At 41.7% G+C, this 144,179-nt stretch overlaps 5 protein-coding genes across 5 annotated transcripts; 3 read left to right on the top strand and 2 right to left on the bottom strand.

The window, feature by feature from the left end:
• Window positions 1-42,621: 42,621 nt before the first annotated feature.
• atp11b (ATPase phospholipid transporting 11B) lies at window positions 42,622-86,790 on the top strand. The gene is made up of 30 exons (XM_079267163.1): window positions 42,622-42,822; window positions 48,910-49,026; window positions 49,947-50,036; window positions 52,120-52,200; window positions 52,581-52,688; window positions 53,608-53,736; window positions 55,015-55,118; window positions 56,267-56,314; window positions 56,727-56,791; window positions 57,255-57,336; window positions 57,435-57,585; window positions 59,464-59,661; window positions 59,929-60,087; window positions 60,407-60,594; window positions 62,293-62,361; window positions 62,506-62,579; window positions 62,761-62,864; window positions 63,738-63,919; window positions 65,118-65,321; window positions 65,710-65,863; window positions 65,963-66,065; window positions 66,190-66,335; window positions 66,508-66,567; window positions 66,962-67,089; window positions 67,462-67,600; window positions 69,200-69,265; window positions 69,943-70,046; window positions 70,684-70,849; window positions 77,811-77,974; window positions 82,504-86,790. The coding sequence occupies exons 1-30, from the start codon at window positions 42,796-42,798 to the stop codon at window positions 82,583-82,585; spliced, it is 3,492 nt and encodes a 1,163-aa protein (XP_079123289.1). The 5' UTR covers window positions 42,622-42,795; the 3' UTR covers window positions 82,586-86,790.
• Window positions 86,791-86,890: 100 nt separating this feature from the next.
• On the bottom strand, window positions 86,891-94,559 carry mccc1 (methylcrotonyl-CoA carboxylase subunit). The gene is made up of 19 exons (XM_079267164.1): window positions 94,311-94,559; window positions 93,758-93,801; window positions 93,381-93,520; window positions 93,137-93,232; window positions 92,872-92,993; window positions 92,504-92,651; window positions 92,184-92,305; window positions 91,966-92,077; window positions 91,139-91,220; window positions 90,924-91,051; window positions 90,650-90,833; window positions 90,318-90,427; window positions 89,960-90,176; window positions 89,791-89,877; window positions 89,532-89,581; window positions 89,163-89,300; window positions 88,444-88,551; window positions 88,062-88,133; window positions 86,891-87,932 (listed from the first exon to the last, which is right to left on the bottom strand). Exons 1-19 carry the CDS (start codon window positions 94,364-94,366, stop codon window positions 87,801-87,803), a joined length of 2,148 nt encoding a protein of 715 aa, XP_079123290.1. The 5' UTR covers window positions 94,367-94,559; the 3' UTR covers window positions 86,891-87,800.
• Window positions 94,560-101,137: 6,578 nt separating this feature from the next.
• Window positions 101,138-106,799, top strand: kng1 (kininogen 1). Its single transcript, XM_079266979.1, has 9 exons — window positions 101,138-101,201; window positions 101,281-101,380; window positions 102,030-102,173; window positions 102,597-102,713; window positions 102,968-103,043; window positions 105,062-105,231; window positions 105,319-105,429; window positions 105,522-105,620; window positions 106,223-106,799. The coding sequence occupies exons 2-9, from the start codon at window positions 101,315-101,317 to the stop codon at window positions 106,556-106,558; spliced, it is 1,119 nt and encodes a 372-aa protein (XP_079123105.1). The 5' UTR covers window positions 101,138-101,201; window positions 101,281-101,314; the 3' UTR covers window positions 106,559-106,799.
• Window positions 106,800-107,503: 704 nt separating this feature from the next.
• Window positions 107,504-125,598, bottom strand: pik3ca (phosphatidylinositol-4,5-bisphosphate 3-kinase, catalytic subunit alpha; the record flags this gene model as incomplete). Its single annotated transcript, XM_079267821.1, has 24 exons — window positions 107,504-111,715; window positions 111,870-112,032; window positions 112,156-112,307; window positions 112,628-112,745; window positions 112,883-113,053; window positions 113,159-113,237; window positions 113,903-114,024; window positions 114,167-114,273; window positions 114,655-114,826; window positions 114,932-115,035; window positions 115,352-115,516; window positions 115,794-115,875; window positions 116,092-116,216; window positions 118,143-118,277; window positions 118,544-118,696; window positions 120,580-120,685; window positions 121,347-121,432; window positions 121,898-122,143; window positions 122,626-122,781; window positions 122,911-123,005; window positions 123,373-123,582; window positions 124,856-124,982; window positions 125,145-125,313; window positions 125,543-125,598. The coding sequence occupies 24 exons, from the start codon at window positions 125,596-125,598 to the stop codon at window positions 111,608-111,610; spliced, it is 3,207 nt and encodes a 1,068-aa protein (XP_079123947.1). The 3' UTR covers window positions 107,504-111,607.
• Window positions 125,599-131,480: 5,882 nt separating this feature from the next.
• zmat3 (zinc finger, matrin-type 3) lies at window positions 131,481-140,555 on the top strand (the record flags this gene model as incomplete). The annotated part of the gene is made up of 6 exons (XM_079266673.1): window positions 131,481-131,604; window positions 135,796-136,526; window positions 136,611-136,751; window positions 137,943-138,109; window positions 138,485-138,588; window positions 140,347-140,555. The coding sequence occupies 6 exons, from the start codon at window positions 131,481-131,483 to the stop codon at window positions 140,553-140,555; spliced, it is 1,476 nt and encodes a 491-aa protein (XP_079122799.1).
• Between the last annotated feature and the right edge of the window lie 3,624 nt (window positions 140,556-144,179).

The raw sequence follows: 144,179 nt of genomic DNA, 5'->3' as shown, positions 1-144,179 counted from the left end.
TCCATCAGCCAATATTCCAGCTTCACCAAGCTTCACAGAACAGAGGCTGTGATGGAGGATGCTTAGTCATGTGACGGGGCTCATGAAAACCTTTGACCTTTTAGAACCGGGCTGTCACGAACTTTCCAGTGCAGCCAGTTTGACATTTGCCAAAAGACAGTTACAAGTAGATCCATGTGTGGCTGAGGCGAGTGTCAATACCGTCAATTTCTATGTTGGTCTATTCTGTACACTCATCTGTTCATCCTGGGAGACGGATCCCTCCTCAGTTGCTCTTCTCGAGGTTTCCAGAGATTTTAAAGCCCTGTGAGGCAAATTATTGTTTCGGGATATAAAGCTTGTTTATGTAGCTTTTCTGTGTGAAAATAAATTATTACCGTATTCATTTTGTGATATGACATCATTGGAATTCTTCACAGAAAAGTCCAACAAAATTACTTGAACAGAAACAAAACTTGGTTGTAGGAGACTCAATAGCACCAACATCATCAATGCAATACAATTGCCATCTTTCCTGTGATCACATTTGTTTACCATATAGTCACACACGGGCTGCTATATTAATTTGACGTGTGCATTTTTCCAGTAAATAACATTTCAACTTCATCTTTAACTTTAGTATTCCCGAAGGTGAGATTTGTCATGCAGCTATGGTGAAACACACACTGACTTGAACGTACTTGGAAACATACAAATATGTCACGGTATGTTTAAAATCAATGACCAAATAGCGGCAAAACTAATACAAAACCTGGAGTACATTTAGCCAGGTTAAAACATTATCATCATAATCTCCCACCAATTGTTGTATTGATGATCCATCAGCTGACTCTTTTAACAGTTTGAACTCCAGAGTCATACAGAAGATGGAGCAGATACTCTTAGGGCTTGGAAATCCCTCTCTTGTGAAAATGACGTGTTGAAAAGGAAACCTACTGGAGGAGACAACATTATTTTGATTGTGATCATTCTAAATTCTTCATAAGACAGTAAAAGGTGACGGAAGAGTGAAAAAATTCAGTACAAAGTGTTCAGAGTCTTATTGAAACCTCTCATGTTGAATGAGGAAAAGAGGAAAAACAAGATTATGAACTGAAGAGAAACCAAATGACTCTGTCGCGCTCTCGGCTTCTCTAATCCGCTCTGAGTGCAGGCTGCTTGGCTGGGATGAATTAAAGATGAGGGTTAAAACAACACAGCTTCCAGGGTTAAGAGGAGAGGAGAGGGGGAAGAAAGTTTATACTCATTGTTTGTCACTTTTAAAAAAAAGTTTTTGTCAGAGAAGACCTATCATAAATTAGTCTCTGGACTGTCATGAATCAGTGTGTTTGCCAGCTCAGGATATTCATCTTAACTCACTGAAATACAGTATGTCTCTTTGCTTTCCTCTGACAGAGAGTGTGTTTACCTCTGTCAGAACTGCCAGTGTGCCTGGGTATGGGCCGCACTCTGCCAATTCCATCCCAACACGCCCGCCTGTCAAAACAACAACTCTCCCTCTTTTTTCTCTTTTTTAAAAAAAAGAAGAGAAAAAAGGGTAATTCCATGAATTAAAATGCTTAAATGACAGTCAATCAGGCTTGTAATTCCGCCTGGTATAATTAGAGGCTGGGAAAACTAATTACAGCGAGGAACCTAACTCTCCTCTCGCTCCCGCTCCTCTCGCTACTACAGCAACCCTCATCACCGAGATCAGGTGACAGCTATCAAACTCGTTAGGCCGCCACGCACCGCCGAACACACACACACACACACACACACACACACACACACACACACACACACACACACACACACACACACACTGTGTGGTTGAGCGAGCAGTTAGGCCAAAAAGAGATGGCAATGAGGAGGAGGAAGATGAAAAAAAATAGCAGTGAGTAATCAAGAAAGAGTGGCGACAACAACAGGTTGTGTTCTTAATCAGCAGCACAGAGAGGGAAGGGTGTACAGGGAAGAGGTAAAACAGATAAAAAAAGAGAGGAAGAGAGCAGGAGCGATAAAGAGCGGTGCATGGAGAGGGAGGGAGACAGTGAGAGCATATAGACTGAAATGTCAACTACTTTGCATCAGGTTGCTCTCTACTTGATTACTGCTGGGAAAAGCTGCTTGCAGTAAAAAAAAATAAGAAAAAAGAAAAGTTTCTGATTAAGCCCACGACCTCCTTACAATTTTACCCATCTGAATGACACAGCCATCTGATAATTCGTATGGCTATAATTAACTGCTTAAACTGCAGAAGAACTTCATTTTACCTAAGGTCCTGGAGCACCAAACAGTTGCTGCTGTAGGCTGACAAATGTATCAAAACGGTAGTACTTACTGTAATAATGTAGTGCCAAATGAGTAATAGGTATTGAAATACCAAATAAAGTAAAACTATTGTGTGAAGTATCGCAGAGCATAAATGGAGGTTTTCGTAATGGCTATTTCAGAGGGTGATTAACAATCTTTCAAATAAGTAGGAATCATCATTTTCACTTTTCAGGAGCACTATCAATTGATTTTTTTCCAGAATTATTTCCCCTTTGCACCCACAGCTTGTGCAACATGGTGCTCCTTGTAAATGTCATTTTAAAGCAATCGTAAAGAAAACAATATTTGTATTATTTTCTGTTTTTGATTTTCACCCACGTTTTTATATTATTTTGAATCTGCTTTCCACCCGTCAAAGCAGATACACTTGTTGTAAAACTTAAAATAAAGAGCCCTTGCAATGTTAATGACGACAACTAGTAGTCAAATTAGGTTGACCATGTTGCTCTTCCACAGTTTCTGTTCATGAATTAGGCAGATTTGAACTGCCTTTTGTGTAGTTTACAGATATTATGTTTACTACACTTCCCAGGATGCCTTTGTGCCTTTTGGCTCAGAGCTGCAGTAAACTGACTCCTGCTGCTGGCTGGTCAGTTAGCACAAGCCTGTTGCGTTAAGCGCTCTGTAACATTTAGCCCCTTTTACTTCCCCACCATGACACAGTAATGACCGGGTATCACCGTGAAGACAAACTCATTACACCGAAACCAATTGTCCAAAACCAGGTTTCCTAAACTACAGGTCGATCCCAAAACAGGCCCCGGGGCCTGATTCCGGGTTGGTTTCCTCGTGAGGAGAGTAACAGAACACCTTGACGACTTCCCATGCCAGAAGCTGTTTTCCCACATTGCTATGTGTGGTAAAATCGTCAATTATACTTCAGATTAATTAAATGCATCAATTTGCCGGTGTTTAAGTTTAAACCTGGAGAATAAAACATTATTTGTTGTGGCATTTACAGCCAAATGCTCACACAAACACAAAAGAGCACCGATGCACCATGTGGGCTGACATCATTAGAGCTCTGACACATCCTCAGAGAGTTGTTTAATCCTGTTTATTCACCTGGTAACCCTCCATGTGACGTTGGCTCTCCGGTGAGAAACTGGCTAAATGTCACTGCACGTCTCCTCCAAACCATGTTGTGAAGGTGGGTGGGGGACCTGTTTCCAAGGCGACCGGGGTCTCATTTTTCGCCGGCGGCCCATTCCCAACCTGTTACCAAATGAGCCGGAGCAGCACCACCGAAGCTTCAAAGAGCAGCCGCCTCGAAGCCGCCACGGGGGCCGCTAATGTCAGGGAACCCAATACTGCAGCGAGAGCTGGAAGATTTCAGCTAAAGCTACACACACAGATGGAAACACAGACAAGTTGTTTCGTGCTTGATTTAGTCAAATACAGACGTAAATTCTGTCCTCTTCAGATCGGTTTCTCTCTTTTTCTACTTTCTATCTTCTATCTGACCGGTTTATTCTCGTGAACTTCAACTTCAGCTGATGGAAGCGCGCATAATTCCCATTTGACTTTCTGGGACTTTTCAAAAGTTTGCGTAAAATTCACTTGATGGTTGCAGAGAAACATTCCAGTAACAAGTCTCCTCCTCACTCCTTCTCCGGCCGTCTGCATTTCTTGCCTTCTTACCCCCTCGCTCTCATTTTCCTTCGTGCCTGGAGGTCGCAGAGCTTCAAAGTTTATTTCCCTCCATGGTAACTTCTGGATGGATGCTTGAAATGGAGAGAGGAAAGGAGTGAGAAGAGAAGAAGAGAGAAAAATATAGTAGCAAAGAGCACCCTAAAAAAAAGTCAGGTGTTGACAATCATTTTCATTTGGTTCCAACTAAAACTTTGTAACTAAAATAAACTGTTCTACTTTTTGATGCTGTACATTGAATAAACATACATATTATTGTGTGTAATTGTGACAGGATATCTTTTTGTGTATTGTAGTTAAAGAGAGCTTTTCGCATTGTATTTTAATGGCATTTATTGACGGCCGGCATAAGATTGTGTGTGTGTAATATGTATTAAAAATATTAGCTCATTACATGAACATCATTCATAAACATGTCACTGCTTTTTTAACAGTGTGAGCCCACATTGTTGTTGTGTGTGTGTTTGATCGCCCCTTCCCTATCTCCCATATGTGCTGTTCTGGAGAAATTTACAGTCGGCTTGGCTTTTCTAGGGAGTGTTGTGCGTGTGTGTGTGTGTGTGTGTAGGTGTGTGTGTGTGTGTGTTCAGTTAAACAGCAGCTGGTAAATAGAGGAGTCTCCTGTTCCCCTCTCTCCCCTTCCCACAGCTCTGTTTCATAACAGATTTCAGGGGTTTTGGTTAAGCGCTATGCAGGAGCATCAGGCTTGATCAAATTTGGGAGGGCTGCAAAATTGCTTTCCCCACCTCCCGCAGGAAAAAGACACACTTCCAGCCTCCATTCATCCCCGCGTGTCCCTGTGGACGTCTTCTCATTCCCTCAACCTGGCCTGGATGAGTCTGTTCATCTGCTGCCCACGTATCCACCTCGCTGTCTGTCGATCCATCTCTCTGTCTGTCCGTCCGGGCCTGTGTTCTCTCACCAGGGTTTGATTTCAGCCTGAATCGACGCCCTGTAAGACGAGTCGAAGCCAGCGGCTCCACGGAGGCTCCAGGGAGGGTAGAGGGGGAGCGCGGCCAGGTTTCATCCCGGGGAGGGTGCAGTGTTTTGGGGTTAGGAGTGGCCCGGGGGGCCCCTGGGTGCGATGGAGGGACGGATGGGTGGATCCACTGACTGATGACTGTGTTTCCCCTGAGGCAGAAAGACATAGATCACAGCAGGTAGAGCGAGTGAGAGCGAGATCCCGGTGTAGAGTTAACTAGTTCATGCTTAACACACTTTTCTAGAGAGACTTTGACCCAGAACTTATTGTCCTACACTATTTTTGTATTTTCTGTTTGGGGCTGTTTGTCAAGGTTTGAATCTTAATGCAACAGCATACAATAGTAGGCTTCCAACTTAATGGCAAAAGTTTGAGGAATGCTGTTTTTAATGTCCCAGCTGTTTAAGCAAATGCCCCAAAACAACATTAGTTTACATTCAAGTGACAAAGCCCTCAGTTATGCAGTTATACGAAGCAGGATTCCTGTCCAACGACGAATAGTGTAACCGTACTATAGAGCCACAGAGTCTGCAGAGGGGGGCTGGGGGGCAACAAAACATCAGACTTTGACGTAGGAGATGGTTGCTTTCAAATCGTTTAGTACAGACAGTCAGCGTTGGTTCCTTTTCACGATTGTTCCCGAACATTAAGCAGCTATTTTTTAACCAAATCATGATCGTTGAATGAACAAATAAATAATAAACTGTGTCAGTTTCATTTTTGCAACAGGTGTTTGTGGCGTCTTTGGAAGGCACTGACAAACGATGGTGTTCTCCATATTGGAGCGTCAGATTACAGAAGAGACCAATTGTTTTTCACAATGTATTTCCTCAGTTGTGTTTTGGAGTTTTTACAAACGTAATAAACATGCAGGTGCATATATGAAACTTGACCTCTGCAGTGAACACATCTTAAGCAAGAGGAGCAGCCCGGGGGGGAGAGGGGGGGGGGGATCATGGACTTCAGCATCTTGCTCAAGGACACGTCGACATGCAGACAGTAGGAGCCGGGGATCGAACTGCCAACCATGTGGTTAAAGGACGGCCCGCTCTTTTCACTGAGCCATCCCATCGTTGTGATTTTTTTTAAATTTGATGCTGAAGACCATGGCGGGTCTAATATACCGGAGCCCTCCTGTCGTCAACCCCGTCCGACACCTTTGGGACGAACTGGAAGGCCTTATTATCGACCTCACCGATGCTGAGGTGGCTGAATGAGAGCAGGCCTCTGTAGCCAGGTTCCAAAAATGTTGTGTACACTTTCCCAGAAGAGTCGAGGCCGCGGTGTTGGAATGAGATGTCCAACAAACACATTCTTCTGAGTATCCACATACTTTCGGCCTCATAATGCATGTGTTGGCTGCCGCGTTCCCTCTTAGGTCCCTATAGGACTATGCTGCTATGGATACCAGAGATGAATTAGCCCTCGCATGTCTTTTAATCCGGGCTACATCATAATAGCCGCTATAGGTCTGGTTGGATTAACTCAATTACAACTAACTATTATTACAGGACACTGTTACCACTCATCATCTCTCTCATTCTCTCTGCCTTCCTGACAGTTTATTGTCCTGTATAATAAGTGGCACTAACATACCACGCTCCAAATATAGATTCCGTTTCCGCCTTGAGAGGGCTGTTTCATTAAGATGAGCGGTGGGAAGTGCATTTGGGTGTAATCCTACTTGTCAAATTAACATCAAAGAATTGGCATGAAGAGACGGAGAGGAAGAACAACTCAGAGGGAGAGAACTATTTCCTGTAATTGACAGCTCATCGAACAAAGAAGTAGAGTCGTAAATTAAAACGTAAATCTGTGACTTCCTTGGTCTTTATGATGTTGCCGTTGGCACAAATTTGATTTGGATGCATTTTTGCGCTACTGCACTTCCGGATGTTGCCTTTTATCTTGGATGTTTTTTTTAGTCGGCTTACCTGAGTTGCTATCGCTACTCATCAACACAGTTCCAAGCCAAGTGTGGGTGCAACTCTTCTGGCTCAATATGACTCTTGTGATTGTTTTGTTTTATTAGTTCTATTCCGTTGCTCCATTGTTGGCTGTCTGGCTTAAGACCTGTTGTTCCTGTACGCTGATTATGGGGTTGTCTGACTATGAATGTGTCATGAGCGCCGATCTCTTTGATGAATATCTGAGGGCTGAAAACACTTTAAAAAAGGTGCAAATGAATCCGGCCATAATGCTTCCAAATATGACTTTGTCAGTAAAATCTGGCAAATTCAGATGGAATATACTGCAGCTAAGTGGACATGACAAGTGTGAACGGAGCCTTGATGATCAGGATCAGTCAAGATTTATGATCAAATCAGTGTAAGACAAATTGTAAGTGATTTATGTTAACTCATATCTAATAAGAGAATGTAGTGTGAAAGCTTTTACCCAGCTCTCTGATGTGATCCAACCTCATTTTTCAATTATACTGACACTGAGTGACAGCCTCACTTTGTCACAGAGGGAACAGCATTAGCCTAAGGCCTGTGTGTGTGTGTGTGTGTGTGTGTGTGTGTGTGTGTGTGTGTGTGTGTGTGTGTGCGCGCGCGCGCGTGCGTGCGTGCGCGTGTGTGGGGAGGGGGGGGGGTGGCTTCAGCTTTGAAGCAGTTTCAGGTGCCAGGTAGGTAGACAGGCAGCCCTCAGCCTATAGCTTGTGGTACTCTCCCTGTGTGTGTGTGTGTGTGTGTGTGTGTGTGTGTGTGTGTGTGTGTGTGTGTGTGTGTGTGTGTGTGTGTGTGTGTGTGTGTGTGTGTGTGTGTGTGTGTGTGTGTGTGTGTGTGTGTGTGTGTGTGTGTGTGTGTGTGTTCGGTCTCCGGTCTCCGGGGAGGTCTCTGGTGGTCACACAGCTCTGTCTAATACATGAAGGATGGTTTCCCGCTACACTTTCTTTACCTTTCTCTTCTCCCTGGTGCCCTATTTTTCTCTCTTTCTATCTGTTTCTTCTCCTTTCTTAACTCTCCCTTCACCCCTCCCTTCCCCTCCTTCTCTTGTTCTCTCCTCCCATTTCCTCCTTTCTGGCCTTTAGTTCTCGCTACTTTCACATACAGCATCCTATAATCAAGACACTTGTGTATGATGCAGTTTTTGCATACTTGTTCCCATGGCATTGCCTTCAGATTGCAAAAACATTATTCTGAAATGTTTTAGTTGTGTTTTTAAAGGGTTCCCACACTCAATGTTTGTTGGAAAAGTCAGTGCATCAGCATGCACCAATTCGTAATTGGAAAGCCTGCCAGCTTGAAAAGTTGTTCACTTTTTGGCATTTCAAACAAACACAACCTCTTCTGTACACAACTAAGAAATACTATCACGCCCTGGTTGGGACTAGCTGAATTTAAACATTAAAAAAAGAACAGTGTATACTATTAAGACACATTGGTGCTAAACATGCTTTGCCTTGCAAATAAAACATTATTTAAATTAGAGCCTTACTGGAGTCTTCACATGTGTTTCTGTTAAGTAAATCAGTGAAGTCACTTTGTTTTTCTCACACAGTTGACTAACCCCCGTTGCATTCCTTCAGAATCAAATAAAATGCCCAAAAGCATCAGAAACTTTGCACAGCTTATTTCATGAACAGATCATTTCAACATGTGTGTGTTCACAACAGATGGCTGGATCAAACACTGACCTATAATATTACAAACAGTTATAAGCCAACTAATGAGGGGATACCTGGATGTTGATGTTCCTGGTGACAGGGAAAACCGTTACAGCTGAATAATGCAAAAGGGAGTTTTTCTGGTACTGGCCTGACAACTGTCACCTCTCACAGCTGTCTGCCTGGCTCCCTCTGATCATATAGATGGATGAAGACAGTCATGCATAACACTGAACACGTATTACTTGCATAAACTATGAGAGGACACAGAGTTACAGTTTGGCAACGACATAGTAATATCATTGCTTTCTACAAAAAAAAGGATCTTTATTTCCCTTCTGCCAGCTGTGGGTTCAGATTTTACTCTAAAATAGCGTTTCACTAAAATTAATTTTACAGTGACCAACACTGGGAAAAGTCTGAATTTACTTAATAGAAAAATACTTTATTTTACTGCAGTCAGAAATATATTTTTATTTCAAATAATCCCTCTATTTTTATATAGGGTTCTGGCTTTGGCTGTCAAAAACTGCCCATATGTGTAAATGGATTTTACATTAAAGACCAGTGTTTAGGATTTAGTGGCATCTAGCGGTGAGGTGCAACCAACTGAATACCTCTCTGCTCACCCGTTCCTTTCCAAGCGCGTCGGAGAACTACGGTGGCCTGCAGGTAGCGTGAAAACGGAACGAAGCGAGCCAATGTTTAGTTTTCGTTTGTTTCGAGCTACTGTAGAAACATGACGCTCCCTATGTAGATATGAAGGGTTCATGCCAAGTGAATTATGATTCTTAGTTTCGAGTGATTATACACTGATGAAAACGTAGTTATGAATATTATATTCCATTTAAATGTTCCCTAAATACTACACACTTAAAGTATGTTAAAAAAGTTAAAAGCCTTGGATAATTGTAATGATGATAATAATTACTTTCAGAAATAGGTTTCACTTCTTGGGGGTCTTGTCTCAGTTGCTTATATGTTATTATCATTGCTTATAAAATATGCATATCGGTCTGTAAATGAAAATTAGGGAGAGTTTTATTTACAACTTCTCTGTAATTTCTTGTAAAATAAGAAAGATAATTGAGAAAGAAAATATGCTTCAATTGGTTTAGGCCTTGAGCTATATGTCACACTTGCAAGCTGTGAGGAGGTTAATGAGACAGGTAGCAGGTTGTCGACACATAGACACACACAGGGGCAGACACCCTGAGGCATGTTGGCGAGTGGATGGAAGGTATAGTCATTACTGCACCATATGGAGAATGATAGTTAAAGTTAGAATCAGACGTATCTCCTGATCTTTTTTTACTCCTCCCGTCTGCCTCTTTTTATCGCTTGTTTCAGTCTCCCCCTCAGTCATGTCTCTTGTTCATCCTGACAGCCTTAAAACGGTATCTCTGTCATAGTTTTGTGGCTTTTGATAATACAATGACTTCTTAATGTCACGGTTGTGGATCACATTTTACCATTGACAGTTGTTTGAAAGATGTGTTAGCTATGTCATACATAAGGTGTGTAATGTTTAATATCAATCCCATCCTCCGTCATCCGGTAAAGGAATATACCATAAGTTTTCAACTTCTCTATTACGACGCACTGCTGATTATTTGCTTTAATACAGATAAAGAATGTTGGAAAAGTTCATATTGTCCATCTCTGAATTCCCACATTTATGTAACTCTTCTCTCAGGAACATAATGTATTCAAGCCACAGCAGTCAGGATTTAGACCTGACCATAGTGCAACAACTACTGCAATTGCTATTGTGGATGACGTTATTAAATCGCTTGATAAAAAGCAACGCTGTGCTGCACATTTTGTGGATGCATCCAAGGCTTTTGGTGGTGATGATCACAACATAAGCTGCTTTCTGTGTTTGTTCTTAGAGCTGGTTCAAATCAAGTCCCCACATGGTTGATGAAGGTGTCCCTCAAGGATCAATATTGGGCCCCCTGCTATTTACTCTGTACTCTCTCTTTATTTTCCAACTTGTCCAACAAGGGCCTTGTCTGATTGTGTGATGTCTCTTTGGCCATGCAGACACTTGCGTCCCTCGCGGATGTGGTAAGCATAAATCACACTTTACTTCTGGAATGAACTGTAAAACAGCTTGAAGTTAGAAACATTCATTTCTTTGACGGACTTTCAAGTTGCTGTCTTGTAGGATTATGTGCTGCTCTTCATTTCGTGCGCAACGGCTCTAACATAGAAGGTTCATAATTTGTCTAGATAGTAAATCCAACTTCCTGTGATAATTTGATATTTCTTTCTTCAATATAGTCTTAGATGACCCATTTGGAGGGCTATTCAGATTACAGCATCATCTGCTTCAAGCTTTTTCCCCTCATCTCTTCCTCTTCGTGGTACAAAGATGACAGCCAAGTGTGTCGTGGTAGATTCACAGTCTCCTCTTTCCTCCTCCTCCTCCTCCTCCTCCTGTATGTCATGTTGGTGTGTAATAAACCTCCTCTCGGCGCCTCCATCTCACTCCTGCGGCTCTGTCAGTGTTTGTTGCTATGAATGGGATTTAGTGTCACACACAGAGACCCAAGGCTTCTTAAAGCATGTTCTCACACACCCCTGTCCCTCCCTAACCACTCTGCATGCATGTGTTTGTGTGTGTGTGTCAGGTAGGTTAATGCAGCCCTGTCATCAAAAGCCTTATCACTGTTTGACAGGATCCAGTGCTCCACCTCAGTGTCAACTGAACACACAGGCATGCACACATACACTTAAAACACCATGACTTATTTCTTGGCACCTTGTTAACATTTCCCTGTAAGTTAAAGTCATGACAAACACAAACTTTATTTGGTTACTTGTCAGACATGTCTGTGTGTGTGTGTCAGTGCGAGGAAAATGAATACCCAAAATCTTTCCATGACTGAGTTGTCATCCTTCTACCTCAAAAGCAGGGTTGACTTTCAACACAGCCTTGAGTGCAGTTTTGGATCTTATGGAGCTTTTATGTACTTAACTTCCCTGAAAATGTGCACACAACTGATTTTACAGTGTGGACTGGACTGTAATTATTGATATTTATATATATATATATATTAGGGGTGTAACGGTTCACAAAATTCACGGTTGGGTTCGGTACGATACAGTGGAGCCACGGTTCGGTACGTTCCGGTACAGTAGAAAACTATAAATGCCAGAGAAATGTACTTTATTTTAAAATATATTTATTCATTACAACTAACATCATGAAGTTATTCTTTGACTTTGAACAATGATGGAACTATACCTGAGTGACCCATCTTCTGGGGTGTCTTCTTAGCAACACATAAGCATAAAAAACAAAAACTGCTCCTTAATGTTATGTAGTATTGTTACTTACATCTTGCTTACATCTTGTATTGTTACTTACATCTTGCAAAAGAGATTTTTAATCTCAATGGGACTACCTGGTTCAATAAATAATTTTTAATTTTTATTTTTTTATTTTTTTTATTCAAACGTATTCGGTTCGTCATGCGTACCGAACCGTGAGCCTCGTACCGAACGGTTCAATACGAATACGTGTATCGTTGCATACGCGTATCGTTGCACCCCTAGTATTCATAAAAATGTGTCTTGCTTAATCTGCTGTGTAATAAGGAACTCTTTGGTCCGTCTTCTGTTCCACGCTCACTGCCAGAGGACCCTGTTTTCTTTCTACTGTTCTCTTGTCACAGTAAATCACAATAACTTTATGCGTCAACACTTTAGATTACCGATACATACATGTCGGAACAACATGGGAAGTTTGAGAATAAGGGGGTAACAATCTGGGAATGTGGTTAATTTATAGTGCAGGGATTTATTTTGAACTGCTGAGTATCTACAGTATGCTCATTACTGAGCAACAAAACTAGAAATTTAGCTTTATTTTGGAACTTTAAAACAATGAGCTCAAATAACATTCAGATATTAGCAAACTAATGCTTATTTATGTATCCAGCAGACACCTAACAAAAAAAAAACATTTCATTGGATTTGTTGTTTCCACCCATCCTACAAATGTACATCCAATTTTCCAGCCTTATTTTATTTCTTTTTTTGGTCTCCACCAACTCTTGGGAAAGATATGTAGGTCACTGGTATCGCTCCACCAACCATTTGTTTACTTTGGTTGTAAGCCATTTCCTGCTGGGCTTATGGGTAGTGTAATCAGCTTACCTGAAGTGATTGAAAACTCTGTACACCTGCAGGTTTAGATGTTGATTATCAGTGGGTTTGGCACTGACTTCCTATATTACAGCAAGTCACCTGATTCAGTGTTAATATCAAAATGATTGCCTATTGGACATAATTTTGATAGGACATGGGAATTTTGCCAGGTCGTATTTTGAATAACTCGGGAGGCAATAATATAATGTATTTTTTAAATATATATCTAAAAAAGATATATATTGTTTTGTACATTTGTTGGGGACTGTTTTCAGCTGTAGATTAGCTAGTAGTGCTCGTAGTAATAGTAGATTAGCACCACATGTTTTTACTTAGAAATGTGTACCACCTTCCAATCTCTCCGGGTAATGAGCATCACTATTACAACATTTAACCATAACTATTTCAAAACCCACAAAGCCAGTCTGAAAATAAAGGAAATATGAAACGAGACTCTATTGAGATGCGATTTTTCTGAAAACGTTTACCCTTTCCTCGGTCACAACAAAGTAAACTATTTTCTTTCAAGACTGCACGTCTCCTTGTGATTCCCTCACTTCCACCTTTGATACGACAGGGCCAGTGTTTTCAGCATGTCTTCAACACATCACCTATCTGTTAACCGTTATCTGGAACATGAGGATTATTGTAGACACTCATTTGACGAGCAGGGTAATCTGTTTTACCCTGCGCCTACAGGGGTTCCCACTTAACAATATCCAACCTTAATGATAACATTAATGTATAAAAAGACGAGTCAAGCAGAACAATTAGAGTCAAGCAGACGCCGAGTGTTTGGCAGCTTATCGCAGTGCTGCTACAGTCAAAGACAATTGGTATTATCTATAAAACAACTTATCACACAGACTATCAACTTATAGAGGAGACGAGGCTGCACACACAGACATGCACAAACACTTTTATACACACACAGTTTTATCTGGGAGGTCAAACCTATTATTAACCCCAGCGGTCCGAGTGTTAAACTCTTCCTTCTGAGGCACAAAAGATCCTCCTGAAGAGAATAACAATCACACAACGACTGAAGAGGGAGCCTGATGGCTTCTTAAAAAGACAGAAAGCCACATGAAAAAGATAAATAAGCTGTGGTTGCCTCCTTCCTTCCTCCCTCCTACTCCCTGTGTGCACGCCCTGAGGCTCATGGGTAAAGCCTCGGTATCAGGTGAAGCCTGATTCGGAGTTAGCACCATTCCTATTGTTAAAGGCCTTTTATGTGTCATATTAGTTACAGAGAGACAAAGGTAGGATCGAACCAGCGGAAACCAGGTACAGCTAGAGAGAGGGAAGGAAGGAAAGACTCAGAGAAGGAGAGCGAGAGAGAGAGAGAGAGAGAGCAGAAGCAGTCATGTTAATATCAAGTTATTTTTCCATTGAGGTCAGTGAGACAGGAACCCCTTGTGGCACACACACAATGACAAAAGACATCGCCCAAAGGAAAGGTTTTGTGACAGCTAAATCTGCTGTAACATCCCCTCACCACTTAAAAGGTGACTTACTTTTTTTATACTCTTAGCCATTGTTATCAGCAGTCATAATAACATTGTAATTACCAAGTTAATTGCTGAGATCAGGGAACCCTACAGTTGCGGCCTGGTCTCCTTTAAAATTGTGTTCCCGTACAATGACACTGCATCGTCACAGATCTCGTTGTACAAAATACATTTTGGATCAATGTCTGCGGATGTTGGCATATAGAGAGAGCTTAGCAAGGAGGACTTGGTGTCATATAATGTCATATAATGTCATAGTGTCAACGTTGGCTTATGTTAATTCATGTCTTAACCTAAATAACGTTACAAACATTCTTATTTTAAGCCAAATCACAATGTTGTACTAAACCGAATCGAGTAGTTTTGTTGCATTTTTGTTTTGTTTAAATGTACAAAGTTAACCGTGTGTTTTAAAATGCAACCATGATCTGGGAAAACATAAGTTTCCCTTGAAACGTAATTGAGAATGCAGTTTAGTCGTAAGGGAACATCATTTAGTTGGAAACAGGCTTGACAGCTGCTAGTCCAATGGTGCAAGAAACACAAACAGCCATAGATGACACCTTTTTTGGAGGAATAAACAAAAGTTCATTGTAAAATGTTACCCCGACTGATCATTGTAAACATCCATCATAGTTTACAGACCGACTTCCTTTGACAAATTGTACTCATAGTTGTACACGCACAGTTTTTCTGAGACCACCAATCACCAACTTTTCAGGTGTGCTCACTTTGAGTTTCTTTTTAGTTTTAACACTAAATAGAGTTTAGATCAGTGGTTCTCAACCTTTTTTCAGTGATGTAACCCCTGTGAAATATTTTTTCAGCCAAGTACCCCCTAGCCAGCACAAAGCATTTTTGGTTGAAAAAAAGATCACCAGTGTCTGATTTATTAAAACTAGGATAATGAAAGCCTACTGAATGTAAAATTCAGTTTATGAACTTACCCTTATATTTTATTGAATATTTATAAAATAACATTTTTTCAAGGATTTTTGAATGGATGCTAATTTTAAATATATATTTTAAAAAATCTCACGTACCCCCTGGAGTGCCTTCACGTACCCCCATTTGAGAACCACTGCTTTAGATCATTTGGCTTGTTGAAGAACTACCCGATCGGCTGACAGCTGGCGTTTCTTTCCCACTTTGACTTTGTCGTAGCAATGGCGTGTTCCCAGAACTTAGTATTTACTTTGGTGAACACAATGTTGTTATAAATGTGATGTAAATGTAAGTTCATTTGTATTGTCACACATGCACACAGTGATATTTAGCCTCTGCATTTAACCTCTCAGTATTGGGAGCAGCTACTATACAGCGCCCAGGGAGCTGGTTGTGCATCTGGTGCCTTGCTCAAGGGCAGCTCAGCAGTACCCAGGAAGGTCACATAATTACAACTGTTGTATTCTTTAATCCAAGTTACCATATATTGCATCACACAGAATATGTAATGCCCAAGTTTAGTGATTCTCTAAAAATACAATTTACGATATGTTTCTCGCACACAAACCTCAGATGGAAGTTGAAAGGAATGGAGGTCTTGTCATTCTTCTTAGTTTACTGTAGATGCAGTGAAAAATTATCTTAATATTCGTAATTATTTCAAGAATCCACCCAACCCCAGGGGAGTGAAATGGGATCAGGGCTGACCAGTGGAAGGACAGAAGAAAATACACAATAACAGATCATTCTCCTCCTGCTCTTCCTCTCTGCCAGAAGGTAGCGGTAAAAGAAAAACATGTTTTGATACAAGTGATAGTCTAGTCTTGTTCCTGTCCCACATAGAACCCTGATGGGACCATATCCCAAGACAAACAACCTGCTTATAGCCACATTGTTAGATTTATCTCCAATGTGAGCACAGAAATCTGGTTCCTAGATTAACCACTTAGTTTCAGTAAAGAGATTTAGCATTACGGTTTGGGTTTAGGCATGTAGTGATAAGGATGAGGATTGAAAAAATTATGGAATAAATATACAAAGCAAACAAATATAACCTTCCTATGCAGGTATCCCAGCTTTAATTAAGCTTCAGGAACCCTTTCCAACAAGAATCTGAATGGCAGACAGAAACCTTGATCGACTCCGTCTCTCTCTCGCACAAACAAGGACCGACTCGACAGCCCTAACAGTGAACCTTGGGCCGCCGGTGATTCCAAGATGCAAACCTTGCTCTGCAGTTTCAGTCGGCGTCAAGGTGACAGATACATTCAGCGCCATCCAGCTGCTTTGACAAACACCGGGGGTGGGTGACCTCGATCGCCTGACGCGTTTGTCAATCGAGGACTGAGGCTAACATGGAGGTCGCCAATTTAGTGTCAATTGTTGTCTTTAAGAGCAAAAAAGGATTTCCTTTGGGCATCAGTTTGTCCTCAACTTGTTGTGGATCAGCACCAAGCTGCATAATGATCCGCATGAGGCTGGCAGGAGTTGGAGTGTTCCTCTGGTTAAACCTGGCCTCTTTCCTTGATTTGCACATTTTGAGAAATGCTATGTTGTGGTTGTTGAGTGTGCTGGGGGTCAATGCACTGTTGCCTCCCAACAGGAAGGTTCTCAGTGTGAACCTCTCTTGAGTGTGTTTTTTTCTTTTCTGCAGGTGTGCTAGCTTTCTCCGTCAGTGCAATCGCCACGAGTCTGAATGTGGTTCGCTATCTATGCATGTTTTCCCAGTTTGAGACAGGTGGCCTGTCCCTGTCTATCACCCGCTGCATGATGGGACAGGATGATCTCCAGTGGAAATAGAGTGGAAAATGTCCGAATGGCAAATATTTTCCCGCCATTTGCTGCTTTTCAGTCAGCTCTGTCATGTACAAAACGCACACAAAGCGTTAGAGTACATTTCTCTTGAATTACACGTTCACATAATGAAAACATCTTTTATTTACTTTGAAGGCAGGTGTTGCATCACATCTCACGTCTTTCTTCTGGAAGACATGAGCATTCAACACATATTCTATCATTTTTATTATCTTTGAAATTTCTTACTGCAGTAAAAGAATTATAGGAAAATATGTACAGATTTATAAACTTTGACCTTTTTTCTTTTTTTTTTAATAATACATGGCTATTAACTGTTTGATGCTGGCGTGCTTCCTCTCTCCCTTGGTGCTCTCTGGTTTCATGGCAGGTCAGGGTGGCATGAGAATGACCTGGCAGGGAGGGTCAGAGGTCACAGGGTCAGAGCTCGGCTCAGGTACGGGGATCCTGTTCCACATCAGGAGACAGGAGAAGGGTCTTGTCACTCTCTGTCAACAGATCACAGCACTGAACCATAACCTTCAGCTCTCTGGCAAATCTCTCAGCGGCGCAGCCTGCTCCTCCAAGGACCACAGTCAGACCAGGAAACACCATCATGGATCAATATTAGGTTACTGGCCTTGAGATGATGACAAGAACTTTATATCAAACATAAGCTTTGTCCACATTTCTGGAGTTGATTTTTTGCAACAAAGTTTTGCAATTAATCGCTAAAGTTCGCGTTAAGGTTTAAGACTTTTTTAAACAAGCGTTGCAACATTAGCAGTGGTGTCGCTCTGCTCATGTGACACTATACCGTGTTGTATGTGATGTCACATGGTTAATGTCAGGCTTTTCTTGGTTTAAAGGCTGCTTTAACGGGATGTCATTTTCTGAACGTACCACACTGTTCTATTCTTAGTCATGATATCCACATTACCGGCGACCTCATTGTGTAAATATTTTTGTAAAAGCACCAATGGTTGACCCCACACTGCCAGTAATGTGTTCAGGGTTTTTGTTAAATGTTTATTAAATTATATGTTATAGCATTAAGGACAGTTAGTGCTGTTTTGCACTGGACTACATTCTAGTATATTCAGTTTCTAATATTCTGTCCACCTTTTAAATATGGAAGACAAAAAGAGAAACACTTAGTACAACACCACATTCAACAAATAAACATATCATTTAAGTTATAAATGTCGGACTGTGTCAACACAAATGGAACATTATGCATTATGAACTTTATAAAGGTAGAATTTATTGCAGAGCTGCTGTATTGAATTACAAAAGATTGTACGGCCGTAACTATTTAAGTGGCCGCTGTAAATAAACAAACAAATAAACACCATAATGTCATTTCTTGCCAATTTTTTTGCAACACCATGTTATGTCATGTCATGTGATGTCTGTGGTTCAAAACGTCTTGTCATATTTCTCCATATCATTTTTATGGGTGAACCCTGTCATGACGTGTCATGTTTTAGGTTATTGATCTCTATGTCATGTCTGTCACACCTCATGTTAACTTATCTTATCCGTGGTCTGATTGTAAAGCTGATTCTCATTCTGTCATGTTGACATGTTCTATTCCTACCTAAATCTCAATATGATACCACGAATATAATATCACAACAATCTCCACATGTGAATACAGTTAACAAGGTTTAAAGCCCGTCTGCTCTTAATCTCATTCTCTGTCTCCCTCTAGTGATAACTGGCCCCTGAATTAAACATTCTCACATCAATTTGAAATATACAGTATTTTTCTTTAATCCCCACTTACATTTTAGATCCTGTCAACACGTTTCTTTTTCAATAGTTGAGCTACCCAAAGTCATTTATAACCAGAAAATAGATTTATCAAATGGCCGCAGTGTCTTGAAAAAGGACCATTGTTGTTTTCGACAAAATCATGAAGCAGATGTTCAGAGAGGACGGTATGGACGAGTAAGTGAAAAGATGAAAATAAGGATACATTTTCACTGTGAGCAGCTTTGGTTTTATGCTGCACTTTTGGGCAAACACATCTTAACCTTTGACTTCTTTCACAATTGTTAACATCTTCTCATTCTTTAAAGGTTTGAGTAAATCTTTATTCATCTGGTTAATCTGCTATTGTCCCACGAGGCATGCTGCATTTTGCTGTTTAGTGTATTCTCAAAAAGCTTTGGCACCTCTGCTGACCTGCAGGAGATAAATGATCCGATGCAAAGACACAAACCGTACCGTAACAGTTAGACTTGTCAGGTAATTTAGTTTGGGATATTCAGGAAGACAAGGGTCAAACTTCTGTTCTTGGTTGTTCTAACATGCCAAAGTGTTTAGCCTGAGAAAAGCAAGTAAACACACACACACACACACACACAACTTCAACGGGCTTTGGGATCCAACAGCTTAGCATGAAAGCAAAGGTGAAACTGAATCTGTAAATTGCAGAGCAGGAAAAAGGGGAGCGAGAGAGAGGCGGGGGGTGGGCATGAGGGGTAGACACAGAGCTGTTATCAGAGCAGGGGTGTGTGTAACCCCATCCCTCTGCTAAAGTTTCCTGATCGGGTCACCTGACTGCAACCTCAAGTTGTGATTGGCTGATTGACTCCTGCAGCCAGGTAATGATGTAAGGTGAGTGTGTGGGAACGGTAGAGGGTGATAAACCTGTGTGTGTGTTTGTGTCAGAGAGAGAGAGAGAGAGAGAGAGAGAGAGACTGTGTGTATACATGTGTGTGTGTGTGTGTGGGAACAGGGTAGGTTGATAACAGCTTTTCCCATTGCTGCCATATGACCCTCACCTGCCTACTAACACTGGTTATCACCAAATCCTACACAGCAGGAGGTCTCTGTGTGGAGATGTGTGTCTGCACATGTGTGTGTGCTGATGGAGGGTTTTTGTATCTCTGTTTGTGTGTATGTGTGTGTGTGTGTGTGTTCATTGGTACATGTGAGTGTTTGATCAACCTGAATGAACAGAAAGTGCAAGATCTTGGCCACCAAGAATTTCTCACATTTAAGTGTGTTTTTTTTTTGACAGAATAAAACCAGATCTATTCGACGAAGGCCCCATAAAAGCTTCAGCTAAGCTAGCATGCCATTATCAGCATGGAGAGGAGGAATGTTGTCCAGTATTTTGGTTTACGACCAAATACCTGCTTGTCATTGAGAGAATGTTAGCATCCTTACATTGAGCTCAAAGCTAACCCCGGTTTTGGTGAAGTGACGTTGTTACCAGGAACGTACATTACTTCAACAACACCAACAATTTAACATGATACAACGGACTCGCCGAAAAGACTTATCAGGGATACATTTAAAAAACATGGAAGACATCGTGGTTTTGGATCTGCTTCGGTTGGTTCCAACTTTACTTTTTTTGGACTTGGAATTTATATAATCATTTATATGTGTTGAAATACTCAATGGTTTTCGTCCCCATCATAATTTCCTTCCATGATTATGCTTCTGCTTTGCTCCACACACACACACACGGACACACATTCACTACACAAACATATACCAACAACAGCTTCCAGTCACCCCCCACCATCAGCTCCATCCAACATAGTTCCCATCCTAGTTGCCCAAAACCTTCATTGATCTTGGCCTTTGGTTTTGTGTGTGTGTGTGTGTTTTCTGGACAGAGTGAGACAGGGAGAGAGGGAATGACAGTTAGTGGGAATAGATTTTCTGGGAACTAGGAGCCCCCATGAACACCACACTACATTTAACGCACCCACACACACACACACCCACACACACTCCTTCCCCCCTCGGCCCCTTGTGCTGGAAGAAGCTGGCTGGTTTTCAGACACCTGGTCATTACCATTGCTAATTAGGTACCGTTAATCAGGTCTGTGTGTGTGTGTGTGTGTGTGTGTGTGTGTGTGTGTGTGTGTGTGTGTGTGTGTGTGTGTGTGTGTGTGTGCGTGTGTGTGTGTTTTGCATGTGGGCATGTGTGAGAACCAGACAGAACAGAAAAAATAGGCAGTTTTTTAAAGATGGAAAGTGAGTCCTTTAACAATGACAGTTACAAATCTTTATCACCACAAAGGAAATACTGTCTCAGTGCAGATTATTTACTCTCTTTAACATAATGTTCTCCAAATGAAATGACAATAGGTTCTAATAATTACATTTTTTTTATATTGTGACAACTCTATGGTTAAGGTTTGTTTAGGGTGAGGCAAACAATTACTTCGGTTTATGGAGTCGTCATGCCTTGGGTTGAAATGATTACTTTGTTAAGTGTGGCTCAACATTCAGAGCATTAATAAAGCAGCAGACAACTATTGCTATGTAAGTTGAGTTCTGTATACCTGAGCAGAGAATGAAGTCACTCTCACTCTGTGTGTGTGTGTGTGTTGTTATCCAAGTTTAACTGTGCTTTGTTTACATAGCCGGGCCCGCAGTTCGGGCCTTTTAGTGCATGTTAGTGCATGTGAGGGTCTCACGGACGCAGCTCTCACTGTCAGGGAAGCGTACCACCCACCCTCCGGTTCCCCCCTCAGGTAAACACTGTCAGCACTGTTGTCGTTAGCGCTTTTAGCACCGTTAGCTGCGAGCCGCCGGCTCAGCTGTGGCCATGTTGAGATTTGTGTGGAGGCGATAGATATGCTCTGAAATCCATATTGAGAACCTTTAAGGTAAGGAGGTCTTTGTTGTCATGCATGGTTACAATAATAAACACACAGTTCGGGTTCGGGGTTGATAGTGGTGATGCTTTTGAAACAAATAATGTTTAATTTTGTTCACCCATCCATTCAACCAAGCCTCCTCCAAACATGGTCACATGACTTCCTCAGTTTGCTCCCATTATAATTGCTATGGACACAAGATGGCTTTGTCACTTGAAAGAAAGCAAATGTTTTGGGGCACCTGCTGCTGTTATCCTGTTGTTCTTGGGACGACAAGAGTCTTATGTTTTGAATGACGAAATTAATAAGTTTAGCAGAGTCTAAAATATAATAAAGATACCATCAGAAACTCCTTTATTTACTATATATGTAAATATAAACAAGCACACAGTGTTGTACTTTATAGCATGGTGACTGACATCTCTTGATTATGATTGTCTGGAAGTTTCCATTCTTTTTTATCTTGTAACAAACAGTGTAACTGTTATGTGGTAGTGTAGTTAGTGGACCCAAACGCACGCACACAGCAGGTTTACTCCAGCCAAGACTTTATTTAACGGTGCAGGAGGAGTCACAGAATGAACCAACAAAAAACAAAGACTAACTGTCCAGCAAACTAAAGTCACTCCTATAATCTCCACCGGAGTCGGGAGGGAAGCTCAAGCGAGGCCGGGACAGGTAGCCTCCGGAGTCGGGAGGGAAACTCGACCGCACTCAAAACTGAAGACACAGAAAACAAACAGGTAACGATCTTCACTGAATCGGTGTTCAGACTTACGTGACCAGACTGGTAACCGGACGGACTGACAACGCGCCGGAGGACAGCTGGGGGTATTTAAGTCCGTCGGGCTGAGCCTGGGGAGAGGGGCGTGGTTGGAGATGGAACTCGGGGGTGGAAACTATAGGCTGACACAAAAACAAAACATAAGCACTTGGCCTTCAAACAACACTGACAGGGGGAAAAACAGAGGAGCACACACTAGGTCAGACCGAGATCCGAACAGTAACCGCCCAGTTTTTACACATGTTTTGAGCAACTAACTGACTTAAGAGCTACAACAAATAACAGAAGGTATGATGATTAAAATGGCATTTTGGCCATCAGATAAAGAACGTAGGCTATATTTTCCCACTTACAATGACCTTTAAAAGTGGTATGTGGACATTTTTTCCAATAATTTAATGATTATATACATATTTTGTGCCTCATTTGAACACATTTGTCTGTAATTTAACTTAACATATTTGGTAACTTTTAGAAAATATAGAATCTATTTAACATTGATATAAAGTTTTCTTGCACGTGAACTTAAGCATGAACTAAAGTTCACACAACACAAGTTTGTCATGACTGACCCACCAGCTGATCCGTAACACATTGCTGCACACACAGCCTGTTTCCTGAGCATTTCTCATGACAGACAGCGTAACACACAGTAGCCGTTAGTCTGTGTGCCTGTGTGTGTGTGTGTGTGTGTGTGTGTGTGTGTGTGTGTGTGTGTGTGTGTGTGTGTGTGTGATGATAATGAGCGAGATGCATCAGTGAGCTGTGTCATCCAAGGGCTCTAAGGAGGGGGATGGTTTAAAATCAGCACACACATCTCCCAGAACATTCCTCCAGTGTTCGCAGAGGCAGCGCTCCCTTGCCCAGCTCACTCAGCCCAAAACAATAATACATTTGAAAACCAAAAAAAAAAAGTGGGGAAAACAACTAAAAGCTGCCATATTCTGTATCATCTAATTGTAATTTTTTTGAAGCAGCCAATGACATGAGAACCAGCTCAGAAACGACGCTTCTATAAACGGCTTTGGCTGCATATTTAACACACACTTGATGATGATGATGATTATTGAACTTATTTGCTGAGTGTATTCCTTCCATTGCACATCCAGGACTCAGGATAGCATCCTTACAAATAAGGATGAATCCTATGAGAAAAACTAAAACCAACAGACTGTCTGACTTCTTCACCTGTTCTGTGGCTCTCAGCCCCAAACCCATTGTTTCTTACCACATAAAAATGGGTTACAATACAGCTGCGTATTAATACATATATGACAGCATTTACAGCAGCAGGACGGCGTATGTGAGATTGCGTCAAATTTAACTTTACTCGTGTTCATCGTGATGAAGGAACATTTCGACCGGTGCATCATGTGTGGCTCATGTCTGTGGTTTTATTGGTTTTTGGACAACAGTGGAGTTGTGTAGCACAGATGAATGAAGAAAAATCCATCTTTGGCTACACAGATATGATTGTTGGTTTTGTCTTGTGGCAAAATGTGAAAAACTTAGAATATAATCAGCCTTAAACCCTTCAGTGATTTGTACATTAGTTGCTATTCTCATTCAAGGCCATTTGAACCGACAAATGGCCTTGAATGAGAATGTGCTTTATTCTTCTCTTTCTTTGCATTTATTTGACCTTACTTCTCTCTCAAACACACGCAGTTTCCCAATTCCCATATGCAATCATGTCCACATAAATATGTGAGAAAAATATTTTAGTACACACACAATGACACACACAAACTACCACGTAACAAAGGGCCTGCTGGTCCTGTTCATCTATGAGCTGCTATTAATTCAAAGGTTGCTGTTTACAGAGCATATAGCCGCTAGACTGGAACCCCCCACCATCACCTCTCACACTAAACACACTCACACACACACACACACACACACAGCTGCACACACTGTGTTTGATGACCCCTGACCAACCCTCTCTTGTTAAACACAGGAAATTCCTGATGGGTGTCAACAGTTGTTTATTAGACTCACCGCTAATTCACACACACAGGCATGCACATGCACGCATACAATGCACACATAAAGCCTCACATGCATTGACTCTGAGCGTGTGTGCACTCACATAAACAATACTCAAACACACGCACACAAACACATACTCTATAAAGGATGCTTCACAGACAACTACTGCTGCTACTCCAACAACTCCGTGCGTGTTGTCACCTTGTTAACGGCCTCAGTTATGACTTCACACCTCTGCTGGATGGGACTAATGTGACCACACACAGCGTTTCACTGCGTGTTTTAACCGGATTCCTCGATTGTTTAGGTAAATCTGTTAAACTATGTCTAAGTCCTCATTTCCTCTGCGTGGTTTGGTTCAGTCTTGACTCTGCTCACTTAAATCACCTTTGGGATCAGATACAGTTCTCAATTTTGTTTTCCACTGCTGATAGCACCCCATCTATGTAGGTGGGACTCTTGGCTCAGCGTCACAGCGACACCACATGAAAACACGTTCAACGTGACACAGCGCACATTGCTCCACCCAGCCCTCGCTGGGTCCTTTCATCAGCAACCAAACAGAGACGTTGCAGGCTGCCATTGTTTTAAAATCTGGGTCAAGTGAATAAATATTGTGATTACTATAATAACTTGTGGTTGTTATTAATGGCAGCGTGGCTATTTAAATATGGCGGGTTTGTCCTGTGTCACACTCACAACGATTTTCTCAGGTCTGCAGTGTTTTAACTCCACCTTCCAGTATCGGCTCAGGTTGCTTGGAACCTTGATGAAGTGGTACCAGTACAAAAAAGTACCAGGTACAAGGAACTGTCCACAACTTTTGGAAATGGGAAACCAAAAAAGAGCGGTTCCTAGCGAGTTGAGTCGAGCCGTGCTGCGACGGTACCAGGCTGTGGAAATAATGTATAAGAGGTCCACAAGCTTGCATGCATTAGTTGGTTCAACAAACATCTGTTGAGTTACTACATATGATACATACACTTATTAATTACATGTAAAAAATTCTAATTTAAAAAAGCATAATTACTCACAATTGGTGCATTTCAAATCTTTTGTTTTTGTTGGGGTTTTTCTGGATCAAAATCAACTCAATATTCTTGCTTTCATACCTCACTGGGCAAATATGTAGTCAACGTAAAGGCTAAGCCATGTTTTCTCTGCTCAAAACAGACCTCAACAGCAGCCTTCATTTACTTTTTTCCTGATTCTTTAATCTAATTTAATGAGTTCTTGAGTTGCTGTTCCATGCTCATGTGGACATACTGTATTTCACAATGCATTCAAAAATATAATTCAGTCAAAGTAAAGTAATCAGTGATCGATCCCAGGCTCCCAAAGATGATCTGAGCTGACCTGAGATGATCTTGTCCATCCTGTGTTGACAAGAGGAGGGTGACCCTGCTCCTCTCAGGCATAAATTCGGCCTTTCACATCCAAAGTGTCTAATCAGGTCTGAGATGCGGATGTCATAAAAAAATCAGGGGAGAATTAAGACAGATGTGGAGCCAATGGGATGCGTGGTTAATGTACGCAACAACAGGCAAAGGAAGGATCAGAGCCACACAAAGCCTCACAAAAATATACAAACCACCTCAGACAAAAGAAAGCATTTACACCAGGGAATGAGACCCAGAGTTATTCATCTCTCCAGGATTATTAATAGGATATTTCAAAAGTAGCCTCACGACTGCCGGCAATATTCATTATGACTAAAAGTTTTTGAATGAACTGGATATATTAGACACTCTGTGTGAGGCAAAAGAAAGGCCAGGTGGAGCTCACACAACGTGCAGCCCATTAAGTCATTTAAGTGAAACTGTAACCTAGTTAGCGATTCGTCTGTCGGTAACAAGAAAAAAGCGTATTCATTTCATCCACTTCTTTCAAAAGAGAAATCACAGGTTATGACATCTGCATAGGCTACTCTTTTATTCCATTATTTCTCTTTGTGGTGTTAAATTAATCACAACCATACAGACTGGCACAATAGAAGCCAGTTGAAGCACTGAAATAAAACTCCAAATTAGTTACTTTCCATCTGTTGTAAAAACTTTACAGAATTATCATGTTAGTGTCATGCAATCTTCCCTACTTTCCTCTCGCTCCCCACTGTACACTTGAAGAAAAACAGAACTGCTGAAAAAATATTCGGTTCCAATACTTGTACACAAAGCCTATTTCTACAGCCTATTTTCCTCCCAACTGGCTGTAGCTCAGTGTTTGAACCGTATTAGAGCAGATAAAACCCATTCGGCAGATCCAAGACATGTGGGAGACAGATTACCAAATGTTCCACACCACATTAGTCCCATATTACATTAAAATCACAGGCACTTTGGGTTTCATTTCAAAACATACCCAGAAATTAAAGCATTAATTACTGTAATGATGGTAATCTGAGGGAATGTGACACCACGTTAGAGCATGACAGATTTAGAGTATTTCTGAACGGGGCTAATTTAAAAAATGGTTTAATTCTTGCAGAGGTTTGAAGCTGGTCTGGGCACCCTGGGGGATTGTTTGACATGCTGCCATGTTGACTTAATGACACCAAGAAGTTCTCCAAACTTCCTTCAGGTCTGGTTCAGTCCCATAGGGGGCATGGCAGGACGGCCAGGTTGTTCTCGACAAGGCTCTACACTTAAAAGGTTTGTTCACTGAATGAACATCGTGCTGTATTGAAGAAGACTTGAAATTGGTGATTGAGACCATAAACTCACTTACAATGTTGACTGAGGTAATAAATCAAGTGACAAATGGTCTGATTTTCTCGTCGATTTCGATACAATCAGACTTCTTTTTTGGGAGTCGCCCCGTGATGGTCAGTAGTAAGAATGCAAGTTTAAGACACTTACGCATTGGCTTCACTTTACAGAACAGGATGTTGCCGCCTGGTTTAACCAGACTGAAAGGAGTTTGAGCGGAATCGTGTCGTCAAGTCTACCATTTAGAAGGATTAAGACCAGGGTTTGCTTCTAACAATCTAGTTTGTATGAAGTGTCATCCGAATCGGTCTGAAAGCAAAAGTGTTTCACGCTATTCCAAATGTCGGGGTGAAAAGCCTGCCATCACAGAGAGAGCAAAACACGATAATCATTCACATACGTATATAGGCATAACAGCGTACACTTTGTGCCCGTCCCTCCTTATCAGCATCTGACTCGCAAACAAGGTGAGAAGTGTAATGACACTGGAGACAGAGGAAACATTTTAATCAACCCTGTATGTATTATACTGGACTCAAAAGTGATTGAAATCAGTGCTGGAGCTGCCTACCGTCATAGCTGATTCAGTGTTGATGGTCAGGAAAAGCCCCAGAGGCTGTAAACTGACTCGACTTGGCGTGAACCCGGTTAGCTTGAAGGCCACATCAGCGTGAGCCAGGCATCACACATGTTGCTTAAAAGGATTAATTGGAAAAGGTTCTTCATTTCATTCAGGCCATGTGAACAGTAGCAGACTGTAAAGCAGCAGAGTCAAGTCTTGGCTCACTCGTGTGTGTGTGTGTGTGTGTGTGTGTGTGTGTGTGTGTGTGTGTGTGTGTGTGTGTGTGTGTGTGTGTGTGTGTGTGTGTGTGTGTGTGTGTGTGTGTGTGTGTGTGTGTGTGTGTGTAATTCAGATCCAGTAGTAGCACCAATTCGCTAAGTAGTCCAGTTGGAGTGACAGAATGACTAAATGGTCCAAAACGAACAAACAAAGATCCATATGCCCATGCTGTGCATATGCCAGCTCTCTCTCTCTCTCTCTCTCTCTCTCTCTCTCTCTCTCTCTCTCTCTCTCTCTCTCTCTCTCTCTCTCTCTCTCTCTCTCTCTCTCTCTCTCTCTCTTTCAGTGGGCCAAGTCAAATCTTGTTGCTAGGTTTTACATGCTGGCAACGCTCCAAGCCACTCATGCATTGGAGTGGACTGTTGGACTCTGTCGGACACACACAAACACACGCACACACACACAAACACACACACACACACACAACCATCATATTTATCATGCAAAGCAAAGTGAAAGCTCCCATTGATAGTAGAGCCAGAGTGAGACGGAGGCAAGACAGGCAAAGAGAAAGAGAGACAGGCAGTGTGAGAGGGAGGGGAACATTTCTCTCTCCTGAACAACCATCATCTTTAATCACCGCTTCTAATTTCCCCGACTGTTGGCTGTCACAGGCTCCAGATACAACTCCCCGTCCATGCTGTTGTACTTTTGGAAAGTGAAATAAAGTTTTGAAGTACAGCACTTTAAAGGAAATAGTCGAGTTTATGCGCGTGTGTCATGCACTTGCTGCAGAAAATATTTGAATGACTGTGAGATGTTTAAGCTGGTATAATCAATATTTACTATGGATCAAATGACTGTATGAAATGTGGGCGATGGATCATCTCCCATATTACATATAGTCATCTCCCAATTCTGCAGTTTGCGTCCACTCGGAGCATGTTCGCCTCTTACAGCTTATTGTTCTGGTTTTACAACCCTGTCATCAACCTCCTTTCCAGCCTCAGGAAGAAAGCTGTGATAAAGCCACTGTATACTACCTGCTCTGCACAAAATAGGAGACAAAGTTAGAGATAGCTGGTGGACATAGTGGAGCATTCATCATCCAAAGAGTCATATATATATATATGTCCTCTAGGAGGTGGTGACCAAAACAGAGCTAAAAGGAGAGTGAATATTGGACTCACGTTTGTTTCTGCTGTCCCCAAGTGGACACAAAACAGTGCAGGTTTAATATACTTCATATACTTGACAATCAGTAAGCACACATACCATATTCAAGCTGACTTCTATATTGTATTTAACATAAGCAGGAAATTGTTAGATTCCCTTGTGTTCTTTTGCAACACAATGCAGGAACCTTTGACTTTAATTATGTTTAAACAATCAACAACTTACACCCACCTGTATTCTACTTGCATGACTGTATTTCTGACTTTAAGCCTCAGGTTGCCTGGTCTGAATGCTGACAGATATGAAGGGGTTTAATAGATCCTTCTTGTGTCTTTTTTTTGTCTTCTTGTGTCTTTTTATACAAGAGACATGGAGAAGGGGCACATAAGTAACAATATCTGCTTTTATGCAAGGACGTTTATGGGTACAGAGGACTGTTCCACAAACAAGTTTTGCCGGTTTTTGCCCATGGAGAGAAACACATCCACCTGTTTCCACTGCAGTTCCACCTTTTTCGCAGTTTCCATGAATTTGCCACAAAAAAAGAGGGTCACTTTCCCAGGCACTTCAGTTAAGGTCGTTTTTAAAACAGCTGGATTTACAGAGACATATCTAACCAGCTATAAGGACTTTTTGTGTGTGTTATAATAGAGAAGCAGATGCAGACAAATTAAATATTACTTACTGTTCTGCTAATGCACAAGTGAGATGCATTCAGTTCTATCCATATATATATATATATATATATATATATATATATATATATATATATATATATATATATATATATATATATATATATATATATATATATATATATATATGTATATATATATATATGTATATGTATATATACAAGTATATATATATATATATGTATATTTATCAAGACCATATATATACATATATATATATATATATATATATATCTTGATAAAATGAAGCGACAAACACAAAGCTGTGAAAGAAATCTGCTCTATTTTCCATGCCTCACTGTTCACCAGCACAGTATGATGAAGTGTTATGGTAGCTTTTTACTGTAGATTTTGGTGTCTATTACTTTCACCTCCAAAGTAGAATCTGTGGATACCTTTAAACCCTAAGTCAACCAAAAGATGGACACACACAGAGACACACCTGGGTGGGATTTGATGGGAGAACGAGTGTGAAAGTAAAACCCGTACATTCATCAACATGTCTAAAACAGGACAATGACCAGCCCTTTACCTGCTCCTGTTCTGTTTCTCTCCCTCCTCTTGTCCTTGTAAAACAAAACATTAAAGGAAACCTGTTCCTCTCTACAAGGGGTTTAAAGTCACAATAGATGAAACAAATATCTTTGAAGCATTTACAAGCAAATATTTACTCAATTTTGAAAAAGACGAGGCAGGAAGGGCTCATGGATTCAGGTGCTGTGTGTGTATGTGTGTGTGTGTGTGTGTGTGTGTGTGTGTGTGTGTGTGTGTGTGTGTGTGTGTGTGTGTGTGTGTGTGTGTGTGTGTGTGTGTGTGTGTGTGTGTGTGTGTGTGTGTGTGTGTGTGTGCGTTTCCATTTTGAGTCGGGATTAGCGTCATTACAAAGGGACAGCAGCTGCTTCAGACAAACAGCAGGTAAACACGAAGAGACAATTTCCAGTGAATTTGCGTGCATGAGTGTATGTCAGGCCAATGTAAAGAGAGCAGTTACCTACAGGTGTACAGTAACAAATGGCAGATTGAGAAGTGATGTAACTTCTGGGCAAACACACACACACTCACACACACAATGGCACGCACACACACTAACATCCATATGGGCCCATGAACACAAATGCAAAGACTTGGATACAAGAGCAACACAAGACACATTTGAGTGTCTGGAAGAATCTCTTGATCGTATTAATCTGTATCAGAGACATTTTTTGCATCAAGTCAAAACTTTGAATCCATTTGCTTGTTAGTGTCTAAAAACTCTTTAAGGGTTTTACATTTTTTAACATATTATCAGTTATATCCTACAGGTAACAGTCAGAAACCACGGAGAACCGAGCAGTCAGGTAAATACCAATGCAGTTCTGGCCTGAAAGCTGTCCGCTTATTGTGCTTATTGTTGAGGATGTATCGCCATCTAGTGGTTGGAAGGAGAACTTGTGGAGCCCCAAGATGGCGAAGATGGAATGAAAAGCGGCTATTTGAGTATTTGAGGGAAACTTCAAGGTTGGATATAGATCAAATATTTAGTCACTATGTTTAGTATTCGTGTTTTGAGTATACAGCCACCGTAACAACTATATAGTCATATATAATATCATAACTGTTGAAGATGGTTTAACTCCTGATAATAAAAAGTGATGTCAAAATATGAACCTATATGCAACAAATCACACTGTATCTTTACATGCATTTGATTTGTTGCATTATGTTTTTTTATATTTTTTTATAGAAAAGACACTTCATAACATTTTGTTGCTTCTTTTATAACATCATAACCACCGATTTGTCTTCGTGAATTACAAACATGTTACTTATATAATGGTACGATATATAGTCAACGCAGTAATTGTTGTTGCATATTATTACACAGATATTAATGACGTCAATGTTCCTAAATGTGAAAGGCATGAAGAAGAACTGAACTGTCGCCATCATAAAAGTCAATCTGTAATTGTGAAACTGCAGGCATTTTAACTTAAGATACACAGTAAGAGACCACGAAATAGTGTCCTCAGTTGAGCCTCTTAATAAAAGAACCAGTACAACGAAGACAATATATGACGTAAAATATAATATAAGCAATATACTGGAGAAAAATGTAGTGAATGCAGTCATACTGACACAAGAACGTGATGCATTTATACAGCAACAGGAAACGTCATACATACATAGTCAGGACATAACACACAGTTATGTGCTCCAATAAAATCTGATGTTCAGAATAAGACTATAAATGTTGTGATCGTTCATTTATTAACATATCCGTTTGATCAGTACTATTCCAGCCAACACATCCCCTCAACAGGACACACACTTACACACACACACACCCGCACACACGCACACACACACACGCACAGTCAAGTCATCACTGCTGATGATGTGAAGATAATACGATATTTACATAAAGAAGTGAGACCACGGAAGACTTGGGCCTCTCTGAAGTAGGCCTCACACACACACACACACACACGTGTATAGATGCTTTTCAAAAGCCCCTGTCCCCCTCGCTTTCCTGTCTTTTTCTTTGATAGTTGTGGGTGTTTAGCGACATGCTGCCTCTTCAGAAGAAAGCATATATAGGGGCAGAGAGAAGGACAGAGAGAAAGAGAGGGAGAAGCAGCTAAGGCAAATGTTTGGTCTGTGTCGGATGGAGGCGTCAGATAAACATGCTGGTCTGCCTGCCTCCCAACACACACCTGACTCCGTATGTAGCACAGACTCCATTTCTCCTTTTACCTCTCTTTCCATACAAATAATCTAAACTGGGCTGCACTAACTATTCATGAATGCAATACTGAGTTGTCCATAAAGTCCTCTTTCAGTTCTTAGTGACTTCTAGCAAACTGGTGATTTACTGAAGGTTGCTTCGTTAAAAGTTGAGGAACCACGCAAAGACTTTAGTCACTTGTAAATCAGTTGCTATGGATTCATTTTACAATCAAAAGCAGTTTACTTCGAGAAAAGAAAGTCATCTTAGCATCAAGCTAACAAACAAGCTAGCTGTTGAAAAACTTCCATATACCGAATTACACTAATCTAACTGTTGATGTTATTAGGACATTAAAGTGACGTTATTGGCATAACATTTTGTAATTTAAGATAAATTGTGTTGTTTTTCTTGTTCTAGTTTCTGGTCTAATTATTAAAAAGCATGTTTATCAAGTGTCAGGTCAGACATATTGCCTCTTTTACTTCTCTCTCTCTAAGCGAGTGAGCTATATTAGCACGCTAACATTAGCTTTGTCAGTGGCTACCGGGGAATGTTTAGGAACAACTAATCTCTACATGAGAACTAGTTTGTGTGGTGGGACCAGTTTAATTGTGTGATACATAGGCCTAAAAAATAATAATAATAATAACAATAGATTTTATTTATCACAACACACTAAAAATATAAAACACACAACATTAATCATACAATAAAAGCACTTCTAAAAAGATGAGATATGATTTGTGATGCATCAACCTTCATAACTGACATAATTAGTTTGAATGTATAAATAGCTGGTGCAACCAGCCAGATTCATGAGCGAGCACAAAACATCCCCTGCATGCAGTTGGATTTGACCTGGAAGTGTCAATCAGTTTGACCCTGCCACCAAATATGGTCAGGTTACTTCCCAGCATGGTAATCTATCCAGACATCACTCTGAAACATATCTGACACCAACACCTGGATTTGAGTGTGTCTTTCTGAGCCATGTTAGCCAAAAACAAAGGATTATCATTGTCCCCTAAATCTACAAAATCACAGAATCAGGATTGTGTGTGTAAACCTTCTGACCTTACAAAGCTGTGAGAGCTTTATTTATGCTTGTTTGATTTATTTATTTTCAAAATGACCAAATACTTCACTAACCAGTAGCAGCATTAGTGTTCCTTCAATCACATACATAGATTTTATGGGGGCAATTGCAGTAATATTCTCCCATTGTGCACAGACACACACAGACACACACACACAGTAGCAGTAGTAATGGTAGTATCAGGCATGACTTCAGTCAGCGCAGATAAGAGAAGTTGTGAAACGAACTGTGCAAATCTTTCCACTTCAGCTCAAACCCAGTCTCATATCAAAGCTGTTGAGCGATAGCGGCTCTCTGTCTCTCTCACACACACACACACACACACAGTTTTAGATAGGTTTGGTTAGTATGTTGGTGGTCTCTCCCCCTCTTGTCTGCCTCTCTCTTAGATTAGCCTACTGACTGACTGGTATGTACGACTCAATTCCCAGACATTACAGTCAGACTTTAACAGCACTGAGTGGCTGAAGGTTTGGTCAAAAGCACACAAAGTAAGGAGTAACATAGAGGCAACAGTGTTTGTCCAAATCACAGGGTTTTTTGAGTTCTTTCTTTTTTTGTAAGTCACAAACATCTGAATTGATTGATTCAATTCAATTTAAATTTGTGTCCACATGTTCCAACTAATTTAATGAAATGATTTATATTTTGCATCCATGTGCTTAATTTATCAGACGTATGACAGTTAAAATGTACTTTTTTGTGGTTGCTCAAACAATCCGGAAAATACATAAAACTTGAGTACAACTTTTTCAAGATAGTTTTAGTTTCATACAAATTAGCATTCTATTTACTGAACATAAAACAAATAGAAATAGTTTTAGAAAATATATTGACTATTTCTTTATGCTACCCAATAATACTGCTTTATAAAACACAGTTTATTGTCAAGTCCCTTGACGATCACAATCAGTGCCTCTGATCATAAAATATGTACTTCTGCACAAACAGGATGGATTAACTTATTCTACTTCTTTATGCACCATGAATGTAGAGGAACAACCCTTTCGAGTTCAGTGTGTGTGTGTGTGTGTGTGTGAGAGTGAGGCTGCAGGTGTGCCATATGTGTGTGTGGAGGACATTCTCTCCTGGTGCTGGAGCAGAACAAACATGGATTAGAGCCACACCATCATGCAGGTACCAACACCTCCCTGCTCATCTACACACACACACGCAGCCAGCTGCTCCGGCTTACATGATGTCAGGGCCATTAAAGTCATGTAGCTGGAGAGGGCAGACAGACAGATGAAAGGCCTGTCATTGAAACAGAACGACCTATTAGAAGGCTCATAATCACTGATGGACAGACAGGTTTACTGCCTCAGGCATGGAGGCTGCAAAGGCCGTCAGAGAGGATGTTAGATGTCGTCTCTAATACTGTAGAGTGGATTTTACACGGCATGAAAACCAAGTATTTTGCTTATTTTCTTATCATTACTCAGTTGTTAAAGCCACACGGTGGGACAGAAAATGCTGCAAGTCTCGCTGAACAGGAATGATTGATGACTCTGATGTTGGCTAAGTCCTTTACACACACACACACACACACACACACTTGTACACTGTCTTAGTTCGGATCCGTGCAATCCATTGAGAGTTCAACCAGAGGTTCTCCTGATAACATTCAAACATACGAACAGTTGCACATGCACACCTGTGACCTCAATGGCCATTGCATCACGTACACACAGGCTGTCCTCTCTTGTAACAACGACCAAATTGTTCCAAAACTGCTCCAGCACTTCTACAAACAGTCAGAGAGTCTACAGCTCTCTTTACTCTGAGAAACAGTGAAAGATCATCATAGTTCTAAGGAAAAAGGATTGCTGTCTGTCTCTGCAATATTACGAAGCAATATTTACACTCTGGAGTCTTTGCATCATTGCATGGTACCGCTGAAGGACAGTGGTGTAAAGTCAATACAATTTCAAAGTATTTTCTTTGTGCACATACTTTACTTGACTGTTTACATTTTATGCTACTGTATACTTCAACATTTCAGATGGAAATATACTTTTTACTCAACTGCATTTTCTTTTATAGTTACTTATTTCTTTGCAGAGTAAGAATGTGTCACAAAACATAAAATCTATTCATGAAAAATATATGCCTGTAACAGGTATATTCAACTACTGGTATATAAAGTAGGTTAAATCAGCTCCACCTCAACCAGATGTGACATTAAAATGCTACTTTCATATAAACATTTCATTCTTAAATGCATTTTTCGAGTAATACCTCTGTCATTAGGATTCGTAAGATTGTGAAAGGACTTTTCTTGCAATGGCGTATTTTACCTTCATTATTACTTTAGTGAAGGATCTGAGCTCTCCAACCACTGGCTGAGTAAAAACAACTCAGCGCTAAGCTAGCTGTCTGCTAAAACAATACAGATGCCACTGAGCATGTCTGAACTCATACAGACACACCAGTCGAAGCCTGCTGCCGCTCAGTCAGCCACGAGCTGGGGAGCCGAGAAACAGAGAGAGGGGGGGGGGGGGGGGGGGGCGAGGTAGAGAGAGAGATAGGATAGGGGCCCGGAAAGGCCAAGGTCAGCAGGGGCCAACATTACCACGGAAACGTCAAACACATACTCGTGCATTCACGCAGGCAGACGCATGTTTTGAGGTAAAGTGTTGCCACAGTGACTTCATACTAAACACACACACACAAGGTTACCTCATCAAGAGGAGAATGAATGTGTGGTCGACTGTAGAGGCCTCATCACAGTTAATTACACACTTCTACGTGTGCAAGTTCTCCCTTAAGCCAGCGGTGTCTCCCCTCACACTGTTTGTATGCACTGCGTCAAAGTCCTTTTTATTCAGTATACTTTTGAACAGCATTTCATCTCCACCCTCCCGAGCCAAACGTCTTAGTAAAAGTGTGTTTGTGTCTGTCAGAATGATGGAGGGGCGAGCGTTGGCATTTTCAAGCAGTTGCTTGTCCTGGCTGAAATGAAGCACATCAGAAAAGCAGAATAGCAAAGACAGCCCCTTCCCACACACACACACACACACACACACACACACACACACACACACACACACACACACACACACACACACACCATCTTACTCAGGTAGGAAACTTGTCACATGAGATACAGAGCAGTTTACATGCTCAGAGGCTGGCTGTACTGCAGCAGCTTCTGCTGCACCAAAAACCACGAGTCATCTCTGAATTTCAGTAACTGTTCGGTGAACAACAAATTGCATCATTGAGAAATGTGTTACAATGGAATAAACCTTAAGATCATGAGCTGAGAGAAGAATATGTTGTGAAATTACACCAGACTTATCAGATGTAGACTACTGAATATGAGTGGCTTGCAACAAAAAAAGTAACATCCCAAGTTATAAAGAGCCTCCTATTTGATACAGAGAGTATCACACGTTGGTGTTATACCAGGGAGCGAATAATCTAAAACAGCAAACGTCTTCTCCCTACAAACAGTGCTGCATCCAGAGAGAGCTGGACGAAGAGTGGGCAGTTTAGTCATCTAACAGTACATGAGCGATATATGTATAACAACATTTGGAAGTCTTCTGCCTCTTCTCAGTGAAAGGAAAAACCCTCTGCACTGTACGTGGATTATTCATACAGATTCGGGTTCATTCACCGGTGATCCATTTGATATTCACACTGGCAGACGATTTGTCATCCATGACCAGGTCCAGGGAAGTGGATGAAGAGTTGCCTTCCTTTTGTCTCTCCGGGTCACAGACTAAAGAGGTCAGGGTGTTAGGTGAAGGATTAGCAGCTCCTTAGGAAACCCAATACCACCCACCTGGCAACACACACACTCTCTCTCTCTCTCTTGCTCTCTCACACACACACACAAACACACACAAATACCAAGACAGTGAAGAACACACACATAGACAAAGTAGTAAAGCTGCAGTGATTTACCAAGTTGTGACCAACTGCCTCCAAGAATCGTATGTAAGTTGGAGTCACACACACACACACACACATACACACGCACATGCATTAGATATACGCACATGCACATCTTAAAAAGCATTCGAGTTTTGCAAACTTAATGTTGTGCTCTTAATGTCTTGTGTGTTGCATTTTACAAATTGCATTACTGTAAATTGCACCTCATAGTTGTAACACCTCAGTTTGTCCTTAAGAGGGAGACTCACACCACATTTCACATCTCCGACACAGCTTTTACTTTGGTCGAATCAATTTGCAATTATTGTTATTAATACAATGTCAAGGCTTCCCTTTTACAATTCCCAGAATTCCCATTTCTGCCTTTCTTGAAGTCCAGTGTTACACAAAACCATTTCATTTGTATGCTTTAAATGCTTGGACTAATTTTGAAAGGGGTGTTTTATTTATTCATATTTTGGAGACTAATGGTCAGTTTGTATTGATTCACCCGTCCAAAATCCAATCCATTCAATTTCTATTTCCCTAAGAGGCAGGGCGGCCAATTCAGCCAGGCTCCCCGGAGCCTCATAGAGAGACAGATGGTCATACTAATGCAGCAAGACAGACACTAATATACACACATACAAAGTGGAAGCCGATGCCTGAGCAAGCAACCGTTACATAGTGGGTCTCGGCAGAGAGGGAGAACTTGTCCTAAGCCTATTAGTACTGTTGGAGATACTTGGTGGTAATGATTGAAAGCCACTTAGTGCTGGTGTATTTACCAAGAGGATCAGCCACAGCATGGTTAAACAGGCCTGGATTAACTCAGTCCAATACTGAGTCGTACAATTGACAACCATATAGCAAAATTGCACCAGAGGAATGGAGTGTTTTCTTCCTCTTCCTCTACAACTGTCAAAAGTTGCAGTTCTACATTTAATAATTCATCAATAATATCTTGTTGGCCGTAAGTCAGAGTTCCTCTTGCATCAAAACATAAACTGTATGAGCAGGTTTGGAAGTTTAGATGCTAAATTGTAAAGATGCAGAGATTTTGCCACAGCTTAGAGATCTGTAAATTGATGTTAACCAACGTTTTATTAATTTAGAAAAAGTAAGTCTGATTCAGTGAGCAATACATCTGTATAATATGTATGCATGAGCCTAGATATTATGTGGAATTTTTGGCAATATCCTGATATGTGCTGAAGAACGAGTTGTATTGCAGGTTTCACACTCTGCATTATGATTAAATTCCACACAGTTCTGAACTTATTTGATTTCTGTAGATGAATTAAATTAATAATTGATGCTTCTGTTGGATCATCATCAACAAGCAGTGGGGGGAAGTAACTAAGTAGAGTACTGCAAGTTCTGCACAAATGTGAGCCACTAGTAGTTGACTTGAGACTTTTTATTTCTCTATACATCAACTACACTACATTTCAGGGGGAAATGATAACATAGTAAAGTGCACTACATGTTAATCCATTAGTAACAATACTCAAATGATATAATATTGAAATATATAAATGACAGGAGGGTGTGTATCCTTCATAATTACTACTTTTACCTTTGATATTACCTACTTTTACTCAAGTAAAACTCTAAAAGCAGCACTTACTTTCAATGGAGTATTTTTACACTGTGGTGTTGATATCTGAATACTTCTTTCTCGACAGTACACAAGATGTGTTTTTTGCGTGGAAATACTGTTGCATGCTCTAAAAGCTCACGTAGGTTCCCCAAAATACAATGACATTGATTAAACCAAGATAGGTACACATTCATCATCATGCAAAATGTTACATCTTACACATGCAGGATTTCTCCTCGTATCTGTGCGGTGTGGTGAATAATTCCAACCTGTTGGGCTACAGCATTTAATATGACAAGCATTTAATATGACAAGCACTTGTAGGATTGCAGTGTAACGGAAATTAAATTCAATACAGAGCTGGGACGGCAGCCAGACGTTATCTGGTGCCTTGCCATCCATTACAATGACAGACATCAAGGGCATTATGGATCACTGGCCAGCAGTCTACCGTCTGAGGTACAAAGATATGCATTCAAGAAACCAGTCACTTCTTCAGTGTGACTCACTCAGACACCAAGTTCATGTGAGTTCAGTTGGAGTGAGTTTTTTCTTATATACTGTATATAATACACACACCTTTACATTTTTATAAATGGATACTAATTCATAAATAGCTTAGCATGAATAAATGGAAACATGCATACATAGTTTTAGATAGTTATTAAACAGTTGAGTCTCTACAATACAGACTTGGTAGGTTATAGAATAATATTTTCTCTGGTATGTCAGTAGTTTGTTTCTCTCTCTATTTTTCTCCACTGATTCAGGTGTCATTATAGCTTGTAAAAAGGTAAGTAGTTCGTCTGATCTTCTTCGTCGCTTTGTCGATTTTCAAAGTGTATGTCCTGTATCGTGATTTTGTGATTATTTGGCTAAAGATGTCTCTATTAAGAGACAGTCACTAAGTTTTATGCAAGACTATGCAATAAAGAGTTGCCGACACTGCTAAAACCCGGATACATCAAAAGGCCACACAGCATTAACAATCCTGATATCTATCAAAAGCTTACATTGTTTTGAAATCTTTTCAAATATCAGTTGGAAATGTCAGTACAATACAAAAACAATATAGCAGTAAGTTGCCACTTTATAATATGTCAAATGGTCAATTTGACATTCAGCCTAACTCTGTTTGCATTTTGTTTAAGGTCCACTGATTCCTGATCAGCGCTGGATGGTTAGCATTGAGGGCCACGTGGTGTGCGAAGGAACATCGTTTGTGTTGGGGCTTGCTGTTGTCTTCACATGCTACTACAACTTCAACCTCCAATATCAGAATCAGGCTGCCTGCACACTTGAATTACTACAGAGGTAAGTTTAGATCCCATATCGAGTCATTAGTTTCAGGTGTTCCGGCCTTACAGCTCTCCTTGAATTTATCTTTGTGTGATAGATATAGTATCTTTAGGATGCAAGCTTGAAAGCTCTTTAAAGGATAGGTACTTCGATTAGAGAACAGAGCACAGAAAGTTCATTCCAAAAGGAAATTTATCTTCGCTTGGGTGTGTATATATGTGGTTCTAAAATTAACAGAAGAAGCACACATTCAACTTAAGCAGTTATCCTATTTTTTTTGGGGCTAGAGACCCCTTGCAGGGGAGAAAAATAGCGAAAGAACCCCTCATTATGGTAACACCGGTTAAGCTTATGCTTACGAGCATTTGTACTCTTAGATGCCATTGGAACTATTTGTATTCTAATGCTTTTCAATCTAAATGCTTCAGATAATGTATCAAATTAATACAGCAAGCTGCTGTATTATTTTTATACAGTATATATACTGTACATTTTACAGTAGCTTACAGGTGAAACTGCTGCCAGTAATTTACTGTAATTTTACAGTGAAAGGTTTTACAGTGCAGATGTGGTGCAGCCAGTGCTGCACTCTGCTGACTCAGAGAGTGGCCTAAAGCGATCTTAATCCTGGAGATAAATGCATGTTGGCTTTCATGATGGAGAGGCCAGAAGGAGTCACACAAGCACCTTAAGGAACTAACGTGAATATTGGGAATGATGCAAACACATTTGTATGTTTCACTTTTTCATTCAGGAAGCCAGAAAGAGAGAGACACACTTTACTGAGAGGCAGCTACAGTGGATCATTATCATCTGCTTCATTTGCCATTGATCACTTCAACATCACTGTTATTAATCATGTACAGCATATTGAATCAATTTAGAAAGCACACTGTGCCATATACTTATTTAGATATTCAAAAGTCTGAGCATTTCTCTTCCTCCCGGTGCGGTATCACTTATTGTCTCCACATTAGTGACCGATTGAGATGTACTGCAGACGTTACTCAGAGGTGGGAGGGGACAGGAATGGATTCATCGCTGGGAGAGAGCCACTAATACAAGGATGACCTCACTTTATGTGAGATGCTTTACACGAGGAATGCTGGGCCAACAGGGGGACTGGATAGCATCGCTGAGAGGTTTAGAAGGAAAGGACAAAAGGCAAACGCATGCTTTATCCACCTAAAAGATTCCCTTTGTAGAAGTAGCATTTATTTCGTGTTTTACGTGGTTATTTTATTCATTTTTCTTTCTGAAAAGGAGCCACAAAATCAATCAAAGCAAGGGACAATGATTTTAATGTGAAGTTGTTCAGCTCATGTTCAGACTTGCTGCAGGGGATGAGAAACAAATTCCCTCTGGCTTAAGATATATAAAACACATTTTGAGCAAGCAAATCCACTGGAAGTCACTCGGTTGGCTTTGTGTCAAAGAGTATTCAACTATTTAAAAAGTGCCTAGTAAGCAATCTAGATATGACTCAGAGCCCTGCATTTGGTGTATAAAGCAGTTTGCATTGCAGTGAACACTGCAATATAATAGCGACACAGCAATATATAAAGTAATTCTACAGTATATGTGATGTATGCGAAGAGACATTCAGCACAGTATAAAGAAGACAGACAAAGTGTACTTACAGCACTTGTCTGATGTGCTCCACAAGTATTTCTCATCTTTAAATGTTGTACTCATTATAGGTTTTAATGGTCCTGCCGCTCTTCAGATGTTGTTTTGACCGTGTTGACTTCCTGGAAGACTCAGAGCAAGAATGAGCTTCTTCGTCTCCATCAGCAAAATTATTAGGAATAGCATTGATTCAAATGATGACTACATTTGAACACAGAGCCCCTGAGGTGTTACTGATGACATTATTAATGATGATCCCTGTTTTATTCAAGTGTGCCAGTAAGTCATGGCAGTGTGCAGGAAGCCAGGAACACACATTTACACGTTTTAAAAAACATAATTATACTGACATTACCACAAACCAATTGCAATACAGTGAAACTATGGCTTTTAGGCATATGTAGGCTCCGTATTCAAAATATACAAAATGTTGTTGTGTACAGTAGCCTATCTATCTATCTGTCTCTCTACAGACAGGCAGGGGGCGTTGAGAGGCCGCTATAGTGAGCAGCCAGTGTGTCTGCACAGAGTTGTGTGCTGGCAGGAGGAAACTGATCGTGGCACAACAGAGATGTAGTGTAGAGCTCATTGGGACTCCGTGGTGGCCAGCCGTCTGTCACTTTTACCGGGGATCATTTGTCTGACATTACCGAGGAATGGGAAGGACCGGGGTCTATTTTTGTTGCACAGTTAACGTTACACTGCATGGATGTGTCGCGTAATGCGACCGAGGAGAGCTGCTTCTGAAGGGAGATATTTATGTTTCGGGACGGTTTTGTTGGAGTAGCTAGTTGCTAGCGCTGGGCTAGCGACTGTGCAGACTACTTCGTACCGTATTTGTTAAGGATGCTCCGGTGGATACGACAGCAGCTGGTAAACCCACTCTCCTGACGATATATATATTTTTTTCTCGCTGGCACCCGTTAGCTCACAACATTAGTCGCATAAACCAGTTTTCGCTCAGGGAAAGCGGTGTAAACTTTACTTGGATAACATTTGATAAGCTAGCCTAGCCAATTAACGGTTGACGGTGTGTCCAAAACATTGTTGTGCGCCTTTGCAGCGATGACAGTCAGGTAGGTAACGCTAACGTTAGCTACCCTCACAGTTAGCCACCGACAACGGGTTAAGCCATCTCAGCTAGATAAAACATTACTAACAAACAGACCGGGTTGATCTTACATTTGAGTTGTGAGTTGATGTTTGCTTGCAGTTTAACCACATATGAATCGTGTCTAAGAGTTAACGCTAGCTAGGTGGCTAACCACGTAAAACTTGGCAAAGTTAAACAGCGTCGCTAACTCCACAACTAACATTTATTACCAAACACCGCTCTTAGCTCAGCTCATATACTGACTTATTTATTTGTGCCGAGAGAGCCAACAAACTCACTTTAACAGCTGCTTATATTAGTTTCAACTCACGAACTCGATAACTCTTTTTTTGATTAACTTTCATAAATCCTTTGGATATGCCTTTTAAATAATACATCGTAATGCACCGGCTAAAAGTGACCGTTAACCGGTTTTGAATGATCTGAAATGAGAGCGTCCTGTATTTGCTGTAATCACCTGTTGTTTGCCTACAAACATGGCTGTGTGGTGACGCCTTGATAGAAAGCACAAGTAGAGCAGTTATGCGACACAGTAGACGCACCGAGTTATGAATTATGCCACAGGAATGGATGATTTGTTTTCCAACCATGCTGCAATGACTTAATGGAAAATAACCTGCATTGACGTTCCGTATAGATGAGTTGTGTGACTGGTAGTTGGGTGCGTGCAGCATGTGAGAGGGACCATCCCATGTGAATGAATGAATGACGTAATGCATGTTGTAAGATTAGTCACACATTGGTCAAACAGCCAGTAAGTTTAATCAATGTTGAGGTGTTTCTGAGTCCTTGACTACACCTTTGGACTTTGAGTTGGGGTGAAGGGACTATTGGTCAGCTGCAAGTTTGTCAATCTGTTAAAAAATAAGTTTTCTTTCCGCTTTTAGAAGTTAACTTTGGTCTTTTATTAAAGAGCACCACAGAGAGTTGGACTCCATACATACAGTAGCCTCCTGCTAATTTGAGATGGCCCCGTTCATTTGACCCATCCCTTATAGTTGACCAGTTAATTAAAAGGCTAATTAATATGCAACTGGCCTAATGAAGAAGTGTGAGGGGGGGTATTTGTCTGACCCTTTATTTCAGCTGATTTTTATTCTCACATCTACTCCTGTCAGTTTCTTTCTGGTGACAGTGGTCCACATTTAGGAGAAAGATTCTGACAGACTTTAATTGTCAGTCGTCTTCTACCACATCATGCTAATAATGCATTATAATTACAGCGCAAGCAACGGCAACTGTGAAAACCCTTTCACATCCTGTTCTGCAAGGTTGACGTGGAAACGTTTAGTTGTCTCCAGTATGGGGAATCCTCAATCAAAGCTTTATTTCCACAGCAACATGTTGCATGTTCTCTGACAGCATTGCATATCCTATGAAACATACGAAGATGTAGAAAGAAGCCTAGAGACATATGAAACTAATTGAGTATAAAAGTTACATCAAGTTACATGCAGAGCATGCTTGGAAAAATTATCTCTGCTAATATATAGTTTTATAAGAAAGACGCTTAATGTGCAACTAAATGTAACTGTGCAGCGAGATAATATAACCTCACAGTGTCCTGATTTCTGCTTCCTTGTTCTTTTTGAGGAAAATGAGCGTGTCGATATGGTCGGGTGTACAACATCGGGGGACAACATTTCAAAACAAGTCAGATTTCAACTGCGCAGTGTTTACAAGAAAGCCAAATAGAAACAGTTTCTACTCTGGTAGTGTTATTTATTTCTTTATTGTTGGAATGCTGTTGGACTATAACTTTTGCTGTTGCTACTATTACTGCTACTACTGCTACCATCAATATTATTACTACCACTACTGCTATTACTACTACTATTACTTATACGACAACTGCTACTACTACTACTGCTATTCATGCTACTAAAAGTAGTAATACTACTACAGCTACTACGACTGCTACTAGTACTACTACTACTGCTACATCTTCTACTGCCATTACTATTACTACTACTACTACTACTGTGATATTAAATACTACGACCAATACTACAGCTGTTACTATGACTACTGATACTACGTCGTCTACTACTTCTTCTAATTACTAATACTTCTACTTCTAATAATACTTCTACTATGACTACAAATATCACTACTACTAGTACTTATTCAAATGCTACTAATACTTCTACGAATAATACTTATACTAAAACTTATACTACTGCAAATATCACCACTGATGAATTTTTTTAAGCCACAGAAACTGTTCAAATATCAAAATGTTCAGCTCTTTCAGGAGAGGTGTGATATGACTTTTCATATTTGTAATCTTTAAACTCTTTGAATTATTAAGGTTTTTGCAATTTGTTTTTGAATTGGATATCTATTTTCAGCAATGTTTTTGTGATTAATTTCAGTTTTCAGCATTCCAACGCATTTTCAGCAGGAAATGCTTTTTCTAGTTTTCATTGATATACTGCCACAAAAAAAATGTTATTCTCTTTCAGGTAATGGAAAATGTGGACACTCCAACTTTGACAGTTCAGTTGGACAATAAGTGATACTTTCACCTCGCTGGTGTACTTAATGAAATGGTTAAGTGTTGTATATGTGCCAGTCATACCCATCTGTCAGCCAAGTATGACTCAGCTCTGTGCAACTGTTCAGACGATAATAACTTCAAACAAAAATGATTTCAACATTGAGAGCTGTTGGTTTCCGTAGTGCAGCAGCGGTGTATAAAGCCTTCAGTGCAAGATCTGAATCAAGTGCATGAGTGCTGTTTATCCTTTATTTTAGTTATTCGATTTTGTTTTCCTCCTCAAGTTGACCTCGTGAAGCTAAAATGCAGCATGGCCCTCTTTACGTGTAACATGTGATTGTGTTGTTTTTAGAATTATGTACAGGTAAGCCACATTTGCTTGAAGTAACAGATATATTGTGAACCATTGTTGTCATTTTAAACATGCTGCCTCAGGAGGAGCATGAAGCTCAGGGAGTTGATAGGCCATAACAAAGTAAATGGTCTTACTTAAATCCGGATTTGTAAATATTCATGGCATTTCCCATCTAATAAAAGGAGACGTTTAACGCCTCGGTCTTAAAGATAGTCGCGGTGTGAGATTGCTGTACACAGTATGTCACATGATACTGTTGTGACGGACAGATGGATGCCATTTGACCGTTTCGAGCGTTTCTGAAGTGTGTGTATATTCTCACAACAGGCCGTCCTTGATTGAACAACACTTTCTCTCATTCTGTTTGCGCTTGCAGATCTCTTTGTGTAGATTCTTCAGCGTGCATTTGAAATGTATCCGCATCAGACATTAGCCTGTCATATCACCTTAAGTTAACTATGCACATCTGTGCTTGTGGTGATCGGGACCAGAGACAAAGTAGCAGAGGGGACACCAGCCAATAGAAACATGTTCTCTTATCAGCCAAACTCTGGTTTTGATCCATAGATCGATAAACTTCGACTGGATGTAATCAGTCTTCTGTATGTCACCGGCTAGTTCAACAAGAAGCAGCAGAAACTCACAGTGGGGTCTGTTCAGTGTGGAAACAGCTACTATATTCAAGCTGCACTGCACTGCGCTCGGAGCCATTGGGTACGGTACTTCCCTAAATTTCACAAGGTCACATCTTTGTTGCAGTTACACATGGCTGATTGTATGTAGTGAGCAAGTTACTGTTGGCAAGGATGTTAATTATTAAGCAACTTAACTGATAGTTGATTGATGTGGTGGTGAGCTAGAATCTTCTCAGACTGAGAATGAGACATTTCCCCTCTGAGACACCATCAAGGCTCCTTACAGTAAACTTGTTTAAGTGATGTTTTCTGTAAAGTACAAAATTGCCCTAATCTGTGTGTTGGGGATGTAATAGCGTGTTGATTAACGCCAGTGACTCAACAACTGGTTGGTATACATTGCTTTTAAAATCCTGTGTTACTTAAGGTCTGTTTGAATGTAACCAGTGTTAACAAACACGCATTGCTCTGTTTCCTGCTGCAGTAGTGAATACAGCGCTGCAGCTGTGTGATCGTGATGCAGGATGTTGCTTTAAAGGAGCAATATATACGACGTTCAGAGCATTGACATAGCTTTAATCCAGCAGCAGACGACTGTGTGAAGATATAGTGGAGTAATGTGATACCTGGAGTAATATCTTACCAAGAGAATGAAGTGTGTGTGTGTGTGTGTGTGTGTGTGTGTGTGTGTGTGTGTGTGTGTGTGTGTGTGTGTGTGTGTGTGTGTGTGTGTGTGTGTGTGTGTGTGTGTGTGTGTGTGTGTGTGTGTGTGTGTGTGTGTGTGTGTGTGTGTGTGTGTGTGTGTGTGTGTGTGTGTGTGTGTGTTGTTATCATCAGAGCCTCTCCTCGCCTTGTTGACATAGCCGGGCCGGCCACACTTGTTGTTAGCTACGAGCCGCCGGCTCAGGCGTCGACGTGTTCAGAGCCATTGAGAGGCAGCTGATGTGCTCCCAATCTCGTATGACGCAACTTTAAAAGTGTTTTCATGATTTGGTCTACGTGCTCAGTTGACCTTTCCTCTGGAGTATATTTACAAAAATACAAATATAGACCTGTGTTTTTTTTATTGAAGAATAATGAAGCTCCAATATTTACTCCCAACAGCTCCCAAATATCACTAAGAGGAAAAGACGAGACTTTCTTGCTGTTGCTATTTTGATAAATCCTTCATTGACCTTAAGTATTAGTGTTAGTTGTGGTGCATTTCTTTAATGATGGAGAGCTTCAGAAAGGCAGTAATAGTTAAACATGTCTCCATGAACGGAGGTGAGTCTTTTTGGGAGTGACGTGGCCCGGATACATTCCTGTGTGCGTGCGTGTGTGTGTGTGTGTGTTGGACCGACGTCATAGAACATTTGCAATTGATTGTAAGCACTTGCTTTAACCTTCTTAGAACAGCAGTCAGGTCAACACACAGGACCAGAAAATACTGTGAGGACGAAGCAAGAAGGCGATGTGGAAAGTGCGTCTCTTTAGTTTTACATCAGCTGATCGTATTATATATATTTTTGCATTTTTGACATTTAGAAACCAACGTGGCTTAACTAAGCTGATATAATCGCATCTGATTTCCATTTGAATTTTAAAGATCTATCCAGTGTTTTCATTAAATTCATAGTCGCGGTTCCTCTTAATGCAACCTTCCAGCTAAATAACCACAGCTCATCGCCCAAATGTGACCGAGTTACTGTGGTTACGGGTGAGAGAGCGTCACAAAGCTGGTGACCTCACTGTGACGAATGTTGTGTTGTGCCAGATATTGTGATCCACACATGTCGTGCTCTTACCCTTTCTTATTGTGCATGTATATCATGTTTTGGAGCAGGCTAATGTTTCTGATATACTTTGTCTTGCATTCATAAACACATATTTAAGCTTTGTCTACGAGCCTAATTGTAAAATCTGTCGAGTCCCAAACTCACCTCTGCTGCGCCAGACAAAATAATTGCCCTTAAAAACTACGCAGGAACTTAAACCTCGTGGAAGAGATGGAGCTTCAGAAAGTTGCCCCAGGTAGATTGTAGTGTGGTGTGTAGACTTTCAGGGGTTAGTTGCTTCTGCTTAATTCCAATGATATCGAATAACTCGCTTTAAAGTCAGGTCATGATGTTGCATTCCCTTTGTACCGCTAGCCAACTCTACATTTCGGTGAATTGTGAATTTATCGTTTTGCCTGTAAACGCAGTCGCATTGCACAACTTGTTAAGATAGCTTTCATATAAGCTGAAGTTGTTTGTATCACTATGCCTACTATATAAAGAGTTGTTATGTAAGTAACCTGTTTTACCTCCTTTTTCCTCATTTTCCATTGGTCCCTCTTCCCTGCCTCACCCCTCTCTCTCCTCCCCTCCCTCAGGGCTTTGACCCCCCTCATCAGAGCGACACCAGGACGGTCTATGTGGCCAATCGTTTCCCCCAGCATGGCCACTACGTACCGCAGCGCTTTGCTGACAACAGAATCATCTCCTCCAAGGTACCAACATGTCGTTGGAGCCAGTGTTGGTATTTTACTTGAGATGCTTTATGTATCGACAATAATCTGGAGTCCTGGCGTGGTGGGAGAAAGATAAGGCGTTAAGCATGATTTATTTTGGATAACGGGATCAACTCGGATAAAAAACCGGTTTGTGTTGGTTCGAGGATTAGAAGGTCAGTTGGGAGATTGACTGGACAAGAGGATAACAGAGATCATGCTGGGGTGGTTAAGTCGTTGATTGAATAAATAACATTAGGGTCAAGTCACCTAGGTTGGATTTGATTGATTCTACGTCGTGCATTTTTAAGAGACTGAAACACCTCAAAGGTTATTCTTGGTGGAGCTGTAAAAGTCCATTGTCTAAAGGGAAAACCTAAAGTGATTAGTGGTCTATTGTCAGCCATGCAGTGACAGGATTACTACAACAATGTGACAAACCGTTAAACTTAATATCCTTCAACAACTAATCCGTGATATTCAGGTTCTTAAAATGTGCCTTTTTAAAATCTAGTCAGAAATAGGCTAGTTTTACCTGCCTTCTGCATAAATGTTTGTTTTTTATTTTACTTGTGCTTAAATGCATTTCCATCTGGCTTTCATGCAGGATTAAAATACAGTCGGGGTGTAAAGGTACACACATTAAAGTTTTGTTCATACTTAGGAGTCACAGTTTGGCCAGTCAACCCATTAATTATACTGTTCATAAACATTTTTAAATAACTCGTGTGCTTTCAATCGATCCCCTTTGTTTTGGAGAATAAATCACCACGTAGACTAAATTGCGGTCCAAATTTGCGGGCTCATCGGCATCTTGGCGATAGCCTAAAACTACATCCCTAGTCTCAAATATGGCTTTATGAAACCCACAGATACCATGCTTAAGTAGCCTTTACCCTAAATTTTGTTTTCTCTTTCAGTACACAATTTGGAATTTTGTCCCGAAGAATCTGTTTGAGCAGTTCAGAAGGATCGCCAACTTCTACTTTCTCATTATCTTCCTTGTACAGGTAATAACGCGCACAAATGCACACACTCCATTTTTTTTTTTTTTTTTTTTTCAGGTATATGTTGGCCTCTCATATGGTGACGAGTCAAGTGTGACCTCAGTCTTCCTGCCCTGAATTCGTGTGTGTGTGTGTGTGTGTGTGTGTGTGTGTGTGAGTGTGTGTGTGTGTGTGTGAGTGTGTGAGTGTGTGAGTGTGTGAGTGTGTGAGTGTGTGAGTGTGTGAGTGTGTGAGTGTGTGAGTGTGAGAGTGTGAGAGTGTGAGAGTGTGAGAGTGTGAGAGTGTGAGAGTGTGAGAGTGTGAGAGTGTGAGAGTGTGAGAGTGTGAGAGTGTGAGAGTGTGAGAGTGTGAGAGTGTGAGAGTGTGAGAGTGTGAGAGTGTGAGAGTGTGAGAGTGTGAGAGTGTGAGAGTGTGAGAGTGTGAGAGTGTGAGAGTGTGAGAGTGTGAGAGTGTGAGAGTGTGAGAGTGTGAGAGTGTGAGAGTGTGAGAGTGTGAGAGTGTGAGAGTGTGAGAGTGTGAGAGTGTGAGAGTGTGAGAGTGTGAGAGTGTGAGAGTGTGAGAGTGTGAGAGTGTGAGAGTGTGAGAGTGTGAGAGTGTGAGAGTGTGAGAGTGTGAGAGTGTGAGAGTGTGAGAGTGTGAGAGTGTGAGAGTGTGAGAGTGTGAGAGTGTGAGAGTGTGAGAGTGTGAGAGTGTGAGAGTGTGAGAGAGTGACTGACTGACTGACTGACTGACTGACTGACTGACTGACTGACTGACTGACTGACTGACTGACTGACTGACTGACTGACTGACTGACTGACTGACTGACTGACTGACTGACTGACTGACTGACTGACTGACTGACTGACTGACTGACTGACTGACTGACTGACTGACTGACTGACTGACTGACTTCTCTGGACCCGTAGCGAGACAAGTCTGCTTCTGTATTAAGACATCACACCCACACGTTCAGTTGTATGTGTGTCTCCTCAGCGATCCCGAGCCGTTGGGCCTTCGCTCCGCATCAGTCAGCCTGTGCTGAAGGAGGATTTGGCTTTCAAATTTTTCAGCCTCTTCCTGATTTATTTGGGCCTGTGTAGTGAGGCCTGAGTAATCGACTTCACTCTGTCTAAAAAACTCTCTTTTCAACCACTCGACTTGTCAGTGGAGCTGAAGTCAGCTTAGCCACTGACTGAAGGGCCTCTTTTCATCCTGACATTGTGACCATGATGTTTTATTTAATGGACAGTTTGACCCGTTTTAAAAGGCCTTAGATGGATTCCTGTTGTGAACTGTTGTCTCCCTTATCAAACCAAGTAAAGTCTTGGACTCGTTATAGTTTATGTAAATTCTTAGAGCTTCTTAGAGTTCGATGTTTGTTGCATGAGGTGTTAATAGAAGTGATTTCTTTCAAGAAAACACATTGTGTGAAAGTTTCCATTTGCCACGCCTCCTGCAGTCGTTGCTAACTAACTCCTCTTGTGTTCTTTTAACCTGCTGGGATGGAGGATTTCAGCAGAATTTGACGGAGTAGTTACCCTTTAAGAGACATGGTTTCACTTGTCTAGTTACTAAACAATACGTCTTACGACTGTGGCTCATATTCTCTGTCAACTATCAGGACGTAGATGCAGATGTTGCCAGTGACTACACTCTTGTTGTAAGGTTAAGCAAGAAAAGGTTCAAATGTAATCCAGTAAGTAATAAATAAGAGGACGTCTCACTTTGCTTCCATGTTCTCTGTTCCATGTTCTTCACTAAACTATTATAAGCTAATCTGCAAAAAATGTTTTCTGCAGGGTGTTTTAAACATTTGCAGAGAAGGATGCTTTTATTTCTGTCTCGCTGAAGTATGTTGCTGCTTTTGAAGGTGTGTGTGTGTGTACGTGTACTGTACTGACCGTTAAGCTTTGGAGGAAGTTGTAGGGATTTCCTGTGTGACATATCAGCCACTACTTCTCTCTGTTGTCTTTCTACTTCGCTTGTTTTCTCTCTACCAGGACACACACACTGTTACGGGGTCTCTGGTACCATTTGTTTCCCCCACTGCACTTCCAGTTTATTAAAATCTCTTCATAACCCGCCCGTATCTTTATCTTTCCAGTTAATGATAGACACCCCAACTTCCCCAGTCACCAGCGGCCTGCCTCTCTTCTTTGTGATCACAGTTACCGCCATAAAACAGGTGAGAACACGAGCACATGATCGCTTCCTCTTTGTGGGGCTGGAAATAGGGAACCTACGTGCATGCAGTATCATTAAAGGTAGATTAATCGTAGTCAACATCTGATGTTGTTTCAACTTAGTTGAGTCTTCAGTTGAATACAAAGTGATAAAGACAACTTTAACCATTCCTGTCATTTTCTTCAGTCACAGTGTCAAATGTATGAAAATCTGATTCAGGTGCTGTATTTACAAACCAGTAAAGAACTTTGATATAAAAAAAAAGATGTGTTTTGAATAACTAATCAGTTGATCAGTGACTAGTTGTGTCTTCACCGCTGTTCACCAGCAATGCTCTTCAGTTGCTGTATGTCATCGATGGCTGAACACATTTCTCCTCAGGGCTACGAGGATTGGCTGAGACACAAAGCAGACAACGAGGTGAACGGGGCTCCGGTGTTTGTGGTTCGCAGCGGAAGTCTCGTACAGACGAAATCCAAGAACATCCGGGTAAGAAAACTACACCCTAGATATAAGCTTTACTCTTTGTTTAAGAACATTACCTCGACCAAAGCGAAGCATGATGTTTGTTATTGGGGGGGGGGGGGGGGGGACGGACTTAAAAGTGCCTAAAAATAGCTTGTTCACAGCCAACAGCCACACATACAAACATCTATCAAATTTTTCTGAATAAGAACCTGCACACAGTGCTGGTGCCTGTGTTGAGCACCGGGAGCAACGTTTTCATGCAAACAATAGTATGACTGGTGTGCGATCTGCATGCCAAATTAATCAGAGCACACAGAGCCAATTTACCATGTGACTTGCTGACGATCAATGCAGAATTTAAAAGGATATTCGCTCACTCCACAAAAGACACACTGGGGCTCATCACTTCCAGCAAACCTCACGGAGAACAGCGAGGGCAAAACAGCATCACTGATCTGTTTTCACCCAAATATTCTCTTGTCTAGCTCAGCTTAAAACACTAAATCTGTTAGCACGCTGTTCACTACCACGCCTGTTTGTAACCGGCTTGGTGGCAATGTTGTCTTCACGTCACCGGTCTCTGCTCCCTGTGTATGTGTAGAGGCTGAGCCCAGCACTCAATGAAACACAAGAGCAGAGGATGTCATATATCGGGGGAAGATTTGCAGCAGCGCTCATAATTCTGCAACTGTGCTGCTCACGTTAGTTTGGACTTGCCATGGCTAACTCCAACTTGCTTCTTAAATAACAGTGACATGTCGGAAACTAAAAGGGAATCATTGATCATTTACATTTTCTACAGTTATTTTCTTAACAGTTAGTTGACAAACTTTGAATTGAATATAACACCCTTGCCAAAAAAATGTATTTAACATGTAACAAAACATTTAAAAAGTCAATGAAGGCATACAACCTAACCAGTATTGGCCTGTGCGTCCAGGTGGGGGACATCGTTCGCGTGGCTAAAGATGAGACGTTCCCAGCTGACCTGGCGTTGCTGTCGTCGGATCGTGCGGATGGCACCTGTCACGTCACCACAGCCAGCCTTGATGGAGAAACCAACCTTAAGGTCTGTATATCAGAATCCGGTCTATTGCCAAGAAGAAGTCAAGCTTTGGGTTATTGGTGCATAGACAAGAAGCAGGGATATAGAACAGTACAAATCACAATAAGAATGTTAGAAAAATACTATTTAAAAAATGTAGGATTTAAAAATATGTACAATGTAACTGTGGAAAAGGAAAGAACAAGGCAGGGATGTGCAAAAAAAACATGTTCTTCAAAGATGTGTGAGAATTTCTGTGGTGGGAAAACATTTAACTGTTATTACTTTTTCTGGTGCAAACAACCATGGAGTGTAAACAAACAAAAGTTACATTCAGTTTACATTTTTGTCCTTGAGGTCTGTGTGAATGCATTTCCTTCCTCGTAAAACATTTACAAAACAGATTTTTTTTGTGCGTGTGTGTGTGTGTGCAACCTCATGCTTACAGAAATAATGTTGTCGTTGTGCTACTGGCGGTCTGAAACTCCACAGGGTACCTTTTAAGTTGTGTTGCTCTGAAGCATTTCATCATTGAGATTCATTTGAACTTTTTCTTATGTAAATACAATTTTTGGGAAATTACTCTTTGATTGGTCAGAAAATAGAGTTTGATTGGCAGACCTCTGGGTCACATGACTTATGCCAGCCTGCGAGTGTGCCAGGTGTATGCATGTCTTGGTCTTTAAATGACTTGGATACCATAATATAATTTCAATGTTTTGCATATTGTGTTTAGAAAGTCCTCACCCTCACCCCCACCTCACCCACACACTCTTGCCAGAAGCTATGTTGCTTAATTGCCCCTCTAACGAGATGTTGGTGCTTCTGTAACAGTGTATTTATACAGCATGGTGGGTTTTAAGTGTTGCCCTAGATGTGTTTGTACACTCTTTGAACCTTTTGATATTTTTATAAATTGCTGTTTGTATGCTGTACTGTATAGTACAGTAAAACTGCAGTAGCATACACACATCATGCTAAACCCAACCTGCCAATACTGTAGCTACAGTACAATTGGATCAAGTTTCGAGGAAGAAAAAGCGCTCAGCTGTTTTGGGCAGGGTCAGAATATGTTGGGTGTGTTACTCAAACATTCAGTCATTTTTTCCACCTGTTGGTTTGCTTGAACAGGTGATATTTACCCTACATTTGACATTTCCCCTCCTTCATACAGTCAGAATAGCAGTCGAGGTGCATCCTCCTCTCCTGCAAAGCAGGCTGTAGATCTAACTGTTCACGGGTTGCAATGTCTTTATGTTCATCAGCATCAACTGTATATTTGTGTGTTGTGAATGTGTGTAGACTAACTACTCTGTGGCGGAGACGGCAGAGTGTCAGTCGGTGTCCCAGCTGGAGGCTCTGCAGGCTGTGGTGGAGTGTCAACAACCGGAAGCTGACCTGTACAGGTAATACACACCTTCAGGATGAGCGCACAAGAAGTCCAGCATATAGTCACATATAACAAACAAAGGATACTCCCTGTTAAACACATACGAGAGCATTACGATGGATCATTTTGCCTTTCGAGTCCTCGTTTCGGAAAGTTTTATTCTAGCTTTTTATTTATAATTATATAACTAACACTGTAAGTATAGATGATTCTTTTCAATTATTTGCTTTTTTCTGGGATTCCCCGTAGAGCCCTGCCGGTCTCCAGACACCACTTTAAAAGCCATGTGATTCAAACATGGTACAAATTCCCTGTCGGAGATATGTTATTAAATGGATGATGGGTTGAGATGGCTTCGTCGCCTCTTCAACAACCCCTCCTCCTCTTGTCTGGCTCAGCTGGCTACTTTAAAATCGATCGGTGTATTTTTAGATCAGGCAATTTGTTTCGGTAGCAGTTAACCCCCCCCCCCCCCCCCCCCCCCCATCTCCCTCGTCGCTGTTTCCCTCGCTCTCAACATTCGCTGCATTTAATTAAACCAGCTAGTGTGAGCTTTCCGCGGTGATCTGCTTTCTTTAGCATCATGTTAACCAGAAACCTGGTTTCTTGAATCAGGTTAAGGGATTAAGAAAGACCGTGGTAGTATTCACTATACCAGGTTTCTCATGGTGTTATTATTATATGTGTGCATGAGCATGACAAACGCTCCAGATAGGGAAAGCATCACTGTGGCAGCAGCGTGAAAAGGAAGATCTGCACTTGTTGTAAAGCATCCTTTTTTTTGATATAGTTTAATTTAAAGTCCAACTGAAACTGATATGTTATTTATTGACAGTTTCCCCTGCTTGAGCAGTTGTTTTTCTGTTAACATTTGGACACATTCTCACAGTGACAGAGAAGCTGTTCACTCCAGAGCTTATTCTTTAGGAACTGTTTGTCCAAACGCTCCAAAGAAAAGCTGTGCAGGCTGCATAGGCATCGATCTAATACATATAAAACACATACAAACACAGGTTGTACAGTAAACACGTTATTGAAGTGCATGTGAAAGCCTGTCTCATATTTCTTGCATTTACAAGATTTCTTCCAGTAGTCTGGTTACCTGTGTGAACGTAGTCACAGTCTCTCACGCCACTCGACTGAAATGCCGTTGGTGTTTTCCAGGTTTGTCGGTCGGATTACGGTGACTCAACACGGAGAGGAGATAGTCAGGTGAGACCAATGATTTACTTAATGACTGTGTGATCAGGGGTAAGGCTGATACACTGACATCCCCAATAAGGTGAGCATTGGATACATGGCCTTCTGATTAGTTTTAGGGATAGTACCAAAGTTACACTATCAGACAAATAAAAGGGAACAGTGGTTGAGGGTGAGGCTTTTAGCAGAGGGTTACAAAATGTATAACCGCTGGTCTGAAGAGACGAAGCTGTCTAATGTATTTAATCAGAGGGAGTAAAATGTGCAGCAAAATGATTCATGAACAGAAGATTTATGAGACTCATGGAGTGTTGCTGAGTGTTTTATATCAAGACCTTACCGTGTCTCGTTTGTGCCAGAATCCTAATGCCACATCCATCTTTCTCTGTATTTATGCTGTTGTTTCTGTTTGCCTTTACGTCAGGCCGCTGGGTCAGGAGAATCTGCTGCTGAGAGGAGCCAGGCTGAAAAACACCAAAGAGATTTTTGGTGAGACAATACAGTTGAAACTTATAACAGACAGACATTCATTTCTAAACAACACATACAGTCAGTACACTGTATTGATATAGTGTTTCTTGCAATGGGACGTTTCCAGTTGAATTGAAAGAGAAAGACAAGATGTAGCTGCTCAAGAACAGATTGCTTCTGAAATGCTTCCAGCTGTAACACAAACGAGCCAAACTCAAGTTGACGTTATGAGAAGGACAATCGACTTATTATCATACGGCTGAAGTTTGGTTGTGTCAACCAATGGCTTTTCTAGCAATGCTTCAATAGTGGGTTTGAGTATAATGTTGTAATTGTTTGACATGGAGAACTTGAGCCAATGACTTACCATGTCCCATGTAAATCATGTTTCCTATGTTCTCATGACTTCATGCACTAGTCGGTTAATAGTCTAATATCCCATAAGCCCGGTATAATACTTCAACCAACTGTGTTGCTGCAGGTGTGGCAATTTACACAGGGATGGAGTCCAAGATGGCCCTCAACTATAAGTGCAAGTCCCAGAAACGCTCTGCAGTAGAGAAGTGAGCACTTTCCGTTGTCTCGCAGTGTAAGCAAAAATATTGCTGTCTTAGGATGTGGTTAATTTAACATTCAACTTTAAAACATGTTCCTGTGCCAGGTCCATGAATACCTTCCTCCTCATCTACCTGGGCATCTTGCTGTTTGAGGCCGTCCTCAGCACCATCTTGAAGTATGCCTGGCAGGCTGAAGACAAATGGGACGAGCCTTTCTACAACCAAAAGACTGAACAAGAGAGAAACAGCAGTCCGGTAAGTCTTCTTTTGCATTAAGCATCAGAAGAATGCCTTCTTATCGATCTGTTTTTTGTAATTACCGGTAGTGCAGGCTATCAGCCCCAGAGATAGGATGAGGTAAGGTTTTAGTTGACGTTACATTTCTGTCTCTCTCTTTCTTTTTTCTCCACTTTCACCATGCCAAATAATAATGGACTTTTTCTCTCTACTGCCAATAGAAGTTAATGGAGAGCGTTAGTGAAGACACAAAAGATGAGCTCATGCTTGAATCCACATTTACACACACACAGTCCTTGAAGGGTGCTGGTAGGGCGGTTTTAGTGTGTCTAGATTTTTTGGCAAGGCTTAAGTGAGAAAATGCCATTCATGGGGACAGTCTGCCGGCCTATCAGCCCACCTGCCAACACTAATCAGTCAGAGAGAACAGCAGCCTCTATGTATTGAGACAGAGGGGGAACAAACACAGTCCAGTACACTCGCCTCTCTCCCCCCTGGAGACAGAGAGAAGAATACCAGCAACGAATGAATGGCTGTGTTTTCACATTTAGTATAACAGGTACTCTAGAAACCTGCTGGCCCTGTTCCAGTGTGTGCATACCCTTTACCGTTGATCGCATGTCTCCACATCACAGCTTTCTCCTCTCCAGGGAATATATTGGTCCTTCAACAGACTGAAAAATGTCTAAATTTAAGGCCGTAAGATTACAAAATCCATGTCCATCAGTTCCATTTCTGTATGTTGTTTAGTAAGCTAGGCAGAGCTCAAGTCCAGGTCTAACATGTCAAAAACCTAGGTTTTGTATGGCTGCCGATACTTGCTCACAGTGGTCTTCTCTCACTCTCCTTTCCTGTCACATGAAGTCATTAACTCCTGTAATGGAAATGATTTACCCTGACTGCTCTGAGGGTCAGTGATCAGACCATCGGTCTGTGTGGCTTAGATGTGTATTAAGCATTTTAATATTCCAACCACAGGGCGCTGTCACACCTAACCTGTTTGGTTCGATTAAAACAAACTCAGGTCCGTTTGTACTGTTAGTACGATTCATTTGGGCTGAAAGCGGCAATCAAACCCTGGTGCGGACCAAACAACCGGACTGAGACCACTCTAAAAGGTGGGCCGGCCTCGGCCTGCTTCCGAGCGGACTCTGGTATGGATCGTTTGTGGGTTGAAAGCAAATTAACCAACCGCAGGCTTTAATGCTGGGAAATATGTGATTTTAGCATGATTTCATTGCATGCATTACAACATTGCCAAGTGCATTTCTGTATTTATATCAGATGAAACACAGCCAATGTTATCCATCCATCCATTAGTTTCTGCTTATCTGGGTTCGGGTTGCGGGAGCAGCAGGTTTAGGAGGGTGTTCCAGACACTCCTCTCCCCAGCAACGCTTTCCAGTTCCTCCTGGGAAACGCAGAGGCGCTCCACAGGCCAGACGAGTTATGTTATCTCTTGAGCGTGTTCTGGGTCCACCCCGGGGCCTCTTACCTGTTGGAGGTGCCTGGAAACCCTCTAAAGGGAGACGTCCAGGAGGCATCCTGATCAGATTCCCAAACCACCTCAGCTGGCCCCTTTTTGACGCGAAGGAGCAGCGGCTCTACTCCGGATGTCTCAGCTCCTCATCCAATTTCTAAGGCTCAGCCCAGACACTTTTCGGCCACTTGTATCCGCGATCTCATTCTTTCGGTCACTACCCAAAGCTCATGACCTTAGGTGAGGGTCGGAACGTAGATGGACTTGTAACGCGCACCGAACCGCCTGTCCATCTCACGCTCCATTTCACCCTCACTCGTGAAGAACACCCCGAGATACTTGAACTCCCTGATTCACTGCTTGTGGCCCTCCTCTTGTGTCTCATTCTAATAACATGTACTCTCATCCCTCTTTAGATCTTGAAGTTCATCTCAGACTTCTTGGCATTTCTGGTCCTCTATAACTTCATCATCCCCATCTCGCTCTACGTTACTGTGGAGATGCAGAAGTTCCTGGGTTCCTTTTTCATTGGCTGGGATTTAGACCTTTACCACGAGGAGAGCGACCAGAAAGCCCAGGTCAACACCTCTGACCTCAATGAGGAGCTGGGACAGGTAAGGACTACAAGTGCAGGAACACATACATGTAGCATGGGAGTAAAGATGCATGTACCTTGACCTGAACAGTGTTCGGTTATGATATCATGTAGTATGTTTAATATAATGTTTATTGTTTTGCAGTAAATATGCCTATTTGGATACTATTTGTATTTTAGTACATAATGAACACACAACATGTCATTCTCATCGGATAAAAGGGAACTCTGCCTCGACAACATAATACTCGACTCGCGTGTGCATCTTTGTGTCTCTGTCTCCTAGGTAGAGTACGTCTTTACAGATAAGACGGGCACACTAACGGAAAACGAGATGCATTTCCGTGAGTGTTCAATTAGCGGCGTCAAGTACCGGGAAGTTAATGGCAAACTGGTACCAGAGGGAATGTCTGACGACTCACCAGACGGTTCTACGCCTCACCTGGTAGATCTCATTACACTCATTTTGTTTTGGAAGACACACACACACACACAGACTGTACATAGACTCTGTTCTTAATAAACATGAAGTGTTAGAGATGTCTTTTTCCCTTAGGCCATTCGTGTAATCAACACTAGATAATTGGTACGATTTCGGGTTGTCAACAGCATGTGAATAATACGTACAAACATACAGTTCATCATAAGCTCTTCACTCAAAGTCAGCCTGTCTCACTTGTGTTTACAATGACAAACAGCGTGTCCCTGTATAGAATGAATAATGATGGCGTCGCTTTCTCCATCATCCCTCCCTCTCCATCCAGATTGGTGATGAATTGTTATTCCTCCAGGCGGTGTCATTGTGTCACACAGTTCAGATCAGCTACGACCAGCCCGACTGCCCGGTTGGGGGAGGAGACCCATTTTCCCACGCAAACGGTTTCTCTTCCAATCACATGGAATACTACGCCTCTTCACCGGACGAGAAGGCTTTAGTAGAGGCAGCAAAGAGGTAAGCTTACGTTAGAGCTCCATCGCTTCTCTTCTGGAAATGTACTGCTGAGGTTGAAGAACCTGCTAAGCCAGCTGGTTGTCTAAAAGGTGCTCCAGCCTTTATCCCCGCTGTTTCCACCAACTATCACCACTGTTTACTCTAGTCTTGCTGAACCATGGCTGACACAACAGCAAACGCTAGAAGGTTTGTCTGTGACCAGGCAACAATTTAATGTCCGTGGAAAGGTATTCCGGATTCTATGATGGAAATAACGCGGGTGACTGTGTGGCACCCATTTCAATTGTCAGACTGTGTTCTTTTAAACAGCTTTTTAAGGATTCATGATGCACAGAGTCAGCGATCCTGGCCGATGTCGTTTTCACACCATCAAATTGAATTATGTCAGGCAGTGAGGGGGATGCACCCGTGACCCAGTGCCTTTGTGCTCCATTGAGCCACAGACAGTGTATCTGGGTTGATTTAAACCGAAAGGAGACTCGGTTGGAACCATATCCCTCATAGTCGCTCATAAATACAGCACTCGGTTTATGTTACAACACCATTCATCTGAAATGTGACACTATTGGGGATTATATATCTGTGCACTGTGTTCTGGTGTTCAAAACAATGGCTGATTTGTGTTGTTTGATAAAGTGAACAAGAAGGTCCGAGAATTGATCAACTGGTTTGGAGTCTTACTCACCTATTTGTTCACCTGCATTTCTTAAGGACCTCCATGACCCCGAGGAAGATTAATAAATGGATGAATTAAGGATTGACGGACCTATTTTCATGGCAGCACAAGCTGTGCTCTCACCGTTTGGTTCTTTCCTGTCCTTGAGTAGGCAGTGCAAAGCAAGTTGTTGGTATTTTGGTGGAATTATACAATAATGCTTAAAATGTACGAATTAAAACCGATCAATCTCCGATGTGTAGATGCTTTTAAATCGGCACCAAAAGGAACGTTTAATGTGGTGAAAGTATGAATGCCGGTAAAGCAGTCTGCATTTCTGTAAAATACAACGAGTGATTCTCACAGTGTCTGTTGTCCACAGCTGCTTTATAATGTGTGAACAATTCAGTTCACGGTGTGAGATGTAGCCATTTACAACATGAAGCAGTGTAGTTCATTTATTAAGGCTAAAATAGTGTGGGACAAATTTCGATCATATAAATGAATATTTTAGTATTATATTTTTTCATATTTTTATCATCTTATTACAAATTAAATAAAAACCCACCCCCTCTTTCCTTGGCTGCAGATTTGTGGTCGTGTGTGTTTGCGTCGTGTTACTTTGCACCATCCGGTGCGACGATTTCCTGAAGAAGTGTCTGTCAAGTTGTTGGGCTGTTGTTGTCATGCTTCATTGTGATTGGCTCAACTTTTTTCAGAGGGATGATGCCAGTGATGTGACTGGTTGAGTGTACTGTGCCACCTCACACAGACGTTTTGCACTTTGCACCGCTGCACATACATTAACCAAAATAGCAGGTGCGCTTGGAAACGGCCAAGCAGTCCATGTGCCCAACATCTACCACTTTACCCTGACTAGCCTGAGGGGAGTGCTATAGCTAAACAGTTTTAAGTTGTAAAGGCCTGTTTTCCTGCAAGAAAACATCCCAAACTCCTAGTTTGATCTTCACCCAGTATTTAAAGTTCAAAATGTCCATTTTCCAAAGAGTTCTAGCTTTAACTGCTGTCTGTTTTCTCCTCAGGATCGGAGTGGCCTTCACTCGCTGCAGTGGAGATACTCTGGAGATCAAGACATTTGGCAAGTCAGAGAAGTATGTACAACCCTGTTAATCTCTTCAATGACAAATGCACATGCAATACAAAACACATGTAGACTGCAGACAGAGCAGTTGTGTAACCTATCCGTCTGTTCTCTGAGTCTCAAAGTTAGCTTCACTGCCTCTCTCCTTCCCCAGATATAAACTGCTCCATGTGTTAGAGTTTGATGCTGACCGCAGGAGGATGAGCGTCATTCTGCAGACTCCCTCAGGTAACTACACCTGGAACTAGTGCTTTTAGCATTGTTCACAAAAAATTGCCTGCAGTAACCGATAATGAAAACTTGATCATATGGTCAAACTTATGACTGGAGATAAAAAAGAAATGCATTAAAATAGTTTTAAAGAGTTCTTTTTTTTTTCTACATTTCTCTTGGTGTCTTGACTTTCAAGGTGGCAAAGTGCTGTTCACCAAGGGCGCAGAGTCGGCCATCTTGCCTTTCACTACCAGCGGTGAGATAGAAAAGACGAGAGTGCACGTCGACGAGTTTGCTATGGTGAGATTTCATTGTGTTTTACAAAACTTTAAAATGTGCACGTTGTCTCAAAAGGTTCTCCAGCAGCTTGCACTGTTACTGCTCTAAAACACATCCATTCAGCGGGTGTTGGTCAGCACACTTGCATCACATTTGTTGCAGCGGCGTCAGAGGAGTTGTTGATACGTTTGCCACACTTAATATGCATATTGAAATCCTTTAGATTTCATTATTTATTTTTCCCCATACGAAGATGGGTGGACAAGCAGACATTTGAGACGCATTGAATATATGTAACACTCGACTCTTCAAAGAATTTATTCACAGACAATCCTCCTCAATCGCCTAATGAAACTGTTTAAATATCTCACTCTGAAATGCGTCTTGATCCATATGTTCAGAATGGCGTGTCTCTGTGTGCGCAGGCCTGGCATTTCACGCGTTGAAGTCATTACTTTTGGCTCTGTAGCTCCGTGTTCCCATTAGACTGTAAATTCGTCACCACAACACCCACACACACACAGAGCCCCAGATCATATCATCGGACGTCAGTACCCAGGAGTGGGTGCTCTATACTGGGTTGATTTGTGTTCGTCTCCCCCTCAGGCTGGTTCTGTGATTTAAAGCCAAGCTTTGACAAAAAAAAAAAAATCTGCTTTCTCTCTGCTTCCGTTCGTCTCGCTTTCCATCTCTCCTCCTCATCCTCTTGACTTAACGTTTACCCCTCCTCTCTAAACAAGCTTGTTCTTTCAATTTTACATTCATCATTTCACACCATAACATCTCTTTCTTCCTTTATTTATGTTCCGTTTTCTTCTGTATTTCGTATGTTCTGACTCGTGTCTCCTGTTGTTCTCTTCTACCCGTCATCCACCCCTCCCCCTCCCACTGTAGAAAGGTCTGCGGACCTTGGTTATTGCGTGTCGCCACTTCAGCCCAGAGGAATACATCGATGTGGACAAGCATCTGAACGCGGCCCGCACCGCGCTGCAGCAGAGGGAGGAGAAACTGCAAGAGGCCTTCAACTACATAGAGAGAGACCTGGAGCTGCTGGGAGCTACCGGGGTTGAGGACAAGTATGGAGACTAACAAATTCATGTGAATGTATTTGTGTCGTCCCTCCTAAAAACGAGTTCTCATCCCCTTATGCATGTGACATCTTTTACGTCAAGTGGAGATCTTTACATTTTCAGTATATACACGGTGTTGTGTTGGATGTGTTTAGGTTACCCTCTTTGCTCGTCCATGATAGTTGTGTAGATTAGCTGATGCATACAGTAGGTAACATGCTAAACTAAGATTGGGGAACATGGGAAACATACCTGTTAAACATCAGCATGTTGTAATGTAAATAGCACGATACTATATACTCAATAAAGATGGGAGTGGCTCCGAGTTACAGAAGCAAAGACTAGATAATTATGTTACAGGAAATAGCCGTTAAAGCTCCAGTTTGACAGAAAAACTGTGGCATTAAAAAAAATAAACAATAAGGGAACTCATGAACGGAAACAGGAAGATAAACACAGTGGACGTGAGAATCTTCAAACAAACAAACAATGTAGTATCAGTGGGGAGAAAGACGTCCACCCCCCCCCCCCCCCCCCTAATGAATGTTGATGTGCGTTTGCATCAGCTCACCATCTGCTCCTCACGTACGCCTCCCTCTTCTTCCTCTTCCTGCTGCTCCGTTTCTGTATCTGGAATGAATTCCTCCTCCAGCACACATGGACACAATCAAAAGATTTCCTGTGTCATGGAAGACGGGACTACAATGTCCCCTCTGCTTTGAGTCTCATGAGCATAGTGTAATGCTGACACGCATCGTAATATTATATTCTTTGTCTTTTAACCTTTTAGGAATATTAACTGTGGTTAGAAATAGGATAAAAAGTCTGCTCAAACTATGACTGCTTATTGATCTAACCATGATGTATCAGATGTTTTATGTTTGCTTGTTTGTTGGAAGCAGGTTTGTCCATACTTCCAGACTTTACCCATCTGATCAAAGGAGCTTTAAGAAATGTCGTCTTCTTGCCAATTCCCAAAGAGACGTATTGAATTATGGACACTGTAGTTCACCACATTGCATTCACAGCAATAAAACACCAGCTTTACATCACCTCACCCACAACAAGTGTGATACAAAATGTTCTTTGGTTATTTGTTACCTGGGGAGTGATCTAATGTAATTACACACGGGGATCACTGAGAGCTTTGCATATGCAACACATGTAACATGAGTACATGGATTATATTTTGTCTCTGTGTCAGACTCCAAGACAAAGTCCAGGAGACCATTGAGGCTCTACGGCTGGCAGGGATCAAAGTATGGGTGCTGACGGGGGACAAACATGAGACGGCGGTCAGCGTCAGCCTGTCCTGTGGCCACTTTCACCGAACCATGAACATCCTGGAGCTTCTGCAGCAGCGGTCTGATAACGAGTGTGCTGAGCAGCTCCGCATACTGGCCAGGAGGTCAGTGCTTACCCATTCCCCTTTTGACCATTGAATATACACCGTGCATCTTAAAATCCATCTTCAATCTTTGTTTTCTGTTAACAATGGAGCTCTTTAACTATTGGATTAAGAGTTTAGTTTGAATTGGATACCATTGATTTGATTGACGTCCCGTTGTTACGGTCTGGACCTTAACTTGTTTTTATGATTTACAAAAACATCAGAAGCCTGTCCAGTTATTTAAAGGCCAGTTACGTATTAAACAAAACGTCTATGTAGCAAGATAATGTGCTTTGAATTGACTAACAGTAAAATGTAATACAGCATTAGATTGTAGTAGTTGCTAGTGGTTCTTCTTGTTCCTGTCCCTATACACCACCTCTCATATTCTGTCCTTTTCCTCCAGGATAGAGGAGGACCATGTCATACAGCACGGCTTAGTCGTGGATGGGGCGAGTCTGTCTTTAGCCTTGAGGGAACACGAGAAGCTCTTTATGGAAGTGTGTAAAAACTGTTCAGCTGTGCTGTGCTGCCGCATGGCCCCGCTGCAGAAAGCTAAGGTACCAGTCCTCTGCCACACACACACACACACACACACACACACCAAAGTGCATTACCCTCACACTGTCCAGAAGTCATTGTTACTGTGTTCTGTCCAGGTGGTGCGTCTTTTTAAAACCTCCCCGGAGAAACCCATCACTCTAGCTATTGGGGATGGAGCAAATGATGTCAGTATGATACAGGAGGCTCATGTGGGCATAGGTAAGCACTCACCACACACACACACACACACACGATATGGTCTCTTCAGTCTTAAATTCTGCAGTGTTTCCTCCAATATATATATATATATGTGTGTGTGGTGTGTGTGTCCATGCGTCTTCAGGTATCATGGGAAAGGAGGGTCGCCAAGCTGTGAGAAACAGTGACTATGCAATTGCCAGGTTTAGGTTCCTGGCGAAACTTTTGCTGGTCCACGGTCACTTCTACTACATTCGAATAGCTACGCTTGTACAGTACTTTTTCTACAAGGTGAGCAACTTAACTTTATCTGCACATGCTTTTATGAAAATATATGATAATCCATTGTTTTGAGCAATGCTAGCAGAATACATCTTATAAGTTCAACAAGACTGTTAAAGGCCAAGTCTCCTTTTAACTGCAATGTTTTTAACGTGTCGTTCCTCCGCTCTGTCTTTTCTAGAATGTGTGTTTTATCACGCCACAGTTTTTATACCAGTTCTTCTGTCTGTTTTCACAACAAGTAAGTGTCTTATCTCTCCATCTCTCCTCTCTTTCATTTCTCATTGTTGACTTGTTTGTGGTTTCAATGTTGCACAGTCTACCATTGACGACATAGAATGTATTCTTAACTTTACCAAAGGGTTCTTTTCAAAACTCGTCTTTGGATGAGGCAGCTTGATATCCAGTTTGATTTATATTTTTATTTATATTTTCTGTTATTACTTTGGGCCAAGACCAAAATGATATTGACCCTAAGACATTACTGCCATTCTTTATTTATTTATTAATTTTTCTACTTGTGTGTCTGGCAGTGGTTAAGCTCGCGGCCTGTTTTGTTTGAGTCGATGATTTGCACACATCCATTTCCGCTCATAGTTTGGTGTTCAGTTAAATGCCTTGTCTGTCCATCCCAGACTCTGTATGACAGTGTTTATCTGACGCTGTACAACATCTGCTTCACCTCGCTGCCCATCCTGGTGTACAGTCTATTTGAACAGCTGGTCCATCCGCACGTACTGCAGAACAAACCTGGGCTGTACAGGTGAGTTTACATGTAATCTGTGGGTGCACACTTTAGGCCTTAACTGCTCGTGGGAAGCTTTGTTACATTGAAAAGATCTCCATGTCCGCCACAAATTCATAGACAAAATGCAGTTACTCTTTTTGTGCTTTATACGCCGTCTACATGCATTAATTTGCTGCTGTTTACCTAAGATGTTTATGTAACATTTTAAGTGAGATCAAGCAAAAAATTATGTGCGGTTGTTTCCATCTGTATACTACTTCGTCTATAATCCATTAAACATTTTTCTTATCCCTCTGCAAATGACTATGATTCACTTATCCATCAAAGTGAAGCATGACATTGCACTTTGATACATTATATGCACTAAGAAATACAAAAACCCTACAGAGACATCAGCAAGAATTCTCTGCTGTCTTTCCGGACGTTCCTGTACTGGACTTTGTTGGGCTTCTGTCACGCCTTCATCTTCTTCTTCGGATCCTACGTACTGATGGGAGAGGACACCACGCTTATGGGCAATGGACAGGTGTGTACTTAGCTGTGTGTGTGTGTGTGTGTGTGTGTGTGTATATGATGATCTGTGTGTTTATAGTAGAATCTTGAGAAAAGAAAATGCTCTACTTAGAAGATTATCCAAAACATAAAATGTTGCTTTAGGAAATGAATGCTAGGTTGGAAAGACGTGTGTGTGTGTGTGTGTTATGAGTTATTGTTACTGATGGGGCTGGTTACCTGCTGGACGTTCTTCACTCACTCCTTCATTTAATATTGTTCTTTTCTTATGTGTGTCTTCCTCATTCTCTTGTTTGTTTTAACAGCCTTGTGTACAGTCTGTTTGTCTCTGTTACTGTGTCATCCACTTGTTGATGAGTAAGTTCTAGTCATCTTATCACATCCTCTGTTTCTCTCTCTGGTTTGTCACCAAATCTGTTTTCCTTCTGCTTTCTTTTCTGCTGCTTATCTTTGCCGTCTGTCTCTGTGTTTGAAGTTTAATATTTCAGAAAGCACTCGCTCCCTTTCTCTCTCTTGCATGTCTTTTTTTCTTCTATCTTTTGTTGATTTCTCTTTTTTCCTTCTGCCTTCACGCTGTGCATGTCTTCAGATCTTGCGAGCTAACAGGCAGCTGGTAAGAGTCTGCTCTACAGTTTAATGTATGTCTCCTTGGGGGGTTAATGAGAGGACTATCATGATGATTGCTAGACATATTTTGGAACTTGCTGATTATGTAGAAATGGATGATTTTTCATACCTAAGCTCTACACTATTTTTACATAGTGACAAATTTGATTTTGAACATATGACGACATTTATAAGACATGCAGCGGCTCATTGAACCTTGAAGGTTCTTGTCAATTGCAATCAGTTTTGATTCCTCCATTTCCTTTCCTGAAGTAGCACAGTATAAATAGTAGGCTATACAGCTAAGCTGCATATTTTGAACGTACCCTGGGGGGATTTTGTTAGTTATCACCGGTTTCATCAGTTAATAGTAATAGGATTCCCTATTTTCATATCCAAACATCTATAGCGGTTCGGGGCCTTTTTAGTCGGGGCCCCCAGGCCAACTAGCTCGACTGGTAAAGTCTGCCACCCTGGTGAGTTTTGCTGTGCTTTTTTGTTGTGGTTTTTCAGTTCAGTTATAAACTCAAACTGAGTGGTTGCGTGGATACATCTTCGTCACTGAATGCGTTCTTTGAAGTGTTTTTGACGGCGTTCATTCGCGTTACCCACGGAAGAGAAATGCTTCTATTTGAAATGTATCAATCGACACGGGCCCAGTGAGTCATGCATCTGATGGAGTTGTTTGATGAGCGTGTCTTTTTTTTGTTTCAGTGGAGATTCCAATTCGTTTTTGAGTGTTTCGTTTCCAGCAGGGTCCTGAATTTGCTGGCAAGAAAGCAAAGTGATGTGTAATTATGTTTATTACCGTAGTTCATTCTTGACAACCGGAAGAAGATATGCGAGGTGTCAAAGTTGCATATAAACAGGAGGACCAATGATCTTAAGCATATTGTTATATTGCTGGTAACTGGGTCCATGCATGTAAATATAGCCACTATTAGTTTGACTGTCATAGTTTAATACTGGTGACTGTTTTATTAATAGATTTATGTATGTTTTATAGATGTTTGGGAACTGGACATTTGGAACGCTGGTGTTCACTGTCATGGTCATCACAGTCACATTAAAGGTAAATCACACACAATCCTTTGCTCTCACAACATTGTCATGAATGGTAATAGCTCGCAGTTTAAGACAGAAATGACATGTTTGACTATTTCTCGTGACTTTTAGACTCGAGCTTTATTTTCTTTCAAACATAACATTGCTACAGTAACATGCTTCCTGTTATATTCAGCTGTAAATGTGCTATTTTACAGGGTAATAATATTAGAAAACTGAATGTACGCTATCTGCTCAGGACAAAACAGCAAAAATCCAAATCAGCCAAAGGAAAGTGAATAGCTGGTTAAATACAAATGGTCAAGCATGTTCAGCACGCTGGAGACAGTCAACCATATTAAGCATAAAGGCAATTGAATAATGAGCTTAAAACTGTTTGCAAACCAGTTTTTCCATATTCCATATATATGATGTCAGCGATATATTTGTGTTAGCTGGGAGCTTTATAGCATGTGTGGTTCCACAGGGACACACTTGAATTGCCACAGTCCCAAATATGAAATAGTGCATATTGTGAAGTACATCTATGATGTCAGCGGCCATTAACAGAACATTATTTGCCACAGGCTGGCAGATCGTTGTGGTTTATTGATGCCTTTACTGTCCCCGGCTCAGTGTTTTACACCTAGCTTTCTCTCCCTCTCACGTGTGTGTGTGTGTGTGTGTGTTTGTATGTAATAACAGCTCGCTTTAGAGACTCATTTCTGGACGTGGATGAACCATTTTGTGACGTGGGGTTCGATCGCCTTCTACTTCATCTTCTCTCTCTTCTACGGAGGCATCATCTGGTAAGAAGAGGTTCTTATAAGAAGATCGTGCGTTTTATTTTCTACACCGACGCTGCTTTCACACTGAATGAAAATGCTTCGCCACGGTGTAACATGGTCTCGCTGCTCAATCTACCACGTAGGCCTATCGTAACTCCTCCTAATTAACCCCTTCAGTACATTTGGAGAATACGTATGCAGAATAAATTGCAGTGGCAAAAAGCAATGGCTGAAACAAGTGAAGTCAATGTTAAATCAACGCATTTACATTGTTCCATTTCTTTCCTGTTGGTAATAAATGACTATACCGATAGTTAATGATGGAAAATGACAGTAAGTGGATAGAAGAGTACATAATGGGACATAAATCTACCCTCTAAGTACCTCTGAGCTCATACTTTGTCTGCATGGGGTTCCACATGACTTCAAATGCTCTGACTTAAGACAATACACAAATATTTTTTTACATCCAAGGATATACTGACGAACCTAAGAGCAAGACTCCAACTGCCAGTGAAACCTGAATATACAGAGAACAGGTGAAAGTGAGGGGAGCCAGGCTGCTGGTTTATTGATGCTTATAACCACTAAAGAGAAGCATAAAGTCTCTGCTTCCTCCTGCAGTATGTAACCATTGTGTCCCCTCCACTCCCTCCAGGCCGTTCCTCCACACCCAGGACATGTACTTTGTATTCGTACAGCTGCTGTCCAGCGGTTCAGCCTGGTTTGCAATCATCATCATCATCATAACTTGCCTCTTTCCTGATGTGGTCAAGAAGGTCTTCTATCGACATGTGCAGCCCACCAGCACACAGACGAGTCAGGTAACATGGGGAGGAGGGGCAGGAAGTGGTTACAGGGGAACCTTTGTAAAGAAATCCTGCAATTCCAATTCAAAAAGTATTTGAATCAATGAGACCAGTTGAACACTAGTTAGTTCATTACCACGATCATAAGATAATCATACCAAGAATGCTAAAAAAAACAATTTCTATATATTTTTATCTTTTTCTGTAAGGTCTACGTACAGTCTCAAAAGTACAACTTATTAAAAGTAATGAAATGGCAACACGGCAGGCTAAACAAATTCTCGTAGTTGTACTGTCCACACAACAATGTGTCCAATGTTGGCGGTTATACTTGTACAACAAAAATGGGAATCATATTTCCTGTAATGTGAGGAGTCTGGACAAAGGAAATTGAGTAAAATGTCATGGTAACTCAAATTCTAGCCGGAGAGAAAATGTTCTCTGTAGAAAATAAAGACATTGTTTTACATTGTAAAAAAAAAATGTCTTTATTTACTCAGCCTCTGTGATCATGAGTTACCCACTTCTTCTTTACCGCAGCAGCAGGGTGTCTGGTTGCGCACACAAACACGCGGCGTGACTTCTTTCTGATCGGGCACGGTCACCTCTCAGCAGACCCACGCTGTTATCGTATTGATTAGTCCAGCTGGAGGTTATGTTTTAACTCATTCCTTCCTCCTTTCAAAACTCTCCTTTTGTTTCTCAGCACAAACCGAGCTGCCTTTTCCAATCCTATGTGGTGTTTGTTGTTTCTGCTCTAACCGTTGTCCCATTTTGTCTCTGTGTGTATGTGTGTGTGTGTGGTTCTGATAGTTGGTAAAGTATTGTGTGTTGAAATGTGTGGATGCGAGCTTGAGTTCTAACCTGTGTGTGTGTGTTCATCCTCCTATCCTCTCTGTGTGTTCTCCTGGTGTAGATGTATTCCAACCGTGTGGCGATAGGCGATGACTTCATCGCTCTGCAGCCTCTATCCAGAGCCAAGAGCCAGCTGGGCAAAATTAGGTAGAGGAGATGAGACCGTTTTCAGACCTGGGCTTAAAAATAACTTCCTGCAATCAATTCAAATGAAACAAAGTATCCCAGGAGTGCGTAATTCAAAAGCAACATCGCTACATTCGTAGTTTTGGGATGCACCTGTATACGTTTGTGAATAGATACCCAGCATTACTGGTTTGCCCAGTTTTCCTGCGTGAATGCTGCTCCTTCTAAATTTAATTTCACTTCCATTAGTTTGTAAATAAGTATTTCAAATATTTTAACACTTTCAGAAACCACCACATAGACGGTTCTTCTTTTGTTTTTTGCAATACACATAACTTAGTTAAATCGACGTTTACAAGATTTCCCTTAAAAATGAATTTGTATTCTCTCTTTACACATATGTCAGACTTACCATGAACTATGTATGGTCAGATATAGTATCAGTGTTATTATATATGGTATTCAGAAGTCTATTTGTTACTTGTAGGTTATCAATGCAGAGGTTAAGCCCTACAAATACAGATGTTTTGAAGATTATCTACAGCATAACATGGACAGCATCTTAAAATAGATATTGCTTTAGGACACGAGTGCTCCTGTTTACGGCCATTCAAACAATCCCGAAATGTTCTCCCAGGTCTGGACTTGATTTAGTCCCACTGAGACCTGTTTCTAGCACTGGCAGTACACTGACTGCAAAGATGTGTGCTGTTAATGTTGGAACAGTCGTGCTACTGTTATATCTGTGACTGCATGCCCTTCGACAAGCCAATCAGCATTCTCCGGGATTGGGATGGGGGCGGGGCACTCAACGTATATTGGGGCTTTGTGGGCTTAGGAGCTGATGCAAAAGTATGTGACATCAGGCATTTCACCCGCTGCATGCGTTGCATTTCAGTGAGAGGCTGACATAGAGAATGTGATCCGAGACGTCCACCACTCCCGCCTGTTGAAGCATGTGACTGTCATTACTCCCCCACTGCATGGACAAATGAGTGAAGGAATGAATGACCGAACTGCCTTTATCTCATAGCTCATTATACTGTGATAGAACGACTCAGGACCCTAAATTGTCCCTGAATGACAATATGGCTGACTGAGATCCTGCATCTGCATTACTCCCAAAATCGGAGGTCCCGGTCAGACCCGCCTCCCGACCACCGGCTCGTGGTGTCGCCATACAACCTCAGTCTGGCATGCCGCACTCATTATTAAAGTGAGGCATGGTGCAGCCCATCACAACACCCCTTTTTTTTAATCTGGAGCATGGTCCGTCCTCTTGACGTGGTGTCAAACGCCCTCGAACTGGGTGTCACCATTAGAGGCACCCTCTTCAACGCAGAGTTCAGTCCACCTGCATGGTTTCAGTAGACCCACAGCACAAGACCGATGCATGACGGACTGGTCCGCGCTGCCCTGCACAGCATCATGATGTGTCGGAAGCATGACAGACTCTTGGCTTATTATCACAGCTGTTCTCGAATGATGACTTGCCGATCTTGTGCAGATATCGCTATAAAACAGCCTGCAAGGAAAAGGCGAACAATAGTGTGAGCTCTCATCGGTGAACAGACTACCACACTTCTTAAACGTCTTCATTTTGTTTAAATTTCTAAGATCATGTAGAAGATATAGGGTTAATAATATTAAATATTAAAGCCAAATGTTCTCTTATTTATGAGCATTTTATGCTTTTCTTTGTCATGTATGAAAGTAAATTGAATATATTTGCGTTCTACACTGCTACTTCGATAAAACTAAGATTTTTAACACAATAATCACATTAATAATATAATTAATAGTTCATTAATTAATCACACTTGGCTCTTGGATGTTAGAAAACAATCTCAAAATAGGTAGAATTGCTTGCAGTAGTTGTAGTGAGCTGTATCTAAAAACAACTGGCTGATACAACTATATTCCAAGTCACAAACAATATAGGCAATGCAGGTCCCGTCCCACAAACTCAATGAGCAGAAGCAAGGTGTAGATTGACTGACTGTAAGAGGGAAGCACATTATGCAAAAGAGATCCGATGTCCTCAGTTTGAGTGAATTGTTTGAATTGGTAGAACTACACAAGATGCTCTTACCGGGTTCAAAATCAAAGCGTAATGCAATTTATTCCATTCTGTTGGAATAGTTCGTCTATCTATCAGTCTTTTTTTTTTTTGTTAATTAGATTAGAGGGAGGTAATCGCAAAGGAACCCAGAGGGCTCTCTTGGGTTTTTTTTATTATTTGCCGACTCTGTACTTCTGATAGATTCAGCAGCAGGTTAATTGAGTTGGTAACTAATAGACGTGCTCTTATCAGCACTAGAAATATGCATTTCCCTCAAGACACTGTTCCTCTGCCTGCAGCTTCTTTCTGTGTTCAGTCGTCTCTGCTTTTTATGAGAAATTAAAGCCCTCCTCCAGTGACCTCATCAACCCCCCACGCAAACTTTCTGCAGGACCTCTTCGCTAAATGATGATCGTCTCACAGTGCCAATTAGGAAGAGGCTAAGATCTGTAGCAGGGGGAATAACACCAGTGATGCCCACCACAGTCCTGTGTCAAACAGCAGGAAGCAGCGCGTCATATTTGCCTTTTGAAGCCAAAGATTTGCTCTCAACTCTCTGTTGCTATGTTGGATTGCCGGTGCGGTCACTTGGGAAGGGCTTTAAAAAGGGGACCAGCATTGATTTGATCTCTATATACTGTATGCATACGTGTATAAGAGCGCACTGTAGAGTGAGGGGTCAGACATTTAATCCACTGCCCCCCTACAGTGCAGTCTGGACCGACTCGCTGACTGACTGACTGCTTGCTTACTAACCGACTAATTCATCTGCTGGTTGGCAATTAAGCAGCACTGGAAACCATATCCCCAGTAATCTACAGTCATTGAGTCTTGAATGGAGCCCATAGATTTACAAAACAAAAGTGAGACCAGACGTTATCTCACCCTGTTACCTCCATTGAGTCCAGATTTGGTCTGAGACAGAATGTCGACTCTGGATATGTTTGCGGTGCGATCGGTCAGTTAACATGCTTTACCGGTTATGTTGCTGTGTCGATGTCGGACCTCCCAAAACGGTCTACCCGGCTGACTGATGAGTTGTTTGACCGGGGCTCACTGTAAGCATCTTGTGTCCTTCAGATGGAAGAGGGTGAGGGTTCAGTCGGCCCAGAATATGACCCTGTTAAAGCCCAGCGGAGCCCAGGGGAGGACAATTGGCACCTGCTAGCTGCTTATCCTCCCCCTGCTGCCCCACGGCCCAGACCCCTGCTCCCCTAGGTAGTACCACACTTCACTCCCATTGTCCCCCTTCCTACTGTCACTGCCCACAGCATCATGGCTTCACCCGAAGGACCAACCCACCCGCTGCAGTCAACCACATTATGTCCGTATATTTGGTTTAAACAACCTGCACTTTCAGTCATTCACCCCCCGGCTGTATGTCACAGCTGCCCCTGCACTACCCTTTTAGTTCATATTTAAAAATGCTGTTCCTGTACTGAATGTGTCTCTGTTGGCCTTACTTCCTGTGTGAATGGTCCCGTCCTCTCCCACACATACCCTTTCACGAATAACCTGTTGTTGATCAGATCTGGGATCAGAGTTTAGAGAGAGAGAGAATGCTGTTGGCATGCTGACTCCATTGTCCTTGCTGTATATTTGTTCAGTCATCTAACCCCTCCATGATAATACTCCATATTGAAGCATGACTGATATAGCATTGTCTCCTTGTAAGTATTTCATATCTCATACAACCCGTTTGTGTTTAAAGTGACGTTCAGTGTTTTGTTTTTTTGCTCTGCATACAGATCGTGCTTTGTGAGCGCCATCCATTGACTATAAACACAAGACTATTACATTTTATCATGCAGGCAGTTTCCAAAAAGGACCAGACAAAGATACTCTGCTGTCTTAGTTGTGTTAACCCAACATAAGGTTGCGCTAAGTGAAAGGACGGCACACGTGAACTCTCACTGAACTCTCGGACTCATACAGTAAATCAGGCAGGGGATGATGTCACCCGTACAGCTGTCACTGAGGCCTGGGCCATTCTACGACAAAACCTTCAATTCAGCCTTTTGTTTACCTGGAAAACCTCATGATTCAGTGCTCTGCTGTAAACTAAGGTCTGGCCTCTGGGCTTCATATTACTGCTGCTGCTTCTCTACAACAAAATAGTGACTTGCAGCACACAATCTCTCTTTTTCTTGTTCATCTCTCTCATAAACAGCATTGGACAGCAAGTTTTACTGTAACACGAGTGCCAATGAGAGTTGCATTTTCTCAACTGTGTCCTGCGATGACTTGACCGCTGCAGATTGATGAGATTGGTAGAGTGACGACGAGCTAAATCCGTTATTTTAAAGTGAATGAAAAGCTCGGCGTGGCTATCACTCACATGCTCATACAGGCATAGATTAACATTACCAATGACGACTTCAGCTGTGGCTTTGCTGCTGTAGCCGTTTGATTTTATTTGTGTTTTGGATAATTACAGCCTATAACTGTTCTCCTTGCTCTTTTCTTTAAGTGGTGACTGCTGTGTTACAGTTACATGAACACATCTGTTTGCCTTTTTTTCCCCAAAAAAGGAGACAAATTCTGATAAAGGACAAGAGAAAAAAACACATTTATTACCCAGCGACACCTGACCTTGCCAGAATAAATCACATTGTCCTGTCTCTGTTTTGCTGTTTGCCAGCCAAGAAGCAGAAGTTTGGTGTTATGCCAACAGCGTCTCCAATTTCTGCTGCAGAGAGATGCAGCAGCAGCAACGTCGCAATCAGAAGCACTGTGGAATATATAAGTTACGCAACAGGAATATATTAGGCTACATCACAGAAGAGAACAGGGCTTGCAAGCACTTTAGGGTAAGCTTGGCTCTCCATATGCTGAAAGAAACAGGAGGCTTTCTAACTTTACATGGTCGAAAAAGTTGCTTTATCTTAAAGAAACATCTCCACAAATAGCGCCTGTAATTGATAACAGCAAAAAGTACAAATGAAGCTTATTCATCGTCTTCTAAAAACCAGGTGGGTCACTGAAGTGAGTCTGAGGTTGATCTAGATTTCCATTGCCTCTTTGTGCTGAGTTCTAAAACGCTCTATTGTGTCTTAAAAGGAGCACACAGGATGAGCATAAGCTCTGACTCCGTGTGTCTCTCTGCTCTTCAGCACCGAACACTGTCGCTCTCTCTCTCCGGTGCTGACTCAGATTAAGTGAGCCTGACCCTGCAGGTCTCTCAGCAGCAACTTCATTCAGCGTCGTCTACCAACGCATCCTCTGGCTCACTGGAAACTCTGATTCGTCGTTAAATATATTTTCAGTCTTTTCATTTCGACAGGAAGAGGTTTCTTTGCAGCGATTGTCAACTTCTGTATTAATACAGACAATCATTTGTAGTTTTGAACTGGTTTTCACATTACCTTTGTAATGCATATTCATTCATATGATATGATGGCTCTGGTGCTTTCAGTATTTAAGTCAACACATTGTATAAAGCTGGACTCGTGAAAGGTTGGCATTTTAAATGGATGTAATCCTGATCATAGTCTCAAGTTTCCAAACAAAGTTAAGGAAAGATTTAGTCTGCTTTACAACCACCCTAAAATACAAAATCATTTTTTTTGTGTGTGTTTTCTCAAAGATTTTGTTGTTCACAGGTTTTATGGTTTATATATTTTTACAGCATTTCAGCCCCTTGTGCAGCATGTTTCTAATGTTTTCCCTGTACATCATCCTTCCTGTGACAGCATGCAATAAGTCATCCTCCAGCCATCCATTATCCTCTCAGAATGTGACCGTAAACCTGTTGAGTGTTATTAATTCCTTCTTTTTTTCCTCCTCTTTCTCCACTCACTTCTCCGTCTTTCCTACCCGTTTGCTCCCCCCCCCCCTTTGTCATTTCTTCTTCCTCTCTCTCTGCCACCAACCGTTCCCCTCACCCTTTCTTTCTCCTGCTCTTTGCTCTGCCTCTCCATCTCCTCCCTCCAGTCTCTACCAGCCCCCCAGACGCAGACCCTCAGCTGTGTGGAGTCCCTGTGCTGCTACCAACATGGGCAGAGCGGCTGTTCCCGCCTGGCCAGCCTCCTGGAGCAAATAAGCGGGCGGTGCCAGGCCAGCGGCAACCATTGCCCCGCCTCCAGCCGCAGCAACAGGTGGGGAAGACGATGGCAAGAAACAATGATTATGAATCCCGATGCACCCGCACCGCCTCTTGGTGTCAAAAATTTGGGCTGCAGTCCTGACTGTTGTATCCCATAACGTGGCTACGACTGTACTGTGAGACTTTCTTATTCAGACCTGTTGCAGGGTGAGCATGCAGTAGTAGGGGGGGGAGAGGGTTTCAGACGGTCAAAGTGACTGGTTTTAAGGTGTGGCTTAGCAAGAAGAAGAACAACAACAACCGAGCAAGAGCTAGGAGTTGAAGATGTGTGGATCAAGCCGCTATGGACTGCACTGTTGAGTTTCTTATTGCCATCAAAGTCTGTGTTGGGACAGTCTGGAGCCTAAACATTTTTGATTAAGCCGACTGAAGGATGTGCTTAATCTCATATCTACAGTCGTGTACTATCGGAAATATATATCCGTACACCTTGTAACCTTGAGTATATTGTAATGGCTGTGCCTTCTAGTTAGCATGCACTGCAATGGATGTGCGACAGGCTTGTCAGGGAGGATTTCTGTTGAGCCCCTTCAATGGCGGCTCGCTGCGATACACAGGCACCCAACAGGTCTCATTACACTGCGTAGCCTGTCTGGTGTGTTTAGCCCCTTCATTGGGGCATGTCCGTCTGTAAGCCCATGTGTCTATGTCCTTGTCGTTCTGTCTGTCTCCTCTTTTTCTGTTTGATACTTCCTAAAATCTATTTGATGTCCTAATTAGCCAGTTTTCAAGGAGCACTGCCTGCTCTGTAATGCACTTTAACAGACGACACCGATGTCTATTCGTCATGTTGGCTTTAGGTTGATTGCTATATTGTCCCGTAGGTCCTGTTGTTTATTGGAGGTCTGTTCCACTTGAGGTAAGGCCACATCATGGCTAGTTGAGCGGTATACGATCAGAGCAGTAAATGTGGGCGTGTACGTCTCGAGTATTAACCAATGACTGAAGAGACTGGTGTGAGATTTATTACACATGGTGTCACTTTATTGCACAAAGTGAGCTCTCAATAAGTGCAGATAAAACACAGCTCCACTTTGTGATAAAGGATGAAAAAGAAAAACAACTTTTTTTTGTTGCCTACTGCAGTTTTAAAGACGAGTGGACTGAGTTCACAGTTTTCTGGGCTGCCCAATCTGCAGTTTCCGTATTATTGTGTCTTTGTTGCCCGACTCCCAGTGACTCAGTGGGGTTGTCGATTAATTGACCCGATCGGCCCTTTCTGCTGAGTGATCAACACTCCCCAAAACAGCTTGGGACTCTCGGTATTGATCACAACAATAATGAAGATGCAGCATCCTTGCTCTGTGTGCATGCAGTGGGTCTTGCGAAGATGTGTGTTCACTCGAGACTGTGTGTGTGTGTTTGTAAAGGTAGTCATGACAGCATGCAGGTCAAATAAGGGACCCTCTGTTCCTCCCTTCAGCCCCTCTGGACAGAAACCTGCAGACTGTGGTTGAGTAGAGGGCTGTGTCATCCCAGCCAGTCAGGCCTGGGACACACGGCTATCCCATAATAGAGACATCAACTTGTGACTGGCTGAAACAAACATCTCTTTGTATCTAATTGTATTCTATCCCTGGCCTGTGGCCATATAATGAACATCTTATGCATGTCACCTGATGGTTTTTAGCTTTGATTCAGCCAGTTGGTCCTACATTTGAATATGTGTTCCCTTCATTAGTCATGAGACGGAGGGGAGTGGGGTATGCTCCGTGAAATGATCTATTTCAGGGTCACGTCACTGAAAGAAAGCAAACTAGTCTCTTCGCTCCAGGATCAAATTGCCACTAGATGCATGATTCAATCTGGATTAATTTCTTCCTGCTGGAATGATTGATCTGTTTTCTGGCACGAAGCAGCAAATTGAATCTGTTCCAACTGAGCTGAGAGCAGTTCGTACTCCCAGAAGGATAAACAATGAACGGCAGTAAAATGCTTTGCTTGGGTGTTTTTTCTACTGTAACTTCAGAAAGTGACACAATCAACAAATATAATTGGGGCTGAATTGAAAGGTTTGAATTGTATTCTTTGTTCCTCCTTCCCTTACGATCAACTCTCCTTTCCTTCTCCCCTTGTCCCCTTCCCACCCCTCCTTTGCTTTTCACATCCCTTCTTCTTTACCTTCTGGGTTTGAGGAAGTAAAGCATAAAACCACAAAGAATCAATGAAAGACTCCGCCCGCACTAAGCCTTAATGCTAGGATACTGCCATCGGGGAAAGGCAATGTATTCACTCAGTCCTATATCACATAATTCATCACTGGATGGGACATATTTAAGCGTATTTACAAGCTTATATAACACGTAATGTATTTAACCGTTATGTATTGGAAGCCCAACTGTAGCTGGCTGCTGAATGCTGACCACAGCTGAATTTTGGCTGGGGGCAAGAAAACCGGCATCGTGCACACGCGTGTGTCAGGAGTCAAAGACGAGATGCGTAACCGTGTGAAGTTGTCAAATTCCGGCAGCTGCGTCTCCATCCAAATGTCAAACCGAAAAACCAATCCTTGGGTAGAAACTCAGCTGCTGTCTGACCTCCCTTGCTCCTCTTCTCCAAGAACAAGGGGGACTCTAAACTTGAGAGGCTGCTGGGAAATGTAGTCTGAGTCTTTTTGTTTTTGCTACTTACTGTATCTGTTAGTCTTTTCTACTGGATCCTGAAGCCTTATATGAGCTTCTGAGAAGAGGCCAACTGTGGGGCGTGCTCGTTTTCCAACCAGGGGTGTTCCAGAGGGGCGGAGTTTACCTATATTTCGAGACATAACTCCACCTATCTCGTCTACTTCGGCCTACAGAACAAGAATTCCCAAACTCTGTCTTGTTGCATGGGGGCTGCTGTTGCCTTTGGTGCTTTGTATACAATGTAAACGTGTATGTGTTTGTGCCCTCTCTCATACTCCTCTTGCACTTTGTTTCTGTGTCCTTCTGGGTCTGGAATCTGCATCACGCAAACTTCCAAAATGAATTATTAATGTGCTGTTAACTGCGAGCTTCGTCAGAAAACTGCCTGTTCTGTTCTTTTCTTGGGTTCCTGTTCCCACCGGCTCCTCCAGACGTGTTAACGTTTGTTGTGCCGTAACCCGGGGAGCAAAAAAAAAACAAGCAAGTTTTAAACACTGCGATGTTTGAGTTTGACCCTGGCCCTGGTAAACAGCCGAGCTGCTGATGTAGCGTGCGAGTGTGCCTCCAGTCAAACCACCGTTTGAGTCATCGTGTCTTAAAACGGTTGTCTTCGTCTCCGAGAGCACCGGTAAATTAAAGCTCGCGTGAATTCTTCAGCTGACATTTAGAAATCACAACGTGTGCGACGATGCTGATGGACAGGGTGCAGCCTTCCCCTCATCACATTCAGCTACAAAACACTGTTCCGCTGTTCAGGCTCGACTCGCATGTGAGGATCAGGCTCTTTTTGAACCACAGTCTCTCAACGTAGAAGCTCTGATCATTGGTTTCAGTTCTACTTTGATGTGAGTCGGCATGCTGGTGGTTGGCTGTTTTGGGACCGTTACATGCTGTGACTGGCAGTTTAGTTGGAGAATGTTTAGAGTGGTCGAGGAACGGATGAGATTGTGCACTAGTTGCGTCTTCGTGAGACATTTCCAAAGGAGATCCAGCTTGCTACGCTAATGACAGAAAGGGGCCGTGGCTCTGTCGTCTCTCTAAATAACTAATATGCAAATATGTTTCATATTGAGGAAGATAGTATGCTTCTAGATATCTTAACTGAACTTAGGGATGTATATTTTACCGGCAGAAGATCAGATACTAGTCCTGTTTCTCTCGGGAGTGGATATATGAGAGAAGAATGTTGTTGATGCTCGTTTGTCATGATTTATTTCTCTTCATGGTGATTGTTTTATATTTTTCTCCACGAGTCGAGTAGCTCCAAGTCTCACCTCAACTCCTCAAAGAACAAACCAGAGACGGGTTCAGAAAACAAAGCCGGGTTTAAACGCGTACGCCACAAAGCGCTTTCATTTGTGTGTTCAGAAGCAGCCGCAGCAAAGAACCTTCACGAATATGTTTACAGTGTTGGAGACATGCAGTAGCTTGGCCAGTCAGCGGCCTCTGAACAGCAATATCAGATCTAAATATTGAGACTGTCTCGGCCTTTATAACCTTTGCATCATTTGCATTTGAAAGCTCTGTAAGGACAAAGTGTAAGAATGTACGGTCTTAGTGCAGTATTTGGTGACCGTGTTTATTTTTATCGAGCACTGATGTAAATGTCAGTTGCTGATTGAAAAACATACTTTCTTTGAAATGGTATTCTCTACCCTGATAGACTTGGATTAGTGTGAGTTAATGAGGTGAAACTTTGGATGCTCATCACGAACAACTTCACACCCTTTACTAACGCTTCACTCTTCCATCCCTCGCTCCTCTCTGCTTCTTCCAGCCTGGTTGAGTAGATTCAAATCGCAAACCTCTGGACAACACACACACACACACACACACACACACACACACACACACTCCGTCGGCCACCCAATTCTCAGTCCCTGCTGCCTGTTTTCAGGTCGTGGAGCGACACGGAGAACCTCTACTCCAACGATTGCAGCATCCTGACGCTGTCGCCCACCGAGGCCACCAACTGCTGACTCCCACGGCCGCTGACTGTAACGCGCACAGATCTGGGGGAGAGCTTCTACTCCACATCATCACCCCCACCCCCCCCCCCACCCCCCCCCACCACCACTGTGCCGCCGTTTTATAAACCTACATCAGTTTAAGGTCACTGCGTTCTCAGCTGGATGCATCATGTGAAACCAAAGGACTCTTTATCCTTCACCGGCTCCTCTTCTCCGGCGTTCATAGCAGAACGGTTGAGAAGGACTCGTAGTGGGAGCTGCAACATGGAAAGGAAATAAAACATGAAGTGTGGAGCAAGTCAGCGTGGCACCAAGCCAAACTTCTGTGGAGTTGCTTCTGAAGGAAGATCAAGTCGGCATCCGAGCAGCGACAATTATCACATTTCTGCTGCGAGTCCCGCAAAAGTCTCTGTAAACGTCATCGTTTGAATTCATTTTAGAAGTTAAAGAAGGCAGCACCCGAACTTCTGCAGCTATTTTTTTTTTTTAGCACAGTTGCCAACGCTGCAGTCAGGCAGCATATGTTCTGCAGTCTAACCTCAATACAGGACTGAGCCACAAGGATGGTTTGTGTAGAACCAGGTCAAGCAACATCATGTTGCTTCCATACACTTCCTGTTTGAGCCCCGCTGCACCTTTTGTTCCTCATTCGGATGAAAAGGTAGACGACGTGTAGCTTTCAGAGCCTTGCTGGTTCTGTTAACATCCAGACTTATTTTCATAGGACCTACAGTAGTCCCTCCATGCTGTACAAGGAGCTCGACGGTGTTTCCAAAGACTAAAGGATCCAGACTGTTTATTTTTTGTGCCTGACTGTACAGAAGCTTGTATCGTTATGAAGAGGACGGTCGTTATTGTTTGTGCCGCTCTCTCGGCCAACTGTTCGGGCCTCTGTGTCCCTGCTCTGAAGGAGGACAGATGGGGCCTGTTTAAAAAGCCATATATTTTCAGGAGGTTCTATTGTTGATGAGTTATTGAAGGTACTGCAGAAAGCTGTTTAAGCCTGTTGTTACTTTGTGTCTGGAAACTTGTTCCCATTGAATGCCTTTTTCTCCTTCAGCCGGTTTAGCGAAGGCATCTCTGCATTAAAGACCATGATGCTCGGGGAATATTCTCAGGCAACGGGATCAGTGTGTGAGGCTGTCCTAAGAGAGGTTCTATTGGTGGAATCATCCCTAAAAATATGGCCGAAGCATCGGATGAGATAACGGCCACCATTTCTATTTCAGCAAGACAGAACATGGCTTCAATGGCGAGATGCTTTTCCCCGGCTGATGCATGTCGACCCAGACAGCAGAATGTCTCTATCTGTAGAGAGATCGCTATATCACATGAATATAATTCAGCTTCTACAGAGGTGAGAAGAAAAGCAGAGCGTTTGCACAAGTCGCATATCAAAATCACATGTTGTCATTTCTCAACTCATTGCTTGTCTGTTACCATTTAAATCATCCAAGTTGTGTGCGTGTGTGTGCGCGCGTGTGTGTTGTTGATTAGAAGGACGTACATAGCCTAGTTGTGTGATCTCAGTGGCCACATGCTGTCTGAGAGTAAAAGGTCAAATGTTTCTCTTTGATGCTCGGTTTGACTTCTCCTCTTCCAAAAAAAAAAAAAAAAATTGAAATGAGGAAACGTGTGCCGGTTCTTGTTTGTAGGAGAGTTAAGTTGACTCCAGAAGTGTAAATGTAGAAACGTTTCAAGACAACCGTTTTAAACCACAACTCGGTGCTCAGTACATGCCTGAGCTCACACCGGGGTCACACAGAGTTCATTGGATGTTTCTGTTGCTATGGTTACTGTCAACACTGTTTCTGTCAGTCAATTCCTTGAATAGCCTCCGTGTTTGTTTTCTATATGCTACACATTGTTTGATGCATACCTGGGCCTGTTGTTGTCCATACAGGTGCGACTGACCATGGAAGTGTCTATTTATTATTGCAGAACTGTTTCTCTGTTTGTGTTGAACTTTCTTACATCTTGTTATAACGGGTGTCCTGTGCTGTACATCTTCTCTTGAGTTTAGACATGTAATCAGGAGGTTGAACCTCGGCTCTGTTTGGCCTGAAATAAGCTGGATGTTTTAGCAAAAAGGACACTTGGGAACGTCCAGTTAGATCTTTCCTTTCACAACTCAACAAGTAATGATCAGGCCACAGTTACACAGGAGATTACCGGTTTGTTTTTGTGATTAAACATTTGTGTTCACACTGCTATCAAAACGTCTACCTGGATACCTATGATATCTGTACCTGGATGAGGAGACAGTACATGTTACTGCTGTTTTATAGGGCTACTTTAACTGTTGTACACATAAGAGTCAATTTACTCATACTTGGACCTTATTTTTGTCTTTTAGATTGACTCACACGAGGGACTTAAAATCAGGATATGTTCAGGTCACTTGCATTCATTTTTACCATCATTTTTGTACACAAGTATAATACATCCAGGAGAACCCGTTAAATACCTTAAAAAAGGGTACAATTAGATGCGTCAGAGGCAGAGATATCCTAACTTCAACAAAAAAAACAAAAGTTGGACAACCCTCCTCTCTGGAGGAGGATAGGCTGAGTCCTGTCTGGCTAACGGCAGAAACACCTGCAGTGTTCTGATGCCCCCTTGTGCTCAACTACGGAGGCCCAAAGTGTTCAAAATGTAATGATTAATACATCTATAACCATATTCATAAATACAAACATCTCTTCTATTAAGACTTTGAAATAAAACACAAACTAATACCAAAGAGATACAAATGAATGACAGTGAGGTTGTTAATTCATTACTTAAAGTAAATTAAAAATGACCTTTTCCAATGTAAGCAAGTGTTTTTAACTGAAAGTTAGTGACAGAAAGCGACACGAAATACAAACTATGAAGTAACATTTAACAACAATGAGCAAAAGTTAAAAATCGATAGGATTATTTTTTTAAATGTTCAGCTCTATTTTTGCATTCAGGTACAGATGTTTTAACATAAAGCATCCGAGCACTGACGGAAGGGTTTGGATACGAGGCCTCGGGGTATTTCTAGAAGCAGATTACTAAACCACATCATAAAAAACAAAAGTACATTTAAATTGTGTCGAGCCTTGACGACAGATGATCATGTCCTCCATCAAAAGCACCATTGTCGTGTATTTGGATACTTTATTTAGGGCTGTTAAATTCTGCCTACAGATGTGCTCTTGCTTCTTGAAATATTGGGCATATATTGAATATGTGTAAGGACCAAATGAAACTATATCTGTCACATGTGTCCAGTCTTAACATTTCATCATCCAGAAACCAGATCCTGAACTTGTCAATGAACTCATTTATTGTCATTGTTGCCATACACAATGCAAGTATCAAACATCGTTTTCAAGTTATTTAGGAGCTTAAATTATAGTTGTCATATTATTATTGTCAAATGATCAGTTTTCTGCGGCAGAATGTCCTGAGACATCAGCCAGTACGACACAAAGCTGCAGATCAGAGCTGAACTGTATGTTAAAATCTATTTTATTCTCTACTTCTGTTGACTGTCTGTTGCTGTCTGTCTGTCCTCCCTTCTATAAACATGTCTAACAGCTGACGCTTATGGAGATGCAGTTCTATTTACGAAATAAATACATTTTTAAGAAACTTGTCTGGTTCATTTAAATGTTCTTACAAAAACATCCTTTAAAGAAGTGATGCGTTTGTGTGGCTCAAAACGTTCCATATAGAAAGTCAAAGTATAGAATGCCGTAACGATGGAATATAGCATGTCAGCAAAAATGTTGACTTTTTTTCTTTACTTTCTTCGACATAAGTCTTCTTTCTGAAATGTTTTGACTCACTATACTGTGACTTTTTTATGATGTATTTCGATCAACTATCCTATGACATTTTTCAACATGTTACACTTTTTTTTTTCGACAATGTATACTCTGACTTTTCTGTTTTTTGACATGACTGACTTTTTTTACATATACTATGACTTTGTTTTTACATATTATACGGTGACTTGTTTCGAAAGACTACTTTTTCAAAAAAAATTTGATACCATACTATGACCTTTTTTCAACATACTATACTATGACTTCTTTCTTACATTTTTGACATACTAGGTTGACTGTTTTTGACATACTATACTATGACAAAAAAAAACTGATAGGACAGTACGTTGAAAAAAACATAGTATCGTACATCTTGGTAGGATAGATATCCTCACACTTAAATCTATGCAGAGAACACATTATTTTATGCTTTCGGTCTGCAGTGATTTCATGGCATTTTGTCATAAGACTTTATTAAAAGCGTTACGCTAAGCAACCTACTCGAACCACATGGCGCTGTGCATACATTATAAACATTTTTATTACAGTATCCGACCAGTCCAATACTTCTTTTTAAATCATGTCACACATCTACAAAATGAACACAGGTGTTTATCAGTTTCAGTCTAAAAGGTCTCATAACACACCAGTTAGTAAAAAGAGTGATAACCAAGGGTGACTGATGAAGACTTGGGAGTGAGTCAGAAAGGACAGAATGTGTGGATGTTTAAGAACTACACATCAACAACCCCTAATATGTACTTGCACCAGAGATTCATTTATGTTCAGCTTCTTTCTTGCTAAAATCAGTTTCCAGTGAAAACCGTGTCCTTTCTTGATGCCTAGGAAACAGAAGTGGTAGGATAGATTTCCACACTAAAAGCAGCAGGTGAACATAAAACAAAATGACACAATTTGAGATACATGGTTCTGCCAGACCAACCTGTTATTAAGCATTACATGTTGAAAGTATTCACTCGGTGTCATTTAAATCAGTATTCAGTTCCTGTTCCAATAGTCAACTGTGTCATAATTCTTCAAGTACTCTGTCTGATTTCACACTTGCTATTCCACCTACCGGTACTTATTATCTTCTGCTTACAAATAAGGTTTTAGTTTAGTCACGGTGTAAAGATCAGGAGGTGCACAGTGTGTGCGTAGAGAGGACCTCATCAGGAAGGAAGTGCATGAAGCTGCACTGAACAAGAGAATACCCAAACTGACAGAAACACAGGGGGGGGGGGGGGGGGTAGAACAAAAAAAATGTCAACAGATGTTTCCAGACATTCACTGATTCAAACATATAAACTCACAAGAAAGAAGTGTACATTTCTGATGCGTGAAAGGCAACTGTACACAGTAACTAGCTCCGCCTCCTGCCCGTCAGTGTGCATTCACGGGTGTGGTTGTGTGTTTGAGTCCGTTTACTGGCTGCTCCCCTCCCCCTCCTCTGCCTCCTCTTCCAGCTCGATCAGAGGGGCGTGGCGATTAGCCTGAGAGCCCTCGCTGAAGAAAACCCTCTTGATCACGCCTGACTTGGGCGCCCGGATCGTATGCTGCAGAGACAAAAAAAAAAAAAAACACACAAACTACTTCATTACAAACGCAGCAGAGAATGTGCGTACTTGTGAAGGGAAAAGGGGAGAATGTGTGTGCGAGGCAGAGCCAGCAGGAGAGTCGCTCACCTCCATCTTCATGGCATTCATGACCATCAGAGGGTCTCCTACAGCCACCGTGTCTCCGGCCTTCACCATCACCTGAACACAGCGCAGCAGCTCCTTTATTTGTCTGAACAGACGACACTTGTGAATTGAATTTAAAAAGCTGTTATTTCTGCTGGACCAGTTCAATCTCGTTGGACTTTTGTCTCAGCACACCTACCTGTTGTATGTTGTGATAAAAGGATCATACAAAATATATTTACAACACATTATTTAATATGATGACATACATCTCTAGAAAGACATTTGCTACAGCTAGTTTGGCCTGCAGACAAATAAACAGATTTCTTTGCTTGACGAAAATGATAACTTTATAATCTCATTATGTTAAAACAACCAAACCCACCTTCTCTATGGTCCCCGTCATGGGGGCCACTGCTCCACCTTGAGCCCCAGCACTGCTCACACCAGCCAGATACTTGGGCACTGGAACAGACACCTGGGAGCTCCCCTCCTGCAGAAACAAGTTGGAAAGATGCTTCATACGAGAAACAGACCTGCGCCACAGCAGCAGGTGAAGTTTCTGTTACATTGACTGAGAATGAACCTGCATTAAATAAACTAGAGAAGCTGACGAACAAACAAAACATGTTACACAGATTAAAAGCTGCTGAATTTCTGCCATTTAATACAGAATATGAAGAATGAAGACCTATGAATATTTGCAGATTCAGATCAACGATCCAAAATATAAACCAACTCAATAACTATGATGTATTATTAAGCAGTACATAATTATCAAGTATACAAAGCGATGATCATTTTCACTATCTCCGCCATGGACCAAACAACAAACCAATTAATTAAGAAAATAATCAGCAGAATAATCAAGATGAGAATAATCATTTGCAGCCAGAAAGGAATACTGCCTCTACATTATACTTATACTGTAATTTAGATTTTAATAATTACATTTTAATAACTTGAATCCAAAACAGCTCCTAATTTTTCACCATTTACAAATCACATTTCTGTTTCTTGTTGAAATAAACATAAATATATACACGCATATATATATATATATATATATATACACATATAGATAGATGAGTGGTAGGAGCACACCATGGAGAACAGGTGCACCGTGTTGTCCAGGATCACCAGTTTGGGACGAGACTTCACGCCGTTGACAGAACAGTGAAGGAATGAAGCTCCGCCTTCCGACTCCAGCTCTCCAGTCACATCGTACACCTCCTCGCCAATCTGGAAGGAGAAACGCATTCATTTCTAAATATGAAGGAGGCAGACTTTAAAGTCTTCATGAATCCTTGACCTTAGTCACCTTACCGTCATGGTCAAATGAATGGAAATTCATTGGTGTTGTTTATTTTAAGCATAGAGAATGGGTGAGCATTTGACGATAGAAACAAACACAATAACGATGAAGATATGCATCCAAAACATTTTAAAAACACAGGACAAACTCCAGCTTACCTGCATTGAGTAGCTGCAATCTTTGTTGTACACAATGACCACATCAACTTCTAAAGACAACAGACACACAAGAAGAAATGTCCTGAACAGGAGGAGGGCAGCAAACAAGACATTTGAATGTGTTGCAAGAGCAAGTTCAACACAGATGCTTCTCTGCAGTGCATCACCTTAGATCAGAATTCTATATTTGCCTTTTCTTTCTCCTTTATTCATCCTACCCCGTAGTACACTCAAAGCTCGCCCCGTGTCCGTTACTTACTTTGGTTTCCCAGCTGCAGCGTCATGTTTCTGTTAAACTTAACGTTGTTTCTCCAGCCGCTACCGGAGCCGAATGGGGAGAAGGGATCTGACAATCACACGCACCATATACACTTAGTATATCACTGTTTCATATCAAAACGTGCGATAAGGGAAATATTTGCCCTCACCGGTGGAGGTGTGTGTGAACTCCTGCGTGTGTTTCCTCTCTTGCAGCACCAGGCCCAGGGCGGCCTGGCAGATGGTTTCCCCAGAAGGAGTTACCGGAGCGGGGAACAGGTCTGCGTAGTGCTGCGGGATGAAACTGGTGGTGACGTTCCCAGCCTCAAACTCCGGGTGGCCCGAAAGACTCAGCAGAAAGTCAATGTTAGTGTTCAGTCCGACGATCTGAGGACGGAGAGGACGCAAAGGAAGTCATCTATGGCCAGTCTTTGTAAATGCTCCACCTTGAGGCTTTACGTTCAGTAAATACTGTATTTGTTTTAGTCACGTGACATGCAAAGCACCACTTGACTGTGCGAGTCTTACGTTGTACTGTCGTAAGCAGTACCGCAGCTTCTTCAAGGCAGCAGATCGGTCTTCTCCCCAAACCACCAGCTTGGCGATCATTGGGTCATAATGTGCCGACACCTCGTCCCCTGAAACCACACACACACACACAGAATAAAAGTAATCCAAACCATCATTATCTATACAAACTGAGCAGTCGCAGATACAGTTTCTACTTGTTTTATATCGGTATCAAGTGTGACTGGATAATGATTGATTCACAGTTTCTCAAAAAGAAGTGAAAGATTAAACATAAAGAATGTAAAACTTCATGTAAACAGGAGCAGAGCGTTAGATCTGGACTCCCCTACCTTCCCTGACTCCAGTCTCGATACGCGTGTGTTGGTCTGCTGAAGGGGTGGAGAGATGCAGCAGAGGCCCCGCCCCTGGGAGGAAGTCGTTGTTTGGGTCCTCGGCATAGATACGAGCCTCAAAAGAGTGACCCCTTAAAATGATGTCATCCTGGAGGAGAGGCAGGCGCTCCCCTGCTGCCACCTGGAGGAGATTCAAAACTTCTTATTGGCAAAAGGGAATGTTTTCAACTTCCTGTTTCATTTCACTTTTTCTCCGTCCCTCCTCTCTCACCCTGAGCTGCCACTCCACCAGGTCAGTCCCAGTGATCATCTCAGAGACAGGATGCTCCACCTGCAGCCTGGTGTTCATCTCCATGAAGTAGAAGTTATGCTGGGCGTCCATTATGAACTCAACCGTACCTACACGGGGAGACAAACACCATCATGTCTCTATACACTGTGTGTTGCGAGGGCTGTGGCGCTGTGGTGAGCGTTCGTGTGTCTCACCTGCTCCAACATAGTCGACAGCCTTGGCCGCTTTAACGGCTGCCTCACCAAGTTTCCTCCGCACCTCAGCACTGATATCAGGCTGAAAACAAACATGTAGGAATAGAGTGAAAATACAGTCAACAGTTGCCACGAACGTCATAGTAGCCCTAACATCCAGTTTCTGGATTCCTTTTTCTGGAACTGTTTTAACAGAAGTGGACTGAAGTCTGTGAGCCTTTACAACCACAGACTTTGGGCATTCAGCAGATGTATGGCTTAACGAGCTATATTGACAGTAAGGCGGTTTCTGAGCAGTTTCCGAAACAGAAGTGCTCCCCATCCAATTGCCAAGAAATACAAAAAGGAAATCTCCAAATGTCAAAACGTGTTAGATACCAAATCACAGAATGGAGTTTTGATGGTGTTTCTTAAGATCTTGGTGTTTTAATGCAGTATTTGAGGCATTGTTGACCATTTCTATTCATTCTCGAGTGGTAAAAAAATGTACAAAAAATGTGTGTAAAACATTGGAATCAACCCAGAATATTCTGCAGCAACTTGTGAGACATAATAGCGCACGGGATGGTTATCATATACTTCTATCATAATGTTCTAAGCCCTTATTCCACACAATGTTTATTCCAGATCATTTCAGATAATGTACACCACTTCTATGTGGCATATACTGCTGACCTGCAATGCCCCCCCCCCCCTTAAAAAAAGATTAAAATGGGTCTATAGGCAATGTCAGGATGTAATGTCAGGATTTAAATTCACTCAAACTTAAATACTGTCGCTTTATTGTGATTTAGGCACATTCACAGCAACCGTTTACAGTTCCTCACCCCTGGTGCTTCCTCTATGATCTTCTGATGTCTTCTTTGGACGCTGCAGTCCCTCTCAAACAGATAGACAGCGTTACCGTGCATGTCCCCAAACACCTGAACCTCCACATGTCTACGGGAGACGGACAGAAAGAGAAACAAAAAGACTATTTCATCTTCAAATAAAAATAAGAAGCTGGTAGAACTGGCTGGTGGGTAAAATGAATTATTTGTAATACCTGGGATCCTCTACGAACTTCTCAACCAGCATGACATCGTCGTTGAAGGATTTCCTGGCTTCTCGTCTCGCCGACTCCAGCTGCTCCAAGAAGTCTGACTCTGACCGTGCAATACGCATCCCCTACACACACACACACACACACACACACACACACACACACACACACACACACACACACACACACACACACACACACACACACACACACACACACACACACACACACACACACACACACACACACACACACACACAGTTATCCTATGTTTCCAAAAGTTAATCTGTCAAAATTGTTCAGGCCTTTTCACGTCCTCTCACCTTGCCGCCTCCTCCACGGACTGCCTTAATCATCACAGGGTATCCAATCTGGGCAGCCTCTGCTTGCAGCCTCTCGTTTGATTGGTCCTCTCCATGGTAGCCACCAATGATTGGCACCCCAGCAGCTGACATGATGTATTTGGATGTGCTGATAAAAGAGAGAGAAATCAATAAAAAGTGAATGACGCATGTTGCTGTTATTGCTTTTCTCCCAATGCATTTACATTTCTATTCAACCGTTTCTTGCTGTATTCCATAAGTTGTTGTCCCTGCACTCCACCACTCCCCCCACTGGGATCAGTAACAGTTTGTGTTGATCAGAAACAAATGGAGGTGAGATATAACTGGATGCGTTTTGTGCGAGTTACCTTTTAATGCCCATGTCTCGGATGGCAGAGGAAGGCGGCCCTATGAAGATGATGCCTTCCTGTTTACACGCCTCCGCAAACTCTGTGTTTTCTGACAGAAAGCCATAACCGGGGTGGACCGCCTACACACACACACATCACATTTAAACGTCAACGCCCAAGAATATTCAACACAAAGTGCAGTTAAAGGGGTTAAAGAGACCTGGACGTCTATTATTCCTTTAGAAGGAAATAAGGAAAAACTGTCCACAACAAGTAGACTCACATGTGATCCAGACCTCTTGGCTACTTCCAAAACTTTCTCCATTGAGAGGTAACTCTGCTGGGAGGGTGGAGGGCCAATGTGGTAGGCTTCATCTGCCTACAGAAACAGAGCAGAAACAGACTGTTTTCAATTGGAAAAACATTAACACGCTCATTCCTCGTTGCGTTTGTTAAAGCAGCTGAGGAAACCTTACAATAACTAAATGACAAAGCTCTTTATGAGACAGAGCTATCCGGCCTCTCACCATGGCCACGTGCATGGAGTCTCTGTCTGCATCACTGTACACAGCCACCGAGCGGACGCCCATCTTCTTGGCCGTGCGCATCACACGACACGCAATCTCCCCTCGGTTGGCAATCAGCACCTTCTCTATCCTTCCCACCCCTGAGGAAGACACAGTAGACATTTTCACAGCTCCTCACGAAATACCAAAATGTTCTTAAAATGTACTTTACAACACAATAGTCAGATAACTAATCAGCAACTATCTTTAACTATCATCAAGCACAAATACTAAATATTCTCTGCCTTCAGCTTTTCAAACGTGAGGATGTTGTTTTCCTCTGTTTCACAGAAATTATGAAGTGAACATCTTTTGGTTTTGGACTGTTCTTCACTCACCTCCTGAAACGAGCCTCACGCCTCTTCTGGTCCATGACAAGTTTCTGAGAAGAGGAGGAGACAACAATGTCAGTGCCATTTAAATCTCTAAGTGACTGTGAAGGGCAGATGTTAAATGGACGACATGCTCATTCATCAAACAGCACATACAGTGTAAACCAAGCAACAGCTGACTGTGATATATAACTACACAACAGTGTGCATGGTGTCCCAGCAACATGAGCCATGCTAGCTAACAGTCTGCTACAGTTGTTTAACCTTGCTCAGCCTTTATCAGTTATTCGCTCCTATAATGGCAAACAATTAATAATTGTATCAACACGTTGGTACTGAGGGGCCAAATGACGTGATTGTGTCCTGTACAGCGATGATGATCAGCTGCTGGTAATTAACAATGTTATGCTTACAGTGCATCTGTGAAGCTAGCTCAGACGTGAAGCTTTAGCTGTAAGCTAACGTTAACAAGGAGCTGGTTGGTGGGAGATGACGTTGGAGGGGGCAGTCTGTTATCACACAAAATCCTAACAGCCACGTAACGCTTTGATGTACTCACTGTGCAAATATCCTCAGACTCTGCAGAGTTGGGAAACTTAGAATAACTGCAGCCATAGCTGTTAGCAACTAACTGATCAGCTGAGGAGGAAAAGGCGAAGTGGGAATTAACGAAACAGCTCATACACCGCTTGGTTCTATATTAACTGCAGCAAAACACTTAACTTGAACCAAACGTAAATATTTGGGGCTTTAAATTATTACACACGCACTAATAAACACTGCCACACGCTTGTAAATATCTGCATTATCCTTTATGACCTTTCCAAGGACTCGTAGTATCGAGTAGCCAATGAGGAAGAAGGATATGGAGGCGGGGAGGAAGAAGCGGCAGTGACCATAAGTCACCAGCAGAGGGCAGCATTTCTCTGTCAAACTGGAGGTGAACTACAGTTAGTAAAGGGAAATCACATTCAGAATAATAAAATAAAACTTATTTTATTTTACTTTTAACAAGAATACTTGCAAGTAAATTAACACAGAAATTCTGAAAATAAATGAATCAATAAATAAAAATAAAATAAATAAAAATGATTGAACATACACTGGTTAAACTACAATATATTTGAGCTATGTAGTGGTATAGTTCAAAACAAAATGTGTTTTATTCAAAATTAATTCTTGCTTTCTACAACCAACCAAGGCTAACGGGTAAAGAAGCTACAAAACTTAACTTTGCAGTCCCATTTAGGGTCAAGAGTTGTATTATGATAACTCACACTACACAATAGTCTGTTTCATTTATTAGTTAAATTAGGCTATATAATACATATTCTGCCCACTTCCCTTTTATGAAATAGATGTTGAATATGCAACAAGTCAGAGTATCACACAACAAACAAAAAGCAGTGAACAAAGAAGTTTCATTGAAAGCAGAATTGAAGATTGTTAGATTATTAGAACTCTTTTTTTATTATGTGGAGAATCCCAGGAGCAAAAAGTAACTTTCGAGTTAAGCAGAGCAATTTTAAGAATGTGTTGTGACAGTAACGATAAAATATTTATCAGATTGAGTAAATCTCCATCCAGTTTCACATTGAGCTCAGAGCCTGGCATATCCTTCTCTGCGGCGGTCTTTGATGAACAGGGATGTCAGCACAGCGATCAGAATGAGACCCACCACGATGGCCCCGGCGATGATGGGGATGACTCGTTTGTTAAAGTCGTGCCGACACTCCACCTCTGCAACATACAACAGGAGGAGAGTAAAATGCAGGAAGCCGAAAGAGGCCAATGATTTTAAAACAAAGGACTTTACGCTGAAACATTGTCTTCCATCATTTATAGATTGTGCACAGCAGCACTAAACCATTAGCTTTAGTTTCAGGACATTTCTTTTTCTGCAGCAGATTCTCACTGGTCTTAAACAGTCCAATAGGACAACAAGTTATCACACCATCTGCTGCCCTAAAATGCCATCCTCAAACATGGGAAGCTTGTAGTATATATCCAGACAGCTTTATCTTCTATATCGATAAAAAGGGTCACCAACCAGGCTTTCCCATCAGATTTTATTTATTGTATCCAGCCCGACTCCCTGCGTCTGACCCGGATGTTTGTGAGAAATAAAGACAATAAAACCTTAAAGAAATCATAGTTAGCAATCATCATTTTATAGCTTTTATAGAGCTTTGTAGATGACGACATGACCTGATGAATGGCAGAAAACAAGCCCATATCAATTTGAAAATGTTTGTCCATGTGCTTTACTTGGTATTAACACCAGAGAGAAAGCACAGAGCAGACTGTCATGCTGGGCTGAAGGTGTATCTGTCCAATAAAGACAATTATAAGTCAAGTGTTGTTTTTCCCCCCAAACAATACTGATTCTTCGAGTTTCTGCAGCTTCTAAATGTGGTTATAATTCTAGCTCTACTAGAGCAGTATAAAACCACGTACACTCTGTGTGGAGCAGACTTAATTCACCCCTGCATCACTGAACCCACATGAGTTGCTCAGTCACCTATTCCATACTGTCCGTTGGGCAGAGTGAAGGCCTGCATCTGCAGAGGAACCAGCTTGATCCTCAGCTCCGGAGACGTCCAAAGCAGTTGCTCAGATTGGCACTTGAAGCTCTGTCCATTACCTGCTGCGAACAGCTTTTCGTGAGCCAACGAACCCGAGTACGTCTTGTCTGGGAGTGAGAGGACGTAAGACAGGGACAGTTACACTCTTTGTGTTAGCAGGAATACCAGCTCAATGGTATCTTCTTGGTCTTCTTAATTTCGTCTCGCTATGTGGACTTACTGGCACATCCTTGGCAGACAGGCAAAGGAGACACATGAGCAGTCAGCTTGTCGACGTAGAAAATATTATTTTCCTGGAGACAGAAATACAAGTGATTCCTTCTGAAATTCATGAATTTTCTTTACAGATATTTGCCAAACAAACATTTTCTTTGCTGTGAACTTCTTGATCTGGTTGTGAAACTGGAAGACACGTTGATGCTCTGTGCAAATGGATTGTGTTCCTATGACATCTTGACGTAGCCGAATCTCCCACCATGAGATGATTGAACACTTAATGATGTTTTTGTTTGTTATACTTTTGATGACACATTTTCAAATCCTTTGTTTCAGGTGAAGAAGGAAGCCTTTATGTCTCATCTCTATTATTTGTCATAATGGCTGCATTTCTGAACATGCAGGGCATCACACTGGTCATAGGTTTGATTATTACGGTCATCTTGTGACAGAGCTGCAGTTTCACTACCCTCAACATCAGAATACGTGTTAGTAAAAAAGACACAGGTGGTGTTTAAGGTTGGACTCATTTTACTCAATTTAATCTACGACAATGCATACTCTCTATGAAATGATCTCTCTGTACAAGTACTTTGACTTTGTACTTAAGTACTGAGTTACAGTATATTCCGCACAAATCATTGGACTGTGGGAGAAAGTTCATGCTGATATGGGGAGGTCATGCACTGAGAGGATTAATGTGAAGTTTGTTGTTCAATGCGTTGTACCTTTCTGAAGGTGAACTGCAGACTGGCAGCATCGTCTGGCAGCGTGAGAGAGAGAGCAGCGGCTCCTTCACCGCAGAATCCACTGGTCCTGACCCTGGAGGGGTCCAGGTTGAAATACCAAGTCTTCTGAATGCACACAGGAGAGACATATTACTTCATGCCACCAGACAGTGTCTTCTCACCATATTGTTGAATTAACTTTTGCCAAAATGCGACTGTACGAACACTCATCACTAAGAGTATGAACTTACATGTAGATATGTGTTAACCTCATCTATTTGTTATTTATTATCTGTTTAAAGGATCTGATGGTCATTGTAGATTACACTTACAAAGACATGACGCAAATGTGCTGAACTGCATTAGATACACACTGAGGCAAACACGCAGCACACGATTCACAACTTAACAACCCTGACAGACACGCACACACACACACACACACACACACACACACACACAGAGTGTGTCACAGCACTAACCTTCTTTTCAGTGACAATGTACTCTGCTCCCATGGTGGCTTTGATACAAGGTTTTCCAACACGGTTTGTCACCACATAGGTCCCTGTATACAAACACACACACACACACACACACACACACACACACACACACACACACACACACACACACACACACACACACACACACACACACACACACACAAATATTAACACGCAAGACAAATTGGAAATGTTTTTTATGCTGTCGTGAAGTTTCAAATTTTAAATTGTGTGTATCTTTTTAACTTTTATTATTGATTAAAGTTAAAAGTCTGACATACACCTGTATATTGTTGCTGTAAAATTAAACCCATCACGACTAATGGCATTCTTTTAACATCTTTACAAATCCTTTTTACAGTAGATGGGCAGCAAAAACTGGTAGTTTTGTTCTCTATGTTCATGATAAATGTGTACCTATCGGAGGAACGGCCTCAGAGGGCTGCAGCACCGGCTGGTATATCTGGGCCTCAGAGGGCAGCTCAGACTCAGAGGCTGGCTGGACGGAGCTGTGTCTCTGGAGGTGGACACCTGGTGGAGGAAGAGACTCTCAACTCAAATGATGTTTACACCCAGTGAACCTGGTGCTTTTGGGTGTTGGCCCTGCAGGATTGGGGTGACAGGGTGTTTGTCCACTTGATAATCCAGCCACTAAAGCAGCCACTAAAGCAACGACTACTGTGAGGGAGCGGAAACCAGAACAGCCTCATTCATGACACAGAGCAGAGAGGACTCATACCATACATGTTCAAGGAAAAACAACTCTTTAAAGAGAAGGCGAAACCGCATCATAAAGACCAAACTGAATAAAGTAATGAATAAATATTGGAAATGTCCCAATCACGGGTTCACTCCCATTCACCTCCTTGCATGCATGCACATTATTACAGACTTGATTAAATGTTAGTTGGTGCTGCATGGCCTCATGTAAGTTTACCTGTATTTTAATTCTGCTGTTTCATTTTTGGGACAAAGACTTTGGATGGTAAAAGTGCGGAAACCTTTCACTATTCATCTAACAGTCTCAACACTGAACACTGTTCAGGAGAAAAGACAGAGAACAGTCTGCTGAGAGAGTTTAGTCTGTTATCTGATGGTGAAATGAGATTTGAATGTCATCCAACTTACCTGGAATACCAGCAGTCAGGAAGAAAATAAACCATCCACCTGTCTGACCCCTTTGCATCATATTCAACAAAGAAAAGAATATAACAGAGTAGACGAATGCTAGGTGATGTGAGTGCAGTGTGAGCGCTGCAGCTGTGGTCTGGCTTGTAAATGTGAAACCGTTGAACACCTTGACACCTAAACGAGCCGTGCAGAGGAAGTGAATCATCACAGAAGGGAGACCGCTGCTTCTTTCAGCTCTGAACTGACACCTCTGATGGTAAACAGACACACTGTGGAGCCTCTCAGCCTGTCGCTGAATCAGAGACTACTTCAGACATAACTTCAACTTCATGCGTTTGCTGAGTGATCACTGGTTGAAAATAAAAGTGATGGAAAAAAAAGTCCATCTCATGCTCTGCTTCGGGTCAAGTTAGAGAGAACGAACTCGATTAACATTAAAAACCTCCTCACCAGAGCCAAGAGCTGCACAGACTAATTGGTTGCATCTTGCGGATCCCCAGATTCAGACTTGCCACCTCTTGAGGAGGTCTTGATGCCCATGTTGGGAACCACTGGCTCAGGGTTTATACTTGTTACTGCGGTGCCCAACAGCTCAGTATGTCTTGGTGCATGTGTGACCACAAGAGGGCAGAATTATGACGTCTGCTCTTGTCTAGATTTTTACACGAACACATTCCTTCTTCTTATGTAGTCTCAAAATTGAAGGCTTGCTTTGTCTCATCTATCACCACAAGAGCTGTTTGATGAAGCTAAAGCGTAACAGAGCCACAAAGATCAGCCAGGGACACGTGGAATATGTTGGCATGTTGTCATCAGTTGACTGGTGAGCTGACCTCGTTGTACTTGATGAACTCGGCGTAATCCTGCACACAGGCAAACGCAATGTCTGCGTGATAGACTCAATGTCTGCGTGATAGACTCAATGTCTGCGCGATAGACTCAATGTCTGCGCGATAGACTCAATGTCTGCGTGATAGACTCAATGTCTGCGTGATAGACTCAATGTCTGCGTGATAGACTCAATGTCTGCGCGATAGACTCAATGTCTGCGCGATAGACTCAATGTCTGCGCGATAGACTCAATGTCTGCGTGATAGACTCAATGTCTGAGCGATAGACTCAATGTCTGCGCGATAGACTCAATGTCTGCGTGATAGACTCAATGTCTGCGTGATAGACTCAATGTCTGCGTGATAGACTCAATGTCTGCGTGATAGACTCAATGTCTGCGTGATAGACTCAATGTCTGAGCGATAGACTCAATGTCTGCGCGATAGACTCAATGTCTGCGCGATAGACTCAATGTCTGCGCGATAGACTCAATGTCTGCGCGATAGACTCAATGTCTGCGTGATAGACTCAATGTCTGCGTGATAGACTCAATGTCTGAGCGATAGACTCAATGTCTGCGCGATAGACTCAATGTCTGCGTGATAGACTCAATGTCTGCGTGATAGACTCAATGTCTGAGCGATAGACTCAATGTCTGCGCGATATACTCAATGTCTGCGCGATAGACTCAATGTCTGCGCGATAGACTCAATGTCTGCGTGATAGACTCAATGTCTGCGCGATAGACTCAATGTCTGCGCGATAGACTCAATGTCTGCGCGATAGACTCAATGTCTGCGCGATAGACTCAATGTCTGCGTGATACATCTGTATGTGAGTGTAACATCTGAGCACATTTCACCTCACTTCACAGAGGAGCAGTGGGGAAATCAGAGCGCTATAGGCTAAAGGTCGACAGGGACAAAGTACCAGTTAAAACACACAAAACACACAGCGAGCGAGCAAACACACACACACACACACACACACACACACACAGTGGCCCCTAGACACGTAGAGTTTGCGATTTTTCTGCTACCTTACACGATACTTTGTGTGGTTTGATTTGTGAGTATGTGAGCTGAGTTAGGAGAGTGTTTGCTCTTTTAAACTCACGAATGAAGGAAGTTAGTACATCTCTTTACATGCTCTCCTCTCTCTCGCTCTGATACTGTTGTATTGACTTGACAGGTAGGAGGGCAAACAAAAGAGCAAACATTTACTCTCCTTCTACCGACTGTGCGTTTTGAGCATCAATGTGTGTGTGTGTGTGTGTGTCCTCTGTGCCCTCCAGTCCCCCTGTGTATGCGTCTATCAGTGTGTCATCATCTTTCTCGGGATTCCCACCCACAGTTTCAGGAGAACTTCACTATCTGTGTGGAAGTTCTGTGAAGGAGTCTCGTCTTTCCTCTTTAAGTCCAGCAGGATCTACAGCAGGCGTCCCCCGTCAGAAACTGTGAGTGTTGTATCATCAACAACTGTGGCTGGAAGTGTCCATCAACTGGCGTGACATTTACCATTTCTTTCCCTTGTAGCAGCGCAGAGCCAAACATCCATCAGGATCAGACGATGAGGAGCAGAGTGGGGCTGTGTGTGTTGGGCCTGCTGTTCCTCCACAGCTCAGTCTTTGGGCAGGTAAGGAGAACGGGTTACAGCAGTAGTGGAAGAATTCAGGTCATTTACTGGAATATACCACACTGAAAATAGTCCATTTCAAGTAAAAGTCCTCCATTCAGAACTTTACTTCAGCAAAAGAACGGTACGAACAGCAAAATGTATCAATGTACAAAGTAGTGTAAAATTCTCAAAATGTATTTCCCCCATTGGATTACAAAAATGTATTCATCTGACATTTGCCTCCATATTTGGATGACGATGTGTCATGCTTGCTTTGTCCTTTATTTCAGTGTTGAACGAAGCGCTCAGGTCTTTTGCTCCAGTAAAAGTAGAAATACCACAGCATGGAAATACTCCACTCTTCATCTGAAGTCTTATTTCAGTAAAAGTAGGAAATTATTGTCAGCGCAATATACTCAAGGTATTAAAAGTAAAAGTAGTCATTATGCAGCAGAACTGCCCATACATTAAATATGTGTTATTGGACATATATATTGTGAAAGCTTTAACATGTAAGAAACATTTTAATGTTGTCGTTAAGTGTACCCTTCTCAGATGGTTTCAAATGTCACTGCGTGTACAATATACACTGTATAGCCTTCGGAAAAATCACACCTCATTGTGTGCATCAGAAATGCATTGTCCTCTGTTTCTTCTTTCCTGGGAGGCATTGGGTGTTCAGCCCGGCGTCCTGATCTTCTGTGACGACCCATCGGTGGAGAATGCCGTCAGCAGCGCCGTGAACAAGTTCAACGAGAGGTTGAGCACCGGACACAAGCTGGCCCTCTTTCATATACTGTCAGCTAGTAAGGTACAGTGTACAAAACGTTCTGTTCATTCACCTGACCCGAGTACAGCCAAGACCCCTGAATACTGCAAACTGATATCTTGATAATTATAAAGTAAAGTACAAATCTTCCATCTGAAATGAATGAATTCAGGTACAAAATAAATGTATTTGAAATATTTGAAATTCGTAGTTCTGTAAGTAAATAAACATGAGTTTATTGAATGTAAAACTCCTTTCAGTGTTATCTTTGTAAAAACATCCACACGTCACATGTCTGAGCTGAAACTGAACGGTGATGAATCAAGTGGAACTAAAGCTGTGGGAGGAATACCAATCAATGATAGGAAAACATGTTGAGACACTTTAACCTCTGGTACACCCAGTGTGTTTCATTGTGTGTGCGTGTGTGTGTGCGTGTGTGTGTGCGTGTGTGTGTGTCTACAGTCAGAGAATGGCTCAGACTCGGTGTACTCACTGCAGTTCACCAGCAGGAGGAGCGACTGTCAAGCTGGGAGCAACAAACCCTGGACAGAATGCGACTATCTGTCTTATGAACCCAAGGTAACCTAACAATGGTCAGATGAAATACTCCTGCAGATACTCAGCTTGTTCTTAGCAGTGACACACAACAGTCCTCCATCGGTGTCTGTGGAGAATACATTGGCAATCATCTCTAATGTAAATTCTTAAACAAAGCTGCAGATTTCCTTCACTCAAAGAGAAGCTTGTGCTGCTTAAAGTTGGTAACAACATGTAAAATAAAGGTTTGGATTATAAAGTAATTAATAACATAATCTGTACTGCTATCCTTCCAGAAGCCGATTTCATGCAATGCCACAGTCTACATGACAGAGACTGAAGCAGACACTAAGCAGGTGGATTGCCTGCTCGGTGAGTGAAAACAAACCCAGCATCTAAATATGACTTTTAACAGTGATGTCACAGTAGCCTATAACCAGCAGAATTAGCTTCAAGTTCAGAGAAGCATTTTTTCAAAATAGATTCTAATTTGCTTTCTTGCACAGAGTTCGGTGAGAAGATTGATATGTCTCATGTCTCGTGTCTGTAGATTAAATATGAATGTGCAATATGAAGTTTAGCTTAGCATAAAGACTGTTAAACTGGGAAACTGCTAGCCTGGCTCTGTCAAAGGCTAACAGAAGCTGCAAACATCTCTAAATCTCACTCATTAACAAGTTACATCTCACTGAAACCGTACAAAACTCAAGTGAACCTCCAGTAAAACAACAACTTGCCGGTTTTAAACTTAGGCTTTCTTTAAACATATGAAACAAAATAGATATAAAATGTTAATTTGTGAGCCTTTGTTGCCAGTCCAGCTGTTTACTCGTTCAGCTCAGCAAAATGAACTGGCTTCCAACTGTAGCTTCATATTTGCTGTTACAAAACCTGAGAGAATCTTCTCATTTAAGTCTCAGCAAGAAAGCGTGATAGCATATCAACCAAAACCTCAAACTATTCCCATAATTATTACAAGAATCCAGAGAGTCTGAATCCAAGTTGAAGCTTTTTGCTTCACCCGTCTCATGTTTCCTGTGGTGTGAAATAGTCTGGGACACTAAAGAGACAAGTGATTCTTCTTTGCCAGAAACTTGAACAGAATTTAAAATGAAGAGTCTTTCAATAAACAAGATTATTTTCGGTAACTTTTTAAATTTGGGACCTTATTTAAGATGTCTGCGTGCCTGTGGCTCAGTGGTAGAGCAGGGTCGTCCTTCGATCAGAGGATCGGCGGTTCAACTCTGTATCCTGAACCCAAAATGGCTCCCAGCTGTGCCCACAGTGTGTGATTGTTCAAGTGTGTACTTATGAAGTCAACCAAGAGAAGCACATTTCTCATGAAGAAAACAGAGTCATTGAGAAAAAGGTATACTGGTGGGCACAGAGCATACAGAGGGGGGCAGGTTGTGTCAACACTATGTGGAGAGAGCGCAATATTAACTAATCACACCATAAAAGGCAGTGACGGTGTTGACTTTAATCTGTTTACCTAACCAGCCCACTCTCAGCCGACAAAAAAAACTGATGTTTTTTCTGTTCAGCTTCCAAAATATTTTGCAACATTGTCCAAAGTCCTAATATCATTTCACAAGACAACATACAGTATTATCACATGTTCTTTAACCAATTAACTTCAAGATATTAGAAAAGCAAACTCAGTTTTAAACAAATTGAACCTTGCATACAACTAGCTTGATTTGACATTCTTTATTGTCCTGTTATCTTAAAGTTTATTTTACACTTGGCTGCTATTTGAATCTGTTTATTATGCTTTAGACATTTCTCAATGGAAAGCGCTCTCTAAACCTATGCTACTCCGTATCCAGCCAAGTTAACAGGGCTAAATAAGGGCTAATGCAGAGTTTATATTGTGTTCAGTTGATTTAGTATCTTCCCGCGATTCATTAAGTTCAATATCTAACTATAAAGCAAGGATTCTCTCTCCGTCTGTCTGTGTCCAAATTAGTTTTTCCGCTGCTTCTCCTTCAAATTCGAGCAAATGTCACTAAATTTGGTTCAGAACGTCAACAGAACATCGAGCTGGAAAAAGTAACTTTTCTTAGATTTTTGATGTTGCGTACACTTTTGCTATAGCTGGCCCTCAAAGTTAGCTCAAATGCTGCTATTGCAGCCACATTCAGTGGACATGTGAACACATGATGTCGGAGTGACATTACAACCGCATTCGTCTTCACTGAAGGTTTCTTCATACCGCTGCACGCGACACTTCCAGGGTCCAAGCAATCGTCCCATTCGAGATGGGCACTGCACTAGAGAAAATAATCTCAATAACATTGATGAGGTGACCATCGAGTGAATGTCCTGAACCATCTGCTGTCTCCTCATTCTTTCTTTTTCACCTTTTCCACAATCTTTCTCCTCTCCAGACGATGTCATCATCCCAGAGAAAGCCCCCTGTTTGGGCTGCCCTATGGAGGTTGATGAGAACTCAGAGGACCTTAAGTTTCCTCTCTCCGTCTCCATCTCCAAGTATAACTCCATGTCCGACTCGACTCACTTGTTCACCCTGCACAGTGTCGGCTACGCCACCAGACAGGTAGAGACTGGGCGATAAGAAGAGAGAGGAAGTGGGGGAAATGTGCTCTGTTTCTTTCATACCTACTGTCTGAACGTATCCCTGCAGGTGGTGGCAGGTTTCAGGTTCAAGCTGAGGTTCGATATGAAGAAGACTACCTGCGCCAAGGCCGAACACAAAGACCTCAACGATCTGTGTGTCCCAGATGATCAGAATGCGGTAAACACAAAACACATATTTCAGCTGACGCAATGTGATCCAGGCTTGTTTTTGACCTGATGTGTCTCTCTGTGTGCGTTTTATGTGTGCAGGAGTACGCCAACTGTAACTCTACAGTGGATGTAGCACAATGGAGAATGGAGGTACCACAGCCCGACATAGCGTGTGAAGCAGGGGCACTGCCTCCCACGGTGAGACACACTTTATCTCTTTTATGATCTCTAACTCTTATGTTTTAAAATGAGCTGTATTAATTAAGTTGTACTTGTCAGCTCTCACTTCTAAAAAGCATATCAGCAAAGAACTTCTATTTTAAATATCTATATATTTAAATCTACATTAAATATTTTATATGAAGTGGTCTTCAACAGCTAGTTGTTAACTTTTTGTGAGTTAGTCATTTTCTTACAGTAATGCCACTGCATTATGAATGGAGAAAAAATTGATCATACTTCCCCTGGGATCTTCGTTGTTTGGAGTACAATACTCTGTTAGATAAGAGGGAATTTAAATGACTATAATCTGCTGAAATGCTGGATTGTTATGCTCAAAGTGAAATGTTTGACATTGAAGTCTGTTTATGCACCAAACAAAAGACAACATGCTGAGAAATAATATGTGATGGAGTAGAGTAGCAAGAAGTATGACGATGATAATAGATAACGATAGCGTCACAATGTAAAATGGGTTGTAAGCACATTTTGCTGCTAATATTAAGAGATTGGCAACGCTTTCTGACCTTTCCAAATGTTGACTTTAACTGTAAAGTGTCTTCCGGTATTCTTTTCTTCAGATGTTCTCCAGGCGCCGTCCTCCTGGCTGGTCTCCACTCAGGAACATCCTGCTTAGCGATACCCCCTCCGCCTCACCTCCAGCTCCACCCTCAGCACCATCCGCCAAAGATTCAGCCAAAGAAGAATCCTCTGAGGAGGACACCACAGCCCCCAAGATGTCCGCCTCCCCCGCCACAGAAGCTGTGAATAACAGCCCCTTCCACTGCCCATCCAAGCCCTGGAAACCTTTCAATCCGGTCCATTCTGCAGCTCATACCAAGGCCGCCACAGAGGACTTCACCCCCCTGCCTCCAGCAGAAGGGGTGGGGTGGAGTGATATAGACCTGCTGGGATGAATGTATCCTCAAGGGAACCACATCTACATTCAAAATGATCTCACTTGTCAAAGTCTCTCAACAGATGTTTTTGGTTGATTTTGTAGACCTCTCTTATACTAGGTTGCATTGCAAGGATTTTTCTTCGAGACATCTTTGGGGGTGTAATGTAGATTTAAAACACAAAAGGGTTCAGTCAATAAAATAAGCAGTTGAGGTGATAAAATGCGTTTTTTTTTTTTGGTCCTGCAACTCCTCAGAAAGCACTGAAAAAAAAGGATTGAATTGATGACAAAGCTTGAGACTGTTATCAAAATAATTGCTGATTGAGCGTTTCTTTTGAGTAAATCAAAGTAATGAGCGATTAGGTCGTGTTGGTTCATTGGAGATGTGAGAGGATGGAAAAAAAAGTAGATTGGAAATCTGTCACTCTCAAAACGAAACGAAACAATACAAAATAAAATAAAACTATGTTCTGTGTGCTGGTTTTATGTGTGAATATAAATGCAGCTCACCAGAGTGCTTTTCTATCATTTAACATTTCCTACTCGCCGACTTCCACATGGACACGAAAGGTATTGTTTTATTACAAGGTACGGAGTTCACACCGTTTCGCCCGATGACTTCCATCAACAAAATATTTGCACTTTCATTGGCCCACATGATCTGTCCGACCTATTAATATTGTTGTTCTGTAAAAAGGAATAAAAATATCAGATTCAGCGCTTCAGATTTCCTGAATCTCCATTTCGGGAATCCAGCTTTTAAACTTTGGGATTCCCCAGATGTGGATGAAGTGGAAAACCTGTAAATAAAACAATCAAGAGTTAAAGTAGTTATGGTTGAACATGGCAGACAAAACTTAACAAAATGCTTGATACCATTCTTCAATTAAGTCATATTAATGTAAAAAGGCCTGTTGTGCAGTAAAAAGGGAAAGAGTGTGAGAGCAAACACACAGCCGGGTGAATGTTTAACAAATTTATTTGTACATCTTCACAGAACACTCAGATGACCCGTCAGTCAGGAACAAACCTTTACTCTGTAACCAGTACAACATACATTTATAAATAAATAAAAAACACAGCTTATTGTAGAGATGAAACGGTTCCTACACAGAGCAAACTTAAGGCATTAATGTATAATCATCTGTATGGCTGCTTAGCACACTAAAAAAACAAAACAAACAAACAACCTTTACCTAAATCTCATGCAGTTCGGCTGTGAAGAACACTACAGTGGCCCGTTGTACATTCATTCATAGTATAGGTTAAGGTTCTAACAGCATGGTATGTTGTGGAAATATATTAGCAAAACATTATAATGTAGTTAAGAACACTGCATACACAAAATAACATGAACACCAGTTAGTCCATATTTCTCTTCAAAGTGAGAATTTAGGACACTTCAGATGATCACAAAGGATCAATAATCGTAATGATTACTCATATTTGCTCTTTAAAACACTTTAAAACCCTGGACACTCTTTCAAGTTTGACAGAAAGAAAAAAAAGACTTATTCCCTTAATGCCAGGCCCCATATTCATACAGGTGGTGGACACAATAACGTGAACACCTGTCCAGCACGCAAACAAACAAAAGCAGTAACATAAAACACCGAAGGATAAATACGCGTAAGTAGTACTTACTGCATGGATATTGCATTGAATTTCATAACATCTGGGTGTTCACGTTATTATGTCCACTGCTCATGTTGAAATCATAGCTCAGATCCTATGATTCATTATGCAAGGCGCGGGCAATAACTGAAGAGCGGCTGAACAGAATTGGGAGCTCCCTCCTCTCGACAACACTTCAAAGATAGTCCGACAGTATTTCACTGCACATATTCAAACATTTCCAACTTCACCCTAGCGTGTACATCTTGCAGGTACAACAATTCTCCTGCAGGACGTTGATCTGTTGAATACTGTCGGGCAGATTTTTTAAATACGGGCTTTAAATATACTCGTGCAACGATATTGTTCCTGCACCAATTCAGCGCGAACAAACGAACATGCTCTGAGGAGATGTGAGAACTATAACTTAGCTGCTGGACGTAATTCTTATGATCTGGAGGTTGAGGATGAACATTTAAGATTATTAAATCTTATTAAACCCTGTAAGATACTTTGTCATAATTCTCACTGAACCTGATCTTGGAAATTTAGACTCAAGAACAACTTTAGTTCAAGAAGTGATTGCGTCTTCACTCTGACATGTAGGACTGTGGCACGAATAACAATCACTGCCAGCATCGCACAAACACAAAGCTTCAACAATCGGTGCTTACAAAAGATTTAGAGACGCCACAACTTGAACAGTCAAGTGTGGTCACAAACAGACACATGGGCATGTACATACAGTGTGGGTTTTCATTGGGGCCTGCCAATGAAGCTCTGCAACCGGTACAGAAAGACAATTAATGAACACAACCAGAGAAGAGGTCTGCCTGTAACTGTACGTACATACTGCTTAATGCTGCTTCAAAATGTACATCATAAGAACTGGTTATGCTGTTTGAGAAACATGCTTACTAGGCTAACATCTTACAGCGTCCCTTTGGACAAAAAGGCATTGAGAAGTACAACAACAACTACCGGTCGTCTTTTTCAGTGCGTTGCCCAGCCTCTTTCTTCTTCACGTCTGTAACTGATATCCCTTACTGCATGATGTGATTCCAGCATCGGCGTCCGCAGGCCTCAGTGATGCCTGGTTTGGCACATTAAAAGAAGAAAGAAGAAGAGAAGAGCTCTCCGCTAATAACCTAGTGTATGTTTAGTGGCTGTGCATCTGACATGAGAAAGAAAACATGGATGATGCAAAAAAAACAAACATTAAAAGATGAGTGCACGTAAGGTCCATGTTAGCAATTAAATACATTCCAGCAGTTAATTCTTGCAATAATGTGACATCACATCAGAGCGGACCACCACTTTGACTTTTCTATACAATCAACAGGTGAGCAAAGTGCTGACTTTCTTTTCCACTGGCAGATTGAGTTTCATACTGTCTGTCAGTAAGAGAACAGTTTAGCTAGGAGCACATCCAAATATCTCTCTCGGTACAATGTGAAGGCGTCTGGGGCTCATGAAAAATACATTCTCTCCGTTACTGTCCCTCAAGGTTTCTCTTAAAAACGCCGTACGTAAGTATACTTTCCGAGAAAATTCCTGCTTAAAAGACACCATGAAACAAAAATGCATGAAACAAGCTGTGATCCTAGCTTGTGATCCAATCAAATTTGAAAGATTTGTTGAAATCCCTTTCAAAGGTTCGCCCACATGCACTGTTTCACTTGATGAATTGAAAGATTTTGCAACTGACATTTTACTGACTTTATAATGTTGAAAAAGCTACCGGCTCAAATGATTCTGTTGGGAGCATGGCTATGACAACGGTACACAACATACTGCCAAGTGTTATGGGCTCATCAGTGGACGGTGTTCTGGATGGAAAAAAATACACCCCAGATGTGATAAACACACGTTAAAATGCACTTTGATCATGAGTCGACATTTTAAAGACATTCTAATGGGAGACATGCTGAAGACGATCAGCCTCACATGGTTCAAAATAAAAAGAATGATTCACAGATCAGATCTAGCTTTTCATGTTAAAAAGTGCTGTTATGGTTTGCTCACTACAACATGCTGAGGCAGCGTTTGTAGAGCTTTGTGCCAAGGCATCTTATCAACGGGAAGACATAATATTCCCCTGGACTTCTGCTCGCCAATAAAACAGACAGCCAGAGGCTTAAAACAGGTCGCAGTAGTCATACAAAGTGAGACTGGCACTTCCAGTCTTATCAATTTGCATCCCCAAACAAATTCCAAGTAAGGCTGCACACTAGCCACAATAACACAAATCGGGCTACTGGATAGGCCGAATGAGACGTTTACCTTAAAAGTGACGGAGGCAAAAAAAAAAAAAGGAATCAGCAGTCTTAATTTACGAATGTGAGTAAAACTAAATAATCGAGAGAAAAAAAGAGAAAGGTTTTTGCACTTGTGGTCATCAGAAGAAGAAAGCAAATTGGTAAACAGAAATACAAAAAACTATATTTACGATAGCAATGGCGGTGGAGAGTTGAGTTTTGACTGTTTACGTAGAAACTGAACGAAACTGGATACATAAGTAAATTCAAAAAGGCATATTAAATCTGTATATTATTTGTAAGTGCTGTTTTTTTTTTTTTATGGAGAGGCATCAATACCCTGAAGTTTATATTGGAGTCTAAAGCTGCACCACCAACAAATGTTCCCATGGGTGGAGTGCTTTTTCATCGCAGCCCGGGAGACTGTAGAGCAAAACAACCCGGAGACTCTTCTGCAGTTTTTAAGCTTTGACATTTTCTCACAAAGGTTTAAAAGGCGGAAAAGCTGACACCAAATCAGCTCAGGAAGGGAACTTCACCACAGATATGGTGGAAGACTGGTGCAGTGGTAATCATCACAGAAGACCCCATTACTCCAGTAATCCTGCATTGTGCAACAAATTTGATAAACACTTATTGTGTAAGATAAGTTCCTTGTGCCTGGTATCTTCTCAGCAGAGATATGATTCAAAACAACGTTCCCAAGCGCTTCCTTTCTGAGGCGGAGCCACAGTGCAGAAGTAATACAGCAGAAGGGCAGCAAGTTGAACTTACTTTGTGGCTACATTTAAAGATTGGCAGATACATCTACGTTACGCTGTTTTGTCCAATGATCGTTTTTTTTCCAGCAAGAGTAAGGGGTCAAATTACTCCAAACAACTTATCCAGTTTGTTTCTGTTGGGGGGGAAAAAACAGAGCAAACATAGTAGCGGAGGATTCAAACATCCAGGTCGGGCACATCTTCAATAGGACATGAGGACAATGCTCTCTTGTCGACTCCAGAAAAGGTAAAGGGTAAAGTGAGGGCATCAAGACCGCAGAAACAGGCAGATGATAATGGCAAGAAAACGAAGAAACAACGGAACCTCCTTCGGATAAATAAAAATGGTGAAAAAAAAAAAAATGAAGTCAAGCTGCAAACTTCCTGTTACTCCAGGGTGGGACTGGTGTTTTTTTGTTGGTTTGCAGGTGGTCAGTTCAGTGCATGCTGTCTAATTGTGTGGAATATCCAGTCCATTTTGGTGGTCCATCCTCCATGGTGAGCATCGTTCATCTGTTTCATAAAGTAGTCCAACGCCTCCTGCACAAAGCAGAATAAAAATAGAAGCGACAAATAAGTAGATACAAAATCCTTGCAGCGGTTTCAGGAAGCCAAATGTGAGACGTGAGACTATTTCAAGACCCCAAAATGAGACGAGAGCAGAATGGATTAGAGCACCCAAAAGTTGTATTACCTGTTCGCTTTTCTCCAGGGCCAGCGTCTTCCTAATGTAGGCAATGTCATCAAATGACTGCAGCTCAGGCATGCCAGAGCCCAGCATCATGGAGAACAGGTTGATGAAGAGGTTAGCATGCTGCCGGATGGCCAGGTAGGCTTTATAACACATCTCTTGGAACCTGGGGAGAGAGCAAAGCTTTGCTGTGGCAGTATCTCACAACAGGACAAGAAGAGACAAGTTCTGGGAGTCGGCGAACCCACGGACTGACTGATACGAGTTGGGAGTTAAGATGCTGCAGTACCTCTCAAACTCTTTGGTCTTTGCACACTCTTGGGATCCCTTGCTGATGACAATGAGGAAGTCTTGGGTCAGAACAAAGGGAACTCGTTCTCTCTTGTAGCCAAATTTCTTCTTCTTATGATCCAGGAAATGGCCAAAATCTATATGAAACAACTGGACGAGAGCAGAACAAAGAAGACAGCAGGAAGTCAAACTTCAGTAACTCTCTCTAACACGTCAACCACCTCTAAAGTAAAATATATACACAGTACACCCACCGTGTATCGACTTAGACACATTTGTTTTATTAAACATGTATTGGACAAAAACAAATCCCTGATAAATTCACTGACAAGAAACACAAAATGAAAACAACCAACCTTCATAAAGCAGGCTAGACAAAGTAGCTTAATCAATTCTCTCATCAGATTAGCCATGTGTAAAAAACCCTTCACCAAAATGTAGTGCTTTGTGTGTAGGCATATACAAGTTACCTGTCCATCATCTTTGACCATAATGTTGCTGTTGTGTCTGTCTCCTATCCCGAGGATAAATGTAGCTACACAGTAGCCAGCACAGGACCTCGTAAACAGATCCACAGCCATGTCATACCTGCACACACAAGCACAAACAAGTACGTTTTATAACAAATAAGAAAATGTTTAAAAGTAAATGGGCTGTAATTCTAATCAATTTTCTTTTTGGTGCCATGATGCTGTAAAAACTAAGATCAGGAGAGAAGAACTCACATCTCGCCCTTATTCTTGTCCTTCAGCCACTGATGCAGAGTGTTTGAGTTGAACTGCAGGGCTCCTTTCAAGCCTCCTTTACACTGAATCTGCATGATGGTGTGGGAGCTGCGAACCACCTCAATGAGACCCACACAGTCTCCTAACGACAGGCAGCCATAAGGAAGCATCCTGGGGACACACAGCACATGTGTTCTTAGCCCCAGAGTGAGAGAGTGAAGAAATTGAAGAGAGAAAAAGACACATCGACTTAGATAACAGGAGAGAGAGACGTACCGAAGGTCCAGTCCCTGATTCTGCCAAATGTTCTCCATGATTTTAATAATCTGCAACGTCAGCATATCCTGTCGCAAGTCTACCACAAAAACACACACAATGAAGGCAGTTACAGTTAATAACAAACACAACATAAAGACAAGTTAGTTTGATTAGAGTAGCCAACTATTACCAAGAAGCTCTGCAGAATGTGAAACTACAATTCACAACTTGTGTCAACATTTCGGATTGGGACTGAATATGTTGCATCACTTTATAGCACAGGTCAGGAGCAGTGAATCGGTGTTCCTGTACATACCGAGCCAGCGCTTTCATATTTTCTTTTAATGGCGTACGGTGCTCAGAGTGAGAGAAAACGTTCAATATGATACACTCGCCAATTGTACCCCCTCGCAGAACGAAGCTAACCGATAGCTAGCTCACCTAGCACCACTGAGCTAGCTGACGTTACAGCGCAGCCGAGGGGGGGCGCCATTAACGTTTACATGTTGCGCTGATGCAAAGCACTAGCCTCTCGTCCATGAGTAGATAAATGCTTCCTTCTGCGTGGTGATACAGTTGGCAGATGTAGTTCGGTAGAAAGAAAATAGTTCCTACATGAAACTGCTCACAACGAGGTTGAGCTTTGAGCGACACGAGTCGAGTGACATCTCTACGGACGACATCTCCAACACTCAGCAAAACAGTCTCGATTGATCAATAGCACAAATAAGAGTAAACATATGTATTTTGTCTGTGTGTTACCATCTCCATTTTTGAAGATGATCTCATTGTTCTGAAAGAGCAGCTCAGACATGATGTCAGGATTCTCCCAGTTCAGCCACAGCGGTCTCTTGGCTGATGACATGATCCTGCATTCATCTAACCTATGCACAAATTAATAAAGGTTAGTGGACAATGTCAATCTTGTTTCACAACCCCACTTATTCATATACAAACACCACTACACACACACACACACACACACACACACACACACACAAAAGCTCTTTCACTATTGCTTCTAACCTCAGGTTTCCCAGTTGGTGTGCAGGGTTGAGAGGAGAGGTGTAGTTCTGCAGAGCATCCATGTAGTCCGGTCTCTTCATCTGGTCCACGAGAAACCGCATTTGGACCTCCACAAGACAAACACACACACAACCACAACAACACACACACGCATTTGCACATACACACGCATACACAAAGAAATCTCCTAAAAATGAGTGCATTTGAGAGGTATGTGCATGTTACATATTATGAGTTTTGACAAAAATATAAATAAAATGTTGTGTGCATACATTTTTTATGCGGTGTCATTGTTATTGTTGCTCATGTATTTCAGTATTTATATCAATATGATCTCTCTGGAGTCCAGATTTTAATATTTCAAATGGATTTTAAGATGTAAAAGACAAAAAACGTAAAATTGAAACAAACATAAAATAACACGTTCCTGTGTGTGTGTGTGTGTGTAAGTGTTTGTGTGTGTGTGTAAGTGTGTTTGCTCTCCTTACCTTCTGCGTCTCATCCTTCTTCTCCTGTTTAAGGATGTCAGTGAGGTTAATGAGCTTCTCCATGGCCTCGACCTGCCTGCTCAGGTGTTTCAGGTACATGCCACACGCCCTGCAGTAAGCCTCCAACAGCAGCCCAAACCTCTGGCTCACTGTTTTATTGTGCATTTCTGACCTGTGAGGAGGGCACAAAGAGGAGGGAGTGAGAAGCCGTCTAGAAAGACACAGAGAAAGGAAGGTACACAAACATGAAGAAAAAGCAATCTGAAAGGTGACTCACTTGAGATGCCAGAAGAAGAAATGACCTATCCTTTGATTGGTCAGGGCCTTTTTCAGGAGGAAACGGGCCAGGGGATTCTCAAGATACTGTTCATATTTCAATACCTAGAGCAGGAGGAGAGGAGAGGAAGGGAAGATTGGAGGGAAAGATGAGTCATTTCTGACTTTATAATGTCTCTCACCATGCAGCCTCTGCACGCCAAGCACAAAAACAACCTCAGGCACACAGGAAAGTCTTTTACACAACAGAAAGATTGCTTTCCAACGGATATAACTCTGGCTACCAAGGACACCCGGGCTGGAGAAAAGTACTCCACAGCCACTTGAGTCACAGCACTCTTATTTCCTCACTGTCTTCCTTTTTACCCCATTATTTTGTCAATCAGTTCCCTGATAGTCCTAGACTCTCAGTCAGACATACCTGTACAAGCTGGATGAGGTACTGGGACAGTTTGTCATCAGTAAGGTATTTGTCGAGGCAGCGTACAGCGAAGTGCCTGACCATGGGGTCTGGGTAGTTACAGTCCAACAGCTCCATGGCCTGCTCAGGACGGATAGACGGCCATTCCTTCAACAGACAATACATCTGGGAAACATACAAACCAAGAAATATTCATTATTACTCATCACACACTATTCATAGAGAGTATGAGCATTAGGGTAAGTATTTTGGTAGATGTATACATTAAAAACAAAGGAATGGAATAACTCTTTTACTGCAACATGCTTTTCATTTGGTCCTTACAAGCCAAGATTATTCTACGTCCATTTCTCAGAATCCAGTACAAATACTCTTTCTTTATGTTCCTTCTTGTTTATCGAAGAAGGAACAATGAACTATGAATGAAATGGCATGGCATCACCTGTGCTACTTCATCTCTGGAGTTCCATTTGACAGCGAGAAGGATCTTGGGAAGGATCTCCGGGATGTTCACGCAGTAGTGCCTGATAGGGAAAGAGAAAGGGGATCATTACTGTGCTTTGCATCCCAGATTAAGTCTCAATCAGTTGTTTTTACACATATATACATCCTGCATACAAGATGTTACATACAGCTACATACTAGTCTGACCTGTGTGATGCCATTCTATGCAATCTATGGTTCTACATAAAGTAGTACTTTACGTGCTATACAGTAAAGTAGTAAAGTGTGATATTTACCTGTGTCTCCAGAGGAAGTCTTTCTCCTGCTCAGTGATTTCTGAAAGTGGGTCTCTGTTACTCAGCTGTCTCATCTGCTCGGTGTCGCCCTCTGTCAGGGCGTGATCTCTGGCCGACCGGTTGCTCTGAAACACATCCGGAAGGAAATACTTCAAACACTGCATTATTACATTACTAACACGACCCTAATTGCCTGTTGGTGGCCATGTTTTTCAAGGTACTATACAAGACCCTGATCCCTGCCCACATTTACTCTTTAATAAAACACAGAGCAACACAAGTTATTATGTTATCACTAACCTCTTTTATCGTAATGAAGCACAATAACTGGCATCGTTACTTTGTCGTTTACTGTTCGAGCCTCCATTTGTTACTCTTTTTCATGTATCACAGTATCTTTGTAGCAGTAATTTAAAAAATATTTGCCTATTCAGCCATGCAGTCATGATGAGACACAAAAATAGCTTGGAACATGAACAACTGTTATCCATTAAGACCCATTACTGTTAGAGAAGCTTCTCAAACAACTCACGTTACAGATAAAGGAATTATTAAATACACAACACTATGCTATCATCATAAATAAATCAACAGTGTGCGGTCCAGCGCTCTTGCATCGCACAGTATCTAAAAAGACCAATAACAACATCCCACTTTAAAAAATATGCATGTCTATTTGCTGTAAATGCTAATCTTTATACGATTCCAAATCTTGTACTATAATATTAAGTATTCAGCCATGTCTACCACAGCTCTGGTCAGAAGTTTAACCACACTTCTAAATTAGTGCGCAAGGTTTACTGAACTGAACTCCAGGTCTGTTGTTGCAGCCTGTGTCTCTGAAGCATGAAATGTATTTGTGAATGTATTTATTCCATTTGCTTATTCCAGCAATTGACTTGAAATAAATTCATTCTATTGATGCATTTCCTCTGTTTCTAACTTAATCTTCACAGATACATAGTTAGTGGGAGCAGGACAGGAGAAAAACTCCTCCTGCTCTCTGATCACCATCCCTGTGTCTTAATGCAGCCAAATTCACAATTTAGTTGTTTTCATTCATGTTTTTTTTTCTGAAACGGGAATGAAATTTGATCACGGCTCATGAATACAATGTTGGACAGCAGTCGTCACCAAGCTGCTGAGAACATTCGGTGTAAGTCTGAGGCTGTTAAGAACCCCGACAATGCCCTCAAATCCTGAATCCCTTTTTTTCTTTTCCCCATCGCTTTGTCAAGAGCATAACATTTAAACTGTCCTATGCCCAATCATCCTCCTTAAAATCAAGTCTGATTCATGACATCAGTTTAGATTTGAATTATGTTAAATTATTTTCTGCTCAGGGACAAGCCGCATGATATCATCATTACACAGTTGGGCACTCCTCACATTTGACACACACATCATGAATAACTTCACACATCGTCTCACACTGTTCACATCCTCTCACATGGCAGAGTAACGCAAAGTGTTGGAACCAACTCAGTTATAAAGTCAACAATGAGTCTTCATAGTTCATTGATTGGCGGAAATTAACCATATTTATCGAATCACTTATTGCCCTAAACTTACTCGTGTCAAAATGTGTCAATAAATAAAATGTAAAGAGCTATAACATGAATTGAAAGTGTTGGTGCTGCATTTAATGAAACCTCTCTTTCACTAAAGGCAACACTCTCATATAATTTACCCAGAAGATCCAATAACACCCAACTAGAATTACACGTGGTGTCTTGCACAACACACATAGGTGTTCACATTACCAACACACTACCAACCATCACAACTAATATAGCAGATTTTCATTACATGGAATCCCCTCGACAAGGACACAACCACACCTCACATTAGGGCCTCATGAGTCAATGTCAAGCTACAAAGGGCTCTACTGAGTGGTGAAATAGAAACACCTTCATTAATAACGTACCTCATCCTATCTAAGTACCGGTAACTCTATACATGTTTCTTTACATGTGGATATTTGTGCTCTGTTACTTAAATGAATCGGCTCATTAGAGTGAGAATATGAAGGTAGATAAGCAGGTTAATACCTGTCCGGAGAGGTTGTAGCTATAGCCCAGTTCCCTCGAGATGGTCCAGTTTGCGTGATCCTCTACTGCATTCATATCTGGGTATTTGACTGAACTACTAAAGTGGTCAAACTCCAGCTCCAGACATGGGGTTTCCTGTACAACAGAGATTAAAATGATATAATTAAATTACAGTATCTCACAAAACAGTCAAACTCTCAATTCAAGTTCCACTTTTTATTCATCATATGCAGAACAATTACAGAGAAGCAGCAATGAAAATATTAAGTCTCAGGCTCCCTCCTGAGACTTTTAAAATATGGATTAGAAGATGGAAACCCGTTACTTTCTTGTACCTCATTTCTGAAATGGATCATGAACAGTGCAAATGAACATTGACGCAAGAGGCTGAATTTGAATACCTTATTAGGGTTGGATCCTGTGACTCCAATGGGGTTGAGGAGGTCTTCAAGGCCATGAGGGACCGGCCAGAGGTTCAGAGCCATCTTGTTGGCCACCAGAGTGTGAGTGTAGTCAAACAAGTTGATATTACCCCAAGCAAGTGGACAGTGCTCCTACAGGGAGGAAGAGAGGGAGGGAAAGAGAGAGAGAGAGAGAGAACCACTGATTCCAAATTTACAGCGAGTCGTTTCAATGTGAGAAGCTCGTGGGAGAATCAGACACAAACACATATAGTGAATCATTTTGACTTTTGACTCGGCTCTCAACACCAACGTATTCTGGGACTCTCAGTGTGAAAGTAAGTCCATAATCTCATTAAGGCTTCCTTCTGCTAAGAACACAGTACATCACTCACTCAGAAAATACACTTGTACATTAGTCAATGGGTGTAATAAAACCAAAATGTACTTCAGCCAAGTGAAGGTACAGACTAAGTATCCACAAGTTAACATCTATACATATCTTAGTTTTACTTCAGTCTCACCCCATTGACTTACTGGACTGATTAAAACTGATCCTTTTTCCGATGAAACTCTCTATTGGTCAAGGGTGATGAGCGCTTCCCTATCCCAAAGCTTATGTTTTTTTTTTCCCAATAAGGCAGATAAAGATGAATGAGATGCTCTTTGGTGTTTGCAATGAATCTGCCTTCAATGTGTTTGTTTGTTTTATCAGGTTTAAAAAATATTTGAAAGGGTCTTAAAGGTTCACACCAAACGTGGTACGAATAAGCGAGTCTTCACTTCGGGGCAGAGATGGAACAAGGTGACAAAAGCTAACATGGCGAGGCGGACAGAGTTACGTGCAGACAGCCAGTCAAAATGCACCTATTTATAGTAAGTGCTGGAACAAAAGGCAGCTGTAGAGGAGTGTTTATCTTTCATTCAGGTGGGGCTTGAAAGAGAGACCTCAGTCCAGCACTGAGCGGTACTGGATAGGGCTCACCCCAGGTTTCTGTTACCATATCCATGTCTGGCATCCATTGATACACACACACACACACACACACACACACACACACACACACACACACACACACACACCTCTCTCTCTTCCAGTTTTTCCACTAGAGAGAGATGAAAGTAAAATGAATCTGTGTGGGTGTCTGTTACGAGTATCAGACCCAAAGCACAACAGTACAGATACACTCCAACACCTCATGGTTTCTAAACACAGGTAAGTGTAATCTAGAATATGTTACTACTAGGCTTCCCCAATGACGTGAAAAAAGCATCATCTTTTTTAAGTTTTAAATGTGATATATTCATAAGCTGATGAATTCTCAGCCCTAATCATGATTTTGGATTTTCTGAGTAATCCATTTTTTTGTTGTCAAAGTCTTTCGTTCAAATACTACGATACGAGTTTGAGCGAGAACAAGTGGCCCATTTCACAACGTGCCATCAACGGGGCTTGTGCAAGCGAAGCATATTCTAACATGAATGGAAAAGTCCCTTCCGACGATTACGTTTCTGTTGATATTTCCTGCCAACACAGTGCCCATGGCTGATTAGTAATTAAACAGAGTTAAAGCTGATACCACAGCTCCCATTCACCGCAGACACGTATACTCAGACAGACTGACACATAGGGTAGCTTCATATACCAATACCACACACACACACACACACACACACACACACACACGTAAACAAAAGGTACCTATACATATAAAGCCCTCCAGGATGGCATAGCATGCTAGTGTTGATTAAAAGATTTAGACACATGGAGGTCATCTGCTCTCTGCTATCATATTTTGTTTGTTGTGCCCGTTTCTTTGTGTTTCAAATCATAAAATGTCATTTTCACTATTAATTTATTGGATCTTTCCTCAATAAAATTGTAGAGGAAAGTATTTTACATTCCCATAATTATTCCCAACTGTTAAAACATGGAACGGTTGTAGCCAAAAGGACACTTCCTGTTTCTGCATGTCCATATCCTGTTAATTTAAGTTGCATGGTGGAGTCATTTCCTTCACTGCTCTCTATCTTACCTCCTTGGCTCCCTTCCTGCCCTTGACAGAGCAGATGGAGAGGCAGAGTCTGGCAGCACGGGGTATGTCTGGGATGTACATATCATAGGTGAGCCACTCATTCCACCTGTAGATACAGAATGAAAGAGACATTGAGTTCATTTACGAGACTGGGGCCAACAGGAAGAGCCATAAACAAACTCAAATATAGGCCTATAGGGCAAGCAACACCCACCAAGAAGCTGGGCTAAAGAAAGCTGTGCCATTTAATTCTGGGATCAAACTGGGATGCTCACACTGTTTCTAGAAATTAAGAAAAGGTGACACATAGATACCTCAATGGCAAAAATATTTAAGTAGGACTGTTCCTTACTGTTTTTACCGTGTAGGCCTACACAACATATTCTTTTTACATCTACAGAGGTATAAGAGTACACCAGACTGGGGTTTAACAGTCATGTAACACAGCAGTTTAGTGTTACTTGCCAGCACTAAACTGTTAACGTTGCCCTCCTGCCTTGGACTGCTGAAACTAAATTAGCAGTATAAATTCCCTAAAGCACCATTTCAGTGATAAAAGGAGAAAGTGTTTTCAAGTCGTCGTTATTGCCATTAATGGGTGCCATAACTGATTCATTTTATTTCATCTAATTATTTCTCCCTGTATAGTAAGAGTAGTATAAGCGTGTTGTAACTATATTAAGAAAAACTCCTAACAAATAAAGTGATTGTGATTCAAGAGTCCTGTGGTGGAATGAAAGGTGTTGTAATGAAGGGTGGACTCTTACCTGGGGTTAGAGCAGGGTACTCTCTGTGTGTTGACATTGTCACACGACTGTTCACCTCCATGGTAAATGCCTGTTCTCACATATATCTATAAATATGCAAGAGAAGCAAAAGGCAACAAGAAAAATAACTTTAATAAAAGACATGATATATATCTTCACTATAACATTTCTAAAAGATTTTCCGTTTGAACAGCTTGTCTCAGCGTGTAACAGCCGTTGTGTTAAATGATCATTATAGTGGCATATTCGTGAAAACATTCAATTTACACAAATAATTCATGCCAGCACACCAACATGAGCTGCCAGAACTACTTTCCTAATGTCTCTGTTCACAGGAGACCTGGACAATGGCTGCTTGTAAAATAAATCATTCATTCATCTTGAAAAAACACAATAAATAACATCACTTTTAAAAAAAATGAATAAAAGATAATTCCTCTCTCTTTGGCCACTTCTAGTCTTCTCCTACCATCGCTGTAAGAACAAAGCATTAGTCAAGATGGCTGATCAACACAGACAATGGTATGTTCCTGTAACTGTGCGCCCCCCACCTTGTCTATGTCCCGTATATTGACGTTAACATAGGTGGCACAGAGGATTCGTATTCGCAGGGTGCCGTTGATGGCCCACAGCGACTTGGCGGCTGCCTCGCCATTCATATGGGATGTGGCCGTGGAGATGCGTCGCGAGTAGGACGGCATGACGAAGTTATCTGTTGGCAACTGAGTGTATAGGCTGTCCTTAGCCATTAGCATCAGGTTAGGCATCCTGCCGAGCATGATGCAACTACGGATATACTAGAGGGAGAGAGACAGAGACAGGGAATGACGCAGAGGACAGTTGGAACAAAAGTACACAGAGCTGCTCGAGTTACAGGGTGCGTAAGTGTAGCGAGTGATATCAACCGGTCATTTTCCAGCAGCTAGTAGAGGAAAGAGTGCATCTTCTACTTTGATGTGGTTCACATGGACTCTGAGCATGGGCTCACATCGCTGTGCATGAGGAAATGGTTCCAGTATTTGAATGAAAGGCAATGTTGTTTTGACAATAATTAAAGTGAATAAAGGATCTGGAATGGATCAGTCGTTTGGCTATATCCTGACATGGATCGGCCTGACTCATCTTAGAGCATCGTTTGATGGATTTCTGTGCAGACTGCTCCCAACTATGCCTGCATTGCTTCCGTTTGAGCAATTCAACTAAGAAACTGATATTGACGTCATTTAAGGTCATGATTTCTATTTCTAAGTAGATACATTTCCGCCCATATATCTCTTACCTTATACTGGCTGATGGGGTACTTTTCCAGCAGGTACTCATCACATCCACACACTTTGAGGATGTATTTACCCTGATATTCCTGAACACACATCTTCAGCTGCTCTGGGGACAGCAGCATGCTGCGTGTCTTCTTACGAATGGCCTCTGCAATCACCTTTAGGACGAGATACATGCCCACAGCCTGCATTAGACACCCTTCAATCTCCTCACGTTGAGTTGAAAAAGTGAGGGTGGCTCATGATTGATTCATTGTCTCTTTCACTTTCGAACACATTCCTCCCACCTGTTCAGGGACACAGTCGTGGTTGATCTTCAATGTGTACTTTTGTTTGTCATTGTTTGGAGAAACAATCACCCAAATCACAACAATAATCTGACCTACAAAGAGACACACAGAATAAAAGAAAGCTGAGAAAAAAAGAATCAATAAATCTGATTTCAAACAATAACCAATAACCATCCATCTTTATTTATTTTGAGGTCTGGGGGTATCGTATCGACCTCCACAATAGCAGCACCTCAATCAATTCATTGCTCCTCACTGTAGTTCCTATCCCTTGTTAAGGCTGGCTGGTGGCGATTAAGTATTGATGGCAGACTAAAACCTTCTTGGTCTCTGTTGTCTTTAAGTTGTTTGTGTAATAACAATAATTGTCTACATCTTATTTTAGCCCCTTTTCCTTTTCCTGTAAAACCGGATGGATTATGCGCCGAAGAACAAAAAAAGACTGACGCTGTTGCCTACCTTTGTCCAGTTTGCTGTGGATGTGCTTGGGAAGTTCCTGTGTGGATTCTACATTCGGTGGGTAAACATAGAGCGCTCTACTGTGGGGCCCGCTGGCGTCTCTCAGCTCCACAGAGTCTTTACAAACATTCAGGATGTTTCTCCTGAAGTCCTGAACCTCGGGATCCTTCACGAGGTCAAACTCACACACAGGCATACCAATGGCAAAACCTGAGAGAACAGAAAGTAGAGCCAGGTTTGTTTTTTTTGTCTTTTCAAGGCAATTTTTTGGCTGGATTTGGTCTGTTTAGAAAAATGGTAAAATGATGTTTTCCTCCTCTATCTACTGCAGATTCCTAAAACACATACAACAACAATCCACAACAAATGCAAGTATCTTTAGTTCATCAGTTCTGCTTATAAGGCTGACCCAAATGTTTTGAAGCTTCCACTTCACAGCTTTGGTAATCGATGTCCAAATTAGTATTTGAATGCATCTGTTTTTGTTTTTATTTTTATATATGCATTACATCAAAAATCCCAAATATCACATGAACTAAGGAATAGTACTTTCACATTCATTAGGCGTCAACGTTACTTATTTTGAGTTATTGTCAGACGGATAGCGCTGCTGGCTGTGTGCTGTCCCAGAAGAGATCGATACACACACAGTCTTAAAAAATGTTGGAACAGGTTACAGCGTATTTATTTATTTGTATATAAGCCTACATATGAGCAAATACATTTTTTATGGTCTGTTGCTGTGATTTATTTGATGTGATTATTGCACATTTTGTAGCCGTTTGTTTTAATAAAAAAGTGAGATCCTTGACGAAGAAAAGCATCCGACTGAGATCTGTTTCTCTTACTTAACGACCGAGTGAGTTAATGGTGAGGCGACTGACACTCGTGAAGCTTTCTCTCTCTTCGCTCCTGTGTGTGTGTGTGTGTGTGTGCGCGCGCGCGCGCGTGTGTGTGTGTGTGTGTGTGACTTATGTGCGAGAGATTGATACAGCTTAAATTGCACACCCTCGTCAAAGTTCTGAATGTCATCAATTATTTCACACTGAAGCAACGGAAGCCCCAAAAATTGTATTCGGGGCAGCCTTATCTGCTTTTACATCAAGCTTATAATTAGCCCAATAATACAGCTTATATATATGTTATATGTATTTTTTTTATTCACAACTTGTAGTTAAAGCCGCCAAATATTCTACTTAGATTTCTTCAGCGAAAGAACGAGTGATTTACAGAAAATATTTAGCATCTTTTGTGTTTTCCATGATATAAAAAACAGCAACGACCTACTAACTATGATTTATGTATTTTGCAAAAGGAAAAAATTCTCTTTAAGTCTTCCAACTATTTTGCTATCTCAGACAAAATATTAAATTTTAATTAAACATGAAAACGTCTTTTGGATGTTCCAAACTATATTTTCCCGGTAATTCATTGTTAAGACAGAAACCTAACAACAGCTACTACAGAACCAACGTTGTCTCACCAATCTCTCTGTTGAGGATCTTTTCCTCTCTGTTGCCAACTGGTTCAATGACCTTGAGGAAGGCCTGGAAGAGTCGGAGGTCACATAGTCTTCTGGTCTCGTCATAGAACTCCTCCCGCTCTGCTTCCTGCAGGCACGACAAACAAAACAGACATATTACTGTTCTCCCTTACAAACAGCTGTTCTGGGGCAGTTCCATCAAACTTTCAAGAATGGATTTTAATATATTTGGATGAACAGAGTTGTTCCTGACGACCAAAATCTTTGAGTTGAGATTGAGAGCTCTTACCTGTGTAACACTGACGAAGATGTAGGACGTCTCCTCCTGTAGGAGTTGGTGGAGCGGATACTTCCTGGCCTCCTTGAACAGCTCATGTTTGATGGTGATGAGCGTGGCCTCTCGGAGACACTCGAGGGTCAGAATCATTCCGTTGGGCAGCAGGCAGTCCACCAGGATCCTGCAGACACGCTCAGCATTATTATAATGTTATTAACACTATTAATAATGTCTTAACACCCAACCAGGAACATATATATATATATAGACATACATTGCATGTGTATTTTTCGAGATTTTTTTATTTGCTATAACATGAAATTACATCAGGCGAATAATTGTCGAGGCATATGTACTCAAAACAAATTAAATAATGCACTTATCCACAATATTCATCAAGTGGGTCATACCTGGGAGGCATCAAGTGGATGCCCCATAGCTCCCCCGAGGACGGCCTGGGAGGCATCTTCCTCTCTGTCTCCGAGCTCAGTCACACAGTTAAGCTGTCGAGCACAACCTGAAAGACAACAACACTTTCAAGAACGTATTGTGTAAAGCACAGGCTGAGGCCTTTTCAACTTAAGCCTCAGTGGTGATACTTAATGTCGAAAAAGAAAACTGAGGTGCAGTTTGTTTGTTATATACAGTTAACTTGATGCTTTGTTCAGACTAAGAGTGTTGTTTGTGTCGTAACTAAGTCAGAAACAGGGCTTACCAACTGACACGCATTGTCCAAAGGTGCATGTGCTGCACTTTCAAGGTGAGCCAATTGGTGCACATCAAATGTCATCAGAAACTTTACTCATCTATTAATTAAGTTTGTGATCGCAGAAAGCCATAATGCATGTCTTCAAAAATGCTTAGACGTGCATGCATGTCCATGCATGAGTAAAACTAAAGAGCAGGCTGGAAGTCATCTCTACTTGTCCTCAAAGTTAAAGTGATGTGAAACATCTACAGTCAGAGGCACTTTTCAACTGAAATAAAAGCAATACGTTTACCCTTACACTCCCGTCACACTGAACAATTAACTGAAGCTTAAGTTCAGACAGGAAGACTACCTTTACTCTTCTTTTCATTCATAATCTCTCCCTCACTCCCTGTGATTACTCTATCAGCTGATTGTGGGCGTTCACTTTAAGTTAAGATTCTGGAGTTTCCTGGAAGCCAATCACATCGTTGCTGTCAAACTTTAAAGCGTTCTCCTCTCTGCTGCTGTCAGTTGTCATTTCAGCTCTACGCAGATGTGACCCTCCTCCACCCCAGTCACCTCCAGTCAGCATCACAGTCACGCTCCTCATTCATCATCGGATTGCAGCGTCTCCTTTCATCACCACCACCACCACCAGTGTCTGGACTGCGGGGGGGATTAGGCCTTATCGGACCTCAGCATCCCTACCCTCGTGATATTACATCAGGATCATTCGCCAAAGACTTTTCACTATTCATATTTTATTTTATGCATGTACAATAAATCATTGTTAAATTCGAATCAAGCCATCTCAAGATGGTCTGTAGTTTAATTCGTGAACACAATTTCGCACAAAGAAAAATGACCCACGATAAGTCAAAGTGCTTCCTAGCTTGTCGCTTTATTTCCGACAGTCAACATTAGCTCATTCAATTCTCTTTCACGGAGTACTGGGAAATAGCTGGGTCTCGTGGGACTTCATTGACACAAGAATTTTAGACAGTCTGCTTATGTCCAACAAAAACAACACAGTGACTCAACGGCAACAGATTGTGACACAGTTATGGGAAAGTATGTGTTTGTGTGGGCAGGGCTCTTAGAAAAACCACTAACCTCAAGCCAATTCATGGACATAAACAACTCTCAGAAATCAGGGTGCGAAGAAAACCAAGTTATTAAAATCAGCATTCATCAGGCCAATATCCATTTCGTTCACAACATTCATGTTTTGTTGCCCTTCTTCTTTAGCATTAGTTCTTGCAATTGTGGTAGCTATACTCTGTCTGAATTATATTAGCTGTGTACACTATATTAGCTTTACATCTGAAGTACAACAAGATATTTTGAGCAAAAATAGTCACTTCTAATAATCGAGAAGACAAAACACACACCCTGAAAACAGCCCTGTACTGGCATGTACTTTCTTGTGTTTCCTCACGTTCACGAGGTCCCTATTGCAACATTATAAAAATCCTTAAAGAACTGAATACTGAATCAATAAACTACACTTCTAGCACTACTTAACTGTTGGGGAAAATCGAAATGACTAATTATTGTGCATTAATAATTAGTGGATGTTACACATTTAACACAAGCTCATGTCCTCTGTAAGTGTTTAGAGCTGTGTCTTCAAATGGTTTCGTGTGAACTTTCTGTAACACCAGTCTCAGCAAATGTTTAGTCTATTAAGAAGCAGTCGACGGCCGAAAGAACACTTCAAGCTGTTTACCCTAAATAAGCCATAATAAACCTGTAGAGGCGTCAATACTTACGCAGGGCTGATTTGCGAACGTAGACGCCTGTGTGAAACGCAATTCATGTGTTGTCCTTTGTGACGTAAATTACCCTGTAATTTGCATGTTGTTTACTTAGTATACATACCAGAGGCTCGGAGACAGATCTTGGAGCAGCCTTGATGCACATTCTGTATGTGAATCAACTCTGTCTCCTTCGTGCAAGAATAAATGTCCTGTGATTAATGATTTTTACATCGGCTCGAGTGAATTTTTCTAACAACAATATTTTACCTTTTCAACAAGGGTTGGTGGGCACTTTCAGTGAGAAAATAAAAATTAGCAAATGGCATAAGGATATAGTGGCCAAGCAGGTACTTTTCATTTCACACAGCTGGAGGACTCAGATAAGTTAGGGTAAGTGAATCGCCTAAGAATGACAACTGAGATCCATCAATAAAATAATTAAAATCCCACATGATATCTTGTCTCATTTTACAATATTTCTTTCATAATCTATGAGTCTCGTTCACCAAACAACAAGGCCCCCGGGTCCCAGATCAGATGCAAGGGTAAAGGCACCTGTCAAGATGCCCTCATGCACCAGACATTGAAAATGCTTTGGGGGTTTGATTTAAGTGAGAGGGCACCATAGGGCGTATAAATGGTATACCGGTAGGTTTAAATATACTTGGCTTTGGAGCACATTTTCATCTGAATCACCACCCACATCTCACAGTTTTACAGTAATTCAAGTAGGTATGGTGTTGTGCTATTGTCCTGGTTGGAAAAGCAACCAAGTCTATCAGTGCTTTTGTAGCCGTGATTAAGATCAACTTCTTGTGCCAGAGCCAGAACAATGGCTACAAAAATAGCAACAATCTAAACATCTGGTTGTCTGAACACAGAAATAAAAACTCTGAATTCTGAATATTTTCTTGATCGAATTACAAAAAAAAAGGGAAGGTAATTTAGTCTGACTATCAGATGGTGGAGGCTGCTAAGGAGAAGGCTCTAATTTTGCTGTTGCAAATACAAAACTCACCAGGTTAAGCATCTAGGGGCCGGATGGGTGGATGGCTACATGATGTACGAGCTGCAATTTAGACATACCGTAGATCCTTTAACTGACAGAAAAAGTGTGCACCGAGTTTCAGTTTAAAGCTGTGACTGTGTACAAAGATGCATGAAAGTGATAACCATAAAAGGAAAACAACAAAAACTTCATACAAAGAAGGGTAACATACAAAAACAAGCTACAACGGGAAACACTGAGTTAAAACAAACAACCCATTGAGCAGTTCTGAGATCTGCGACCCTGATCAGGATGCAGCTAAGCACTTTAGGACAAAAGAGGAAGTTTCCTCACAACACAGGATGTGGGGAATGGGGAAACATTGGCCTGGAGACACAAGCTTGCTTTGAATACTGAAACACAAATGTAAAAATAGCATTAGCTAGCTGTGTAGACTAGCGGTGGCTGGTTGGCAAGATCAAACCCATGCTCAGTCTCTGCAACACATTCGTAGTTATACATTCGTAGTTATAAGAAGGTTTCGAAAACACAATCAACATATGAACACATTCTCGATTTTCAATTTCACGGTGTCTATTAAATTAGCTTTGCAGTTTCAACTGTCTGCTACAAGAAAGAAGTAAACACTAATTGTTCGATATAAAATGCCTTTTTGCTGGACTGTCAACAGAAGAGAGGAATTTGATGAGCATACCTAAGACAGAAGCCCTCCTATGGCGATGATGGGACAGTTCCACCTTTCATGTTTCAGTCCATCTTCACGCCGTCACAGAAGCATGTGTTTGGAGTAGAGGAAACAAAAACACAAACAACATCACACACATTCTCTGCACCTATACAGAGGAGTCACACTTGCTAGTAGCAGGCTGGCTAAGATTGTGTGTTTGTGGATGACAGCTCACGGGTGACAGCAACGATGATATGAATATGTATAACGTTACATAGCATAACAATTACATTCGTTTACTCTGTACATGTCGGCTTAGCACAACTCTTCTGTCTAAATTAACGCACACCAGTTTGTAAATGGTTAACGTTAGCTAGCTCTCTTGTTTATTAACGTTAGCTAACCGCTTACGCTGAGCCTGTCATCATCTTGTTGGTAAATATATTCTAAGCATTAAACTAAACTTGTCTATTAAAGGTTACAAATCTGACTCTAGCATTGGTAGCTCACCCTGTTGAGTTGGCGTCAGTGGTGAGGATGCTGGTCTGAGAGGCTAATGCTAGTTAGCTAGCATTTCATCCAGCCAGCCCCATCGGTCCCCCTCCGGCCGGGTTGGTGGCTCCCGGCGCCGGGTAAAGCAGGCTTGTTATGTTCGGTGTGTCAGCCGCTGTATCAGCTTCACGTGACAGTAACCTTTACTCCACACCGACAATGAATCCTCTCGCGCTGTGGGTTGGTACCGCGTACAGTTACATGAATATATGTCCAAAGTGTCCAGTCAGACGGGCTCAGGATGCGGATGGTGTGAGCAGCTGAACTGCTGGTCGACTGGACGAGTTGTCTTGCTGCGGCACTTGTAGCCACGCTGTGTGTCCGGGGCCCTCCTCCCGTCCTCTCACACACAAACACACTCGTATACACAGAGAAGCTGGGTGTGATGTATCAGTGGTAAAACAATGCCGCCTCAGTTATCATTCAAACCGTACAAATATTTTTAAATTCAGAAGTTACAACAGGATCCCACTATCCTATCATCACAGTACACAAACAAAATGACACCAAAGAGTCATCCTGTGTGAGTGGGCGTGACACCTAATTGTTCTCGCACAGCAGCCCACAATTTGATAAGATAAGATAAGACATTGATCCCCAGGGGGGGGTTTTACACTTTTTAGCAGCGCAAAGACAGGCTGTAGAGTTATGGAAAGAGAAATATGACAATTTAAATGAGATCAATAAAAATGAAATAAAAAATGACATGTAAACCCTGCATTCTTAGTTGGGGGGTAGTGCAGTGACTTCTAAATCATACTGCTGTATGTACTATACATATTATGAATAATATAATAACAATAACGGCCTAAACATAACAAACATATGAATATACATGAAAATATATAGCAGATATATACAGTATATCCATATCGGGGAAATGTAAACAAACACACTATAATAATAACAATACATTAACATGTATACATATGTCGGTGAGAAAGAAGATCTTAACTCAATCTTAACTTTCTGTGGAGCTTTCAACCACATATTATGGTCTTATGGCTCAGTAATAATAGTGACAGCAAATATTACAAAAAGGTAATAATATTGTAGTAGGCAATAATACGATCAAATACGTTAGTAATACTACTAACAACAATACTAACAACTACTTATATCATTGTTGTTGTTATTCTGACTATCTAATAATAAGAATACTTATTGTTACTTATTGCATGTAGTTTTCAATATGTTATCACATTTCATGAGGTTAAATTTCTGTAGCAACACCACCCCGGCTTTTTTCCCCTGCAGATTTGATACTCATAAATAGACAAGCACGGGTGATCAGGGTGCACCACAGAGGTGTAACATATGTATACAATGTGTCATGATTGCCACCCATGCAAATCAGCAGCGGTGCCATCGGAAATGGACTGTACCAAAAAGGAAGGGGGACGCTGGAAGATCCTCGGCAGGGTCTTTGTCTTTAAAAAGCTCAAAACATCTTTGTGGACGTTTAACAAGAAGGGGGAAAGGTACTGTGTTTGCATGCTGTGCATTTAACATGCATTGTTGCTGCCTGACGCTTTCTGTATTTCGCTCTCCTCCTTGAGTGACCCCCTCCGGTGTGAGCCTGTGTCTGAGCGTGTGGTAGAGACTGCCATCCTTTCCTTGGTCGCCCGTTTTTTTGGAGAGAAGAAGTTGGCAAAGGGATGTGACTGCGATGATGGCGCTGCAGCTGAAGAACGGGGATGCAGCCTACTACCAGAGTGCGGATTACTGCAGACATTACACCTCGCCGCCTGTCAGCTACGGTGACAGCAGGCAGTACCTTGCCCGTTTGCCAGGTAAGGAGAGGCTTGCCTATAGGATCTCCCCTCTGACTGTCAGCAGTCGTTTGCGCTAATGTGCTGGGATGGAGAAAATCTAGCCAGAGACATTTCCAGATGAGGAAGGTGGATGTTGAAAGCGGCTGCCCTGGTGATGCTGTCATCATCGTAATGCCATGTAGCGGGTCGCACCAGCCATCATTCTGTTTAGCTTACAGAGCATTAATGGTGCGATGCAGAATCTGAGGTTGTCGAGATACTCGAGTGATCTGTTGTACTGTAAGAGAGACTTCAGGTCTGTGCTGATGTCTGACTGTAATTTGAAACAGTGAATAGCCTCATTGCAATGTTCACTTTCATCGCTCGAGGTATGGCAGTCAATCAAGTGGTTGTCAGAGCAGGTATATAAATAGAGACTGACTCGCTCCTGCTCCTTCACTGCATTGCTTGATCTGCACGGATGATGATGGTGACATGTGGCAATTACACAGCGAGAGTTCATTCGTTGCACCTGTACAGTCGGTGACAACAGGCGTTCCTGTCGGGTTTTATTTTAAGGACTTGAGTCCAGCATGTGTCATACTGGTCATGTAGCCACACAGATGATCCAGATTTACAGCATGAGAGTGATCAATCCATCCAATATCCCTGCCATTAAACTACCATCATCATTGCATGTGCATAAAGGCTCAGATTGAAGTTAGTGGAAGTCATTGTCAAATAGTGCCGAAACATGTGATTAAGGTGGACTTTTTTTGTGTGACAAATTTGATAAACTATCAATCATTTACGTCATGTAAAAGTACCAAACATTTTCTGGACTTAATTAATCAAATCTGAGGATGTGGTTGCCTTTCTCTGTTTTATTTCATTACCAATTGAATACCACTGGATTTTCTAACTTATTTTCAGCCAAAATAAACATGTTGGCCTCTGGTAGGCTTGACTGGTGCTCAGAGTCTTTACATGAGTATACCACTCACTTCAATTTCAATTATTATGAAAGACATTCGAACATGTGCTGCTACTGAGATATAAAAGTGGAAGGTCGGCTTTATTGTAAAGGTACAGTAAGTCAATTGCAAAGTACAGTGAGATGCATGTTGCTGCTTTCTGCGGTTGTCTGGGGCCCAGTGAAGCAGATGGAATAAGTGCAGGAGGCATGTGCTTCTCATTGCTCCATAATTGATGTGACACAAGACAGTACAGCGAGAGAAAACTCCAGAGAAAATAAAGACTTGGCCTATTTAGAGATTCTCGATGGAGGCCATGATATTAACAGACTCCAGGACAGGAGTTTTTTTGTGGCGTGGTTCTAAAACCAAGAAATGTTTAGTCAATCTGACTAAACACCAATATCTGACAAGTGATGAACTAATAAATAACTTCTGAGGTAGTTTACTTTTTTTTCCAACTCTGGCTGATTCTTTTGAGACTATGAGAACAATATCTCTCCACAAATATGACGTGTTGTCAACCCACTGATCACTTGCTGCCTTCTGCTTCAGAGCAACATTACATAGAAGCCTCATTTTGACTTGCAAAGTTGATTGTTGTTCATTTTCTGTCTTTGACTTTGCAGCAAGGTCCACTGCTGTGCACATGCATATGTGCTGCAGCTCTGTAGAATGCACTTTGTGGGCCTGAATCGCTGCATGAAATCATGATGCAAAGTAGTTTTACACAGGGTAACATCAGCAAGAGTTTAGGACGTGGGGAGGCAGTGTTGGGAACACAGTTGACAGCAACATCTTCAAGCTTACCTTAAGTGATGTGCAGTAAATGCATGTTAGTCATGTTATCGTCATCTCTTTTGTCGTAGCACAATGCCTACTCCTGACTGCTTCATGGATGATATCAAGCAAAAAGGTTCAGATGCTCATTGTGCTCATAATTGCTGCTGCGGTGAGGTTTCTGAGGACTGCTGTGCAGGCGGTCTCAATCAGGGTTGAAGGGTTGTCATGAGATTTCTGCTGATTAGATTGATAATGTGCAGTTTGTGGAAGTTAATTGGTGGATCTGGTTCTGGCATGCGTTAATAGTGACTGTTGAGCATTGAGGAGGTGTCTAATTCAACAACATGGTGGTCTCATTCAATGAAAATTGTGAATATCTGTGCATATTTGAAGCCCAAAATTCTCAAAACTTGTCCTAATGCAATACCTTTTGGGCCTTCTTTTAACCTTTTAATGGCTATAGTATGTCCATTTATTTTAATTTTGTGTGTATTGTAACATTAAAACCACGTTTTTCCTGTTTTGCCTCATCGTTGATTCTAAAGCTGTCAAAGGATGTTTCTGCAATGCACTTTAAGTGTATCTGCGACTTCTTTCTCTTTGACTCTTATGTTAATGAAGCTTAAAGTTTGAGATGCTTTTCTTAGACTGTCCACTCACAACGGCCAATTCAAACTTCTTTTGACGTTTATCACAAATAAATTGCTGTTTGCTTCTGCCGGATGGCAAAGACTGTCTCCTTGTGAAAAGCTCCCCCAAAACAGCAAATGTAAAAGCTTTAATAAGGATGATATTACAAAACAAAACTCACAATGCCAATGCAATGGCTGCATAATATTACTTTATTAATGTGCAGGCAACTCATCCAGCCTGGCGGAATCTCTCAGTTGACAGGACCTTAGCAAGATCAGTGCCTTGTCCAGCATACCTGTCTCCTGAGATCAGGCAGGCCAGGTGACAGACAGGCAGCCAGACTGACTGGACGGACCGATTTGACAGCGAACAGCAGTCGGAAACACAAACACCTCGGGATGTTATTTTGAGTCTATGAATCACTGCCATTGAGTGTCCAATTGGATCCCATATAAAACCTTCCAGCACAGTAAGTTTTGACACAGCTGTTGGCCTATTACTGACCTGACAATATATGTGGCTATACACACACACAGACACACACAGAAAATGGAGCAATAGAGCGGCACAAATGAACACACATATAAATCAGCCCATTGCTTTCCCTAATATAATGCTCTGTTTCTTGTTTTCTTTATACGTACACCCTCATGCTTACTACGTACACACACACACACCACATCAGGCTGAGATCTCTTCTGATCAGAGAAGCGTGAGGATTTTTTATTGCCACTGTCTCTGTTTGTGTGTGTGCACAGGAATGTGTATGTAATGTCCCGTATGCATGACTGCAGGCGCTGCAGGCGCTGCAGGCTCAGCCTAATCGTTCTGATGCCCACTGGAGTGTGAAGCTTCTCTGTCCGAGAACGTGTTTCCATTCGCCCATCTCTTTACATCTCTCCTGCCTCAGGGCTCAGAGAAAAAAAGATGTTTCTTCTCTTAATGTCACTGTACATTGGTTATAAAATTTTGCCGCCAGGTTCCATCTCAATGTTCTTTTGATGAGCTGTCAATAGGCGACATCCAACTAGCAGTCTCATCCAATGCAAAGCAAATATTTATCGTTGCCAGGAAGTGATATTTTCTTTATGTTATATCTGTTTTTGTCTATTTGTCAGTAAAAACATATTTACAGATTTCAATGAAATTTAGTGTAAAGATAATGCAATGTGGGCTCAGTGTCTGTTTGGTGCCAAATAAAAAACAGATCGTCTTCAGTTTTGCAGGCATTTGGCCATAAACGGTCACAGATGAAAGGTTGATGCTGAAACAAAGTTACTACAATTCATCATGAGGGGAACTTGAATGTCTGAACCAAAATTCATTGTAATCGATCCAATATTTGTTTTGACATTTTACTCAAAAGCACAAATTTCAACCTGTTGGTGGTACCAGAGGAAAAGCCAGGGGATCACCAGAGATATTCAAATACATTATGAACCATGAATGTCTGTGCCCAATTCTGTGGCAGCTATTGAGATATTTAACTGGATACATTATCATTTTTTATGTGCTGGGGGCACCAGATTAGACATTAGGATTAGGAAAAATACAAAATCTCATGACAATCCATGCAATAGTTGAAAATATATTTCAATCAGGACCAAAGTGGCAGTCGAGCCAACCAAACCTGGGATGGCTAAAAACTTCTAAATATGTTATATGTTAAATATGCTATTACTTTCGGAATGCTTTCTAGTTCTCTTGACAATAGGAGTACGCATGTCAATACAACATTGCCGTCCTCATCAAGGTTACGGAATGTCCTTGTCAGAAATCTCTTTGATTTGTAATATCTGCCCATGTCTAAACGTAATGTAAATGCCTCTGTTGTCCACAGGTCCAGGGACCATGTTGAAGCCTCCTCTGAGTCTCTTCAGCCATCCCCAGCAGCCTTTCCACCACATGGACTCTCTGCACCAGCTGGGACCTCCGCCAATGGCGCCTACGCAGCCTCTCGGCCCACCACCCCTTGCCCCTGCTCAGGCAATTGGACCCCCGACAATGGTTTCAACCCAGACTCTAGGCCCTCTTCACATGCCTGCTACTCACACATTAAGACATCCTCCCATTACTCCCCCACACAGCTTAGGACCCCCTTCGATGGCCCCAGGTCAGCCACTGGGTCCTCCACCAATGGCACACACCTTGGGTCCCCCACCTGTAGATCACACACAAGCAATAGTGCCTCTCACCATGGACCTCATACAACCGTTGGGGCCTCCACCTCTGAACCCTGCACAATCACTGGTACCCCCACCTGGAGTCGGCCGATTCCCCCTCCCGCCCAGCCCCATGTCCTCCCCTCCTGCTCCGGGCCCAGACCCTTCACACCTGCCCCCAATGCTCCCAAGACCGACCCTCATCCCAGCCCCGATGTCCTGCCTCATCCCCGGTCCTCTCCCGGGACAGGCAGCCCCAGCCAGTGAGCAGCCGCAGGATGAGGGCTCTCTGCTGGGGATGGAGGAGCAGGAAGACTCTCCGGGGTTGGGGGAACTGTGTAAACCACTGTACTGTAAACTCTGCAACGTTACCCTCAACTCTGCTCAGCAGGCACAGGCTCACTACCAGGTCAGTTGAAATGCACATGTACAAAACATGTAAAATATTAAGAGACATACATAAACACAAAATGCTCCTGATTTGTCTGTCTAGGGGAAGAACCACAGTAAAAAGCTCAGAAATTTCTACGCTGGCAGTCAACAGCCTCCAGCCATCAGGATCCCAGAAGTCCTCGAGGCAACTGGCCAGACATCTCTCTGCTCAGGATCAAACGACAGTGATGCAGGCAGGCAGGTCAGATACAAACTGAGCAACGCACACCAACCTACGTAAATGTTACAGTTTTAGTTGAGGAAGTGGGCGTACTGCTGCTGAAGGGGCTAGTCTGCGGAGCGAGGTAGTTTCCCTCTGAGGAGGCGGTAATAACTTGCTGAGTCACTCTGCTCCACTCAGTGAAATCTCACATCATCTGCTCAACACTGAACAATTTACTCGTTAAATTCAATTATTATGTCATACATTTTTGTTGTAATGTTACATTTTCTTAGACTTAAATGTGGCTGTAATCAATATCTTTGTGTATGAGATGACAATGTAACAACAATGACAATGTGAAAGAGGTCCCTTGTAGGGATGAACCTACAGAGATTCATCATCTGAATCGGCAGCTCCGCTCGGCTTTACAGAACTTTATAGTGAGTTGCAGCTCACTCAGTGGAGTTTTTATCCATTGCAGGCAGCAGTGCTCATCACCAAGCAGCAGGCAGACAAAGTTAGACACTAGCTGGTGAATATATTGGCGTATTTAGCACCTAAAGAGCCTCAGGAGTTGGTGCAGACCAAAAACAGAGCTAAAAGGAGAGTTAATGTGGACTTACCTCAGACAGACAGAAACACAACTCTAAATGTATGATAATGTTTCTCCGTAACTGCTGAATGTGTAAATTAGCCAATGTTTGTCATATCAACTTCAAAGGTGATGATGACATGTGAATGTTGTGTTCCCAACTTGTGTCTGCTGCCCCCAAGTGGCCAAAAAAGATCAGTTATTGCAGGTTTAAGGATTTTCCATGTTGAAGCATCCTGTCATTGTTGTTCACTTTGACTGAAAGCATTAAAGCATTAATTAACATAAGAGCAAATAACAGTTTTATTGTATTTGTACCTGCAATTCTATTTGCAGGTTTCTATATGACTGAAAGTTACGTAATAAGCCTTAGAAAAAAGAAAAGGAAAAAAAAAGAACCTGCAAGTGTTAAAGGTTTTCATCTTCTTATCTTATCCTCATTAACTAATGACATGCATGTGATTTATATCATGATTTGACAGCTTTCCTCATTGTATATTTTCCAGTTTTCAGAAGCTGTGCAAGAAATTCTTCTCTTCCTCCCACCGGACCCAAAAATGTATTTCTTCTCCTTCACACTGTTTACTCCGTAACTCCTCTCACCATTTACACTGCACTGCTTTGTCCTGTGTTTTCAGGCGCAGTATAAGGGGGCGACCCGGGTCATCTTGGCCACAGAGAATGACTATTGTAAGCTGTGTGACGCCTCCTTCAGTTCACTGGCAGTTGCACAGGCCCACTACCAGGGCAAGAACCACGCCAAGAAACTACGGCTCGCTGAGGCCCAACACAACTCCAATAACATGTAGGTTCAACTTGTTTCAGCATACAGAGGTCTCGTCCTTATTTTTGTATGGTTTTAGCATTTGTCTTGCAAATCCCCTGGAAGCAACAACTGAAGTAAAAGCAGCTCAGAAAAATATATGTAATTAAATAATAAAGTTATTTTTGGGCTTTAGTCCTGTTCATTAATGTAAATCTGAATGATCCAAAAATGTATAAAGTAGTTGTCTCGAGATTCAAGTTACCCAGGTTAAGTTACCCAGTTACCCCAAACTTAAATACAAATTTGGTTTTGGCTTTGTTAATTACCAAATCAGCCAAGCTAAACAAAAAGAGTGTCTTACTCACCTTTTGATCCAAACTGAAGTGATTTTGACTCCGGCTCTGCCTGTTTCAGGGAGGGCAGCAATGAGGCAGCCCCAAGAAGAAACAGGAAAGATGGCAGTGAATACAGACTGGTGAAAAACCGCCGCAGTCCACAGCTACCTACTTCCATGCCAGGTAAAATATTAATAATGAATAAAAAAGAGGCTTGAAAACAGACACTCACTGACATGGACCTAGATGCAAATGTCTGCTTAATTTTTAACTGGTAATGTTAAACTGTCATTAAATACAAATAAGCTACAACATGATCTGTATGTGTCAGTGCAACACATTAACTCAACAGTGCCTACATTGGTGTGGTGAAACAACGAATAATCCCTTATGAGCTATACAGTACTCACGAGCTACCGTTAGCAGCTGAACTCACCCCTTTTAGCGACAAAAAATATTCCATCTGACCTTAAACAAACACACATTGTGTGAATGTGTGTGTATGTGTGTGTAAAAATAGATGACGTCAGAATTTCTGCTGACGTCATACCACCTCTTTCTTGCCGTCGTTCGCTTTGTCAGACACAAACAGTACCTCAGCTCAAGATAAATCATAAAGTAGAACCAACCTTCCTAACTCACTCTCTTTCTCATCCATTCTATTTCTCTCTCACACACACACACACACATACTTACACACAGACACACACACACACACACATGCAGCAAGAACAACGTTCTGCTGATTTAATCAGTTTTCTTGATTGGCAAATCCCAAAATAGCTACACTCTCTCCTGCAGTTGCCTTCTCGCTGCTTTCTATTTTTTTATCTCTCTCTATCTCCTTCTCATTTGTTTTTGTTGTGTAACACACACACGCACACGCACACACACACACACACACAAACAGGCAATACTCTTTTTCCAATGATCAACCTACCGTAGTTGTAATCCCATTTGACTTCTGTATCTTTAGCACACACATCAGTGATATATCAGGTTATAATTAAGTTTGCAGATGCTGGTTTATTCTCAAAATCATGTTCCCAGCCTAAGATTTGAAGATGGAAAACATCTAATTTGTACTAACAATTAGTGGATCCATACATTTTAACAACCAGTTAATTTTGTAATTTATAAAGCAGCATGACTAAGAGTCTACAGTCAGGCTGTATGTATATTAAAGGGCAGCTCGGGCTGTATATTTGTGTCTGAACCCCACCATCAAAAGTATCGCAGCGGTAACATCAGTATGCTCACAATGACAACGTTAACATCCTGATGTGAAGCAGGTATAATGTTATGTAATTAAGTATGTTTATAAAAATGTGCTAATTAGCACTAAACTCAAAGCAAAGCTGAGGCTGATGGGAATGTCAACAGTTTTGCTGGTATTTCAAAATAAATTAGGCTACATATTCCGACCTGATGGTTGCCAGAGGAAAAGTTAAGGGAACACAGAGTTACTGCAGGTTAAATCACCAAATTTCATCTTCATCCATCCAATAGATTAATCAAAACCACATTTGAACCTCATGGCGATGCTTCAGGAAACGTCAAGGAAACATCAGTCATGTAGAGTCATCCTCTGGGCATTGTGGATATCTGTTTCAACTTGAATGTCAATCAATCCGACAGTTGTTGAGTATTTCAGTAAGGACCAAAGTGGTGGACTGACTCACTGGCTGACAGGTTTTGTATGATTTTAAACTTCTTATCTTTGGGATGGGGACTGCTAACCCCATAAAACAAGCACTTCTAAGACCTTAGACTTTGGGCAAGTCTTATTCATTTTTCACAATTTTCTGACATTTCATTCAGTAGCCTAAAACCATTAATGAATTAATTAAAGCACTCCTAATGCATCCTTCATGATGAATGTGTAGCTACAACTAACTTCTTCTCTCCTGTGCGTCATCTCTCCTGTCTTTCTCCCTCCAGGGCCGTACTACAACCCCAGACCGAGGCAGCGCATCCCCAGGGACTTGGCCATGTGTGTGACTCCCAGCGGACAGTTCTACTGCTCCATGTGCAACTGCGGAGCCGAGCAGGAGACAGACTTCAGGCAGCACCTGGAGAGCAAGCAGCACAAGGCAAAAGTGTCAGAGTTAAGATACCGCCATGAGATGGAGAACCTCGGCTACAGCTAAGAGAAACAAGAGGGGAGGGAGGGGAGAGAAAAGAAAGAGATTACAGTGGGACAGAATAGGTGGAGAGACAAAGACCAAAGCGCAGGAAATCAAATACTAGCCTGTGGTTGAAGGGCATATTTAGTGAAGGGATTAGCCCAAATGGCCTCAAGATCTTGTTGCAATTCATTTGATATACGCTTAAACATTTAAATCCTCATATTTGACATAATGCTCTACCATATGAAGCTATAATTGGATTTGATGGATTTATTTCATCTGGGTATTGCTCTTGAAATTGAGTCTGAATATTGAAGCAAGCTGCAACGTGAATACAGAGAACAGGAATGTTTTTTTTCAGACACTGAATCACAGATTACACTTTTGACTTATACCACCTGGGTTGCATTCTGACTTCAGGATACAGGTAAATGCAAATGAATTGCATGTAAATCTTGAGCTTGTTCAGGCTACAGGGAGAGGACGAGTGGTGCACACGGAGAGCCAACATGGGAACCATTAGGAAAGACTAGGACATACAGAAGATCCACGCGTTGAAAGAGAATGCAAAATGTGAAAAATATAGAGGAACTGGTTGGAGTAAAAGAAAAAATAGAGGCAAACACTTGGGGTCGGAACAAGTCTCATCCTTGGGAAAACAATCATCATCAAACAAAGTTTGAGACTTGTTTCAATTGATGAGTGTGAATGAGCCCCTACAGGTATTTTTTTACAGGCCCTACAGCAGGGACTTCAGGGCCACTTACTGTGGTGACCACTGAGCCACAAATTCAACATCTTTCAAACCTTGCACAGGTAATAAAATCCAAAGCACGATTCGCTAATTTCAAAAAAGACAAAGCACAACGAACAACATCATCTGGTAGAAACAGTGTTACATGAATCTGTTTGGTGTGTATCAGGCTGAAGGCTACACCCTGGCTAGCCTTGTTTGTGCCTTTAGTGAGAATTAAGCTAAAGAGTAAACTTTGGCTAGCCATTTTGACATAATAGTGGAAAATATTCTGCAGTATTGATTGGGTTTTTCTAGATTGTGTGTCAACTCTTTTCTTGTGATAAATCCACATAAATATTGTGTAAATACTCTCAAACTTAATTATAGATGTAAATATAGGATAGTACACATAAATACAGTTGATTCTTTGGTTAATGTTAGTCTAGCGTATGTTGTAAATACTCAATCTATTTAATAATTATCAGGAATCTTGTACAAACTGTGCACTGTCTGAATGTCTACCCATCAGCACTGTATGTTTGTGTGTGGATTTTACTGTAGGCCCTCTATAGCGCTTCGGGCGATGCCCTTTTTTCACTGATAAAGTAACTCTGGTATCATCCGTCTAGTTAAAAGCTGCTAGTCTCATCATTTGACTGTGCTGGAGGACCACATGCCAGAGGCTGTCTCTGAGGCTTCTTTAGAAGCCTTAATCTTTGTCTTCACAACACACCCAAACTGGCACTGTGATGGGAGGAAATGTGCAAACAACAAGGGGAACTCAAGCATTTAACTCCAAACTTTGAATTAGTTGGAAACGTGTGCAGAGTTTCTGGAAGTTTCTGGTTGTAAGACATATCAATTAATTCTCACCATCAATCTTGATTCCCAGAGGACACATAACCAGGTTTTACTGCAGTGTCAAGCGGCTGCAGAGGAGTGACGTGGTTCTTGTCTGGATTTGTCGACAGTTCTTTTTTTTAGTGTTGTTTCGTTTTTGTTTTGTTTTTCACCTTGTATGACCCAGGTCACGCTGTTTTTCAGTGTTAAGCCCATCCTGAAAAGATCAGTTATGTAATCCGAATCAAATTAGATTTTCTGTTTCTGTTCATTTGATTATCTGCTCCAGTTCAGTGTGACTGAGCTGAATACCGTGCAGTCACAAGGCAGTTGGACTAATACTGTCATACTTGACTAAATGACTAAAGAAGACAATGACAAGGTCATCAAATCTAAACCTTCGTTGTTTGAAACGACTAACTCTTGTCTTTTAAATACGTATTTATAGATTTTTGTGGCTTTAATCCTTTAAATAGAAAAACTAATATTTTATTCATGCCTCAAAAGTCATTTTATGTAGCAGTTGAAAGGATTTTCCATCTAGATTTTCAGATCTCAACATGGTTCACCTCGTAAACACGGATGTAGAGCTGTAGTTCAGAGAAGAAAAAGCTTCCTGTCCCACCTTAAATTTGGTTTTCCAACGTTCCCTGCAGAACAGCAGTGCACGCACACACACACACACACACACACAAACTTTTACATAATTGAATCAGTCAAAGGACAGTTTGGGTCACGTAATCGGAAGTGGTATAAAGTGAAATAAAAGCAGCACCCGAGTTTAGTTAGCTGTGGGGAGAGGCAGCCGTTCACATATTTTGTTTGTCTCTAGAGCACAACCACACACCTGATCACACACATGAGGAAACTCAGGAGAAAAGCACTGTGAGGACAAAGTACTGTGGTGTTTAGGGATTTAAACACATGTGAGAGGGTGAAAGACAAACAGAACATAGAAAACTAAATGCCTGGCTGTTTTATTAGCCGACTGTGCTGTACGGTTTCATAAAAAAGTAACAAAGGAGCTGACGAAAGCAGAGCGATAATGAAAGCTGTGGGTGAGATACAGCTAGTCGAGGAGTTCTTCACATTAGACTGAGTTACAGTCTGTTATTAGCAATCCTCCTCCTCCTAGGAATAACAATCATTGTCTTACATGAAAGAACAAGCAGCATTACCTTTTATTAGATTGACAGGCTCACACTCCAATGAAGCTACTGAACACCTTGCATGGAATAATAAGCTGCAAAGGAATGGAGGAAATGAGATCGTAGGAAACTATTAAGCTGCTAACAGCCATCACCTAAAGAACCTTTAGGACAGTAGCCTGGAAACCTTTTTTGTTTCCATTCGTTCATGTATTTGGACTGGCTCTGGACACCCTAAACTTTAGGGCCTAAAGTATCGAATTGAGACCTCGTCACAGGTTATGGCCTTTGTGTGGACAACCAAAGCTTGATTTTTTCCAAGTCAGATTGTGTCTTTGAACAAGACGGGCAACTGCCCTGGGGCCCCAAACCCACAGAGGCCCCAAAAGACCCAGGGTCACTGCAAGCCGATTACATTTTGTACTTTGATCAATTTAAAAGTTGTTAGGAATGTTGCACAGTTTAAGTACTTCTAAGGCAGGTTTTTGCAATATTAGTTAATCTTGTCCTGTCCTGTTTTGTAGAGAAACCTTGCGTCTTGAACTATTTTTTAGTTTATATTGTGCTCACATGTTGCATATTCCTTCTTACAGTCTTTTTTAATCAAACTACCTAACCTACACATTGAAAACATTTTTTTCCATTGAAGATTATTTTTTGTCATTATTGGAAATACAATATTGAAAAAGCATACAGGAAACAAGGGAAGGTGCATGATGAGCAACACAGGTCCCTGGTCCCATCCTAACCCATCCTGTCGCCAGGTGGCCTCATTCCAGCAGATCAGTGCTTGGTTTCTGGGCAAATAATGAAGCTATGTATAGTTTGCTGATTGCACTGTGCATAATAGAAACTTGGAGGCAATCGGATACAAAACACTATTCCCTGTAGGGTGAGAGGTGGGGGGGTCAATAGGGTCCC

The sequence above is a fragment of the Melanostigma gelatinosum genome (assembly GCF_949748355.1).
Source record: "Melanostigma gelatinosum genome assembly, chromosome: 4".
Lineage (NCBI taxonomy): Eukaryota > Metazoa > Chordata > Actinopteri > Perciformes > Zoarcidae > Melanostigma > Melanostigma gelatinosum.
Note: the sequence above shows the minus strand (reverse complement) of the source record. Positions and strands in the feature narration are given on the sequence as shown.

What these genes read in the sequence shown, in the direction of transcription:
- atp11b (XM_079267163.1), top strand. Translation starts at nt 42,796, where the DNA reads ATGCTCCGGTGGATACGACAGCAGCTG. An exon ending in AAACGCTCTGCAGTAGAGAA is followed by an intron (nt 57,337 to 57,434) that starts GTGAGCACTTTC and finishes TTCCTGTGCCAG; the next exon opens with GTCCATGAATACCTTCCTCC. An exon ending in GCTACCGGGGTTGAGGACAA is followed by an intron (nt 63,920 to 65,117) that starts GTATGGAGACTA and finishes TCTCTGTGTCAG; the next exon opens with ACTCCAAGACAAAGTCCAGG.
- mccc1 (XM_079267164.1), bottom strand. Translation starts at nt 94,366, where the DNA reads ATGGCTGCAGTTATTCTAAGTTTCCCAACTCTGCAGAGTCTGAGGATA. An exon ending in GTTCACACACACCTCCACCG is followed by an intron (nt 89,878 to 89,959) that starts GTGAGGGCAAAT and finishes TGTGATTGTCAG; the next exon opens with ATCCCTTCTCCCCATTCGGC. An exon ending in TGACGGGGACCATAGAGAAG is followed by an intron (nt 88,134 to 88,443) that starts GTGGGTTTGGTT and finishes CGCTGTGTTCAG; the next exon opens with GTGATGGTGAAGGCCGGAGA.
- kng1 (XM_079266979.1), top strand. Translation starts at nt 101,315, where the DNA reads ATGAGGAGCAGAGTGGGGCTGTGTGTGTTGGGCCTGCTGTTCCTCCAC. An exon ending in ATATACTGTCAGCTAGTAAG is followed by an intron (nt 102,174 to 102,596) that starts GTACAGTGTACA and finishes GTGTGTCTACAG; the next exon opens with TCAGAGAATGGCTCAGACTC. An exon ending in TCGGCTACGCCACCAGACAG is followed by an intron (nt 105,232 to 105,318) that starts GTAGAGACTGGG and finishes GTATCCCTGCAG; the next exon opens with GTGGTGGCAGGTTTCAGGTT.